Below are 144,179 nucleotides of genomic sequence, written 5' to 3'. Positions count from 1 at the left end.
GTGGAAACAGGCAGGGTATAACCCCACGAACTTTAAAGGATGGTTTCATCCCCAGTACGATAATCGAAGGTATCCAGAGAGCTATTAGTCAGCACAGGGGGAAAACTAAACAATGCAGAGGGGGAAGTCTGCTTGGTAAACTATGACGAGACAGGGTTAGTGGTTGGATGGAGTAAGTGCAAGTATAATTACACTTTAACCAAAACCAGTACTAAATCACCAGGTGCCCTAGAATGGCCCTACGTGGGAACGTTTAATTTATCCGAAGTGCTAAACCGGACTAGCAATCTACCCTGGAGGGGAATACCTGGGATCATGTACCAACTTTGGAACAAATTTGAGGCCTATAATAATACCTATTTCATTTGCGGATATAAGGCGTATCCATGGCTTCCACGAACCTGGACTGGGTCATGCTATATAGGATACGTAGTACCATACATCCATTATTTATCCTCCCTAACCCACCACTACGGGTACCAGTCATTATGGCAACCAGCCAAGCGTGTTAAGAGAGCTATTACGGAAACCGAAAGATTCTGGGCTATAGCATTCCCCTGGTACGGAACAGGAAAAATAGCAAGGGAATCCATAAACACGGCAGCAGTGCTCGAACAAATAGCCAACGATATGGCTGAGTCCCTGAGAGGAATGAGTGCCGAAATGGTGGCGATCCGGACCACCGCCTTACAGAATAGGATAGCCCTAGATTATCTGTTGGCGGCGCAAGGAGGCACCTGTGCCCTGATCGGGACAGACTGCTGTACATATGTCCCAGATAGCTCCGAGAATATCACGAGCCTAGCAAATCATATCCAAGAAGAAATAAAAAAGCTCCATCAACTCACAAGCACAGGGTGGCTTGATTGGTTGCTAGGGAAAACCGGGTGGGGAGCGTGGATGATGCAAGGGATAATAATAATAGTTGTAATTTGTATGTTGATGTGTTGTGCGCTGAGCCTTATAAAGTTGTGTTGCCAAACTGCTATGAAAACCGTGATGCCGATCGCCTCTATCGAGGAGGAACACACCAACCTGCTACCAAGGGACGAAGAACACCAATACGACACTGTCGAAGGAACAACCGAACCCCCGGACATAAGCCAGTGGCTGTAAGCACCGACGAAAGGGGGACTGAGGATGGTCATCTGGGAGCAAATGAATCGTGCTCCAGGACCAAGAGGAGGGATTGTTAGAATAAAATTTTGCTGGACAAGATTGCTGGACAAGATTTTGCTGGAAAAGACACAAACAACAAATTCGCTGACTGGGACTAATTGAATCACTGCACAGTGAGACATGCCACGCTTACGCATGGCTGGAACAAAGTTCGTCTCGTGTCCTGACTGGGACTAATTGGATCACTGAGGACTAACAAGGTTCACTGGTATCCTATCATCGAACTAATCACTTGTATCCTATTATCGAACTAATCACATTCCGCCGGGGAACAAGACGGAATGAAGACCTGAAGAGACAGAATTGGCAACACAAGTGTGTAAACTCCTGACTGGAGGAAAATAACGATATGCGCTAATAAACGAATTGATTGGATGAATGTAAATGATCTAAAACCAACTTCTTGGAATTGTATATAAGCTCGGCACGTACTACAATCGGGGAGAAGGTGCTCTCACAGACCATGTGGTTGCAGACGCTTCTCCCAGAGCTCTGTCATTTAATAAAGTTGTCTCTCTTACTCAAAGTCTAGTTTCCGAGGAATCATTTTTCCTACAACAGGGTCCATTCATGGGGAAGATGTTCCTCATAATCATTGATGCACATTCCAAATAGATGGATGTTTATCCTGTTAATTCTGCTTCCTCCACTACTACTATAGACTGCCTGCGTCAGAGCATCAGTAGTCAAGGGCTACTGGAGATCGTGGTAAGTGACAATGCCACTTGTTTTGTGAGTACAGAGACAAAAGAGTTCATGAGAAACAATGGCATAGTGCAGGTGACCTCGGCTCCATGTCATCCGTCCTCAAATGGACTTGCGGAGAGAGCCATACAAACATTTAAAGAGATGATGAAAAAAAGTGCAGAAGGGAGTTTAGCAGCCAAAGTGTCACGGGTTCTGTTCAGCTACAGAATAACACCTCAATCCACCACAGGACTCTCTCCTGCTGAGATGTTATTAGGTCATAGACTACGCTCCACTCTTGACCTTGTCCACCCAGACCTAAAAAGGAAAATGGAAAACAGACAAAACAAACAAAAAGAGAACCATGACAAAAGAACAAAGAGCCGAAGTTTTGGAGAAGGAAGTGCGGTCCTTACCAGGAATTTCAGTTATGGACCAAAGTGGATTCCTGGCTTCATAGACTCAATGACAGGTCCAGTATCATACAAGGTCATGGTGGGAGATGGTAGGGTAGTACGCAGACATGTAGATCAGATACTTAACAGACAAGGGGAAATTGAAATCAAGGTTCCAGATGCAATGGCTGAGGACAGGTTTGCCCCAAGTTATCCAAGTGCATCTGTGGTGCCACCACCATGGACAGAGACAATTCCACAGGAACCCCTTCGTCAAGAGGAAACCATCGTTGCAGAGTCAGATACTCTGAGCACTGCTCAGGAGCAGCTGGTGGCTTCACCACAAACAAGCAGGGACTTTACTGTTAGACGTTCACAAAGGTCTCACAAGCCACCTGAGATTGGTACTGCCTGTTAGATTTGTCAAGTATTGAACATAGTGAATGGAGACTTCTTATGTGACCTTTAGGAATGGTTGTTTGTTAAGAAATTCATACTGAAATCTTAAGGGGGGAGGAATATAGTAATCTGGGATGTTATGATTAAGGTTATCCACCAGGTGGTGCTGTAGCTAGTGCTGCTACAGGGTTAAGGAGCAAAGGTCAGCAAAGGTGGAATCGAAGTATGCAGGCCTGTATGTTTTGTTACGCCGTTGTTTAATAAAGTACACGGACTAATTTCTAATATCTCGCCTCTTCGAGTTCCTTGTTTCACTACATGGATTTATCACACTATGATTGCAGAGTAATAAAACAAACCTTTGCACTGAAATGCATTTATTTAACCAGGACTAAAACTTATTTAAAAAAATGTTTTTAATTTATTGATTGTGCTCTTGATCCATCTGTAAATATCTTCTCACATTCCAGCAGTCTTGAGGCAACAGAACTCCCTACCCAACAGCACTGTTGGAGTACTTTCACCACATGGACTGCAGCAATTTGAGAAGAAGGCTCACCACCACCTTCTAAAGGGGCACAAATGCCAGCCTTTCTCATGACATTCATATCCCGAGAACGAATTTAAAATATGATACAAGAAACATCCAGTAGAATCCTGTCTGTATGGTAGTCAACAGAAGATCGTAATTAGTTACATCTTGTTTTACTGCCAATGTTGTTAAGCTGAGCTGTCTAATGTCACTTATACAAATTGAAGAGCTTAATAACTGAACATTAACCATTTAATGTCTCCTAATTAGTCAGACATCATCATTTCCCCAGTGGTAAAACAAGATGGTATGTAAAAAGTTAGTCATAAGCTGTTTGAGGGAGCGCAAGCTTCATATGTTAGTGAAATGATTTACTAAAAGGAAAGAGGCAATTCTTGACGCTAAACCCTCAAGTTGCCATAATGCCTAGGAAGAACAGAAATTGCCAAGAAATGAACATTTAAATTTCTAAAATCATGCAGAGGACTGCATGAAAAAGCTGAGGACATTGAAATTAGAAACACAAGAGCAGGTGGCCCCCGGAGAAAGTCTGTGAAAAGCAGGTAAAGGTTTATAGTCAAAAAAATAATAATTTTTTTAAAAGGGAAAAAAAGTGAACATATAACCAAAGGGATGGCTAGAGGTTATTACAAAGGCAACAGTAATTTGGGGGGTCATGTTTCCTAGCTGCAACATGGCTGAATGGGACAGACTCTATGGACCATTTGGTCTTTTTCGGTCCTGTCATTTCCTGGCTGTCATGGGCACACCTCATGGGGAAGCAGGATCATACAATAGCACAATCTGTGATTAAAAAACACCCATTTCCACTTTGACCTAAATTATCAGTTATACTCTGCCGATGTCAATACTGTGGATGTCGGGATTTGGCAAGCCTTCTGCGGCAGTGAACAGGCCAGGCATCTGAAATGCATTTTCAACATTTCAAATTAAACTGCAAGTGGATCACACTGCCAGACTATATGGGGGTGATTTTCATTCAGAAGTCAGGAAGGAGGCAGGACTACAACTTTCGGGGTTGTAGTCCCGCCTACATCGAGGTGCGGCCAATCCACGCGGTTTTCACTTGATTGACCTTGTTGAGCCCACCCAGCGGGCTCAGCAGGCCAATTAAGGGCCACCCGGCAACAGGTGATGTCACAGACTGAAATTTCATCTGTCCAGACGTTTTGACAGATGAAATATCAGTGTTTCACAGCTGTTTGAAGCTGTCAAACACTGACAGTCTTACTTTTAACCTGAGTCCTTCTACACAGACTCAGTTAGAAATCTCACTGGCACAGAAAGCTGCAGGCTGTCACTTTTGACAGATCGCAGCCATTCTGCTTTCTGTGCCGGTTAGATGATGGACTCCTGAAACCTAGAGGAAGGAAGGGTGAAAAGGTAAGTACAGGTAATTTAAACCTCTTTACACACTTTAGACACACCAAACACACTTACCTTTGCACTCATGCACCCATCACTCATCTGAACACCGACATCTCAACCCCTCCAAGTCCTTCAACCCAATGGCCCGACTCCTCTAACTTGGCGTGGCTTGGAGCCATCGGGAATCCCACACTTCAAGCTTTAAAATAGTGATTAGGCTAAAAACTGCCTGTTAACTACCTGTTAACAGGCAGTTCATTGGCACTAATCCCTTCCCGCCTCGGGCAGGCGGATCCCAGTGCGGGTCGGTTACCTGCCTCCTTTGCAACTTACATGGAGGCGGGTTGGGGCCGGGATGGTGTCGAGACCCCTGAATTTGGGATTTTAACCCCCTGCACGCCTTCAATTCCGACTCCACGGGTCAATGAAAATCAACCCCTATATCTTTGCCACATGATTATTGGAATATATTATGTGGAGGTGGGGCACCAACCAATATCTAAAGCCATAATTAGTAGCCACTAATCAACTACACAGACTATCTTCTGTCTTCAAAGAAAACTTGAATGCAGTTGGACAAACAGAAAGCAGGAGAAAACACAAAATCCAAAGAAATTAGTAAATGTATGATTGATGATGGCTGCCTATTGAGGATTTTTTAAATCATTTGTATGCACTCAAGATTTTGTAGCATGACATATGTGCAATCCGTGTCCTAGGACCTTAGGAAAGCAGCCATTATATAAAAGTTATGCTCTACTTGCACTCACTAGTCAGTGGAACTTAGTAAACAGCCACCTTGATGAATACAGGAGTAACCTGACTAATTCGTCTTTACATTACCAACTGGAAAAATCTGAGAATTGGAATGTGCCAGTTGTATGGAAGCTGAGTGCTACACTTGCTTACACTGCCATTACAGGTATTTATAACTTAAACGTTTTTCCTCTAAATCGGCCAATCTGGCTTGACACAGATCTGCGAATGTCTATCGGTGAACACTAACAAATTTAAATGGGATATTAGTGACCTTCCTTCCATTCTTCCTCCTCCAACTCCTCCAGTTTTATTACTCATGCATGTCCCCTACATGTCCATACACGCTTAGTAAATAGTTTGCCCATGTCTTAGACATTGGGGCAGTAATTCCTCCCCAAACTCGTGAGTACGGAAGGGGTACTCACGCGTCTGGCCGGAGGAAATGCCGGTTTTCAGCATGCACAGCGCATGCGCTGAAAACTGGCATTTCCTCTCTAACCCAAGAGGTGAAGAGGCTAGTGCGTGCGCTGTAGGGGCAGCGCGTGCGTCTTGGATTTCCTCTGTTTTGGGGGATTTGCGCATGTGTAAAGGCCTCCGGTCTTTACGCTTGTAAAAAGCACACGTAAGTATTTATTTTTACAGGTAAGTGGTGTTTTAGTGCAATTTAGAATTTTTTTTTCCACAGGTTTATTATTTTAAAGAATCTACAATAAGGTAAGTTTAGTTTTAGACCCTTTTTATTAAAAATTTATTTTTTCAAAAATAAAAATTATTGTTTAAATTATTTTTTTAAACTTATTTATACTTAATTTAATGATTGGGATGTTTTTTAAATTTTTATTTAAAGTTTAAATAGTGTTTTGGGCCCCCGTAGTTTTCATGAGTTTGACAGCTCTTACTGTCAAACTCATGAATGAGTTTCCCCTCCCCCGATTGGCTGCACAGTGCTCACCTGATCCCAGCCGGCACATCGCACTAACTACGCCGCTGGATCAGGTTAGCACAGCGCGCCGACAGCTGAACCGGGCCTGTGAAAGGAAATGCAAGCAGGCCCGGGCTGCAGATGTCGGCGCGCAGGGTGAGTGCAGATCGGGGGCTTGCACGCGCGGCAAGCCCCCGATCTAATTTCAGGGCCATTAGACTTAGTGGGCCCATAACTATCCCAGTAATTTTACTTTGAGCTGTTTCTGGGTAATCTTCCACCTACGTACAGTCCATTCTAATGAAATTCTGGAAAATAAAATCTCGGGACTATTTACAGATTATGTATGGACAGATGCTGGCACAGAAAACTGGGTGCATTCTCGGAATACATACAATTATCAAAACTCTTTTTTTAAATCTGCACAAGTAGATCTGGGAGCAGTGAAACTTTATATGCATGAATTTATAGAAAAGAACAGTTATAAACCTATGAGTAGGTTTTCCCAGTGGGTAAGTGTAAAGACCATGGCCTAGAAATTCAGTTCGGACGCTATTGCGGCGCTAAAGTCGGGCGCTCGTCAAATTTAGCGGCCGCCGGAAAGTGCAGGCGAGCTCGCCGAAATTCAGTAGATTTGGCCAACTTTTTGGCCGAGCGCTGCAAAAGGCGTTGGAACCCTGTGTTCAGGCGCTAATCCGGCGATGCAGCCTGATAACGCCGATTCCGGGCGCAGCGCAGGTGCGATCATGTGGTGAGTGTCAGCAGACACCCTGACGCCGGCCAGCTCTTAAAGGGGGAAGGGTCAACTTTGACTGCAGCCACGCCCTGCATGCTGTAGCCCTGCAACTAGGCCTCAGGACTGGTTGTGTGCCATATCAACGCCTGGAGGTCATGGAGAGGGCCCTTGAAAGAGCCCAGCGGTTCTCTGAGCATGCGCTGGGTGTGCTCCTTCATGGGGTGCGCAAAAGAAGACGGGTCGTGTGCCCGGCTAGTGGCAGGAAGGCTCCCAGGAGCCAGTTCAGGGAGGCGTGGACCAAAATTGCCCGGAGGGTCTCCTCCAACTCCGATGTTCCCAGGAGTGCGGACCAGTGCCGCAAGAAATACAATGACCTATGTCGGCTGGTCAAGGTGAGTACCCTTTCCAATGTCCCCCTCATCCTTGCATGTGCACCTCCCATTAGGGCCAAAGGGACATCCAAGGTCTAATGCCCAGCCCTGCTGCCGCTGCAATGGCACTTGCATGTTAATCAATAGCTCTTTCTGCACTTACCACACTGTGCAAGCTATTCCACCATGGGAGGTCTCACACACAGCTACAGGGCACCACACTGTGCAAGCTATTCCACCATGGGAGGCCTCACACACAGCAACAGGGCACCACACTGTGCAAGCTATTCCACCATGGGAGGCCTCACACACAGCTACAGGGCACCACACTGTGCAAGCTATTCCACCATGGGAGGCCTCACACACAGCAATGGGGCACCACACTGTACTTAGACGCCCTCCTTTCTCTTGCAGGCCAAGCTGGCGAGGAACGCCAGGAGCCTGCGTGTCACTGGTGGAGGCCCTCGCGATTACCAGGAGCTAACGGCTCTGGAAGAGAGGGTGGCCCGACTGCTGCGTCACCCGGTGATTGGGCCTGTGGCGCTCGGCGACGCCGACCCTATACTGGAACCCACTGGTAAGGACAGGACCGGGTGCACCTCTCTCCTTGCCCTCGCGCATCAGATCTACATCCTTCCCCACTGGCCGAAAAATGCGCATAATGCACCAGTGCGGCCTCCCTCGCTGTCGGCCTGTCCTCACTCTAAAGCTACACTTGTGCCTTCCTGCTTTCAGCTGGTGAGGAGGAGGTGCTCCCTGAAGCCCACACAGCCAGGCCCTCGGAGGAGGAGGACGTTGAGGAGCAGCAGGAAGGCGCCACCTCGGGGGAACCCTCCTCCGCTCCAGGAGATGGCAATGAAGGGGAGACGTCTGGCGTGCCGGAGAGCCAGGGGGAGGCGGGGGAGGGGAGCCCCGAACCTGGTCCCAGTGGCATGGACGCACGCGGCAAGGCTCCGGCGGCACACCAGCCTTCTGCCCAGAGGGGGGAGGCGGTGGAGGGGAGGGCAGAACCTGGTCCCAGTGGCGTGGCCGCACGCGGCAACGCTCCGGCGGCACGCCAGCCTTCTGGCCAGAGGGTGGAGGCGCCCTCCAGTCCGGACTCGGACGTCGCCCAGGAGGTGCGCCTCCTGGACGAGATGTCGGCGGCGTCGGAGCGCCGGCACGTCGAAATCATGGAGGTGGTGGCACAGATGCCTCACGCCATCGAAAGCCTCGCTCAAAGTGTGGTGGCTTTCGGCCAATCCCAGGCCAGGGGCCTAGAGCTATTCGCAGCAGCGCACGCCAGGGGGGTGGAGCTCCTTGTGGCAGCGCATGAGAGAGGGGTCGAACAACTCGAGGCAGCGCAGCACGCCAGTCGCCAGCTGAGAGGTGCTGTGCAGACAATGGCACTGCAGATGCGGGGACATGCCGGCGCAGTTGGGGCACTGACTTCTGCCACCCTCGCACTGGCACGGAGGCGTCGCCAGGCCAGCCGCCGCCCTGCTGCCGCACACCGGTCTGGCGACCAACAGTTTGGCGCGCTTGCTCCCCGGCCAGGCCGGCCGAGTGCACGTGTGTCTGGCGACCAGCGCGCGCCTGGCATCACCCACCTTGTCCCCATTGGTGCAGGCGAGCCTGCGACCCCCCCAGCCAGGGTGCAAGGAACTACTGCAGCCAGTGAAGAGGGCCACCCACAGCTGCAGCAGCCACCAGCCGGCCCCTCCCGGGCCCGCCCTCGTGTAGGCCGACCCCCAAGGGCATCTGGCGAGACGCCTTTTCACCCTGAGGATCCTTCCCCCAGCCTCGCCACAGCCTCACAGCCCAGCTTGAGGCGCAGCAGCAGGACAGGCCGGGGCAAAAGACGGCTGTCGACAGACTCGCCCTCTCGCCACACCGAATAGAGTGTGTTGAGCGAGGGTTTGGGTGATGCGGGGGCTTCTGTTCTGGGGGGCATTATGTGGTTTGGTTTTATGGGGGTCTTTGTGTTGTGGGGGGGGCTTGTTTTTGTTAGGCCAGTGACGAAGGCCATTTGGATGGTGATGTTATGTTAGTCCTCCCCAGGTTTTGGGAGTGACAGAAGTTTGTTACTGTTTTTTGGGGGTCTTCTCTGTTTTGCTCTTCCATGTGGGAAGGGCCCTGAGTTTTTGAAATAAAGATGTTTATTTATTCACCATGTGCAGGTGTCATGTTTCAAGTGGTTGTTGGGTTAACCGGCTGAGGGCTTGCGAAGCGGCTGCGTTCAGTGGGCCAGGCCATTCCCTGACAGGGGGCCTAGAAGTGTCGAGCAATAAGCCCCCGGCAGACGGCCCTTGGACCTTGTCGCTCCCTCCTGGCCTGGTGCTCCTCCTCCTCAGGGTCCTCCTGCTCGTCCTCCTGAGGTGGTGGGGCAATGTCAGGTGGCAGTGCCTGAGTCCTGCGGATAGCCAGGTTGTGGAGCATGCAGCACACCACGACGAACTGGGAGACTCTATCCGTCGAATACTGAAGAGACCCGCCCGAACGATCCAGGCAACGGAACCGTTGCTTGAGGACGCCTATCGTTTGCTCTATTAGGTTCCTTGTGGCTTGATGGCTTTCGTTGTATGCCAGCTCCGCTGGGGTCCTGGGCGCGCGGAGCGGGGTCATTAGCCATCTGCACAAAGGGTAGCCCTTGTCCCCGATAAGCCATCCCCTTGGTGGAGGCTGTGCCTGGAACATGTCAGCCACAGTAGTCTGGCGCAGGATAAAGGCATCGTGGCTGCTTCCTGGGAAGCGGGCATCGACAGCTAGGATGCGCTGCCTGTGGTCACACACCAGCTGCACATTTAGGGAATGGTAGCCCTTCCGGTTGCGGTATTGCTCGGCATTGTGGATAGGTGCCCGCATAGCCACATGCGTGCAGTCAATGGCGCCCTGCACCATGGGGAAGGCCGCGATCCTGGCAAATCCGAATGCACGCTGCTCCTGCTTGTGTTGGGTCATGGGGAAGGAGATGAATTGGTGCCTTCTCGCGAAAAGTGCTTCGGTGACCTGTCGGATGCAGCGATGCGCGGCGAACTGGGAGATGTTCGCGATGTCCCCAGCAGCGGCTTGGAAGGAGCCGCTTGCATAAAAGCTGAGAGCCACCGTGACCTTCACTTCCACCGAGAGAGACGCCCTGGACATGAGCTGTGGCTGCAAATCTGCATGAAGCAGCTGGCAGATCTCTTCAACCACCTCCCTTCTGAAGCGCAGCCTCTTAACACAATGCGCCGCAGTCATGGTGAGATATGAGACCTGCTCCCGGTATTGCCTGACTGGGTAAGGCCTACGTTGGCGACGCCTAATGGCCCCTCTGCGTCTAGGCATGCCTGGCCCTCTCTCAAAGCGTCTGCGAGCCCTTCGCACAAAATGTAGGAACTGAGGGTTGGCCCCCCATGCAGCCCCCATTACAAAGTTCCAAACAGCAAAATCACAAGGATGCAAATGTCAAAGCACTGGCTAGAAGCCAAAAATACCTCTCCTATGGTGTCCGAAATCAGTAATCTCTGTGCCTTGCTCTCTGTGCAGAAATCCAAACCAGTCAAGTCATTGCAGCGAAATGGCTGGCTTTTATGGGTGAGTGGATGTGCCCTTTAATTAGCGCTCCCCGAATCCCACAGGGCCTCTGTTGAGTTCCATTTCACAGTTCTTAGCAGCGCCACGGCCACATCGGCCGGGCGCCACTGAATTTCCGGTTTGGGGCGCACAAACGGCGTTGCACGACGGAATGACGTCATAAGATGCGCGCGCAGCTGAGCGGGCGCTAACACTTTGCGCCGGCGCTAAAGCCCAGCTGAATTTCGGCGTAGGCGCAGATCCGGCGGTGCCCGGGCGCTAAGTGGATAGCGCCGGAAATCTGGCGCTAACGGCTGGCGCAAACAGCTGAATTTCTAGGCCTATACCAATAATAAAGTAGAGGTGATGCTACGCATGTGCCAGCCAGAACCAAGATGTGACTTACTGGTTTGTGAATGGTTGAACTAACCACCACTGGTAAATTCAACCATCTAAACAGAAGATGAAATATTACCAATTAACCAGCTTAACAATTCGAAATAAGCAACTTGTCCTTTCTTAACAAGTTAAACAATATTTCTAACTGCAGTTAACACAGGGAAAATGGTGGAGGAAACACTCTTGAGAAAGAAAATGCTTTAGGGGATTTGAATTTGACGTTTTAGTCAGGAATTTCTTAAATAAAAATAGGCTATGTACGTGTTTCAAAGGTATGTGCCCACGGCAACTAGTGGAACAGCCACTGCCTAGGGAAAAAATGTTAATTAACTGCATCCCAATAAATTGAGAGAGATACTATTTTGCAGTATAACACTAAATAAATCAATTCAAGTTTTGCTAATTGGTCCATTGTTAATTCTTTTATATTTAAACAAATGGTCTATGTCCAAGACTTCTCTGGAGGACTTCAACAAAACCACCTTCTTGTGACAGAAGAGAAGATAAAAAGAAAAATAAAGTGACACATTTGATAACCATGTGACATCCAAGAGGCTCAGCACAACTAAGAGAAAAATAATATTTGCATTAGGCATCTGACTTTCAAGGGTCTCCAGTCTGACTAAAGTAAAGAACCATCATGAGCTACAGCACTCAGGAGCACATCTGTCAACCACACTGCCCCCTCACGCACACATTGGCAAGAAATTCGGGTCTCCACGGGTGAGTACACACGGGGTACTCACCCGTAGGCCCAATGTAACTGCTGATTTCCTGCATGCACTGCGCATGCGCGGGAAACCGGCACTTCCATTCCCCTGAACGAAGGGGTTCAGAGGTCGAACGCGTGCGCGGGAGAGGCTGCGCGTGCGCATCAAACTTAGTTTTTTTTTTTTTTTACAGGTTTTCCTGGGAGGGTAAGTCTGCAGAAGTTAGACATGTAAAAAGCAGGCGTAAGGCCTGATTTTTACAAGGTAAGTGGTGAATTAATTAAAATTAAAACATTTTTTCCACAGGTTTATTATTTTTAAATACTTTAAAGCAAGGTAAGTTTATTTTTAGCCCCGTTAGAAAATAAAATTATTTTTTAAAATAGTTATTTCATGTAATTTATAGTTTATTTAAAAAATGTGATTAAAAAAAAATTTATTTGAAGATTTAGTGATGTTTTGTAAGAAGAAGGGGCCTGTAGTATTTCTAAGTTTGACAGCACTTCCTGTCAGACTTATGAATAGAGCATTCCCTGCTCCGATTGATTGGCTCTCCATGGCCCACGTGATCCCAGGGAACGCATCGAACTAACTGCGCCCCTGGGATACGCAAGCACTGTGCGCTGGTAGCTGGACCAGGCCCCGTATCAGGATTCCATGGAGGCCCACAGCTTAATGGCCGGCGCGCTAGGTAAGTGCAGGTTGGAGGCTTGCACCCGCAGGAAGCCCCCGACCCAAATTTCTGGGCCAATAAGCAGGAGAAAGAGTTCCCTAATACTACAGAGCAAAGGCTGCTGCATCACAGGAACAGGAGTTCATCATTCAGCCCCTTGAGCCTGTAGGGGGGCATCCTTTACCTGGTTTATGGTAATTTACCTGGTCAGGCAGCCTTTTGCCACTGCACTGTGACCAATTCCAATCAGCAGTTTCAAATCGCTAAACCCTCCTTCCAGTTCTGACTGGAGGAACTTATAATTAATGATATATTAAAAACGGACAAATGGTCTGGATGCAAGAAAGTCAAATTCTATTAAAACTAAAGAAACTACACCACACGATCAAAGTAATCACGGTAAAATTGCTTAACAGGGGAAGGCAGACGGCAAAACAAGGGATAAATGGCTACAATGTTAATTTTACAATCTTAGCAACATTTCCCTTAAATGACCACCCCTTTACTTCTCACTAGATTGTCTTGCTAGTGGGTCAGAAGCCTTGCTCACCTGCAGTCCAAAGAGTAAAAGAGAAGAGAGAGATGCTTCTGGGAAGCTATCTTTTATAACCCTTTTATGAGGGCCCGCCCAGATCTGATGTTTCTGGGCTAAAACAAAAGAGATCCAAACTGTCCACTTGTCTGGGATGGGTTTGGATAAAGTTGCAGTTTAAATGTGTCCATTGTCTGTGATGGCTTTCGAATAAAGCTGCAGTGGTTTGAATGTGTTCTCCCATTCATTTAAACGGTTCCTCCTCAGTTTGGATGTGTCCACTTGATATACAAACAAATGCTAATAGCATTCAATGGCTTTGTAAACAAAGCATTGTCCTGTGGTCATCTGGAACCGCAATTGATTAACAGTCTTGAGTGCTTAGCAAACAAAGTCCCTTTGTTCATGCTGGCAGTTTCAAGCACTTGATCTTAGAGTCAATTTCAGTGAATGGATGTGTGTAAACAACCCAATGTGCTTGCTGCCCGATGATTGGCTGATTCAAACGGGCTATTCCCCAGTGTAAACAAACAGCTTGTAGGTTACCGGACCTGCCCAATACCACAGGGTGACTGACAGCTCAGGCTCCATTCAAACCCACTACAGGGCAGCGCTGAGCTTTTTCATATGCTAACAGCCTGTCTGTTTCATATGCTAACAGCCTGTCTGTCCTTTTAAATTCTGTTTCCACGAGGTCTGTTCAGCCATTTTTAACAGTCCAAAACTCAAGAGTACATCTTTTAATAAAATGTACAATCTTAAAGTGTGCGATTTTCACAAAGTTCTTTGATTCCAGTGTCCAAGTGCTGCCCAGCTTACGAGCTTTATAACGCAGCCTTTTGCGGTTCTGGCTATGTTTTAAAACATTGTCCAACCCAGAGACAATTTAAATCACGCAGGTCTTCGTCCACGATGTGGATTAATATTTCCCGATCTTCGGGGGCTGAGGGGATTTTGCGACCCCTACAAGCCAGTTCTGCCATTCAATAAGATCATGGTTGACCTGTATCTTAACTCCTGCCTTGACTTCATATCATTTTATACCCTTGGCTAGCAAACATCTATTGGTCTCAGATTTAAAATAATTAATTGAGCTAGCATCTACTACTTTTTATGGGAGAGAGTTCCACTTCTACCACCCTTTGTGTGAAGAAGTGTTTCCTAACTTCTCTCCTGAATGGCCTGGATCTGAATTTAAGGTTATGTCCCTTTGTCCTAGACTCCCCCACCAGCATAAAAAGTTTCTCTCTATCTACACTATTAATTCCTTTCAAAATCCTAAAACCCTCAATCAAATCACCCCTTAACCTCTATTACAAGAATGGTTCCAGGGATGAAGGACTTCAGTTACATGGATAGACTGGAGAAGCTGGGGTTGTTCTCCTTCGAGCAGAGAAGATTGAGAGGAGATTTGATAGAGGTGTTCAAAATCATGAGGGGTCTAGACAGAGTAGATAGAGAGAAACTGTTCCCATTGGCAGAAGGGTCGAGAACCAGAGGACACAGATTCAAGGTGATTGGTAGAAGAACCAAAGGCAAGATGAGGAAAAACTATTTTATGCAGCGAGTGGTTGTGATCTGGAATGCACTGCCTGAAAGGGTGGTGGAGGCAGAGTCAATCACAGCTTTCAAAAGGGAATTGGATAAGTATCTGAAGGAAAAAGGCATGCTGGCACTCAGTTCAATTACTATACAAGCCTCTCACTTGCCACCCTTCCAAGATTGTCATGCTAAAAAGCACTCAAACACTATTCCATTCCACTCTGAAACATTTATATTAACAAAAACATCTTTCCCTAAAGAGAAATATGTTCCTTTCTTAATAAAGGGAATTTAAAAAATCAAGTCCTTGAGCTGTAGATCATTGTTTAAATGTAAACAAGTTAGAACATAAAACCATAAAGAAGTATGGGACGCATTTAATTCAAACCAGAGTATGAAAATGTTTCAGGAAAAGAAACTCTACATTAATTACAGTTATGATACCAAAACCAATAAATATGATCTATACTACTTCTCAGTTGTGGTAACATTTACGAGTAAGCTATCGCACAGTTTTTTGTGGTCAATGACTACAGTGAAGGTATTGTAGAAGGACATTCCATTAACAAACCATTTGGTCTCATATTCTAGTGCTAACAATATCCATCAGCTGTGTGTATACCATGATATATATTCATGACCTCAGGACATCCCAAAAGCTCTTTACAGCCAATGAAGTACTTTTGAAATGTAGTCGCTATTGCAATGTAGGAAACGCAGCAGCCAATTTACGCATGGCAAGGTCCCACAAACAGCAATGAGATAAACAATCAGATAGTCTGTGTTGGTAATGTTAGTTGAAGGATAAATATTGGCCAGGACACCAGGAGAACTCCCCTGCTCTTCTTCGAATAGCGCTATGGGATCTTTTACATCCAGGGAAGATGGGTTCTCGGTTTAATGATTCATCCAAAAAACAGCAGTGCAGCACTCCCTCAATGCTGCAATAAGATACATATGCTATTGTTACATTTAAATTTTCCAGTATTATTTATATGACTATAATTAATGGGCAGGAATTTGCGGTCTGGATGACGGTGAACTGGTAGCGTTCGACGTCATTCTGCCTTTGAAACCGACTGCAACATTGGAATTTGGTGCATGTGGAAATCCTAAAGTTGCGGTCAGTCATTCACTGCTCCGACACAGGCTGCGCTGTGCCCCCACCTCTCCCTCCCCCCAAAGACCTGGCAATCAGTGAAATCACTCAAATCAGGGAAACGGACAAAATATTTGGCTCTTCCGCAGTAATTACGCTGTTAAATTCCCCACTAAAAGTTAGACCCAAAGGGATCAGGTGTAACTGGGGTTTTAACAGCATATTGACTGCTAAACAAAGGTTATGGCTCTGAAAAACTAATTTTAAATTTGTGCAGTGTCAAATTTATCCATTTTGATAAAATTTTAATTTTTAAAGAAAATTTGAAAAAAATCTCTTTTTTTTAAAGTTTGTTCATCTTTGCCTTTTTCCCATGTGAGAGCACAATCTTTGTTTTGCTCTCTCCGACATTTTTAAAAAGTTAGAATTTTAAGAGCTAACTCACTTCCTTGTTCACTGCCTGTGAGAATGCTGCTTTTGATTGGCTGCTTAGACAGCTTTGTTGACATCACAGCAGCTCGCACTAGGGGATCACCACGATACTCTGTTGATTTGAATTACATGTCGGAAAACCCGAACTTCTTGACACAGAGATCGCGAGATCTTTGCGCGAAGTTTACTTCGGGGCCAACGGTAAATGCCTTTGCTTCGCCGTAGACCGCAAATCCAGGCTATTAGCTTTTAGTAAGCAAGAGTGACAAATATTTACTAGTTTATTTATATATTGTACCTCATGAGTGTTCCAGACAATGGCTATGAACTGATAACAATCCTTAAATACATATCACATTCAGTTTCCACTTTTGATTCCACTGATAGATTAATTGTCCAAATGAAGTTGATTTCTACTTAAATATGCCTCAATTCTTTGAAGTGAATGACATTCTCCCTTACTGAAGATAGATGTCCTCGCTCAGTCATAAGATGCCCTCGCTCAGTCATGTCAGTGACGATATTACTGACATGCAACTCGAGAGTTTTTTTTTCTACCCATTTATGATTTTGAACACCTCTATTAAATCTCCCCTTAACCTTCTCTGCTCTAAAGGAGAACAACACCAGCTTTGCCAGTCCCTGCACACAACTGAAGTCCCGCATCCCTGTGCCATTCTAGTAAATCTCTTCTGCACCCTCTCCAAGGTCTTGACATCCTTCCTAAAGTGTGGTGCCCAGAATTGAGCACAATACTCCAGCTGAAGCCTGACCAGTGTTTTATAAAGGTTTCGCATAACTTCTTTGCTTTTGTACTCTGTTAATAAAGCCAAGGAACCCAGATGCTTTTTTAACAGCCTTCTCAACTTGTCCTGCAACCTTCAAAGATTTGTGTACGTACAACCCCAGCTCTCTCTGTTCCTGCACCTCCTTTAAAATTGTATCATTTCATTGATATTGCCTCTCCTCATTCTTCCTACCAAAACGTATCACTTCACACTTCTCTGCATTAAATTTCATCTGCCATGTGTCTGCCCATTTCACCATGAGGAAATTGTCCGAAGTCAATTTCCTCATGATTATATGAAATATTGGATATGTACCATTGCATTTTACAACCCATTACTTTTTTTCTTAAGTGCAAGGAATTTTAGAAATGATAATTTTCCTGTACAGTTTTCTTTGAATCAGTTTTTCATGTCAGCTGATGAAACACCAAATAATATGCAACATTTCCATTGTTGACCAAGAAAAGCAAAACCATAGCAACATATGTACTGTGAATTCTAAATGTAAGGAATGCATAATATATTGGCCCAGAAATTTGGGTCTCCACGGGTGAGTACGCACGGGGTACTCACCCGTAAGCCCAATGGAAGTGCCGGTTTCCTGCATGCACTGCGCATGCGCGGGAAACCGGCACTTCCGTTCCCCTGAAAGGGGTTCAGAAGTTGAACGCGTGAGCAGGAGAGGCTGCACGTGTGCATCGAACTTATGTTTTTTTTGCAGGTTTTCCCAGGAGGGTAAGTCTGTAGAAGTTAGACATGTAAAAAGCAGTCGCAAGGCCTGCTTTTTACAAGGTAAGTGGTGAATTAATTAAAATTAAAACATTTTTTCCACAGGTTTATTATTTTTAAATACTTTAAAGAAAGCTAAGTTTATTTTTAGCTCCGTTAGAAAATAAAATTATTTTTTTCAAAAATTTAAATTATTGTTTAAAATAGTTATTTCATGTCATTTATAGTTTATTTAAAAAATGTGATTTTTTAAAAATTTATTTGATGATTTAGTGATGTTTTGGGGCTTATAGTATTTATAAGTTTGACAGCCCTTCCTGTCAAACTTATGAATGAAGCATTCCCTGCTACCATTGGCTCTCCATGGCCCACGTGATCCCAGGGGACGCATCGAACTAACTGCGCCCCTGGGATACGCAAGCACTGCGCGCTAGCAGTTGGAGGAGGCCCAGGATCACAATTCCACGGAGGCCCACAGCTCAACGGCCGGCGTGCAAGGTAAGTGCAGGTCAGAGGCTTGCACCCGCGGGAAGCCCCCGACCTGATTTCTGGACCATTAAAACTAGCATTCCAATGAACATGCCACTATTGGAAAGAAGTTGGGCAAGATATTTACTGCTTTATTTATCCCTCAACCACAAAAACAGATTATCTGGTCATTATCACATTGCTGTTTGTGGGAGCTTGCTGTGCACAAATTGGCTGCCATGTTCCCTACATTACAACAGTGACTACATTGCAAAAGTACTTAATTGGTTGTAAAGCACTTTGGTACATCCTGAAATCGTGAAAGGCACTATATAAATGCAAGTCTTTCTGCTTTCTCTATAAATATAGAAGTATGAGGCTGCACATTCAAAAATTGTTCTGAAAGGATACAATAAATATAAACTGTACTATAATTTTAATAGGCCACTGAATCATTTATGGTAATTATGAGCAATGCAGAGTGCAGCTTAAGGAACGTAAGATGTTTCTGGTTTGAATGATGCACAGAACTGTCAAATTAAGGCAGCAATTTTTTAAATAAGACAATTTCCCCACTTGGCTCGATTTCAAGGCAGGAACAAACATGGGCTTAAACATCAGATAATGCCTTTACCAGCTTCGAAATTGTGCATGGTTAGGTTCACATTTAAATGCAGAGGCAAGAGCAAGAAAAAATAAGGGGGTAAAAATTCGGTTGCTTTGCGCCTCCCGTTAGCGCCCTAATAATGGGGCAAAAGCAACTAGTGCCCGGGCGCAGTGCCGCCAACGCCTCCCGCGAAATTCAGCGGGAGGTTAGCAGCGGCGGTAACCATTAGCGCCCTGTGGCGCTGTGCCACCGGTGATGACGTCATCGCTGTGCACCGCGCCCGGCTTGGGCCCTGGCTGCGATCTTCGGTAGCGCCCCCTGACTTACCGCCGGACGCTATGTCCGACGGGGTCAGGAGGCGTACCTGTGGCCGGGGCAGCGCTATTTAAAGGCAAGGTGCCGGGCGGCCATTTTTGTTGCTGGCCGCCTGCCAGCACCTGCCTCCACTGCCATCCCCGGCCTCCTGACCCACCCCGCCTCGGAGTGCCAGCTGCGCTCCATGAGCCCGGCACTTCTCTTGTGTGCCGAGCTCTTTTGCCGCCACTCCGATCCCCGGTGGCCCAGCTGGTGTGAGGGAAGAAGCCAAATACAAATATGAACAGATTTCTAATATTATGAATACATGATATACTGGGTTTAAAAATCTAAAGCCTCAGAGACACAAGCTGTAAAACCTCAGAGACATAGGCTGTAAACAGAGAACAGGCTTCTGAGATAAAGATCATTTGATAACAAAGTCGTAAACAAGCTTTGAAATGGGAATTAGTTAAAAATACTAAAACAATGAAAGATTGAAGCAAACCATTGATGCTTTCAAAAGGTCTAGCATTTGGAGGTAGCACAATGAGAAGACCCAGTTTAAAGTGTTAAGAAATAACGCATTGAACAGAAACGCAAACATTAAAAGAACCATGTGCCTTTGAAACATGACATCAAGTAAAAGAAACATCTGCTGGTCAAATAGATTTTATGTCAAAATTGGATGACAGGAAACACGATTAAATATGCAACCAGTTGAGATAGCTATAAATGCATGAACCACTCTGGTCAAAGTGTCTTTAATATATACATAGTAAAAACCATGCCAAAAAGACTTTGAAGATATGACTTCAATAAATGACACCAAGCAATTACATTGTGTTTGTATTGAACTTGGAGCAGTAAGGAGGCACAATGTCTGTTAAAAACCAGTAAAGCCAATATTAAGAATTGAATGAAAGCATTTTGTAGGAATGACATCAAACAAAAACCATAGCTGTCATTGTTTTTATGATGGTTTTTGGAACACCTAAAGGTAGAGATATAATTATGCAAGCAATAGTTGAATTGACAGTAAGATAGAAAGCATTCAAAAGAGGTATCAATAAAGACAATTAGCTGACATCAGCAGAGAACATCAAAGAAGAAACCAATGCAAAAAGAGTATAAAACATAGACCATTTCAACAGAAAGACAGAACTCACTGAGCTGGCAAAGCATTTCTCAACTCTTCAGAGGCATCTCTGTAAGTCTTTAACTATGAGTCTCGGAAAGTCAAAGTAATTGATTTTGGTGGATATTCTGGATTTAGAAATGTGGTAAACCACTGTTTGCATTCCACTGTGTACATGCCTGGACATGCCTCGGCTGACTCCTCCCACAAGTCCTAGTATAAAGGTGACTGCTCCCCAGCCCTTTGTATTTCTGGACCGGTCGACCACTCGAGGCAGACCTTCATTCTTTTGTTAATAAAAGCCTTTAGTTACTCTCTTAACTCTCAGTCTTTTATGAGTAATTGATAGCGCATCAATTTTATTAACAAAATTTTTATAATGGAGAAGATCCTCACACCAGCATGCCTGGACTTAGATCATCGGGAGGCGGACTCATCCACCAAGTTTACTCACTGGCTTAAGTGTTTCGAAAAATTCCTGACCGCCTCCGCAGCAATCAAATCGGACGAGGACAAACTGGATGTCCTGACCTCCAAAGTGAACCACCGAGTGTACTCGGTCATCCAAGACGCGACCTCGTACGCGGACGCTATCAAGCTCCTCAAGGACCAGTACACGCGCCCAGTGAACGAAGTGTACGCCAGGCACCTTCTGGGGAGTCGTAAACAACAACCTGGGGAATCGACCGTGGAATACCTTCAGGCACTGTCTGTGCTTGGCCGGGCCTGTGGTTGTAAGGATGTAAAGGCCGCCGTGTACACAGAGGAACTTATCCGGGACGCTTTTGTAGCGGGCCACAGATCCAATTACACCCGACAGCGACTGTTGGAGCAGAGTGACCTCGACCTCAACAAGGCCTCTGAACTCGCACTATCATTGGATGCAGCCTACCGGGGCATGGATGCCTACTCCTCTGCACCGTGGACGCCGCGGGGAATGACAGCCTGGGACATGGTAGGACCGCCTCATAGCGCCGTGCCACCCCAGCCACACCCCAGCAACGGCCCAACTACCGCAGCAGTGTCCCAAGGCCAGACAGCAGTGTCCCAAGGCCAGAAATGCTACTTCTGTGGCCAGGCAAAACACCCCAGAGTGCGCTGCCCGGCGAAAAACGCGATCTGCTCAGGCTGCGGGAAGAAGGGACACTACGCTAATGTCTGCAGGGCCAAAGCCACCCCGAACCCCAGCAGCGCCGCGTGTGGGCCATGCGGGCCGCCATCTTGGGCCTCCCCGGCCATGTGCGAACCACCGGTACAGCAGCTATTTTGGACGCCTCCAGCCACATGGGGATCATGGACGCCGCCATCTTGGATGACAGCCGGAACGCAGCAGGCCCCCAACACCACCTCATCTGATACCCGCAGTGACACACCGACCCCTACGCTGGCATCCGTTACACTGGACCAAGCGAGACCGCACCAGCTGGCCAGTTCCACAATGGACATTAAGGTAAATGGCCACGATACAATCTGCCTTTTTGACTCTGGGAGCACGGAGAGCTTCATCCACCCCGACACGGTGCGGCATTGCTCTCTCCCAGTCCTGCCTGCGCACCAGCGGATTTCTATGGCCTCCGAGTCCCAGTCGGCGGACATCGGCGGCTACTGCGTAGTGACACTCGTAGTAGACGGGACCGTGTACGATCATTTTAAACTTCTGGTCCTGCCCGACCTCTGCGCTGCCGTCCTGCTGGGGTTAGATTTTCAGTGCCACCTTAAAAGTGTTACGATGGCGTACGGTGGACCCCTACCCCCACTCACAGTCCGCAGCCAGCAGCTCCCAAATTGCCCGCCGCGCACCAGGTGCAACCTCTCCACACTCAGAGTCACCCCCCCCACTGTTTGCTAACCTCACCCCCGACTGTAAGCCCATCGCCACAAAGAGCAGGCGATACAGTGCCGGGGACAGGGTTTTCATTAAAACCGAAGTGGAGCGGCTCCTGAAGGAAGGGATTATTGAGGGCAGCACCAGCCCCTGGCGAGCCCAGGTTGTGGTCGTTAAGACCGGCGAGAAGCAGCGCCTGGTCATCGACTACAGCCAGACAATAAATCGCTACACCCTGCTGGACGCCTACCCACTCCCCCGCATAGCTGATATGGTCAACCAGATTGCGCAGTACCGCGTCTTCTCGACCATTGACCTGAAATCAGCGTACCACCAGCTCCCTATCCGCCCTGAGGACCGCCAGTATACTGCCTTTGAGGCAAACGGCCGCCTCTACCACTTCCTTAGGGTTCCCTTTGGCGTCACCAACGGGGTCTCCATCTTCCAAAGGGAGATGGACCGGATGGTAGATCAAAATGCGTTGCAGGCCACTTTCCCATATCTGGACAATGTGACCATCTGCGGCCGTGACTTGCAGGACCATGACGCAAACCTCGAAAAATTCCTCCGCACCGCCCAACTCCTGAACCTGACATATAACAAGGAGAAGTGCATATTCTGCACAAACCGCCTCGCCATCCTTGGCTGTGTTGTGGAACACGGAGTCATCGGCCCTGACCCCGACCGGATGCATCCCCTTATGGAACTCCCACTGCCCCACTGCCTCAAGGCCCTGAAGAGGTGCCTAGGGTTTTTCTCCTATTATGCCCAGTGGGTCCCCTACTATGCGGACAAGGCCCATCCGCTGATCAAGTCCACCTCTTTTCCCTTGACGGCAGAGGCCCGCTTAGCCTTCCACCGTATCAAGGAAGACATTGCCAAAGCCACCATGCACGCAGTGGACGAATCCATCCCCTTCCAGGTGGAAAGCGACGCGTCCGACTTTGCCCTGGCCGCTACCCTCAATCAGGCGGGGAGACCCGTGGCCTTCTTTTCACGAACCCTCCAAGGCCCGGAGACCAGACACTCCGCTGTTGAGAAGGAGGCCCAGGCGATTGTGGAGGCTGTGTGTCATTGGAGGCACTACCTGACCGGAAAACGATTTACCCTGCTCACTGACCAACGTTCAGTTGCTTTCATGTTTAACAACAAGCAGAGGGGCAAAATCAAAAATGACAAGATCTTGAGGTGGAGAATCGAACTTTCCACCTACAATTACGAGATCTTGTACCGGCCCGGGAAGCTCAATGAACCCCCGGATGCGCTATCGCGTGGCACCTGCGCCAGCGCGCAGATCGATAGACTGCGGGCCCTCCACAATGACCTCTGCCACCTGGGGGTCACCAGGTTCTTCCACTTCATCAAGGCCCGCAACCTGCCTTACTCTATTGAGGAGGTCAGGACCATGACCAGGAACTGCCAAGTCTGCGCTGAGTGCAAACCGCACTTTTATAGACCAGACAGGGCCCACCTGATAAAAGCCACTCGCCCCTTCGAGCGCCTGAGCGTTGATTTTAAAGGGCCTCTCCCCTCCTCCGACCGCAATGTGTACTTCCTCAATATTATTGATGAGTACTCCCGTTTCCCGTTCGCCATCCCCTGCCCGGACATGACCAGTGCCATGGTCATTAAATGTTTGAACGACCTCTTCACCCTGTTCGGTTTCCCCAGCTATATCCATAGCGACCGGGGCTCATCGTTTATGAGCGACGAACTCCGTCAGTACCTGCTAACTAGGGGTATTGCCACAAGCAGGACCACCAGTTACAACCCCCGGGGGAACGGACAGGTGGAAAGAGAAAATGCGACAGTTTGGAAGGCCGCCCTGCTAGCCTTAAAGTCTAGGGGCCTTCCAACCTCCCGCTGGCAGGATGTGCTCCCCGATGCGCTCCACTCTATTCGGTCACTGCTCTGCACTGCCACTAACGCCACCCCTCATGAGAAAATGTTTGTCTTCCCAAGGAAGTCCACATCGGGGACATCGCTACCGCCATGGCTGACGTCCCCAGGGCCAGTCCTACTGAGAAGGCACGTGAGGACCCATAAAACGGACCCCCTGGTCGAGAGGGTCAACCTCCTCCACGCCAACCCCCAGTATGCTTACATTGCATACCCGGACGGGCGGGAGGACACAGTCTCCATAAGAGACCTTGCACCCTCGGGGGCCGCAGTAATCCACTACTCACTACCACCCCCCCCACGATCCGATATCCAGCCCCAGCAGACGGCAGGCCTGGGCCCCGCGACCCGCTCGACATCTACGAGGACGACACGCCTGTGCCACAGCCCACGCAGGACTTGACGCCGGAAGCTCCACTACCCCTGCCGTCGCCACGCCGATCACAGCGCCAGACAAGACCTCCGGAGAGACTCCAATACACTAACTTTTAATACACTTCACCCCGCCGGACTCAATTTTAAACAAGGGGTGAATGTGGTAAACCACTGTTTGCATTCCACTGTGTACATGCCTGGACATGCCTCGGCTGACTCCTCCCACAAGTCCTAGTATAAAGGTGACTGCTCCCCAGCCCTTTGTATTTCTGGACCAGTCGACCACTCGAGGCAGACCTTCATTCTTTTGTTAATAAAAGCCTTTAGTTACTCTCTTAACTCTCAGTCTTTTATGAGTAATTGATAGCGCATCAAGAAATAAGTAAGAAACAAGAAATGTAACGAAGTAAAGATTTGAGAATAAGGATCTCTGAGAAATAAGAAATGTAAGCTAATTGTATTTTGAATTGTTAATGTTGCGGCTGATTCAACAGCTGCTAACTGAATGTCAGCTCTTGAATAAAACTGTATGGGGGAGAAATTCGGTTGGTAGCGCCAGCGATTAGCGCCTAAAGATGCTGAGAATTGGGGCGTTACCCAATTTTCGGGCGGGCGCAGTGAACCCAGCGCCTCGTGCCATATTGAGTGGGTTAAATCTTAGCGCCCGCTTGCGGGCACAGGCAGATCATGACGTCATTTCAGTGTGCAACGCCTTTTTGGCGCCCCGGACCGGAAATTCAGTGGCGCCCCCCTCCGTTCCGACCGGCGCTAATAAGGACAGCTTCCTGGAACGTTCCCCAGTCACTCTCGGGCTTAGGGGGGCGCTCTTTAAAGGGGACTGCACTGGTATAAAAGCGGCAGCCATTTTGGGAGCACAACTTCTTTGAGATTTACACAGAGCAGCAAAGTTGAACTCTGAGCCATATCACTAGTGACACAGTGCTGCCAGAGGACCTTCAGCCTTCATACCATCACCCTGCTGCTGGTGAGCGTTTACACCCTATTTAATTTCTGGTGACCTATTATTATGGGGGCTGTTTTGGAGGGGAACGTCCTGCTGCTCGACCATCTGGAAAGGGCACAGGGACGGAGGGAGAGAGGGCCAGGAATGGCCAGGCGGAGGAGAGCCAACAGATGTCGCCACACCAGACATTATGCTGCCAGGGTATTCAGGCAGCAGTTCTCTTACCTCAACATGTCGGAGGAGCAGTGTGTTAGGAGGCTGCAATTCAGAAAGGAGGTGGTGACTGAGCTGTGCCACCTGCTTCAGGCAGATCTGCAGCCACAGATAAGGTGCAGGACCTCTCTGTCGGTGGCTGTGAAGATAACAGTGGCATTGAATTTCTATGTGACCGGCTCCTTTCAGTCAGCAACTGGGGACATTGCCAACATCTCCCAGTTTGCAGTGCACAGCTGCATCCAGCAGGTTACAGATGCCCTGTTTAAAAGGCGGCGGCAGTACATCTCCTTCAATGTGACACCGGAGAAGCAGCAGGAGCATGCAGAGGGCTTCGCGGCAATAGCGGACTTCCCCATGGTGCAGGGTGCCATTGACTGCACGCACGTGGCTTTGCGGGCGCCTGTTTTGAATCCTAAGCAGTTCCGCAACCGCAAGGGGTTCCACTCCTTGAATGTGCAGCTGGTCTGTGACCACCGACAGCTGATCCTGGCGGTCAATGCACAGTTCCCAGGCAGCAGCCATGGCGCATTCATCCTGTGCCAGACTTCAGTCGCTGACCTTTTCGAGGCCCCGGCTCACCCAGAAGGCTGGCTTCTCGGCGACAAGGGCTATCCACTGTGCCCATGGCTGATGACCCCACTCCGTACGCCCAGCACCCCTGCAGAAGAGCACTACAACGTCAGCCATCAGGCGACGAGGAACATTGTGGAGCACACAATCGGCGTGCTGAAGCAGCGGTTCCACTGTTTGGACCATTCGGGAGGCGCCTTGCAGTACTCACCAGAGCGAGTCTCCCACTTCGTCATTGTCTGCTGCATGCTCCATAACCTCACCACCCTGCGCATCCAGCCAATGCCAGCAGACATTGAAGGACCAGCAGAGGAGGAGGAGGAGGAGCAGGAGGAGGAGGAGGAGGAGGACCAAGGCGGGAGGGTCCGAGAAACTGGAAGGGCCGTCCATCAGAGGCTGATAAGGAGTCGGTTCTAGGCCCCTCTCACGGACTGCTTGGTGCCATTCGAAGACCAGGAATGGAACCATTCGGATAACCCAAAGCCTATGAAGGCCAGAATGATTGTAAATAGCAGACATGGCCAATGACATTAAATTTTTTTGTTTATTTCGAAAACTGTGCTTCCTTCCAACATGACAAAGCAATGGCAACAGAAAGCTTAACTAACAAACTAACACATACGTGACTCGCACACCCGGGAGACTATCCAAAACATGACTAACATTCAGACCAGCATCCACGGCCTTGATTTCTAGAAATAGGACATCTCAGCAGCACCTTCTACTCTTTCCCCTTTGATGGTGATCTACTTCTCTTGCGAGAACGGGCCCTTCCCTCCCTGCAGCTCCTCCATAATGGGACCCCAGTGGTTGCATGAAGGCTGGGGGACGCCTGCTGACTGTCCGAAAGCGCAGATGCCCCTGAGGGACGGCCTGGACAGACTCTGTGCTTGGAGGGGCCGGATGCTGACTGCTCCAAATGGGCATGGGTGGAAGCAGTCTGTCCTGCAGGTGATGGCAGCTGCAGTGGAGACGTGCCAGCGTTGGCATTAGGAATGCTGACATCCTGAGAGCGGACAGCTGCTCCGTGGTCGGCCGACACACTGGCACTCTGATGGGGCAGCACCGCAGCATGCGGACCAATCGGCTGGTCCACAGATTGCTGGCCTGCTGTGGTGCTGCAAGGGCCCCGGGTAATCCTGCCTGATCCATCGAGGGTGGCAGCAGTCAGTGCTTGTGTGGCCTCAATCAGCCTCTGCATGAGGCCAGCGAGGGACTGCGTGGCAGCACTCAGCACTTGCGTGGCAGGTGCCAGTGCTTCGGTGAAGCCCTGGACAGTCCTTTCCAGTGATGTAGCGATGCCCTGGACAGTCCTTTCCAGTGATGTACCGACGCTCTGGGCAGTCTTTTCCAGGGCTGCCCCGAAGCCCTGGGCACTCCTTTCCTGTGCTGCCCCGAAGTCTTGCACACTGCAGGACTGGCAGCTCAATATTCCGGGGTATAGAATCTTCAGGCGAGACAGAGGGGGGTGTAAAAGGGGAGGGGGTGTTGCAATATTAATTAAGGAGTCAATTACTGCTGTAAGGAGGGATGATATATTAGCGGGTTCCTCTAATGAGGCCATATGGGTAGAACTTAAAAACAAAAAGGGGGCAAGCACTTTGCTGGGAGTGTACTATAGGCCCCCAAACAGTCAGGGGGAGATAGAGGAACAGATATGTAGGCAAATCTCAGAAAAGTGCGAAAATAATAGGGTAATAATAGTGGGGGATTTCAACTTCCCCAATATAAATTGGGATAGTCAGAGTGTGAAAGGCTTAGAGGGTGCAGAATTCTTAAAGTGCATCCAGGAGAGCTTTTTGAGCCAACATGTAGAAAGTCCTACAAGAGAGGGGGCGGTACTGGACCTAATTCTGGGGAATGTAGCCGGGCAAGTGGTGGAAGTGTCAGTAGGAGAGCATTTTGGCGACAGTGACCACAATTCGGTGAGATTTAAGGTGGTCATGGAAAAAGACAAAGACGGCCCGGAAATAAGGGTTCTAAATTGGGGGAAGGCCGATTTTAATATGATAAGGCAGGATCTGGCCAAATTGGACTGGGAGCAGCTACTTATAGGAAAATCCGCATCAAAACAGTGGGAGACTTTCAGAAGGGAAATAGAGAGAGTACAACGCCAACATGTTCCTGTAAAGGTCAAGGGTGGGACCAACAAGCAAAGGGAACCTTGGATGACAAGGGATATACAAAAATGCATTAGAAATAAAAGGGGGGCTTTTGGCAGTTACAAAAGACTAAAGACGGAAGAAGCCCTAGAGGAGTATAAAAAATGCAGGGGCATACTTAAAAAAGAAATTAGGAGGGCGAGGAGGGGCCATGAAATAACACTGGCGAGCAAAATAAAGGAAAATCCTAAGATGTTTTATAAGTATATTAAGGGCAAGAGGATAACCAGGGAAAGGGTAGGGCCCATTAGGGACCAAAGTGGCAATCTGTGTGTAGAGCCAGATGATGTAGGCGGGGTTTTAAATGATTTTTTTGCATCTGTGTTCACTATGGAGAAAGACGATGCAGACATAGAAATCGGGCAAGGGGGCTGTGACATACTTGAACATATTAGCATCGAGAGGGAGGAGGTGCTAGCGGTTTTAACAGGCCAAAAAGTGGATAAATCCCCAGGCCCAGACGAGATGTATCCCAGGCTGCTGTGGGAGGCAAAGGAGGAGATTGCAGGGGCTCTGACACAAATTTTCAGAACCTCTCTGGCCACAGGGGATGTACCAGAGGACTGGAGAACAGCTAACGTAGTACCATTATTCAAGAAGGGTAGCAGGGATAAACCAGGGAATTACAGGCCAGTGAGCCTAACATCTGTGGTAGGGAAATTATTGGAAAAAATTCTGAGGGACAAAATTAGTCTCCACTTGGAGAGGCAAGGATTAATCGGGGATAGTCAGCATGGCTTTGTCAAGGGTAAATCATGTCTGACAAATCTGATTGAATTTTTCGAGGGGGTGACTAGGGGGGTGGATGAGGGAAATGCTGTGGATGTGGTTTACATGGACTTCAGTAAAGCTTTTGACAAGGTCCCGCATAGGAGACTGGTCAAGAAGGTAAGAGCCCATGGGATCCAGGGTGCCTTGGCGCTTTGGATCATAAACTGGCTGAGTGGCAGGAGGCAGAGGGTGATGGTCAAAGGTTGCTTTTGTGACTGGAAGCCTGTGTCCAGTGGGGTACCTCAGGGATCGGTGCTGGGTCCCTTGTTGTTTGTGATCTACATAAATGATTTGGATGAGAATGTAAAAGGTATGATCAGTAAGTTCGCAGATGACACGAAAATTGGTGGGGTGGTAAATTGTGAGGAGGAAAGCCTCAGGCTACAGGACGATATAGATGGGTTGGTCAGATGGGCGGAAAAGTGGCAAATGGAATTTAACCCTGAAAAGTGCGAGGTGATGCATTTTGGATGGACAAATAAGGCAAGGGAATACACAATGAGTGGTAGGACCCTAGGAAGTACAGAGGGTCAGAGGGACCTTGGTGTACATGTACATAGATCCCTGAAGGCAGCGGAACAGGTAGATAAGGTGGTTAAAAAGGCAAGGCATAGAATATAAGAGCAGGGAGGTTATGATGGAGCTGTACAAAACGCTGGTGAGGCCACAGCTGGAGTACTGTGTGCAGTTCTGGTCGCCTCACTATAGGAAGGATGTGATTGCTTTGGAGAGGGTGCAGAGAAGATTCACCAGGATGTTACCTGGGATGGAGCGCCTCAGCTATGAAGAGAGGCTGGACAGGCTGGGGTTGTTTTCCTTGGAGCAAAGAAGGCTGAGGGGGGACCTGATTGAGGTGTACAAAATGATGAGGGGCATAGATAGGGTAGACAAAGAGGAACTTTTCCCCTTAGTAGGGGGGTCAATAACAAGGGGGCATAGATTCAGGGTAAGGGGCAGGAGATTTAGAGGGGATTTGAGGAGGAACTTTTTCACCCAGAGGGTGGTTGGAATGTGGAACTCAATGCCTGAAAGGGTGGTAGAGGCAGGAACCCTCACAACATTCAAGAAGCATTTGGATGAGCACTTGAAATGCCATTGCATACAAGGCTATGGACCAAATGCTGGAAAATGGGATTAGACTGGACAGGGATGGATGGGCGGCGCAGACACGATGGGCCGAAGGGCCTCTTTCTGTGCTGTAAAACTCTATGACTCTATGACTCCTTGCCAGTATCTCGATGGATTCAGGCATCCTTGCAACTGCAGCCATCAGCTCAGTGTGCCTGAGTCGAGCCTGGGTGCTCATTTCTGTGAGGGAACGCACCTCTTCTGCGCTCTGTGCAGCAGTCATCGTGGCCTGACGCGCCCTCCGGGGAGACGCCCGAACTTCCCTACCCCCCTTGCATTGCTGGAGGCCGCTGGTTCCTGCAACTGGTTCCTCCTCAGAGCCATCCCCCCTCCGCTCCCTTCCAGGGAAGCACTATCCCCAGTCTGCAGATGGGCTGGCTCACCTGAGGGTGGCACGGATGGTCCAGCTTCCTCCTGGTCGTCGCCTCCGGAGTCACTGTCCCTGGCAGCTTGATGGCCTGGCTCCTGAGCTGGTGATGCAGCATCTGAAAGCAGGGAGGTTGAAGAGTGGCTTTAGCGAAAGGACAGGGTGGCAGCAAGGGATGCAAGAGTGCTGCAATGCTCTGACATGGGTTCAGACTGAAAAAGCATGCTGGTGGGGGGAACAAGTGGAAGGAGAGAGTTCAAAAAGGTGATGACCTTACCATTACTGTGCACAATGGGGTCGGCAGCTCCAGTGGTGACAGGACCACTCATCCGGCCTCCAACAATCTGGTGGACTCGTTCCTCCAGGTCCGTGAGTTCCTGCAGCTGAGGAGGGCCCCCTCCAGTACAAATCTGTTCCCTCCGGTTCCTGGCCAGCTTGGCCTGCAGGAGAAAGGACGGGAAGTTATGAACCATGCTGCCCTGAGTTGTCATCTCATGCCCCCCATGGTGGATCAGCCCTTACATTATGCCCTGAGTTGAATGTGCATGTGCATTCCCAGAAAGGGCCATGGGTGCTGGCTGACAGATGGCCATTGGGGCATCGCGCACCCTCTGGCCTTAAAGTCAGGTGCAGATGGAGGGATGAAGAAGATTGCCAACAAGCCACTCACCCTAACGACCCGAGTGAGATCATTGAACTTCTTCCTGCATTGCACAGGAGTCCTGGGCGCCACGCTGCTGGAGTTGACTCTTTGAAAAACTTCCCTCCAAGCTCTGTGGTACTCATTCTGATGAGGCCTCCTGCCATTGTCAGGGTACAGCACTGCTCGCTGGCGCTCCACTGCACCAACCAAAGCATCCAATGCCCTTTCGGAAAAGCGCTCCGCTCTCTGCCTCACCCTCTCCATCTGATCAAAGTTTGTAACGCCTCAGAATGCACATGATATACTGGGTTTAAAAATCTAAAGCCTCAGAGACACAAGCTGTAAAACCTCAGAGACAATAGACTGTAAACAGAGAACAGGTTTCTGAGATAAAGATCAGTGATAACAAAGTTGTAAACAAGCTTTGAAATGGGAATTAGTTAAATATACTAAAACAATGAAAGATTGAAGCAAACCATTGGTGCTTCCGAAAGGTCTAGAGTTTGGAGGTAACACAATGAGAAGATCCAGTTTAAAGTGTTAAGAAATAACACATTGAATAGAAACACAAATATTAAAAGAACCATGTGCCTTTGAAACATGACAGCAAGTAAAAGAAACATCTGCTGGTCAAATAGTTTTTATGTTAAACTTGGATGACAGGAAACACGATTAAATATGCAACCAATTGAGATCGCTAGAAATGCATGAACCACTCTGGTCAAACTGTCTTTAATATATACATAGTAAAAACCATACCAACAAGACTTTGAAGATATGACTTCAATAAATGACACCAAGCAATTACATTGTGTTTGTATTGAACTTGGAGCAGTAGGAGTCACAATGTCTGCTAAAAACCAGTAAAGCCAATATTAAGAATTGAATGAAAGCATTTTGTAGGAATGACATCAAACAGAAATCATAGCTGTCATTGTTTTTATGATGGCTTTTGGAACTCCTAAAGGTAGAGATATAATTATGCATGCAATAGTTGAATTGACAGTAAGATAAAAAGCATTCGAAAGAGGCTTTCGAAGTAAGATACAGACAATTAGCTGACATCAGCAGAGAACATCAAAGAAGAAACCAAAGCAAAAAGAGTATAAAACATAGACGTTTTTAACAGAAAGGCAGAACTCGCTGAACTGGCAAAGTGTTTCTCAACTCTTCAGAGGCATCTCTGTAAGTCTTTAACTATGAGTCTCGGGAAGTCAAAGTAATTGATTTTGGTGGATATTCTGGATTTAGAAATAAGTAAGAAATAAGAAATGTAACGAAGGAAAGATTTGAGAATAAGGATCTCTGAGAAATAAGAAATGTAAGCTAACTGTATTTTGAATTGTTAATGTTGTGACTGATTCAACAGCTGTTAGCTGAATGTCAGCTCTTAAATAAAACTATATATTTTTAGAATTGTCTCAAAGAGTAATTCTGTATAAACTCACGAATCCAAATTCTGTACACTCTTTTGTAAGGAGTTGCAGAATTCTGGGGGGTATTCTGGACCCTCATAATGTCCGGAAGGTTACAGTCTAGTTCAACTTATTAAAAGTACTACCTGGAGGATGGTAAGATCTTCAATTGTTCCTTTCCTTTAGGGAAAGATAGCCTGAACCTTTAGACCCCTATAAGCATCTTATGGAATTCGGCTATCTCTAACTTAAGTTGAGGGTGAACGTCTGGGGAATATGCCTGATCTAGGATGGCCCAAAAGGGCTAGGACTTGTAATTATCCCTTCACTGGGCCCCGGGTCATGCTGAACAAGGCCCCTCCCCTTTAAGAAGGGGAGGAAGGCCTGCAATACCGTGGCACGTAGCGCCACGATATTCCCTCGCAGCGCCCCAAGAGGGAGGCGGGGCACTTCAAGTAGCACCCTGCTTCCTTCTTGGGGTGCTACCATTCAATTTCAGCCACAGGGGCACTAATTTTTCCAAGGCACTAAAAGTAGCGCCCCGGCGAAGTTAGCGCCCCAAAGGGGGCACAACTCAATTTTTCCCCCAAGCTTTCTCCAAAATGAATGAATAGGTCAATTCAAATTGAAATAAAAGCAAGAAAACAAAGTATACAGAGCTTACAGGTGGGGTGGGGGGAAAAGGAAGGAAAGAATTATGGGAGGAATACAAGGATTTGCTAAAATAGTTTAAAGTGATATTAGGAAAGTGGATAAAAATGATTATAACTAAAGATATTTATCATAACATTAAAAAGCTCTTTCAGTATCACAACAGTAAAAGTGGAACTAGAGGCAACGAGAAAGAGACACTGAATGAAAGATAAAGCAGCTGCAACATTAAATGAATATTTTCTACAAATATTTAGTAAAGAGACAACATTAACTTGCTAACCAATTTCTGCAGGATATTCATGTCAGCATGCCAGAGGTACTTCATAAATTAGGATTTACGGATAACAAATCCCGAGTCAGGTTGGGGAAGGAGATCACGGAGGAAACCTGTGGGACTTTGCTTTCATCAGAAGGGAATTGTTAAAACACTGAGGAGGTTCTGTGGACTGTAAGAATCTAAACACACTGAGAGTAGTAAATCTGACTCAAGAATGAAAGCCATTCGCCTAACATCAAGATCAGGTAGAATAATGGAATCCTTAATAAGGGATTGTACTATTGCACTACATGTACATAAAACTGATAGCATGGATTTAGAAGAGGAAGATACTACCTGAAAAAGCTCAGCACCTTGTTTGAGAAGGTTATAGATGAAATGAGTAACAGCACTCCCGAGGATATAGTGTATTTAGAATCTGAGAGCTTTGACAAAGTTCCTAATGAAACACTTGCACAGAATTCCCAGTAAAACATAGAACTGGATAAGAAAGTGGTTAAAAATAGCAACCAGAGACTACCCCTGACAGTTATAAGCAGGTCACTTTTCCTGGGTTTAGCACGCAGATAGCACCTGTAAAAAAATGGACACCATGCACAGGAAAAATAGGTGCAAATCCTTTGCCCCCAATTTGTGGTCAAATAGTACTAAATTTCTTGTATCAGTTTTCAGGTGGCTGTACCAAAGTAAATTGTGTGCAAAGGAGTGTCAGAGTCCTGTGCATCAGGTTTCTTGTTCTAGCACCGGATGCAGTTCAGTGGTAAACTGCTGCATAAGAACATAAGAAATAGGAGCAGGAGTAGGCCATTCGGCCCTTCGAGCCTGCTCTGCCATTCAATAAGATCATGGCTGATCTTCTACCTCAACTCCACCTTCCCACACGATCCCCATATCCCTTGATTACCTTAATATTCAAAAATCTATCAATCTCAGTCTTCAATACACACAACGACTGAGCCTCCACAGTCCTCTGGGGTAGACAATTCCAAAGATTCACCACCTTCAGTGAAGAAATGTCTCCTGATCTCAGCCCCTTATTCTGAGACTGTGACCCCTGGTTCTAGACTCCCCAGCCAGGGGAAACATCCTACCTGCATCTACCCTGTCAAGCCCCTTAAGAACTTTATACGTTTCAATGAGATCACCCCTCATTCTTCTAAAGTCTAGGAAATATAGGCCAAACACCACATCCCATAAATCAGCCAGGTGAACCTGCGTTGCACTCCCTCTAAGGCAAATATATCCTTCCTTAGTTAAGGAGAACAAAACTATACACAGTATCTCACCAAGGTCCTATATAATTGCAATAAGACTTCTTTAGTCTTATATTCTAATCCTTTTGCAATAAAGGCTAACATACCATTTGCTTTCCTAATTGCTTGCTGTACCTGCAGGTTAACTTTCAGTGATTCATGTACAGGGACACCCAGGTCCCTCCAACACCAAGCACTAAATACTGCAGAAAGCCTAGAGGAGTATAGAAAGTGCAGGGGTGAAATTAAAATGGAAATTAGGAAAGGGAGGGCATGAAAAAATATTGGTAAATAACATAAAGGAAAACTCAAAGACACTTTATAGATACATAAAGAGCAAGAGGATAACTAAAGAAAGAGTAGAGCCTGTTAGAGAACAAAAAGGTAACTTCTGTGTGGAGGCGGAAGATGTGGGTATGGTTCTTAATGAATACTTTGTGTCTGTCTTCACAAAAGAGAGGGACAATGCAAACATTGTAGTTGAGGAGGAGCGTGAATATTAGATGAGATAAACATAGTGAGAGAGGAAGCATTAGGGGGTTTAGCATCTTTGAAAGTAGATAAATTGCCAGGCCCAGATGAAATGTATCCCAGGCTGTTAGGAGAAGCAAGGGAGGAAATAGCAGAGGCTCTGACCATCATTTTCCAATCCTCTCTGGCTACAGGTGTGGTGCCAGAGGACTGCTAATGTTGTAGCATCGTTTAAAAAGGGAGAAAGGGATAGACCGAGTAATTACAGGCCAGTCAGCCTAACCTCGGCGCGGGGCAAATTATTGAAAAAATTCTGAGGGACCGTATTAATCGTCATTTAGAAAGGCACAAATTAATCAGGGACAGTCAGCATAGATTTTTAAGGGAAGGTCGTGTCTGACTAACGATTGAATTTTTTGAGGCAGTAACAAGGAGGGTCGATGAAGGTAGCGCATTTGATGTAGTCTACATGGATTTTAGCAAGGCTTTTGACAAGATCCCAGCTGCCAGACTGGTCAGAAAAGTAAAAGCCCAAGGAAAGTGACAAGTTGGATCCAAAATTGGCTCAGTGGCAGGAAGCAAAGGGTAATGGTTGAGGGGAGTTTTTGTGACTGGAAGGCTGTTTCCAGTGGGGTTCCGCAGGGGTCAGTAATATGTTCCTTGCTTTTGTGGTATATATCAATGATTTAGACTTCAATGTAGGGGGCGTGATTAAGAAGTTTGCAGATGAAACAAAAATTGGCCGTGTGGTTGATAGTGAGGAAGATAGCTGTAGACTGCAAGAAGATATCAATGGACTGGTCAGGAGGGCAGAAAAGTGGCAAATGGAATTCAGTCCAGAGAAGTGTGAAGTAATGCATTTGGGGAGGGCTAACAAGGCAAGGGAATATACAATAAATGGTAGGATACTTAGAAGTGTAGAGGAACAGAGGGACCTTGGAATGCATGTCCATAGATCCCTGAAAATAGCAGGATAGGTAGATAAGATGGTAAGAAGGCTTACAGGACACTTTCCTTTATTAGCCGAGGCATGGAATATAAGAACAGGGAGGTTATGCTTGAACTGTATAAAACACTATTTAGGTCACAGCTAGAGTACTGCGTATAGTTCTGGTCACCACATTACAGGAAAGATGTGATGCACTAGAGAGGGTACAGAGGAGATTTATGAGGTTGTTGCCAAGACTGGAGAATTTTAGCTATGAGCAAAGATTGGATAGGCTGGGGATGTTTTCTTTGCAGCCTCTTTGGATCCTCCTCACAACTTACTTTCCCACCTAGCTTTGTATCATCAGCAAACTTGGATACATTACACTCGGTCCACTCATCTAAGTCATGGATATAGATTGTAAATAGCTGAGGCCCAAGCACTGATCCTTGCGGTACCCCACGAGTTATAGCCTGCCAACCTGAAAATGACCCGTTTATTCCTACTCTCTGTTTTCTGTCCGATAACCAATCCTCTATCCATTCTAATATATTACCCCCATACAATGAGCCCTAATTTTGTGTAATAACCTTCTGTGTGACACCTTATTGAATGCTTTCTGAAAATACAAATATACTACATCAACTGGTTCCCCTTTATCTACCCTGCTAGTTACAACCTCAAAAAACTCTATTAGATTTGTCAAACACTATTTCCCTTTCATAAATCCATGTTGACTCTGCCCAATCATATTATGATTTTCTAAGTGCTCTGTTACCACTTCCTTAATAATAGATTCAAGCATTTTCCCTTCCACTGAAGTCAGGCTAACTGGTCTGTAGTTCCCTGTTTTCTCTTTTCCTCCTTGCTTGAATAGGGGGGTTACATTTGCTACCTTCCAATCTACAGGGACCATCCTAGAATCTAGGGAATTTTGGAAGATCACAACCAATGCATCCACTATCTCTGTAGCCACCTCTTTTAGAACCTTGGGATGTAGGCCATCAGGTCCAGGGGATTTGTCAGCTTTTCGTCCCATTAATTTCTCCAGTACTATTTCTTTACTAATGCTAATTTCTTTAAGTTCCTCATTTTCACTAGACCATTGGTTGCCCACTATTTCCGGAATTTTTTTTGGCTCTTCTTCCATGAAGACAGATACAAAGTAATTGTTTATTGTCTCCTCCACTTCCTTATTCCCCATTATAATGCAACAACAACAAAAAGACTGGTGCTATAGCTTCCAGACTTGCATTTAGGTACCATTTGTCCAGGAAAGGTCTTTGGCCGCGATTTTACTAACCTCATCAGGTCCGTGGCGGGCGGCGTCAGTGGCACGCCCGACCATGCTGCTGTCTCCATCCTGGCCCCTGAAATGAATTTCCCTCAATAGGGCTTGTTAAGCCCACCCAGCGTGTTTCCCGGCCAATTAGAGAAAGCGGTGATGTCATTTGATGACACATCATCAGCCGGTTTCCTTAAAGGGGACATGGCCAACTTTATTTTGACAATTGTGCTGTCAGTGTTCTACAGCATTGAGGTGCTGCAAACACTGACAAACACTGCACAAAGGTACAGGGCTGCACCCAGGCTCTCCCATGACTCCCTTCATAAGCTTATGGAGGGCACACAGTACACAGGGAGGTTCTCTTCCCTTCCCATGGTGGAAGAGACCTCCACAGGAGATCAACACAGCCTGGTTGCACATTGCACAGGAGGGCATAAGCAGGGATGTGTAATGGAGGACCTGGGTGCAGTGGTGCAAACCTTTCAATGATATCAGTAGATCACAAAACGTTAGTACAAAGACACATTCAACCTCATCCTGCTGTGCTTCTCATCACATCCTCATCACTCTGCCTTCCCTACCCTAGTCCTGCACATCCTTACTCACACCAACTTACCTTACACCTCCACCCATCCCTCTCCATCTATATTATCACTTCCCCACCTCACTAGCCACCCCTCACACTCACCTTCATCCTAGTGCAATCATACCAACTAACAACACACTAGGGTAGGCACTTGGGTGTTTTATGCAATGTTCACGTAAAGTTTCTGTTAATGTGGTGTCAAAACATTGAAACCATTATTTTCAACACTTTGCATTCTTGGACAGATTTGTGTGCACTTTTGGAAGTGGCTTAGTGAGTTGCAGTGAATGGTGAGACATAATGGTACCCCCTGCAATGCTGATGTGTGAAAAGGAATGGCTTGGGCATTGTAGGGCTGCTTTATGGTGTTGGTGTGGGGTGGTGCCAACCTGGCACATCATGTGGCAGCCAGGGTGTAGAGCATCAAGTGAAGTAAATCTGGCCATGGTGAGGCCATCCCTGGCCTCTTGGGCAGCAATGTGGTCGGGTGCTGATGCCCTCTGTCCTGTGCAGCATCAGTCAATTGCGGAGAAGGTTGGTGTTATTGTTGGTGCTGCTGGTGTGCCTGGTGCTGCTGGTGTTGGGGCTGATTGTGGTGGGATTCTGAGGATCAAGCTGAGAGAATTTCAAGGGCACCCATGCTGACGGAATAGATGGCAGGTGAAGTAGAGGTGACAGAAACGATCTGTCAATGGTGGGAGAGGTAATGAGGTCAGACTGGATGGAGACTTGTGTAAAGGCTTGCAGCATCCTGAATCTGTAGTGGAAATGCAGTTTAGAGAAGCTACTGGTTAAGGGAACATGTCTCAATCAGTTGGGAGCTTTGACTTGACATCTGAAGCTGATTCAATGGCCACTGACCTCCCACCTCAGCTTCACAGACGCGGTCTAAGCACAGCAGGAAACCAGTGGATGACCTGTCAAATCCAAAAAGCTGGGAAAAAAACATTGATAAGTGGCTGTAAACAAGCCACTAATGATTTTAATTGCCTCCCCCGCCACTGTGTGTCGGGTCTGCTCAGCGCTGGCAGACCTGACATTTGGTAAACACATGTGGCAGCGGGTTCACAGTGGGATTCTGACCCGCTGGAGAAAAAAAGCACTTTCCCACCCGACCCGCCATCAATCGCGCCCGCTGACCCCCCGCAAAATCCAGCCCTTTATTTTTGGTTTGTTGACGAAAAAAAGTGTTTTCAGCTTCATGAGTTCTTTCAGAAAACTGTAACTCTTTTACACTAACTGATGGAAGCCATAATGCACCCCCTTTTGTGAGATGGTTTATTTAAAGGCAGAAGAGGATCAACAACCACAACTTCCTGTAACTGCTTCCATAACAATCCATCTTTCTATAGAATATTTCCATCCCACAATCAGTAAAAAATGAATTTTCCTCATCAAACCTGCATTCTTCCCCCATCCCCAAATCTTCAATGTTCACACCCACACTTGTTTTCCTGTTCATCACCAGCAAAAAGGCATGTAGAATGGTGATCTAGTTCCAACAGTGATTTTTTTTTTAATGGTACACATGTTACTGTCTACTCTTTTATCACCACAGTACTTCCCTCTTACTCCCTTTTTTCGGTGATGCGCTGAGGGTGCACAGCTACCCAGCCTAGTACTTCTTCTAAGTGAATTCCCTCCAAAAAGAGACTGGGAGAGTGGGTTAAGCGATGTTTCCAGAACATGGTGCCGGAACAATGCAGCCCTGAATCTCCTCCTGCATTGACCCAAGATGGTCACACTATAGGCTATAACTTCATTGCAGATGCACAGACAGCCTGGCCCAGCCTGCCTAGTCATGGGTGATAGGCAGAGGAGTAGTGCGGAAGTTCTGCTATGCAGTGAGAGAGCAGCGTAGGCCGGAATTTGCCCATCAAAAAATGGGGGAGCTTGGTACATGGGGGCAGTTAAATTGTTAAAAATGTGAATCCCAACCTGATCCCTCCTCCAGCCTGCCCACTTCCGGTTTTCCCGGAGGCAGGACGGGGGCCGGGCAACCAACCCGCTCCCAGGAGGGTGGTAGGCGTTACCTCAATTGAAATATTATAATGAGGCTGGAAGCCTCTTTTTCCCCCCCGCCGTCCATTTTGAATTTAACTGTCTGTGGATGGGTTTCACACAATTCGTGAAACCCAGCAGTTAAACAGAGGCAGGGACTGCTGCATCCAAGAGGTAAGTACCTTTATACCTACCTCCTGGATCCAGGGTCCCTAATTAACCCATCTCCGATGATCAGAGACCCCCCCACGAGGCCTCTGATCACCTTCCCAGGCCTCCCCCCCACCCCACCAGGCCTTCCCCCCCCCAACCATGATGATAAGGCTGACCACGATCCTCCGGTGGCCGGCCCCGATTCTTCGACCCTCCCACCATTCCTCCACACAGCCCCCCCCCACAATCCCTGGCCGGTCCCACCCGTTTAACAGTAATAGTGCATCAGCGAATAAGGTGAAAACAGTGGGCAATAAGGTGGCAGATGGAGTATAATGTGGTAAAATGTGAGGTTATTCACTTTGGTAGGAAGAATAGAAAAACAGAATATTTTTTAAATGGTGAGAAACTATTAAATGCTGGTGTTCAGAGAGATTTAGCTATCATCATACAAGAAACACAGAGGGCTGGATTTTCATTCAGCAGTCGGGAAGGAGGCGGGACTACAACTTTTGGGTTTTAGTCCCGCCTCCATCGACGTCCGGCCAATCCACGCGATTTTCCCTTGATTGACCTTGTTGAGCCCGCCCAGCGGGCTCAGCAGGCCAATTAAGGGCCACCCGGCAACAGGTGACGTCACAGACTGAAATTTCATCTGTCAAGACGTGTTGACAGATGAAATATCAGTGTTTCACAGCTGTTTGAAGCTGTCAAACACTGACAGTCTGACTTCTAACCTGAGTCCTCCTACGCAGACTCAGTTAGAAGTCTCACCGGCAGTGAAAGCTGCAAACTGTCACTTTTGACAGATCGCAGCCATTCAGCTTTCAGTGCCGGCTGAGTGATGGACTCCCGACGCCTGGAGGAGGAAATGCTGTTAAGGTAAGTACAGGTAATTTAAACTTTGTTACACACTTTAGACACACCAAACACACTTACCTTTGCACTCATTCACCCATCACTCACCTGAACACCGACATCGCGACCCCTCCAAGTCCTTCAACCCAACGGCCCACCTGCTCTAACCTGGCGTGGTTTGGAGCCGTCGGGAATCCCACACAACACCCCTCAAAATAGGGATTAGGCTAAAAACTGCCTGTTAACTACCTGTTAACTACCGGCAGTTAATTGGCACTAATCCCTTCCCACCTCGGGTCGGCGGTTCCCAGTGCGGGGCGGGTATCCACCTCCTCTGAAACTTACGTGGAGGCGGGTTTTGGGCGGGATGGTGTCGGGACCCCCGAATTCGGAATTTTTGCCCCCCCGCATGCCTAAAAGCCCGCCTCACGGCACACTGAAAATCTGGGCCAGAGGTTTGGATTTTGTCAATGGGGCCACGTTGGGGGCGGGGTTGCTGGTTGATGGGCCTTCAATAACCACAAAACTGGAAGTTATAGACTTAAACAAGTTGGCTTTTAATCACTAAGATCAGAGCTCACATCTCAACATGCCGACTGGTTCACAGGAATGAGTCATACAGATCCTGGGATCTTTATGTAAGAGAAGTCAGGGGCAGAGCCAAGAGCCAAGACCTGGAACCTTCCAGGTTAGTCAGGAAAGAGGAAGTGAAACTATACACAGTGTGGGGGAGGGTAATATACATGAGTGCAAAACGAATACAGGAAATACAGGATCAAGACAAACAGATTTCATTACATTCACCCCTTCTTTAGATTTAGTCCATCGGGGTGATGTTTCTTAAAAGTTGGTATAAGTGAGTCTGTCAGGAGGTTTTGCAGTTCTCAGTGATCGGCGCAAAGCCGGTTGGGGTGCCTCTAGGGGAGTGGATTCTGGTTCCTCCGCTGTCCGGGCCTCCGCAGTGTCTTCCAGGTTATCTGCAGTGTCCTCCAGGTTAAAGTTGGGTATTGATACCTCTGGGCGTCCTGTCTCTTTGTAGTGTAGGTCTTCCTCGGGTAGTCTCTCATCGTTCTCTCCGCTCCCCGAGGGAACGAGGTCTTTTATGGAAACAGTGTCCTCTCGCCCGTCAGAGTATTCGATATAGGCGTACTGAGGGTTTGCACAGAGGAGCTGTACCTTTTCCACAAGGGGGTCCGTTTTATGGCCTCTCACGTGCTTCCGCAATAGTACTGTTCCCGGAGACATCAATCACGCGGGTAGAGATATGCCCGAGGTGGATTTCTGGGGGAAAACGAACATCTTTTCGTGAGGGGTAGCGTTAGTGGCAGTACATAACAGAGACCTTATGGAGTGGAGCACGTCTGGGAGGACTTCCTGCCAGCGGGAGGTCGGAAGGCCTTTTGACTTTAAGGCTAACGTGACAGCCTTCCAAACAGTAACATTCTCCCTTTCCACTTGCCCATTACCCCGGGGGTTGTAGCTAGTGGTTCTGCTAGTGGCTATCCCCTTCGAGAGCAAGAACTGGCGCAGCTCGTCACTCATGAATCGCTGTGTATGTAGTTCGGCATGCCAAACATGCAGAATAGATTACAGAGACACTTGATGACCGTGGCACTGGTCATGTCTGGGCAGGGAATGGCGAAGGGGAAGCGGGAATATTCATCAATGATATTGAGGAAGTATACGTTACGGTTGGCAGAGGGAAGGGGTCCCTTGAAGTCCAGACTTAGGCGCGCGAATGGCCGTGTGGCTTTGATAAGGTGTGCACGGTCAGGCCTGTAGAAACGAGGCTTGCATTCCGCACAGATGCGGCAGGCTCTGGTCATTGCCCTGACCTCCTCGATGGAGTGGGGCAGATTGCGGGACTTTATAAAATGGTATAGTCGGGTGACCCCTGGGTGACAGAGGTCGTTGTGGAGACCCTGTAATTTGTCCGTATAAATGCTGGCACACATTCCCCGCGATAGGGCGTCTGGGGGTTCATTAAGGGCTCCCGGCCTGTACATAATATCATAGTCGAACGTGGATAGTTCGATCCTCCACCTGAGTATTTTGTCATTCTTGATTTTCCCCCTTTGTTTGTTATTAAACATGAAAGCCACCGACTGCTGGTCGGTGAGCAGGGTGAAACGTTTGCCGGCTAGGTAGTGTCTCCAGTGCCGCACTGCCTCCACTATAGCCTGTGCCCCCTTCTCGACAGAAGAGTGCCTGATTTCAGGTCCCTGAAGGGTTCGGGAGAAGAAGGCCACAGGTCTCCCAGCCTGATTGAGGGTCGCAGCTAAGGCAAAGTCTGACGCATCGCTTTCAACTTGAAAGGGAATGCTTTCGTCCACTGCGCACAGTGCAGCCCTTTCAATGTCCTGTTTGATACTGGTGAAAGCCTCCCGAGCTTCAGCTGATAGTGGGAAGGACGTCGATTTAATGAGGGGTCGGGCCTTATCAGAGTAATTGGGCACCCATTGGGCATAATACGAAAAAAATCCCAGGCACCTTTTTAAAGCTTTGGGATTGTGTGGCAGGGGCAGTTCCTTTAGGGGGCGTAATCGGTCAGGGTCCGGTCCAATTACCCCATCTTCCACCACACAGCCGAGGATACAGAGACGGGTTGTGTTGAAGACACATTTGTCTTCGTTGTAGGTTAGATTCAGCTTTAGGGCAGTTTTTAAAAATCTCGCAAGATTTAGATCGTGGACTTGCTGGTTGTGCCCGCAGATAGTGACATTGTCCAGATCGGGGTAGGTAGCTTGTAGTTTATTCTCGTCAACCATGCGGTCCATCTCACGTTGGAAGACCGAGACCCCACTTGTTACCCCGAAGGGCACTCTGAGAAAATGGTAGAGGCGTCCGTTCGCCTCAAAGGCGGTGTATGGGCGGTCCTCCATTCTAATGGGGAGCTGGTGATACGCGGATTTGAGGTCGATAGTCGAGAAGACTCGGTATTGCGCAATCTGGTTGACCATTTCTGTTATGCGGGGTAAAGGGTAGGCGTCCAGCTGGGTATAAATATTAACAGTCTGGCTGTAGTCAATTACCATCCGTTTCTTTTCGCTATTTTTAACTATGACTACTTGGGCACGCCATGGACTGGTACTGCATTCAATAATGCCTTCCCGCAGGAGTCTGTCCACTTCCGCCTTGATAAAGTGTCTGTCTTCCAGACTGTACCGTCTACTTTTGGTCGCTATGGGCCTACAGTTCGGAGCGAGATTAGCGAATAAAAAGGGCGGGCTGATTTTTAAGGTTGATAGGCCACAGACTGTGAGTGGCGGCTGGGACCCGCCATATGCTAGCGTGACAGTTTCGTGGTGGCACTGGAAGTCCAGGCCTAAGATTACATTAACACAGAGTTCTGGCATCACGAGAAGTTTAAAATCCTTGTAGCCCGTGACTTTTACAGTCAGTGTTACCACACAGTAGCCCAAAATGTCCGAAGTGTGGGGCTTAGCAGCCATAACAATTCTGCTCCGTGTAGGGGTTACCGTTAGTGAGTGCCGCCGTACCAGGCTAGGGTGGATAAAACTCTCGGTACTCCCACAGTCAATTAAACATTTCGTTAAATTCCCGTTTATCTGTATGTCCATCATGGATTTTGTCAACGGGTGTGGCCTGGATTGATCCAACGTGATCGAAGCGACTGTTGGGCCCTGGGCGGCCGTTGAGTCGGGAAAAGATGGCGGATCCCAAGATGGCAGCCCGCACGGCACGTACGAGGCGGTGACGGAGTTGGAAATCGGATTCCCCCTGCAGATTTTGCTAAAATGCCCCTTTTTCTTACATTTGAAGCATATAGCGTCCTTCGCTGGGCATCGTTGTCTGGGGTGCTTGGCCTGGCCGCAGAAGTAGCATTTCGGGCCTCGAGACATTGCCGCTGTAGTAGGACTCCTGGGTGAACTTCTGTGTGGGGACTCCGGCGGTGTAGAGCTGGTCTGAGACCTGGATGGGGAAGATGGCTGATTCCAAGATGGCGGCCCGCTCGGCGCGCATGAGGCGGTGAGGGCCGCATGGCCGGAAGAATAAGAGTCAGAGTTTTTCTGGGCCACGTCCAGCGATCGCGCAGTGGCCACTGCCTTTTTTAAGTCCAGGACCTCCTTCTCCAGCAGTCTCTGCCGGATATAATTCGATTTGAGGCCCGTGATGAAGGAATCGCGGACCAATTCGTCAGAGTACACGTTGGCCGTCACGGCCTTGCAGTTACAGTCCTGGACCAAGTCCTTTAGGCCCTGTAAGAAATCGTCCATTGATTCCTCAGGTTGCTGCCTGCGTGTAGCCAGCAGATGTCTGGTGTACACTTCGTTTACCGGCCTCTGGTATTGGGCCTTCAGGATAGTGATGGCCTCCGTGTAAGAGGTGGCGTCCCGGATGAACGAATAAATCCGATGACTTACGCGAGTAGTCAGTAGACTCAGTTTATCTACCTCGCTAGCCGATGAGGCCCCCGCGAAGAGTTCGAAGCATTTGAGCCAGTGTCCAAATTGATTTGATGCTTCAGCAGAATGTGGATCCAAGTCCAGACGCTCTGGTTTTAGGAGTCGATCCATCCTAGTATTCTTTAGTGATTAAAATTGATGGGCCTTCAATAACCACAAAACTAGAAGTTATAGACTTAAACAAGTTGGCTTTTAATCACTAAGATCAGAGCTCACATCTCAACACGCCGACTGGTTCACAGGAATGAGTCATACAGATCCTGGGATCTTTTTGTAAGAGAAGTCAGAGGCGGAGCCAAGAGCCAAGACCTGGAACCTTCCAGGTTAGTCAGGAAAGAGGAAGTGAAACTACACACAGTGTGGGGGAGGGTAATATACATGAGTGCAAAATGAATACAGGAAATACAGGATCAAGACAAACAGATTTCATTACACTGGTTGTTGGGTTTCAGTCCCGCCCCCAACGACGTCCGGCCAACCCACTCTATTTTCCCTTGATTGACCTTGTTAAGCCCGCCCTGCGGGCTTAGACGGCCAGTTAAAGGAAAGCCGGTGACAGAGGACATCAGCGTATGACGTTTCATCTGTCAAAAATTTTTGACAGATGAATTGTCAGCGTTTGACAGCTTTGAGAAGCTGTCCAACACTGACAATCTCTGTTCTAAGGTGAGCCCTTGTACTGAAGGCTCACCAAACCTCTTTCCTCAGCAGAAATCAGATGGCTGCTGCATCTGAGAATGCAGCAGCCATTCTGTCATCTCTGCCGTGGAGATGAGGTGCCTTCGGATCCCCAAAGGTTGAAGCCTGCAGGAAGAAACAAAAGTAAGTAAACTTTTTCTAATACTATGCACTCACCTCTCATATTTACCTCTCCACACTTGCACCCATCACTTACCTCCACAGCGCATTTTTTGATCCCTCTCATCCCCGCAGACCCACTGCTCGCCTCGCTGACACTGGCGAGGTTCACAGCCGTCGGGAAGTCTGCACTTGCAGGGGTAAAATGGGGATAAGCCTCTTAACTGCCTGTTAACTAGCTGTTAACAGGCAGTTAATTGGCTGTAATCCCCTTCCCACCTCAAGGAGACGGGTCCCTGCGTGACTCGTGGACCCACCGCCCAGGAAGATGGCACGGAGGCGGGTTGGGAGCGGGTTCGATACCCGTTCCCAATTTCTGCCATTTTCCCAGCAGTCCCGCCTCGATACCCGCCTCCCCATGGCTGGCAAAATTCCCCCCAGAGAGTTAGCATGCAGGTACGGTGAGCAATTAGGAAGGCAAATGGCATGTTGGCCTTTATTGCAAGAGGGTTGGAGTACAAGAGTAAGGAAGTCTTGCTACAATTGTACAGAGCCTTGGTGAGACCACATCTGGAGTACTGTGCACAGTTTTGGTCTCCTTACCTGAGGAAGGATATGCTTACCTTGGAGGCGGTGCAACGAAGGTTCACTAGATTGATTCCTGGGATGAGAGGGTTGTCCTTTGAAAAGAGATTGAGTAGATTGGGCCTATACTCTCTGGAGTTTAGAAGAATGAGAGGTGATCTCATTGAAACATCTAAGATTCTGAGGGGTTTGACAGGGTTGTTTTCCCCTGGCTGGAGCGTCTAGAACTAGGGGGCATAATCTCAGGAAAAGGGGTCAACTATTTAAGACTGAGATGAGGAGGAATTTCTTCACTCAGAGGATTGTGAATCTTTGGCATTCTCTACCCTAAAGGATGCTGAATCATTGACTATACAAGGTTGAGATAGATAGATAGATTTTTGGACTCTAGGGGGGGTGTGGACGCGAAAGTGGAGTTGAGGTCGAAGATCAGCCATGATCTTTTTGAATGGCGGAGCAGGGAAAGAAAGCAAAGAAAGAAAGAGAGATAGACAGAGAGGCAGAGATAGACAGATAGATAGAGAGAGACAGAGGGAGAGCGCGAGAGAGACAGAGGGAGAGCGCGAGAGAGAGAGAGAGGAGGGGAAAAGACACACAGACAGATTGAGTGAGAGTGAGAGTGACAGAGAGAGAGACAGAGAGAGAGACAAAGACAGAATAGTAGAGTGAGAGACAAAGTGGGAAGGGGAGTAACAGACGCAAGGGAACCAACAGTCGGTCTTCCTGGACAAACATCAAAGTCTTAGTGATGACCAAGTTTCCCCAGCCTCAAAATGTTCACTGTGCAGAAAGTATAATACACTACACAAGCAAAACCAATTCAACCTTAACCTTGCAGTATTATTTTTAAAGTATCCCTTTTGTGTTTGTTGCAATCATTCTAGTTAAGGTCTCTCTCCCACTTAGCCACCATTAGATTCCTCTTAATTTCTGTAAACTTTACCTTCTTAAAAGGCAACACCAGCATACTATTATCCCTAAACCTGCAGCTGCATATTTTAAGTCTCATAATAGCGTGTTCCATATAAGCAAGGTGCACCCTTGTCCTCTAGGTCACCTATCAGCTATGGCTCATTACTGAGCATTAAATCAGATATAATCCCCTCTGATGGTAGTCCTCACATACTGAACTAAGAAGCAATCATTGATTGTATCAATAAATGCTTCTTAAGGGCTTCCCATCTCATTTTGCCATTTCATAAGTGATCAATTGAAACCACCCATCAATGCTACCTTGCCTTCATTGGCAAATTTAATGATTTGATTACACCTTGCAGATTTCCTCACCCTCTCTTAGGTTGGTGGTCTATAACATGGTCCAAGGAGCACTCTGGTATTTCTGATGAACTCCAGTTGGAGCTCGAACATTTCTGCACTTGCAATATCATCTTAGTCCTCTATGTTTAACAAAGATTTCCATTCTACCCACCTTACCCTTTCTGAGCAAGAAAGAACTTCCAGTATTGTAGCATCTTTTGACATCCTCTGGACGTTCCAAAGCATTTTACAGCCAATGAAGTACTTTGAAGTGTAAGCAATGTTGTTATGTAAGCAAATGCAGCAACCACATTGTGCACAGCAAGATTCCACAAACAGCAATGAAATAAATGACAGAATAATCTTTTTTGGTAATGTTGGTTGAGGTATAAATGTTGACCTGGACACAGAGAGAATTCCCCTGCTCTTCTTTGAATAGTGCCTTGGGGCCTCAGTTTAATGTTTCATTCAAAGGAAAGCATCTCTGTCAGGATTACACTCAATGAATATTAAATTCAGCTCCATCCTCAAACCCAGCTCATTACTGAGAGCAATTAGTTCTGGGGTTTCAGTAACGGCACACAGCTGTAGTTCTGTCAATTTATTCTCAATACTTCTAGCATTTGCATCGAAGTACTTGATAAAAGCACCAGATAACTTGGTGCAGATTAATCTCCTGATTTCACTGGCCCGTAATTTGCGGTCAGCAGTGAAGCAAAGCCATTCGCCACTGGCCCCAAAGAAAACTTCCCACAAAGATCTCACGACCTCTGTGGCGAGAAGTTCAGCACTTCTGACGTTCAATTGAGATCAGTGCAGTTTAGTGGGAAATCCATAGCGCGAGCTGCTGTGTCGTCAACGAGCTGTCTAAGCAGCCAATCACAATGCAGAATTCTCACAGCCAGGGAACCAGAAAGTGAAGGAGCTCCTTTTATTCTCTTTTTTTTTATGTTTTAGAGAGCAACCAAAGATTGGGGCTCTCACATGGGAAAAAGGAAAACCTGAAATAAATATGAACAAACTTAAAAAAAAATGTTTTCATTATTTTTATAGTTTCTTAAAAAAAATTATTTTTATTAAAATGGATAAATTTGACAATCCACAAAATTAAAATTCGTTTTTCAGGGCTATAAACTTTGTTTAGCAGTCAATACGCTGTTAAACCCCCAATTACAACTTATCCAACAAGGTCTAACTTTTAATGGGGTGTTTAACAGCGATATTACCACAGAGAAGTCAAAGTTTTCATCAGTTTCACTGATTTCACTGATTACACTGATTGCCAGCTATGGGGTGGGGGTGCACAGCGCAGCCAGTGTCAGAGCAGTGAATCACTGACTGCAACTTCAGGATTTCCACGTTAGGATGCTCATGCGCTAAATCCTGAAGTTGTGGTCAGTTTCAAAGAGAACGCTGTTCGTTCACTGTTATTACCCACCGCAAATTCCGGTCCAATGTGTAGTGAGTCCAACGGAAAAGGTGAGTTAACATTTACACTGTCTGAGGTTGTACTCCCACCTATTTTGTAGGATGTGTATTTTGTTCCCTGGCTAACATGCTTCCTCCACATTAACAGCAAATTGTTTCATACCTATCTTGCTTGGTTGAATACCATTTTTATTGAAAAGCCCTGGTTGTCCAATGGACTGGCTTCAGTTATCAATGAATCACAGCTTCTTCTTCCTTGCCCAACTTAGTAATCAAATGTTAAAATCCAGGATTCTGCTATTCAGATCAGAGGTATCTTTCATGGTCAAGACCTGAAGCCACAACTTGAACACCATCTTGTTTAAAGTTACGGAACATGTTTTAATCATGATTTCATATAGAATCGTAGAATCATGGAAATTCATGTGGCCCATTGTGTCTCCGCTGGAAATATCTGCTTGCAATTATATAATTTAGCCTCACATGAACAGCAATATAGACCCCTTTAACATTTCCTCAACCCTGCTATCTATATCAGTATTCTTTGACCCAAGAAAACATAGCACGGTAGTCCTTCTTTCTGCAAAATTCCTGGACAGTAAGTTTAACAATGGAATCCTCAAAAAATAAGGTGGTTCCACTTAACTTACCCTTCTTGGCCTGTTTGTTCTATCTTACCTGATCCATGTCTGACTCACATGTGTTTGTGCTGGAGTTTTGTTTGTTCATTCCTTTGTGCCTCTTCCTCTTCAGTGGTGCAGACATGTTATCCTCAGCAGCTGTCCCCTGGGTGCAGCTCTCATCATCTGCGCCTGGAGAAGCCTCTATCCAGCTCAGCTGCAAATACCACAGCCTCAAGATAGAGGGTAGGCCATTCAGGACTGAGATGAGAAGAATTTTTTTCACACAGAAGGTGTGAAATTTTTGGAATTCTCTACCCCAGAGGGCTGTGGAGGCTCAGTCATTGGGTATATTCAAAACAGAAGTCGATAGATTTCTGACTAGTAAGGGCATCAAGGGATATGGCGATAGGGCCGGTGAATGGAGTTGAGGCAGAAGATCAGCCATGATCTCATTGAATGGCGGAGCAGGCTCGAAGGGCCGAATGGCCTACTCCTGCTCCTATTTCTTATGTTCTTATGTCATGTGGACATTCAGTACCCTGTGGAGGAACAAGTGCAGCAGAGGCTGCCTTATGCAGAAAAGCATCATACCCTGTAAAGAACTTAAGGTCACTCACCTCCTTCACCGGCCTCACAACCGTCTCCTCCTATTTTGGCAGCCACTCACACTTGTCACAGGTAAACCGCTTGCAATGTTTCTTTACAGCCCCTGTCTTTCCAAAGTTACCTGAAATGCATAAAACAACAAGACACACAGAATAACCTCAATATTTGATCTTTGTAAGTGCTAGTAGCCATAATCTTCCTCCGTTGTCCTAACTCTTATACGTGAAATGACAAAAAAAAGTGGGGGGAAAAGCACAAGACAAAAATTGTTTTTGTGGCTGACCACAATAAGTTGCCCTGACTCCCCATAGTCTTCACTCCCTCAGATTCAACTCCCTTACGATTGCAGAAGATATTCTCACTCTGCCCAAGCCTCGCTCCACTTAAAATTATTTAGAGGAAACGATAATTAGATGCCTTGTGGTAAAGGTGTGTCTATTCAATACATGTGCATATTTCAAAATGACAATACTTCCAGATTTTGTGGTCAGTGGCAAAGTAACGGCGAATTCAATCACTTGTAATTCTGAATGCAAATTAGTTCCATATTTCTTCCCAAAGATGTAAAAAAGAAACAAGCTTTGCTTCCCCAGAGCAAACCCTGTATAAGTTGCACAATCGTTTCAACGTGAGCTGTGAACAGAAAATGCATCTGGTGCACAGATTGTTGTGTGGAATTTGCTTTTCCACCTGAAATAAAACTCAATCCATTTTCTCTTGGCCAAGTACAATCCCACCCAGGTTTCTGTCCATAATTACAGTTGCTGGCTTCGATTACGTCACGGTTTAGTAGTTTTCCATTTATCAAGTACAGGAAAAATGGAAAAGCGCTCGCCAACTCATGAGGAAATGGTGTAAGTGTGAGATTAACGAGCCCAGTCCCTGTAGAATCTTCACCTCACCACTTCTTACTGCCTCTGGAAAATATCTTGAACTTTTTTTTATCACCTTAAAGGAATTGTTCATTAAGCAGCATAACATTTTTTTTTCAAGTGGTTGAATGCATTTACACATGTGGTTGGCTTTTCAAGTTATATTAACATAAAACTGAATACAGATCTAACTAATCGACATCATGGGGGAGAAATTCAGCATCGCCCAGTTTGGGACGCTAAAACTTAAAGGGGGAGAAATTCGGTTGGCAGCACCTCCAATTAGCGCCTAAAGAGGCCGAGAAGTGGGGCGGTAGCCAATTTTCGGCCGGGCGCAGTGAACCCAGCGCCTCCTCCCATATTGAGTGGGCATTTTGCGCCGGCATTAAACCTTAGCGCCCGCTCGCAGGCGCAGGCAGATCATGACGTCATTTCAGTGTGCAACGCCTTTTCGGCGCCCCGGGCCGGAAATTCAGTGTTGCGCCCCTCCGTTCCGCCTGGCGCTAATAAGGACTGCTTACCTGGAACATTCCCCAGTCGCTCTCGGGCTAGGGGGGCGCTCTTTAAAGGGGACTGCACTGGTATAAAAGCGGCAGCCATTTTGGGAGCACAACTTCCTCGAGACTTTCACAGAGTTGCTGAGCTGCACTCTGAGAGCCATTGCACCAGTGAGCCAGCGCTGGCCAGAGGAACTTCAGCCTACTGACCATCACCTTGCAGCTGGTGAGCATTCACAACGTTTACAATTTCTTGTGCGCTATTACTATGGGGGCTGCATTGGAGGGGAACGTCCTGCTGCTGAACCATCTGGAAAGGGCACAGGGACGCAGGGAGAGAGGGCCAGGAATGGCCAGACGGAGGAGGGCCAAAAGACGTCGCCACACCAGACCTTACGCTGCCAGGGTTTTCCGACAGCAGTTCTGTTACTTGAACATGTCAGAGGAGCAGTGTCTTAGAAGGCTGCGCTTCAGAAAGGAGGTGGTGACTGAGCTGTGCCACCTGCTTCAGCCAGATCTGCAGACTCAGATAAGGTGCAGGACCTCTCTTTCGGTGGCTGTCAAGATGACTGTTGCCCTGAATTTCTATGCGAGCGGCTCCTTCCAGGCCGCAACTGGGGACATCGCTAACATATCGCAGTTTGCGGTGCATTGCTGCATCCGTCAAGTAACAGATGCCCTATTTCAAAGGAGGCGGCAGTACATCTCCTTCCCTATGACACTGGAGAAGCAGCGGGAGCGCGCAGAGGGCTTCACAGCAATAGCAGACTTCCCCATGGTGCAGGGCGCCATTGACTGCATGCACGTGGCTTTGCGGGCGCCTGTTTTGAATTCGGAGGAGTTCCGCAACCGCAAGGGGTTCCATTCCTTGAATGTTCAGCTGGTCTGTGACCACCGACAGCTGATCCTCGCAGTCAATGCGCAGATCCCTGGCAGCAGCCACGCCGCCTTCATCCTGCACCAGACTTCAGTTGCAGACCTATTCGAGGCCCCGGCTCACCCAGGAGGCTGGCTTCTCGGTGACAAGGGCTATCCTCTGTGCCCATGGCTGATGACGCCGCTCCGTTTGCCCAGCACTCCTGCTGAAGAGCGCTTCAATGCGAGCCATCAGGCGACGAGGAACATTGTGGAGCACACACTCGGTGTGCTGAAGCAGCGGTTCCGCTGTCTTGACCATTCCGGAGGCGCCTTGCAGTACTCACCAGAGCGAGTCTCCCACTTTGTCGTAGTCTGTTGCATGCTGCATAACCTCGCCATCCTACGCACCCAGCCAATGCCACCAGCCATTGAAGCACCAGCGGAGGAGGAAGAGGAGGAGGACCAAGATGGGAGGGAGGTACAAACTGGAAGGGCCGTCCATCAGAGGCTGATAACAAGCCGCTTATAGGCCCCTCTGATGGAATGCTTGGTGCCATTCGATGAGGAGGAAGGGAACCATCCGGATAACCCCAAGCCTATGAAGGGCAGTGAATGTAAATATCAGACATGGCCAATGTAATTTTAAAAAGTTGTTTATTTTGCGAAATGTGCTTCCTTCCAACATGACAAAGCAATGGCTGCAGAAAGCAAAACTAACACACTAACACTTAAGTGACTCACACACCCGGGAGACTATCCAAAACATTACTAACATTCAGACCAGCATCCACGGCCTTGATTTCTACAAAAAAGACGTCTCAGCTGCACCTTCTACTTTTTCCCCCTTGATGGTGATCTACTTCTCTTGCGAGATCGGCCCCTTCCCTCCCTGCAGCTCCTCCGTAATGGGACCCCAGTGGCTGCATCAAGGCTGGGGGAGGCCTGCTGGCTGTTGGAAAGCGCAGATGCCCCTGAGGGACGTCCTGGACGACCTCTGGCCGTGGAGGGCCCGGATGCTGACTGCTCCAACTGTGAATGGGTGGAAGCAATCTGTCCTGTAGGTGGTGGCAGCTGCAGTGGAGACGTGCCAGCAGTGGCATCAGGAATGCTGACATCCTGAGAGTGGACAGCAGCTCCCTGGTCGAATGACACAATGGCACACTGACGAGGCAGCACCGCAGCATGCGCACCAATCAGCTGGTCCACAGATTGAGGCCCTGCTGTGGTGCTGCAAGGGCCCCGGGTAATCCCGCCTGATCCGGCGAGGGTGGCAGCAGTCATTGGTCGCGTGGCCTCAATATGCGTCTGCATGAGACCAGCGAGTGACTGCGTGGCAGCACTCAGCACTTGCGTCGCAGGTGCCAGTGCTTCGGTGAAGCACTGGACAGTCCTTTCCAGTGCTTCGGTCAAGCCCTGGACAGTCCTTTCCAGTGCTGCCCCGAAGCCGTGGACAGTCCTTTCCAGTGATGCCCTGAAGTCCTGGACAGTCCTTTCCAGTACTGCCCCAAAGTCCTGCGCACTCTTTGCCTGTGCTGCCCCGAGGTCCTGCGCACTCCTTGCCTGTGCTGCCCCGAAGTCTTGCACACTCCTTGCCAGTGTCTCGATGGATTCAGGCATCCTTGCCACTGCAGCCATGAGCTCAGTGTGCCTGAGCCGAGCCTGGGCACTCATTTCTGCGAGGGAACGCACCTCTTCTGCGCTCTGTGCAGCAGTACTCGCGGCCTGACTCGCCCTCTGGGGAGACGGCCCCCAAGCTTCCCTACCCCCCTTGCGTTGCTGCAGCCCGCTTGTTCCTGGAACTGCTTCCTCCTCAGAGCATTCCCCCCCGCTCCCCTCCAGGGAAGTAGTCTCCCCAGTCTGCAGAGGGGCTGGCTCGCCTGAGGGTGGCGGGGATGGTCCAGCTTCCTCCTGCTCGTCGCCTCCGGAGTCAGTGGCAGTGGCAGCTTGAGGGCCCGGCTCCTGAGCTGGTGATGCAGCATCTGAAAGCAGGGAGGTTGAAGAGTGGCTTTAGCGAAAGGACAGGGTGGCAGCAAGGGATGCATGAGTGCTGCAATGCTCTGACATGGGTCCAGAGTGAAAAAGCATGCTGGTGGGGGGAAGAAGTGGAAGGAGAGAGTTCAAAAAGGTGATAACCTTACCATCGCTGTGCACAATGGCGTCGGCAGCTCCAGTGGTGACAGGACCAGTCATCCAACCTCCAACAATCTAGTGGACTCTTTCCTCCAGGTCCGTCAGTGTCTGCAGCTGAGGAGGGCCTCCTCCGGTGCGAAGCTGCTCCCTCCGGTTCCTGGCCAGCTTGGCCTGCAGGAGAAAGGACGGGAAGTGATGAAACATGCTGGCCTGAGCTGACATTACATGCCCCCCATGGTAGATTAGCCCTTCCATTATGCATTGAGCTGACATCACATGCCCCCCATGGTAGATTAGCCCTTCCATTATGCATTGAGCTGACATCACATGCCCCCCATGGTAGATTAGCCCTTCCATTATGCATTGAGCTGAATGTGCGTGTGTGTTTCCAAAAAGGGCCATGGGTGCTGGCTGACAGATGACCATTGGGGCTTCGCGCACCCTCTGGCCATAATGTCAGGTGCAGATGGAGGGATGAAGAAGATTGCGAAAAAGGCACTCACCCTAATGACCCGAGCGAGGTCGTTGAACTTCTTCCTGCATTGCACAGGAGTCCTGGCCACTACGCTGGTTGAGGTGACTCTTTGACAAACTTCCCTCCAAGCCCTGCGGTACTCGTTCTGATGAGGCCTCCTGCCATTGTCGGGGTACAGCACAGCTCACCGGCGCTCCACTTCACCAACCAAAGCATCCAATGCCCCATCGGTAAAGCGCTCCGCTCTCTGCCTCACCCTCTCCATATGTTCAAAGTTTGGAACGCCACAGAAAGCACAGCGCCGATTTTGAGGCCTACAAGGCGCAGAGTGTGGCTGCTGCTCCTAATTGAGCCGCCCCTTTAAGAGCTGGCCGGCGCCAGCATGTCTCGGGTAATCGATTATTGACAGCACCTGCGCTGCGCCCGGCCGCCGACATATTGAGTAGCGCCGCCGGGTTAGCGCCTTAAGACTCCTGTGCAGCGCCTGAATCAACGCCGCAATCACCTTTAGGGGGCGCAGCAACCCACTATCGCTCGAGGTGGCGATAAGTTGTGCCTGGCGAAAACATTTGCGCAGCACCAATTCTAACGCCCCAAATGGGGCTATACCCAATTTCTCCCCCAAAATGTTGAAAAATTAGCGCCAGGTGCTAATTATTCTCTCCTCCCGCGAAATTCAGTTTTAGTGCTCCAAGAGGGAAGTGGAGCACTAAATCAAGCGCTAACCACTTCTCTTAGAGCGCTAAAGTGTGTGAGCGGGGCGGTAGTGGCAGAGCGCTGAAGAATGTGCAGTGCAGTGCTACCGGCAACAGAGGCTCCTTCCCTCGCTTAAAGGGAAGGGCCAATGATGGTTTGCAACATTCTTCTTAGTTCTGTGGGGCCGGGGGACCTGCACGACTTCCATTACAGCCCCAATCACTCTCAGAGAGTGGAGAGCTTAGGCATCTCGCAGCAATGAGGCTTCAAAAACTTTCCGCAGGCACCAGACTGGTGCGAAGAATAAAGTTTGGCCTATCTGACCACCACTGTCTTTAATTATCGCTCCCCAAGCAGCCAACCAAGGTGACAACGCCTCCTGTTGCTGCCGTTGTTGATGCCCGGCGATGCAGCAGGGGGCGGGTGTGAATTTCACATCTGGGCCCGTAATGGGGCGCTGTGCACTTGATGACGTCACGATCTACGGGGCGCTGGAGACCGAGGCAGTAAGTGTTAGCGCCAACGCAAAACTGCCAGGGAAGTTCGCGGGCATCAATGAATTTGCCGCGCCCAGTCGGTAACGCTATAGCGTCCCGTTACCGCCCACCACAGGCACTAACGGGAGGCGCAAAGCAGCTGAATTTCTAGTCCAATTGCCAAGCCATACAATGGCCCAGAAATTCCGTTTGCAGGCCTCCCGCGGGCAGAGGGCTGCGATCTGGAGAAATCTGTGCCTAGACCGGAGGGCTCCCAGGAGGCGCAGAGTTCCGTTGCTGGGCCTCTTCAAACTGCCAGTGCGCAGGGCCCATGTATCCCAGAGGCGCAGGCGGTTCGCAGCGTCCCTGGGATGACGTGGGCCATGGGGAGCCAATCAGAGAAGGGAATCTCCCTTCATACATTTGACAGGAAGACCTGTCAAATATATGAATGGAAATCACCCCCAAAACATAGTAAAACTTTAAATATTTTTTTTTTAAATCACATTTTTAAAATGACTTTAAATTACATAAATTAAGCATTTTAAACAAAAATTTTATTTTTTTGAAAAGAATAATTAAAGTTTTTAATGGGGCTATAAATAAACTTACCTTTCTTTAAAGTATTTTTAAATGATAAATCAGTGGAAAATTATTTTTTTCTACTTTTTTCAACTCTTATCCTGGTAAAAGCAGGCCTGACACCTGCTTTTCCAGGTGCAAGAATTGTAAGTGTTTTCTGCAGGCGGAAGGTCTCCAAAAACCGGAACTCTCCCCCCACAGAGGCCCTGCTCCAGGGCAGCTGGAGGATCTGTCAAGAGCTTTCTTGACAGATCAAAAATGCCAGTTTCCAGCGCATGCGCAGTGCATGCCTAAAACTGGCATTCCCGTTGGCCCTACGGGTGAGTACACAGCGTGTACACACCCGTAGGGAACGGAATTTCTGCCTCAATATGTTTAAAATCAAAGGGATCTATTTAATGTGATAAGCAGTGGTCTGGAACTTCATCATATAATTCATCAGTTCAGAACAGTTCCATTTTAACACACCGCACAAAATTTATTCCAGTCACAAAAACACGCAGTAAAGATGGTGATTGCAAGGCTCATTTTAGCTTCAGCCAACATCTGTTTTAGTAATTTATTTCCATTGAACATTTTCAGTCTAACAATAAAAATCTTCCTTGAAGGAAGTGTCAATTATTATGTATGTTATAAAGATATCAGATGAAACCACTGCAGTGAAGTGTGTTGGAACACCAGCACATTTCATCATTAAGTTGCGCTGTCATTGAATGGTGGGACACTGTTCCAACTAGAGTAATGACTGGTGGTGATGCTGCTGTGGAGAGGGTTGAGTGGATGCTGATACCCTAAAACAGAGAGGAGGGAAACCTGGGGGTCAGCTTTTATCAGGTTATTCTTATACACTTTCTAGTGGGCACAGTGACAGTAGGTCACCCACATACCCTTTTAGCCTCATACAGTGTATGGCTGGGGAGACCACAGAGCGGAAAAATAATCACCCCCAACACCCCACCTCCATCCCACAGCGCCTTCCCGTGCAAGCACAGGAGAAGAAACACCTGCCCTTTATCTCCTCCCGTCCCACCATCCAGGGCCCCAAACACTCATTCCAGGTGAAACAGCGATTTACTTGTACTTCTTTCAATTTAGTATACTGTATTCGCTGCTCACAATGTGGTCTCCTCTACATTGAAGATACCAAATGCAGATTGGGTGATCGCTATGCAGAACATCTCCGTTCAGTCTGTAAGCGTGACCCCGAGCTTCCGATCGCTTGTCTTTTTAATTCTCTACCCCATTCCCACTCCGACCTCGGCCTCCTACACTGTTCTAATGAAGCTCAATGGAAACTTGAGGAACAGCACCTCATCTTTCGATTAGGCACTTTACAGCCTTCTGGGCTCAACATTGAGTTCAACAACTTTAGATCATAACCACTGCTCCCATTTTTTCAAACAGCAGTTGTTGGTACTGATTCTGCTTTTTGTCATTTTCAGCTCCTGTAGACCCATCTTTTGTTTCTTTACTTGTCCCATTACCACCCCCTTTTTCCTTGCACCATCATCCCTTTTGTCATTTAATCACTCCTGCCTTCCATCCTATCACAGACCTTCCCTTTTGTTCTTTCCTCCCCTCTGATGTGCCTCAATGAATCCGAGACTCAACGTTAACGGAGCAAAGCAAGGCTTTTATTAACTCAGAAAGTATTACACAGTGGAGAAGTGTCTCTCATCCAGAGATCTGCTGTACTGCCTGTGAGACACGCTGGGGCCTGCTTAAGTAGGGGCCAGGTATGGGCGGAGCCCTACACACAATATAATACAGGTAAGGAAATGAAACTGAAACTAAACTCCCCTGCTTGTCACAGTCACAGGCACAATCAAACACAGAGAATACAGCGTGCCTGATGAATGGCATATTTCATCACATTCACCCCTTCTACAGATTTAGTCTGTTCGGGGGTTTGGTAGTCCTCTGTGACCAACGTAGCTGTTGTGGTGCCGCGGGTGTTGGCTGGGTGTCCCCGGTGACCTCCTGGGTCTCTGCCGGGGGCGCCGCCAGGGTTGTTGAAGGGGTAGTTGGTGGGGGCACCGTTGGTCTATGTTCTTCCGGGGGTGATGAAAGAATAGTGGGTGGGTAAGAGTTGCTGTGATCGTTGTTGCTGTTGTTGTCATGGTTGTTGTCATTACCGGCTGGGGCGACGTCTTTTATGGACACAGTGTCCTCCCTTCCGTCGGCGTGCCGGACATACGCGTATTGGGGGTTGGCGTGGAGTAGGTGCACTGACTCCACGAGAGGGTCCGTCTTGTGGCCCCTCACATGCCTTCGTATAAATACCAGACCTGGGGTGGAGAGCCATGATGGCATGGATACGCCTGAGGTGGATTTCCGGGGAAAGACAAACATTCGTTCATGAGGCGTGGCATTAGTGGCAGTACACAATAGCGACCGTATCGAGTGGAGCACATCTGGGAGGACTTCCTGCCAGCGGGAGGTAGGGAGGCCCTTGGTCCTTAGAGCTAGAGTGACTGCTTTCCATACTGTCCCGTTCTCTCGCTCCACCTGACCGTTACCCTGCGGGTTGTAGCTGGTGGTACGGCTCGTGGCGATCCCCTTGGACAGCATGTACTGGCGTAGCTCTTCACTCATGAAGGACGCCCCCCTATCCATATGGATGTAGCTCGGCATACCGAACAGGCAGAACAGGCTGTTGAGGCATTTAATGACCGTGGCGCTGGTCATGTCTGGGCAGGGGAAGGCGAATGGGAAACGGGAGTATTCGTCCACAATGTTCAGGAAGTAAACATTGCGGTCGGCTGACGGGAGAGGGCCCTTGAAATCTAAGCTGAGCCGCTCAAAGGGCCGTGTAGCTTTGATTAAGTGGGCTCTATCTGGGCAGTAGAACCGAGGCTTGCACTCAGCGCAAGTGCGGCAGTTCCTGGTCAGAGTAGGGTAAGTTGCGGGACTTTATGAAGTGGAACAGCCGTGTGACCCCTGGGTGGCAGAAGTCGTTGTGGAGGGTCTGTAGCCGATCCCCGGTGGCGCTGGCACACATCCCTCGTGAGAGGGCGTCGGGGGATTCGTTAAGGGCCCCTGGCCGGTAAATGATGTCATACTCGAAGGTGGAGAGCTCGATCCGCCACCTGAGAATCTTATCATTTTTAATCTCCCCCTTCTGTTTATTATTAAACATAAACGCTACCGACCGCTGGTCGGTAAGTAGGGTGAAGCGTTTGCCGGCTAGGTAGTGGCGCCAGTGGCGCACTGCCTCCACGATGGCTTGGGCCTCCTTTTCCACGGAGGAGTGTCTGATCTCGGGCCCTTGGAGGGTCCTCGAGAAGAAAGCTACGGGCCGCCCCGCCTGGTTGAGGGTGGCCGCCAAGGCAAAGTCAGACGCATCACTTTCCACTTGAAAGGGAGTGTTCTCGTCCACTGCCTGTAGCGTGGCCCGCTCAATATCCCGCTTAATGCTTTTGAAGGCGGCGTGGGCCTCAGCAGAGAGCGAAAAAGAGGATGCTTTCAAGAGGGGGCGGGCTTTGTCGGAGTAGTTGGGGACCCATTGGGCATAATAAGAAAATAACCCCAGGCACCTTTTCAGGGCTTTGGGAGTGTTGGGCAGGGGCAGCTCCCGTAGGGGGCGCAATCGGTCGGGGTCTGGTCCGATTTCCCCATTCTCCACCACGCTGCCTAGTATGCAGAGGCGCGTGGTGTTGAAAACGCACTTGTCCTCGTTGTAAGTGAGGTTGAGTTTTTGTGCAGTTTTCAGGAATCTCTCGAGGTTCGAGTCGTGATCCTGCTGGTTGTGACCGCAGATGGTGACGTTGTCGAGGTAGGGGAAGGTTGCCTGCAAGTGGTGGTCATCGACCATGCGGTCCATCTCCCTCTGAAAGACCGAGACCCCATTCGTCACCCCAAAGGGGACTCTGAGGAATTGGTAGAGGCGTCCGTTCGCCTCGAAGGCGGTGTACGGGTGGTCCTCTGGTCTGATAGGGAGCTGGTGGTACGCTGACTTGAGGTCGATGGTGGAGAACACCCGGTATTGGGCAATTTGGTTCACCATTTCTGATATGCGGGGTAGCGGGTAGGCGTCTAGTTGGGTGTACATGTGGATCGTTTGGCTATAGTCGATCACCATCCGTTTCTTCTCGTTACCCCTCACCACCACCACTTGGGCGCGCCACGGGCTGTTGCTGCGTTCAATAACGCACTCCCTCAGCAGCCTGTCCACCTCGGTCGCGATAAACCGCCTGTCCTCCCAGCTGTACCTCCTGCTTTTGGTCGCTATTGGCCGGCAGTTGGGAGTAAGGTTCGCGAATAGCGAAGGCGGCTTTACCTTCAGGGTAGCCAGACCGCACACTGTGAGGGGCGGCTGGGACCCACCGTAATTGAGCGTGATGCTTTGGTGGTGGCACTGGAAGTCCAGGCCCAAGATCACGCCCGCACATAGACTCTTCATGATTAGTAATTTAAAATTATCATATACAGTTCCGTTAACGGACAATTGTACCGCGCAGTAACCCATAATGGTCGATGTCTGGGTTTTATCAGCCATAGAGATGGTGCCCCGAGCAGGGACCACCGTTAGAGAGAGTTGTTGTACTAGTCCAGGGTGAATAAAACTCTCCATGCTTCCACTGTCAATTAAACATTTAACCCCGCACCCGTTTACCTCGATGTCCACCATTGATTTGGATAGCGGGTGCGGTCTGGCCTGGTCCACTGTGACCGATGCCACTGTAGGGCCCTGATCGAGACAAGATGGCGTCCATGCTGTCTGCTCACAAGATGGCGGACCCCATGAGGTCGGGCAAGATGGCGTCCAAGATGGCCGCTCCCACGGCGCACACGCGGCGGTGGCGGGTTTTCCAGCGGGGTTCCCTCTGCACACCTCCCTGAAGTGCCCCTTCTTACCGCACTTAAGGCAGGTGGTGCCTTTCACCGGGCACAGGTTTCTGGTGTGCTTCGGCTGCCCGCAGAAGTAGCAGTTGGGGCCCCAACGCGTCGCGGCTGTCGTAGGGCTTCTGGGGGGAGAGCGGGGCCCCGACGGTGTCGGGCTGCCGGGCGGGGAAGATGCCTTCCAAGATGGCGGCACCCTTGGTGCACACGTGGCGGCGTGGGCGGCGCGGGCTGAAGAGTAGGCATCCGAGTTTCTCTGGGCCACATCCAGGGATCGCGCTGTGTCCACAGCCTGTTTCAGGTCCAATCCCGTTTTTTCCAGTAGTCTCTGCCGGATGTAAGTGGAGCTGATGCCTGTGATAAAGGCATCACGAACAAGCTCGTCAGTGTACACTGCGGCTTTTACATCTTGGCACTTGCAGTCTTTGCCAAGCGTTTTCAGGGTGACTAGGAACTCATCCAGCGATTCCCCAGGTCGCTGTGTGTGAGTAGCGAGCAGATGCCTAGTGTACACCTCGTTCGTAGGCTGCTGGTAATGCGCCTTTAGGATGTCGCAGGCGGCCGGGTACGTGTCGGCGTCTTGGATGAGGGGGTAAACCCGGTGGCTTACCCAATTCCGCAGGATTCCGAGTTTCATACTTTCAGCGTCCGTAGCGTCTGTGATGGCTGCGGAATTGTCCAGGAAGAATTCCATACACTTAAACCAGTGTCCAAATCGTGCCGATGCGTCCGAAGCATGCTGGTCCAAATCCAAACGTTCGGGTTTCAAGAGTTGATCCATTGCATTGAAAATTGAGTTAATAAAATTGATGTGCCTCAATGAATCCGAGACTCAACGTTAACGGAGCAAAGCAAGGCTTTTATTAACTCAGAAAGTTATGGTATGAGGAGTGAAATTCCATATATCTACCTCAACAACCTGAGACTCAGAACACCACCTCTTCTCCTGCATCACGTTGACAGTTCCATGTTTCACACTTTGGCCGGAACGTTTAATTAAAGCGGGTTGTAAATATAGTGCTGGTGGATCAGCCGCCTGTTAAGCAAGGAAAATTGGGCAGGGAGCATAACGGTGATCCGCTACCACCCATATTTCTCCCCCTCTGATGTTGAGAGCTCCACCCATTATGACTGAGTGTGACTGCCATCTTAGTGCTGAATTATGAGCAGGGTCGTACTCTGGAGAGATGTCCACTGGAATTGGATTGAGACTACCCTCATTAAGTAGGTCAGAACTCCTTCAGTCGTCATCAAGACAAGACTTTCAATCTATTGGCCTGGGTTGGCTTCAAATCTATGTTCCTGAAATGAAAAGAGAGGGTAGAAACCAAACACCTAGTCTCTATGGGGTAGAGTTTCCACTTTGGGCACAATCGGGAGATTGCACGCAAAATGCGCTTGAAATTGTGCTGGTTAGGTTATAGTTCAACTTTCTGCTAAAATTTATTTGCATAATCACAAGCGTAAAATCTTTCCCAAACCAGTGCAATCAGGCACCTATTAGAACATCACAATGTCTTTTTTTTCTTTCCATTAAAAAGTATTTGTAAGCGAGAAAAATCTGGATGGTAAAACAGAACTAACAGACTCAGGTGTTACCCAGACCAATAGTTTTATTACGAGTGCACACGGGAGAACTATCTCAGCTACCCTTACCTGGAGACGTCGTTCGCAAAGGAAAATGTGAAAATACAGCTTAGTTATACATTTTATTAGACAACGCCCACTTATTACTAATGAGGGTATGTACATGAGAATATTGACACTTCATTGGTTTACATGGTTAATCAATCAACTATTAGGCCTGCCCGTTGAACTCCAGTAACCTCTGGATATGTCAGTAAGAGCTTATGGACTGCCGAGACTTCATTCTAACTTCTGCTAACTTCTGCATTCTTGGGCTATCTCTTACTCTTGTTTAACAATATAGGGAGGTATCTTCAGCAGAGATATGGTTGGGTGGATACAAAGCCCAATTGAATTATGTAGCCAGGTAACCAGTCTTCAAGGCCTTATCTGCAGAGACTTCATCAATGTGCCTTTGTACTTTTATCTCTTCCAGGAGCAGGCCTCCTCTCAGCATTTACTCAGTGTAATTATAAGTAGAGTGTAATTATAAGTAGATCTTCAGAATGTCCTTGGTCAGCTAAACTCATTTATGTTAGTCTAAAAGGGTTAACACAGCCAAGTATCCCATGGTGCTTTGCATTTTTTTTCCAGCCTGACAAGACTGAATGGTACCTTTCAGACATATTATACCGGTTAAATATTGAGGCCTACCCCTTTATATCCCATAAACCAAATTTTATCCTAACAATCCCCCCTTTTGGCCCTTGGCTAAGCCCAAGGTAGCCAACCCTTAACCGTCACCCATGGTTGCCCATTGGTATGCCCCGCTTAGTGTTGCCCTCTTGCAAGCACCCAGGCATCCCCTGGATACTTACATATGCAAGATGCTGTACCTCATCTAAACAGGTTCCCTTCGTGGTGGCCACCAGTCCGGGTGGAAGAGAGGCAGAACATCTGATAGTCCTATCAAACTATGATTGTCTCCCCTTTTATATGCACCTTACCCCAGTAGTTACTCCTCCCGTTACCACTCAGACGTGTTCTTTGTTGGGATCAAAGAGACACTGGGGACATTCTCACCCAGGCTCTGTTTTACTGCCTTTGCCAATCTTTTCATCCTCTGCCCACGATATTTATTACAGGCCATGAAAATCAAGAAGCACATTACAACAAATTGCACTACTACTAATACATGTGAGATTAATCTAATCCAAGGATGGATCTGTATATTTAGTCCCCAACTCCAGAGGTCATCCCACCAAGTGGTGACTTTAATTTGGTCAATGTCACGCTTAATGTTCTTATTGTTTTGTTGTGGGTTATAATAAACCTTCTGGGAGAGGCGTATCTCCATTCGCAATACTTTCAAGTGTTCAGGCAACGGGGGTATCGGATACCCAAATGTGTTCTGATAGTCTTTTAAGTCTTTCTTGATATATTCAGAAACTTGTAAGGTGGTGAGGTTATACTGGTGTATCTCCACCAATTCCTCGTGTCCAATCCGTACCGGGATTTCAGGAATGAAGCAGAACTCTGGACTTGGAATATCACAAGTTAGATTGGCATATTTAAACATTTTTAAATTAGTTGTAACACAATATTCACCCTTTCCGGCATATGCCACTTGAGTGGGTTTTAAATCCACCTCTAGGGCCTCCATGGTACAGTTAATATCCTGATTGGTACCAGTATTGTTAAACCCACACTGTGCTTCTGGACTGTGCCCAATACTATGTGGACATACGGTGATAGCATGTCTAGTAACACATCCCTCCAATTTCATTCCAGCCAAATTTCCTTTAATCTTTACAGCATATGGGAACATATTGTGATGGGATATGTGCATTCCGTCCTTCATTGCCCCAGTATTCTGGATCCGGTACACCTTTCGTCCTTGGGCTTTGGGTGCCATTACCAATACCAACCCTAGGAGCCCTCCCCCGTCAGGTTTACACTTGACTTATGTGGGGTACACCCGAACCATTGCTCTTAACTGGCAATCCGTCAAGCTCCTGCCTGCCAACATCTGTTTAGAGGTACCATCCCCCTTGTGCCCACTGGTCAGATTCGCCCTTAATTGTTGATTCGTTATCCATAAGGGTACTTCCCCTGCCTGTATCTGGGCCAGGTTTTCTCTGGTTTGTTCCACAATCCAGTTACCATATGTGCTACATATGTCATTAGCAGCCGCCTGCTGAGATGCATTGTATTCTTCCTTCATTAATGTATTAATGGTTTGGGCGTGTGTTTCTAGCACCGTAGCTATCTTTTGCAAATGTATGGTCAACGTTTGATCCTCAGATAATTCCTTATCCATATTTCTCATTTGTTTTTTGTAATACAGCTTTAATGCGAGACCCTAGGTCTCTAACATTCTGATCTAGTGTCGCCAAATCAATAGTATTAACAACTGAGGTACCCATATTAAAGGCAGTTGCTGTGTCATTTATCACAGACCTTTTACGTCTCCATATTTGTTTATTTCTTTTACTATGCCCACCGCCATTCCATGTCGTGCCTTGTTTTAACACTTGAGTTAGGATGTGTTGATATAATTGTTGAGTTTTCTTAGAACACCACGTAGGTAAGGCCGTATCTGTTAAATCTAGCACTACCAGTACAAGCTCATGTTGCACATTATCATACAATACATTTTCAGTGAGGGTTATAACCAATCCACTGGTAGAGCCCGGTGTTTGCGTTGGGCAGGCCAGGGGTCGAAAGGCAGCCGGTGAGGTAATTATAGGCTTGATTGGCATAGGGGTTGTTGGGGGCGGTCGTATTGTGTACGTCTGGGTACACGTTGACTTCCCTTCCCCCACGCAGGTGAGGCTTCCCCCCACGGTTGTACTAACACATATTGCGCATCGCATCCCCGAGCAACATACAATTATATTCTGGCCTTGCCTTTCTTGGGTGATTATGGTACTCTGGTCGGAGCACTGGCCTCCTGATTGTATCCAGAACCCGCACAGTAATCCATATACCCCTTCCGGAGGTGAGGGTTGTGGGTACACCAGGGGACATCATTTTAAAGGTCAGATAGTCATTCAGCAATGACACCCCTGATAGTTAGCCCAGCGGCTCCCCACGTCTTGATACGTCAATTGTTTGCATACTTTGCTGTTTTCCCATATCGGCGAGTTGGTGGTACTTACTGCTCCTCTGACAATACCCTGCTTTTTTAATTCTGATACTATTGTTTTAACAGCTTCTACTGCTTGTTGTTTTATCAGGTATTGTCGAATAGGGTGGTGTTCTGGTCCAGGCACAACCTCAGGGGCTACTTGGACTAACCCACATTCTTGTTTGTGCCTGGCCCACAACGTATATTGCTTGCATATAACTCCCCATCCACCCTGCTTATCCCAATTTATATTCATGTGTGTGAGGGCTCCCACGTACACTCCCATTGCTCCGGGTCTTAGTATACCCCGGCTAGGATGATACCTGTGGGTCCATAAAATGACTTCTTTCTTTGTATCTACCAATGCTCCCAACTGTTGTATCAAATCAAGCCCCAATATAGTTCCCGTAATTCCTGCATTTCCCCGTGTAGTCACCCAAATTTGAATCGGGACCATAATCGTCACCGGCCTCAGTGAGGGTTTCCTTGCCTCGCTTATTTTTAGGCATCATGTTTTATTGGTTCCTTATCTTATACTTTATTCTGTACACACTCACTCATCACGTGATCACGATCCTGTGGTGTTTGTAGTTCCCCACGCCTACTTGATCCTGGCCGTCATTTGGGACTATGTCCTCTTAATTCAGGCTCAGGCTAGGTGTTTGAAATAGACAACCACCCTTGTCCATGTCACTCCGTGACTCTCAAGGGTTCAATCATATATTTTATCGGAATAATGACACAAACTTATACTCTAAACAGACACACACACATACTCTAAACAGACAAACACTTTCTCTAAACACCTTTTAACTTGAACCCCTCCGGATCGTCACCCGGTATTTCCCCTATTTTTAGGTTTCTAAACCCATTCCCTTGAGGGTCTCCAAATCCTCTAGCACTTTCCCCCTGGGTTTCTAAACCCTTTAGCACTTTTTTCCCTGGGTTTCTAAACCCTCTAGCGCTTTTTCCCTGGGTTTCTAAACCCTCTAGCGCTTTTTCCCTGGGTTTCTAAACCCTCTAGTGCTTTCCCACCTTTAGCGCTTTCCCACCTGGGTTTCTAAAACCTTTTAGCGCTTTCCCACCTTTAGCGCTTTTTCCCTCCCGAGAGTTTCTAAACTCCTCGGGTCTGTTTGTTCCCGCTTAGTACGTCAAGCGCAGCTTTATACCCTAAAACGCGTCCTATTGGTCCACCCCTGAAGCCTGTTGTTCCTTCACTCGCTGTTCTTTATACCACCGCCACCCCGATCTGCCTCGCGGATCTCCACATTAAGGGTGAATATTGCTACTCACCCTTCCGTGTACGTCGTTGTGGAGGATCGATCAGCAGTCCGGTGGTACCCCACTTCTGACACCAAATTGTAAGTGAGAAAAATCTGGATGGTAAAACAGAACTAACAGACTCAAGTGTTACCCAGACCAATAGTTTTATTATGAGTGCACACGGGAGAACTATCTCAGCTACCCTTAGCTGGAGACATCGTTCTCAAAGGAAAATGTGAAAATACAGCATAGTTATACATTTTATTAGACAACGCCCACTTATCACTAATGAGGATGTGTACATGAGAATATTGATACTTCATTGGTTTACATGGTTAATCAATCAACTATTAGGCCTGCCCTTTGAACTCCAGTAACCTCTAGATACGTCAGTAAGAGCTTATGGACTGCCGAGACTTCATTCTAACTTCTGCTAACTTCTGCATTCTTGGGCTATCTCTTACTCTTGTTTATCAATATAGGGAGGTATCTTCAGCAGAGATATGGTTGGGTGGATACAAAGCCCAATTGAATTATGAAGCCAGGTGACCAGTCTTCAAGGCCTTATCTGCAGAGACTTCGTCAATGTGCCTTTGTACTTTTATCTCTTCCAGGAGCAGGCCTCCTCTCAGCATTTACTCAGTGTAATTATAAGTAGAGTGTAATTATAAGTAGATCTTCAGAATGTCCTTGGTCAGCTAAACTCATTTATGTTAGTCTAAAAGGGTTAACACAGCCAAGTATCCCACGGTGCTTTGCGTTTGTTTTCCAGCCTGACAAGACTGAATGGTACCTTTCAGACATATTATACTGGTTAAATATTAAGGCCTACCCCTTTATATCCTTTAAACCAAATTTAAGAGTGGTAACCTTTTATTAATACAGCTGAAAATGGGTTTATCACCAAAAATAAGCATTTTTAATAAGGGTGTCCAGTCCTCCACCAGATTTAAAATCACTGAAAGTGACTTGAAAAAAAACCATACCAAACCATTTGATGGTTTCATTGATGTATGGTAGTCAGTTTCTTAATGAATTAAATAATTTTTGATATAAAAGCCTTTTAAAACATGCCTGTGCGCCTAAGAAAATGAGCGCAATCGGCAGAATTTCGCAATTTTGACCTGGGGGCATGGCCAGTTTTGTGGGCGGGATCTGATCCAGCCAAATTGAATCTGAAAGCAGCATGAAAGATCACGGAAAACACAAACGTAATTGGTTTTAGGCATAACTCACTTATGTTTAAAACTCCCCGATCTTTTGCACTGGTTCGGGCAATTCTACCCAAATTGTGATGTTATTACTAGTATAAGCAAGTGGAAACTCTACCCCTACCCCATATATTTAATATAAATCCCATTAGTCAATAATAGATTTTGTTTTATTTGCTGCAAAGTCATCTAATATATCACTGTTCAGATAGCAACACAATTAATAAATTCCTTTCAACATGTCGATTGAACAATCCAATCTCCCCGAGCGATGCTTAAGTATGTAGGAGGAACATTCCCAGGCTGCACTTATCTAAACCCTGTAATTATTTAACCCAGTGACAATTTCACTGTTTGGCTTGAGCAATAACTATGCTCTTTCCATATATTTGTAAGGGGAAACCTTACTTTATCCTTTTATTGTTCAAACAAAGCTGAGCTACTGATGTGTTAATACATCAAACCGTTGCCCTGACAGCATATGGCTATGCAGCTTTGTTCGTTTCAGCAAACAAGGAAATGTATAATATCAAATACTGATTGATGAACCGTTCTTCAAGTATATCTCGACTTCATTGCAGGATTCTGAACAGGCTACAGCTTGTGGAAAGTTTATTAAGTAACATCTGGATCCCAATGTCATCCGCCTGCATTCCTAGTGAACAACAAATACATCAGCTGAAGGTGCCATTTCCTGCTCTCGCCCTGGACTAGACAATTTCATTCACTTTGCCTCCAATTTCCACCCTTCCCTCACATTCACATGGTCCATCTCCGACTCTTCCCTTCCCTTCCTCGACTTCTCCGTCTCCATCTCTGGGGATAGGTTATTGACCAACATTCACTACAAGCCCACTGACTCCCACAGCTACCTGGACTACACTTCCTCCCACCCCGCCTCCTGTAAGGACTCTATTCCATTCTCCCAGTTTCTCCATCTCCGCCGCATCTGCTCCGACGATGCCACCTTCCACACCAGTGCTTCCGACATGTCTTCCTTTTTCCGCAACCGAGGATTCCCCTCTACTGTGGTTGACACAGCCTTCGACCGTGTCTGTTCTATCTCCCGCACTTCTGCCCTCACCCCTGCCCCTCCCTCCCGGAACCACGATAGGGTTCCCCTTGTCCTCATCTTTCACCCCACCAGCCTCCACATTCAACGGATCATCCTCCGCCATTTCCGCCACCTCCAAAGTGATCCCACCACCAAATGCATCTGCCCCTCCCCTCCCCTTTCAGCATTCCGTAGAGACCGCTCCCTCCAAGACAACCTAGTCCACTCCTCTACCACGCCCAGCACCCCTTCCCCTTCACCCGGCACCTTCCCGTGCAAGCGCAGGAGATGCAACACCTGCCTTTATACCTCCCCCCTTCCCACTGTCAAGGGCCCCAAACACCCCTTCCAGGTGAAACAGCGATTTACTTGTACTTCTTGCAATCTAGTATACTGTATTCGCTGCTCACGATGTGGTCTCCTCTACATTGGGGAGACCAAATGCAGATTAGGTGACCGCTTTGCGGAACACCTCCGTTCAGTCCGTAAGGGGAACCCCGAGCTTCCAGTCGCCTGTCACTTTAATTCACCGCCCCATTCCCACTCAGACCTCACTGTTCTCGGGCTCTTGCATTGTTCCACGGAAGCTCAACGTAAGCTCGAGGAACAGCACCTCATCTTCCGATTAGGCACTTTACAGCCTTCCGAACTCAACATCGAGTTCAACAATTTCAGATCATAACCTCGGCCCCTATTACATTTTTGCTTATATTTTATCCACATCTTTGTTTTGGCCCTTTCCCCTCCCCCTTTTTTTTTCTCTCCCACATGGCAGCTGTGTCTCATTCTGCCAGAACATTTCACACCTAATCTAGAGCCGTCTTTTGTCTCCACTAGTCCTATCACCATCTCATCTCGTTTTGAATACCTCTTAATGTCTCTTCACTTCTTTTGTTCTCTCCCAGCCCTGCCTTTCGATCTATTTCATTTCCTTTCCAGTTTTGGAAAAGGGTTAGACCCGAAACGTTGACTCTATTTTCTCTCCACGGATGTTGCCTGGTCTGCTGAGTTTTTCCAGCATTTCTGTTGTTATAGCTGAAGGAATAATACTGCTTTATTTGGACCTCCCATTTAAGGGACATAATACTAAATTTCACTTTACAATCCAAACACAATCAGTACACATCTTTGTAGCACTCTGTGATATTTCATGACCACATTTACTATATGTGCTGCTTTTGATTCCATCACTAAAGAAAGTACCTTCTTTATAACATACTTCAAGCAATACCACCAATAACTAATTATCTAGTCACTTATCTCATTTGCAGTTTTTTGGATCTTGTGCAGAAATTGCCTGTCACATTTGTCTACAAAATAACAGCACTTCAAAAGTAATTAATTGCCTGTAAAGCACTAAGAGAACTCCTGTGGACATGAAAGGAATTATATCAGCACAATTTATTTCTTCTTTCTACTTACAACTCAATTTCTGTAATGATACACACGGCAGTGTAGTAGCGTTTACATATAGTAGCTAAAGGTGCATTATTCCTTTTATCAAACCTATTTTATAATCTAGTAAAACTACATGAAATAATTGTTTTTATTTTCCTCAGAAGTATTTTTATTTTCAGTGTCCTTCAATGGGAGGATTGGACAATTGGTCAGCCCTTAGAGGCTGAGACAGGAGAAATTATTTGGGGGAATAAGGAAATGGCAGAAATGTTAAACAAATATTTTGTACATGTCTTCACAGTAGAAGGCAGAAAAAGCATACCAAAAATGGTGGCGAACCAAGGGTCTACTGAGGGTGAGGAAATTAACGTAATTAATATAAGAAGTCACACAACACCAGGTTATAGTCCAACAGCTTTATTTGAAATCACAAGCTTTCGGAGCGCTGCTCCTTCATCAGGGGAAGTGGAGAAATGCATAAAGACACAGCTTATATAGTCAGAGAATAATGTCAGATGTTTACAGGTAATCTTTCTAACTGCCATTTATCACACCTCGGCAGAGAGATAACCACAGCAATCAAAGGTGTGAATGGTGTCCAAACAGGTCAGTCAGGAAAAGATTACATCAAAGAACAATGAGGTGGGGTCACAAGGGGTCAAATATTGCAGATGCTGGGGTCTGTATGAAAAACAAATAAACAGACAAAAAACTTTTTTTTTTTTGCTGGAAATCACAGCAGGTCCGGCCGCATCTGTGTAGAGAGAACAAGCCAATGTCGACTTGAGTCTGGATGACCCTGCGTCAGGTGGGGTTACATGTAGCGTGACATGAACCCAAGATCTCGGTTGAGGCCGTCCTCATGGGTGCGGAACTTGGCTATCAGTTTCTGCTCGACGATTTTGCGTTGTCATGTGTCTCGAAGGCCGCCTTGGAGAATGCTTACCCGAAGATCGGAGGCTGAATGTCCTTGACTGCTGAAGTGTTCCCCGACTGGGAGGGAACACTCCTGCCTGGTGATTGTTGCGCGGTGTCCGTTCATCTGTTGTCGCAGTGTCTGCATGGTCTCGCCGATGTACCATGCTCCGGGGCATCCTTTCCTGCAACGTATGAGGTAGACAACGTTGGCCGAGTCACATGAGTATGTACCATGTACCTGGTGGGTGGTGTCCTCACGTGTGATGATGGTATCTGTGTTGATGATCTGGCATGTCTTGCAGAGGTTGCAGTGGCAGGGTTGTGTGGTGTCGTGGTCGCTGTTCTCCTGAAAGCTGGGTAATTTGCTGCGAACGATGGTTTGAGGTTAGGCGGCTGTTTGAAAGCGAGTAGTGGAGGCGTGGGGATGGCCTTAGCGAGGTGTTCGTCGTCATTGATGACATGTTGAAGGCTGCGAAGAACATGGCGTAGTTTCTCCGCTCCGGGGAAGTACTGGACGATGAAGGGCACTCTGTTGGTTGTGTCCCGTGTTTGTCTTCTGAGGAGGTCAATGCGATTTTTCGCTGTGGCCCGTCGGAACTGTCGATTGACGAGTCGAGCATCATATCCCGTTCTTACAAGGGCGTCTTTCAGTGTCTGTAGGTGTCCATCGCGTTCCTCCTCGTCTGAGCAGATCCTGTGTATTCGCAGGGCTTGTCCATAGGGGATGGCTTCTTTAACGTGGTTAGGGTGGAAGCTGGAGAAGTGAAGCATCGTGAGGTTGTCCGTGGGCTTGCGGTAGAGTGAAGTGCTGAGGTGTCCGTCTTTGATGGAGATTCATGTGTCCAAGAATGAAACCGATTCTGAGGAGTAGTCCATGGTGCATAGTCCATAGTAGACACTGCGACAACGGATGAACGGACACCGCGCAACAATCACTAGGCAGGAGTGTTCCCTCCCAGTTGGGGAACACTTCAGCAGTCAAGGACATTCAGCCTCCGATCTTCGGGTAAGCATTCTCCAAGGCAGCCTTCGAGACACACGACAACGCAAAATCGTCGAGCAGAAACTGATAGCCAAGTTCCGCACCCATGAGGACGGCCTCAACCGAGATCTTGGGTTCATGTCACGCTACATGTAACCCCACCTGACGCAGGGTCATCCAGACTCGAGTCGACATTGGCTTGTTCTCTCTACACAGATGCGGCCGGACCTGCTGTGATTTCCAGCAAAAAAAAAAAAAAATGTTTTTTGTCTGTTTTTTTGTTTTTCATACAGACCCCAGCATCTGCAATATTTGATCCCTTGTGACCCCACCTCATTGTTCTTTGATGTAATGTTTTCCTGACTGACCTGTTTGGACACCATTCACACCTTTGATTGCTGTGATTATCTCTCTGCCGAGGTGTGATAAATGGCAGTTGGCAAGATTACCTGTAAACATCTGACATGATTCTCTGACTATATAAGCTGTGTCTTTATGCATTTCTCCACTTCACCTGATGAAGGAGCAGCGCTCCGAAAGCTTGTGATTTCAAATAAAGCTGTTGGACTATAACCTGGTGTTGTGTGACTTCTTACATTTGTCCACCCCAGTCCAACTCCGGCATCTCCACACCGTAATTAATATAAGTAGCGAAAAAGTACTAGAGAAACTATTGGGACGAAAAGCCAACAAATCACCAGACCTGACAGCCTACATCCTAGGGTTCTAAAAGAGGTGGCTGAAGAGATAGTGGATGCATTGGTTTTGATCTTCCAAAATTCCCTAGATTCTAGAACGGTCCCAGTGGATTGGAAGGTCATAAAGGTAACACTGCTATTCAAGAAAGGAGGGAGAGAGAAAACAGGGAACTACAGGCCAGTTAACCTGACATCAGTCATTAGGAAACTGCTGGAATCCATTGTTAAGGGAGTGGTATCAGGGCACTTAGAAAATTATAACATGATTAGGCAGAGTCAACACGGTTTTATGAAAGGGAAATCATGTTTGACAAATTTATTAGAGCTTTTTGAGGATGTAACTAGTAGGGTAGATAAAAGGGTATATTTGGATTTCTAAAAGGCATTTGATAAGGTGCCATATAAAAGGTTAGGGCTCATGGGGTTGGGGGTAATATAGTAACATGGATAGAGGATTGGTTAATGGACAGAAAACAGAGAGTAGTGATAAACGGATCTTTTTCAGGTTGGCAGGCTGTAACTAGTGGGGTGCCGCAAGGATCAGTGTTGGGGCCTCAGCTATTTACAATCTATATTAATGGCTTAGATGAAGGGACTGAGTATAATGTATCCAAGTTTGCTGATGATACAAAACTAGGTGGGACAGTAAGCTGTGAGGAGAACACCAAAGGCTGGATTTTGTCAGCCCCGAGGAGGCGGGTATGGAGGCGGGACTGCCGGTAAAGTTGCAGAATGTGGGGGCGGCTGGCAAACCTCCCCCCAACCCGCCTCCATGCCCTCTTGTCAGGAGGCAGGAAGCCGTCCTGCCCTGGGTCCCGTCTCCTTGAGGCGGGAAAGGGATTAAAGCCTATTAACTGCCTGTTAACAGGTTGCTAACAGGCAGAAAATAGGATTATCCCCTTTTTTAGCTCCGAAGTGCAGGCTTCCCGACCTCGGGGAACCCCGCCAGGGTGTCGGAGACGAGAAGCAGGTCTGCGGGGGTCGGAGGGCTCTGAAAGTGCGATGTAGAGGTGAGTGATGGGTGCAAGTGTGGAGTGGTAAGTATGTGAGGTGAGTGTAAAGTGTAAAGTGTTATAAAATGTTCACTTACCTTTGTTTCTGCATAAAGCCTTCAGCCGCTGTGGAGCCGGAGACCCAACATTGCCATTGTAGATATCACAGACTGGTTATTGGATCATCCAAACCAACAGCCAGGTGATTTCTGCAAAGCTGAAAGGTTTGATGAGTCCTGAACACAAGGGCTCATCAAACTACACAGAATGTCAGTGTTTGACAGCATCACAGAGCTGTCAAACAATGACATTTCTTCTTTCAAAAGTTCTTGACAGAGGGCACGTCAGACGTTGACGTGCTCTGTCAGTGACTTCCCCCTAATTGGCCTGCTGAGCCCGCAAGGCGGGCTTAACAAGGTCAATCAGCGGAAAATTCCATTGGTTGGCCAAAAGCTCATGGAGGCGGGATTGAAACCGGCAAGCAGCAGTTCCGCATCCAAAAGCTTCTCATTGAGAAAATCCAGCCCCAAGAGTCTGCAAAGGGATATAGACAGACTAAGTGAGTGGGCAGTAAGGTGGCAGATGGAGTATAATATAGGGAAATGTGAGGTTATTCACTTTGGTAGGAAGAATAGAAAAGCAAAATATTTTTTAAATGGTGAGAAACTTTCAAATGTTGGTGTTCAGAGAGATTTGGGTGTCCTCATGCAAGAAACACAGAAAGCTAGCATGCAGGTACAGCAAGCAATAAGGAAGGCAAATGACATGTTGCCCTTTATTGCAAGGGGTTTGGAGTGTAAGAGTAAGGAAGTCAAGCTGCAATTGTACAGGGCCTTGGTGAGACCACACCTGGAGTACTGTGCACAGTTTGTGTCTCCTTATCTAAGGAAGGATATACTTGCCTTGGAGGCGGTGCAACGAAGGTTCACTAGATTGATTCCTGGGATGAGAGGGCTGTCCTATGATGAGAGATTGTGTAAAATGGGCCTATACTCTCTGGAGTTTAGAAGAATGAGAGGTGATCTCATTGAAACATACAAAATTCTGAAGGGGATTTTCATGGTTGAGAGGTTGTTTCCCCTGGCTGGAGTGTCTAGAACTAGGGGGCATAGTCTCAGGATAAGAGGTAGGCCATTTAAGACTGAGATGAGGGGGAATTTCTTCACTCAGAAGGTTGTGAATCTTTGGAATTCTCTGCCCCAGAGGGCTGTGAATGCTGAGTCTTTGGGGGTGATTTTTCCCAGCCTTAGGGAGGCAGGTATGGAGGCGGGACTGCCGGGAAAATGGCAGAATCTGGGAGTGGGTACCCATCTCGCCCCCAACCCACCTGTGTGCCATCTTCCCAGGAGGCGGGTACCTGACCTGCGCTGGGAGCCGCCTCCTCAAGGTGGGAAGGGAATTAGTGCCAATTAACTGCCTGTTCACTGCCTTTTTCAGAGGCCAGTGTTGGGAGCAGCAGGAGAGCAGCGTTACAGTGAGTATTTATACTCAGTTTCGCGGGCTTTTTTCAGAGGCCAGTGTCGGGAGGAGCAGGAGAGCGGCGTTACAGTGAGTATTTAAACTCACTTTCACGGGCTTTCTTCAGAGACTTACCAATCCCGCAGACTGGCGGTGGCATTCCAGAGCCACCTCACAATTCAAAAAGTGACGCGGGCAAGAGGAAGCAGCTGATTGGGTGAGTTCGGCCAGGTGAGTATATATACTACTCTATAGTCTGACAGTTAAGGTTCATAGGCCTAGAAATTGGGTTTTGGCTTAGCCAGGGCTTTAGCGCCGGAAGTTAGTGCCGGCGCTAAGTCCCCTGCGCGCGCCAAAAATTCAGTGGCGCCGCGCCCAAACGGCTGCCGGCGCTACTGAAGGGTCTTTGCGGCGGTACATCGGCGCTAACTGCCATTTCGCGCCGCAATTCCGGCGCTGCGGCACCCGATGCGGTGCGGCAGGCTGGGGACGTGCAGGCCTCCTCCTCCCGTTAAGGAGGAGCTGCCTGCACCCGGCCGCGGCCCGCGCAAATCAGCTTAAAAATGAGCCCGGCACCTCGGACAAGTGCCGGGCTTGCATCTGTTCCGGGGGGGGGGCGGAGAAGTCCGGGGAGGGAGCTGCGGGCAGGCGGCCGGCGGGAAAGTGGCCGGCCGCCGCGGGGCCTTTAATGCGCCGGCGCAAACTGGAGTAAGGCACCTCTGCCAGAACGTTGCTTGCGGCTGCCACGGGCGAGGCGGCCGCAACTCAATTTCGGAGTTCGGGCGGGTTACCACGGCAACCGGGACGCTGCGCACACCGATGACGTCATCGGTGCCGGCGCAGCGCTACCGGTGCAACGCCGATTTAGGGCCCCAGGGAATTTTTAAACTGGCCATAACTCTGGCGCTAGTCCCTCTAGCGCCTCAAAAGCGGCGCTAAGGCTAGTGAATTTCTAGGCCATAGTTTATAAAGTTTAGAAAATCTTAATTTTTGTGGTTTATAGTTTCTAAGATCTCTGTTGTGTAACGGGGAGTGCTAATAAACAAGGGCCCTTGAGTATATAATTTAATTGTGGTGTAATTAGTGGTATTGATTTGATTTAATTTAATTTGAATTAATTAAAAGGTAAGTCATGGCAGCACAGCTCAGCCCGATGGCATGCTACTCCTACACTATGTGGGAAATCAGGGACACTTTCTGTGTCCCTGACGACCATGTGTGCGGGAAGTGTATCCAGCTGCAGCTACTGGCAGACCACATTGCGGCGCTGGAGCAGCAAATGGATAGATACTGGAGCATTCGTGATGCTGAGGACATCGTGGATAGCACGTTTATGGAGTTGGTCACACCGCAGGTAAAGGCTGCACAGGCAGGAAGGGAATGGGTGACCGCCAGGCAGAGAAGTAGGCGCAGGCAGGTAGTGCAGGGGTCCCCTGTGGCCACCCCCCTCTCAAACAGATATACTGCTTTGGATATTGTTGGGGGAGATGGCTTATTGGGGGAAGGCAGCAGCAGCCAACTTCCTGGCACCATGGGTGGTTCTGCTGCACAGGACGGGAGGAAAAAGAATGGGAGAGCTATAGTGATAGGGGATTTTATTGTAAGGGGAATAGATAGGTGTTTCTGCGGCCGCAAACGAGACTCCAGGATGGTATGTTGCCTCCCTGGTGCAAGGGTCAAGGATGTCTCGTGGCGGCTGCAGGGCATTCTGGAGGAGGAGGGTGAACAGCCAGTTGTCATGGTGCATATAGGTACAAACGATACAGGTAAAAAACGGGATGAGGTCCTAAGAGCTGAATATAGGGAGTTAGGAGGTAAATTAAAAAATAGGACCTCAAAGGTGGTAATCTCAGGATTGCTACCAGTGCCACGTGCTAATCAGAGTAGAAATAGAAGGATATTTCAGATGCATACATGGCTAAAGGAATGGTGCAAGGGGGATGGATTCAAATTCCTGGAGATTGGAAACAGCTCTGGGGGAGGTGGAACCAGTACAAACTGGATAGTTTGCACCTGGGCAGGAGCAGGACCAATGTCCTAGGGGGAGTGTTTGCTAGTGCTGTTGGGGAGGGTTTAAACTAAAATGGCAGGGGGTTGGGAACCTGTGCAGGGAGACAGAGGATAGGGAAGCAAGGATAGAAGCAAAAGACAGGAAGGAGAAAAGCAAAAGTGGAAGGCAGAGAAATCAAGGGTGTAAATCAATCATGGCCAAAGTAAATAATAATTCTAAAAGGGCTAAGAGTGTTAAAAAAAACAAGCCTGAAGGCTTTGTGTCTTAATGCGAGGAGCATTCGTAATAAGGTGGATGAATTAGCTGCGCAAATAGATGTAAACGGATATGATATAATTGGGATTAAGGAGACATGGCTCCCGGGTGACCATGGCTGGGAATTCAACATCCAGGGGTATTCAATATTCAGGAAGGACAGGCAAAAAGGAAAAGGAGGTGGGGTAGCATTGCTGGTTAAAGAGGAGATTAACACAATAGTAAGGAAGGATATTAACTCTGATGATGTGGAATCTGTACGGGTAGAGCTAAGAAATACCTAGGGCAGAAAATGTTAGTGGGAGTTGTAAACAGACCCCCAAACAGTAATGCTGAGGTTGGGGATGGCATTAAACAGGAAATTAGAGACACGTGCAATAAGGGCACAGCAGTTATTATGGGTGATTTTAACCTACTTATAGATTGGGCTAACCAAATTAAAACAATACCATGGAGGAGGAATTCTTAGAGTGTATGCGGGATGGTTTCCTGGACCAATATGTCGAGGAACCAACTGGAGATCAGGCCATCTTAGACTGGGTATTATGTAATGAGAAAGGATTAATTAGCAATCTTGTTGTGCGAGGCCCCTTGGGGAGGAGCGATCATAATATGATAGAATTCTTCAATAAGATGGAGAGTGAAGTAGTTGACTCCGAGACTAGGGTCCTGAATTTAAATAAAGGAAACTACGATGGTATGAGGCACGAGTTGGCTAGGATGGATTGGGGAACATTACTTAAAGCGTTGACAGTGGATAGGCAATGGCAAACATTTAAAGATCGCATGGATGAACTACAGAATTTGTTCATCCCTGTTTGACATAAAAATAAAACAAAAAAGGTGACTCAACCGTGGCTAACAAGGGAAATTAGGGATAGCATAAGATCCAAGGAGAGGACATATAAATTGGCCAGAATAAGCAGCAAACCTGAGGATTGGGAGCAGTTTAGGATTCAGCAAAGGAGAAAAAAGGGATTAATTAAGAGAGGGAAAATAGAGTATGAGAGTAAGCTTTCAGGGAACATAAAAACTGACTGTAAAAGCTTCTATAGATATGTAAAGAGAAAAACACTGGTGAAATCAAGCATAGGTCCCTTGCAGTCAAAATCAGGGGAATTTATAATGGGGAACAAACAAATAGCAGACCAATTAAATACATACTTTGGTTCTGTCTCACAAAGGAGGACACAAATAAACTCCCAGAGATGTCGAGGCACATATGGTCTAATGAGAGGAGGAACTGAATGAAATCAGTATTTGTAGGGAAATGGTGTTAGGGAAACTTAAGGAAATGGCCCTAGAAATAGTAGATGCATTGCTGGTCATCTTCCAAAATTCTATAGACTTTGGAATGAGTTCCTATGTAACCCCACTATTTAAAAAAGGTGGTAGAGAAAAAACAGGGAATTATAGACCGCTATGCCTGACATCGGTAGTGGGGAAAATGCTAGAGTCCATTATAAAAGATGTAATAGCAGAGCACTTGGAAAGCAGTGACAGGGTCGGACAAAGTCAACATGGATTTACAAAAGGTAAATCATGCTTGACTAATCTACTGGAATTTTTTGAAGATGTGACTGGTAGAATAGATAAGGGAGAACCAGTGGATGTGGTGTATTTGGACTTTCAGAAGGCTTTTGATAAGGTCCCGCAGAAGAGATTAGCATGCAAAGTTAAAGCACATGGGATTGGGGGTAAGGTACTGACCTGGATAGAGAACTGGTTGGCAGACAGGAAGCCAAGAGTTGGAATAAACGGGTCTTTTTCCGAGTGGCAGGCAGTGACTAGTGGGGTACCGCAGGGATTGGTGCTAGGACCCCAGCTATTTACAATATATATTAATGATCTAGATGAGGGAACTAGATGTAATATCTCCAAGTTTGCAGACGACACAAAGCTGGGTGGGCGTGTGTGCTGTGAGGAGGATGCAGAGAAACTCCAGTATGATTAGGACAGGTTGGGTGATTGGGCAGATGCAGTATAATGTGGATAAATGCGAGATTATCCACCTTGGTGGCAAAAACAGGAAGGCAGAATATTACCTGAACGGCAATAGATTGGGAAAAGGGGAAGTGCAATGAGACCTGGGTATCTTTGTGCACCAGTCGCTGAAGGTAAGCATGCAGGTGCAGCAGGCGGTTAAGAAGGCAAATGGTATGTTGGCCTTCATAGCGAGAGGATTTGAGTACAGGAGCAAGGATGTCTTGCTGCAGTTGTACAGGGCCTTGGTGAGACCACACCTTGAGTGTTGTGTGCAGTTTTGGTCGCCTTATCTGAGGAAGGATGTTCTTGCCATGGAGGGAGTGCAGTGAAGATTCACCAGACTGATACCTGGGATGGCAGGAATGACGTATGAAGAGAGATTGGGTGGATTAGGCTTATATTCGCTAGAGTTTAGAAGAATGAGAGGGGATCTCATTGAAGCTTATAAAACTCTAACAGGACTAGACAGACTAGATGCAGGAAGGATGTTCCCGATGGCGGGAGAGTCCAGAACCAGGGGTCACAGGCCAAGGATAAGTGGTAAGCCATTTAGGACTGAGATGAGGACGAATTTCTTCACCCAGAGAGTGGTGAACCTGTGGAATTCTCTACCACAGAAGGCAGTTGAGGCCAATTCATTAAATATATTCAAGAAGGAGTTAGATATATTCCTTAAGGCTAAAGGGATCAAGGGATATGGGGAGAAAGCAGGGATTGTAATGTATGTACCTTTAAGGGGGGAACTATTTCTACAGCTCATGTATACTGTAGTACCGGCAGTGACCACACCTATATATAACGCTGAGTAGTAATCTGTTGTTTCAGTTGCAGTTTGAACCACGTTGAGTAAACATCTGTTGTACCGTTCTCTGCAGTCCTTTTTCTTATTATTACACGGACGTAACAGTGGCGACGAGCAAGTTCGAACCTACCTGCAACTCTGCATCACCTCCCAGGGATTCGATCCTGGAGAACACTGGAAGAAGGTCGAGTCCAGAAGCACGGGCGTCGACCACGGGCAACCGCCCAGTCATCCAGCAGAGATTTGAGCATCGCAGGGGAGGCTGTCGAGAGCCAGGCTTGGCTTTCCACTCACGGTGGTCCAGCGAAACGGGCTGGCAACAGGTACTGCGCAGACCCTTCCCAGACAGCGGCGGCTAGAGCCCGACCGAGCAGCACAGAAAAAGGCCGAGCAGCGTCGACAGGGGAGAGAGAGAGGGCAGAGCGCACAGGGCGCAGCCGGTGTTCAGGACCGAGCGGCGTCAACGGGGAGAGAGATGAGAGAGAGCAGAGCGCAGCCGGTGTTCAAGGGCCGAGCAGAGTCAACGGGGGAGAGAGGCGCACAGGAAAACGCAAGGCGCTGCCATTGCCACGAGGACCGCAGAGAGCGGCATTGGCAGCAGTGCAGGAGCAGCGCACGAAACCCACAGGGAATCGCCATTTGCCATGAGGACCGCCGAGAGCGGCGTTGGCAGCAGCGAGGGAGACGCCATTTTAAGCCACAGCGGGGAAGAAAGGAAAGCACGGGAGATGCCATTTAAAGCCGCAGCGGGGAAGAAAGGAAAGCGCGGGAGACGCCATTTTAAGCCCGTCTAACCACACCCAAAAATGCCGAAGAGTGGCAGTATCACAGCGTTCGACAATGAAGTCGAAGATTGGACGACATATGTCGAACGCATAGAAGTATACTGCAAGGCGAATGAAGTGCCAGATGACAAGAAAGCGCTGGTATTGTTGAATTCAATGGGTGCAAAAACGTATGGCTTACTACGAAACCTAGTAACCCCAGAGAAGCCAGTAGAAAAGGATTTTGAAAACATAGTGTCAATCCTACAGGACCACTTAAACCCCACACCGCTGCTGATAGCAGAAAGATTTAAGTTTCACAAAAGGAACCAACATAAAGATGAAAGTAATGCTGAGTATTTAACGGAACTTCGCAAGCTATCGAAACACTGCCAGTTTGGAACGGGACTAGCAGATACTTTAAGGGACAAGTTTGTGTGTGGGCTTCAAAGTGAAGGAACCTAGAAACGGCTTCTATCAAAAAAGGATCTTACGCTGGACAAGGCTTTCAGCATTGCAGTATCACACGAAGCAGCAGCACGGAGTGCTGCAGAGATACAACGGAGACCGCAAGAATATGGCACAAATGAAATGTCATATGGAACAGTGAAGTGCTATCGCTGCGGCAGAACAACACACGACCATAATGATTGCTGGTTCAAGGACAAAGTGTGCAGACAGTGTGGAAAAGTAGGACACATAGCAAGAGTCTGCAGGTCGGGAAAGACAACCAGCAGCAAGAAATCTCCACAGGAGAAGTACAAGAAGGTACATAAGGTGACGGAGAGTAGTTCAGACGAACAGAAGAGTGATACAGACTCCGGAAGCAAGGAGCTGGGTTGTCTGAAACTACATAATGTGATCAAAACGGAGGATCACCAAACTATCTGGGTCACGCTCAAGATAGCAGGAGTCCAAGTGAAAATGGAATTGGACACAGGATCAGCCCTAACAGTCATAAACCGAAGGGACTACAAGCGGCTATTCTCACATATACCCTTGAGAGATACAAAGATTGTCTTGAAGACGTACACGGGGCAAAAAGTCCACCCCAAAGGAAAAATAAGGGTGAACGTTATATGTAACGGTGAGGAAACACCAAAAATGGACCTATATGTATTGCCAGATGGAGGACCACCACTACTAGGACGTGAATGGATCCGGAAGATACAGCTAGATTGGCATTCCATACAAGCACTGACTGTAGATGCCAAAAAGGATGAAGACATCACACCTGGACGACTGTCAAAAATGCTAACTGACGCACAAGAAGTGTTCCAGCAGGGACTCGGAACACTGAAAGGCATAACAGTGACGATCAAAATAGAGGAAAATGCAAGCCCAAAGTTTTTTAAGGCCAGACCGGTACCTTATGCGATCCGCCCAGCCGTCGAAGCAGAGCTGGAAGGTTTGGAACGTTCAGGAGTACTGTCCAAAGTGGACTGGAGCGAGTGGGCTACACCCATCATTCCTGTAATGAAGAGGTCGTTGAGTAATATGCCTGGGGAACCAAAGAAGGTTCGCATCTGTGGGGACTTTAAGGTGACAGTGAACCCAGTCCTTCACACTGTACAATATCCGCTTCCGCGGATTGAAGATATTTTCGCCTCGCTATCTGGAGGGAAACGCTTCACTAAGATTGATCTGGCCCAGGCGTACCTGCAAATGGAGGTAGAAGAAGCCTCGAAACAGTACCTCACGATCAACACTCATAAAGGTCTCTGCCAATACAATCAGCTGGTGTTCGGGGTAGCATCAGCTCCGGCTATTTGGCAAAGGGCAATGGAACAAGTCATGCAAGGGATTCCAGGGACCCAGTGTTATTTGGACGACATCCTGGTCACGGGCGAAAATGACAGTGATCACCTCGCCAACCTGCAGCAGGTGCTCACTAGATTGAAGGAATATGGGCTCCGAGCTAATCACCACAAATGCGAGTTTTCCAGAAGCAGATCTCGTTTTATGGCCATGTTATTGATAAAGAGGGGTTACATAAGTCCCCTGAAAAGATTGAGGCAGTAGTCAAGGCTCCAGCACCGGAAAACGTGTCACAACTGAGGTCGTTCCTCGGGCTGGTGAACTACTACCATAAGTTCTTGCTGAATTTGTCTACCATACTACACCCACTGAACACTCTACTGCAAATGGGGGTACCACGGAAGTGGAGTGACGAATGTAAGCGAGCTTTCCAGAAGAGCAAAGCATTGATCACATCAAAAGAGGTGTTGGCTCATTTCAACCCAGCACTACCAATTCGGTTGGCGTGTGATGCATCACCCTATGGCATTGTAGTGGTGCTGTCGCACAAATTCCCGGACGGCTCGGAGAGGCCATTAGCCTTTGCGTCTCGGTCACGAACCTCAGCCGAGCGTAACTATGCCCAGGTTGACAGGGAGGCCCTCAGCCTAGTGTGGGGAGTGAAAAAGTTCAATCACTATCTGCACGGGCAGAAGTTCACCTTGCTGACTGACCACCAACCACTTGTCTCCATCTTTAATCCAAAGAAGGGCGTTCCAGTGATGACTGTGCAACGGCTACAAAGATGGTCCCTTTTTCTAGGGGCGCACCAATATGAAATCGAGTATAAGGGCACAAAACAGCATGGAAACGCTGATGGGCTATCACGCCTGCCACTGCCTACTGCGGAGGAAGCACCAGCAGTGGATCCTGTCGAAATATTTCATTCGACTATAATTGAATGCTTGCCAGTAACTAACGCAGATATAGAGAAGGAGACCCGAAATGACCCGACACTGTCTCGGGTATATGATTTGACGGTGAAGGGATGGCTAGCACATGGCGACTCACTGTTGCCAGCATTCTCATCCAGAAGAGAACAGCTGTCAGTATGCCAGGGGACCTTGATGTGTGGATCCCGAGTGGTAATTCCACCCAAGTTAAGGGTGAGAGTGCTCAATGAGCTTCACGAAGGTCATCTGGGAGGGGTGAAAATGAAAAGCCTTGCTAAGGCTTATGTGTGGTGGCCGGGGATCGATCAGCAAATCGAGGACCTGAGAAAGAGCTGCTCAGGATGCCAGAAGGTCCAAAATGCACCACCACATGCCCCTCTACACCCATGGGAGTGGCCCTCATCTCCATGGCAACGGGTGCATATTGATTTTGCTGGTCCATTCATGGGCTCAATGTTTTTAATAGCCGTGGATGCGCACTCGAAATGGCCTGAGGTGATCAAAATGTCGTCCACCACCACGGAGAAAACTATTGCAGTCCTACGGACCATTTTTGCCAGGAATGGCTTGCCAGAGCAGATTTGCTCTGATAACGGACCACAGTTTGTGTCCAAAGAGTTTCGAAGATTTATGAAAAGGAATGGGGTAAGGCATTACACATCCGCCCCATATCATCCCGCCACAAATGGATTGGCTGAGAGGTTCGTACAAACCTTTAAAAAAGCAGTAAAGGCCATGTGCGATGATGACATTCCACTGCAGCATAAGGTGGACAATTTCCTGTTAGCCTACAGAAATGCGACACATGCAATCACCAACCAGGCCCCGGCCATGATGTTCTTTAACCGAAGGTTGAGATCTCGTCTGGATTTGCTCAGACCAAATGTACGAAGAGATCTTGAGAGTAAGCAATTCCAGCACATCAATGAGAAGCCGACAAGGAGCTTCAATGTAGGGCAACCAGTCTTGGCCCACGACTACCGAACAGAGAAATGGCAACCAGGAATGATATGCACACGGCGGGGCCACTAATGTACACAGTGGACGTTGGGGAGAGCATCGTGAGACGCCATGCTGACCAGATCCTAGAGTCACAGAAACGAGTCAACCCCATGTCTCGCCCATACGTACCTGGTGATGAACCCAACGTACAGGTAGCATCTACCCCAGAAACAGTAGCATCGGAAGCTGATGAACCAACCGACGACAGGGGGCCAGAATCGCCTCCGCACCAAGAGCAAGACACTCGGGAAAGGCGCTATCCAGAAAGGATCAGGAAGCCTCCCCAAAGACTGAATTTATAAATAGACTATTTTCAGCTAATGTTGCATGTTAAAAGTGTTAATTGTAATTAGTTTGATATTTAATTGTTAAATGAGTGTTATGGTACTGTTAATCTAAAAGGTGAGGAATTATAATGTATGTACCTTTAAGGGGGGAACTACTTTCCACAGCTCATGTATACTGTAGTACCGGCAGTGACCACACCTGTATATAACGCTGAGTAGTAATCTGTTGTTTCAGTTGCAGTTTGAACCACGTTGAGTAAACACCTGTTGTACCGTTCTCTGCAGCCCTTTTTCTTATTATCACATGGACGTAACAGGGACAGGGTACTGAATTTGGATGATCAGCCATAATCTCATTAAATGGCGGAGCAGGCTCAAGGGGCCGAATGGCCTACTCCTGCTCCTATCTTCTATGTTTCTATGTTTAATTGCCCTGCTAAGCCCGCTGGGTGGGCTTAACAAGGTCAATCAAGGGAAAATAGCGTGGGTTGGCTGGACGTCGATGAAGGCGGGTCTAAAACCCGACAAGCAGCAGTCCCAGCTCCATCACGTCCCCATTGGCAAAATCACCCCCTTTAAGTATGTTCAAGGCTGAAATAGATAGATTTTTGGACTCTAGGGGAATCAAGGGATATGGAGATCGGGCGGGAAACTGGATTTGAGATCGATGATCAGCCATGATCTTATCAGGCTCGAGGGGCCATATGGCCTACTCCTGCTCCTATTTCTTATGTTCTTATGTCACAAGAACTCTATTAGACTATGACCGCCATTAGCGATGGTACATGACCAATCAGCAATGTCATTTTTTTTCCACCTTGGTAAGGTTCTTCAGCATAGCATGATACTCCATCTCGCAATCCCAGTAGGAGCTGATAAATGAATAAATAAATAAATGATAAATAAATCTGCCTGGAAATCGCATTCTGTTGGATTCATCCAAGCAACTTAGGAACAGGAGTAAGCCATTCAGACCCTCAAGTCTGCTCTGCCATTCAATTAGATCATGGTTGATCAATATCTCAACTCAATTTGCCCACCTTGGTTTCATATCCCTTAATACCCTTACCTAACAAAAATCTATCAATCTCAGATTTAAAATTTTCAATTGATCTAGCCTCAATAGCTTTTTCGGAGAGAGTTCCAGATTTCCACTAGCCTTTGTGTGAAGAAGTGCTTCCTGACATCATCCCTGAACAGTCTAGCTCTAATTTAAGGTCATGCACTCTTATTCTGGACTTCCCCACCAAAGGAAATAGTTTCTCTTTGTCTACCTTATCAACTCCTTCAGTCATCTTAAACACTTCAATAGATCACCCCTTCATCTTCTATACTCAAGGAAATACAAACCTAGTCTATGTAACCTGTCCTCATAATTTAACCCTTTTAGCCCCGGTATAATTCTGGTGAATCTGCGTTGCACCCCCTCCAAAGCCAATGGCCGTAATTTTCTCATGGGAGACGGGTTAGGGGTGGGGGGCCTTCGAAGCAGGCAGGTAACCCTGGAGGCTGGATTTCTGCAGGACCTGCTGACTTTAACGACAGGGCCTGATTTGAATGCGAGGTATTGAATTCCCACCCACAGCCAGCCAGCTTGAGAGGCTGGCTGGCTGCGAACGGGAAGGCCTCAGAAGCGAGGGGCCGGTCCGGGGGAGGGATTGCAGGAGCGGGGTCAGCAATCGGCCGGGGATCGGGGCGGTGGGGAGAGGATCGGCCGAAGTCAGGAACTTGGGGGCGTGGGGGGGGGGAGGATCGGCAAGGGGTGGGAGTCGGGGATTGGGGGAGGGGTCGGCCAAGGATCGCGGGGGGTGGGTGTCGGCCAGGGATCGGGGTGGAGGGGAAAGGATCGGGGCCGGCCTCATCATCATCGTTGGGGGGTGGTGGGGGAGGCCTGGGGGTTGGAGGCCTGGGGAGGGGGGGAGGGGAAGGCCTGGGAAGGCAATCGGAGGCCTCACGAATTGTGTGAAACCCGTTGACAGGCAGTTAAACACAAAATGGACAGGGAAAAAGAGGCTTCTAGCCTCATTACAAAATTTAAATTGAGGTAACGCTCCCCCGGGAGCAGGTTGCTCGCCCCCACCCACCCCTCACCCGTGCCATCCCATCCCATCTCCGTCAATACCGGAAGTGGGTGGGTTGGAGGCGGGATCAGGTCGAGAATCCCATTTTTAACACTTTAACTGCCCCCACGCTCCAAACCCACCCATTTTGATAGGGGAAAATTCCGACCAATATATCCTTCCTAAGGTGTGTTGCCCAGAACTGAACGCAGTACTACAGATGTGGTCTAACCAGAACTCTGTATTCTAGTCCCCTTGAGATAAAGGTGAACATTCCATTAACCTTTTAAATTATTGTTTGTACCTGTCCACTAGCTTTTAGTGATTACTGTACAAGGGCCCTTACATCTCCCTGGCCTCCAAAGTCTCTAGTTTCTCATCATTTAAAAAATACTTTGATCTATCTTTCTTATGTGCAAAGTGGATGGCCTCACACTTTCCCCACATTGAACTCCATCTGGCACAGTTTTGCCCACTCAGTTAATCTATCGATGTCCCTTTGCAACTTCCTGCTCCCATCTACACTAATTATTGTGCCGCCTAACTTAAATGTCATCAACAAACTTGGATCTACAGCTCACTATTCCTTCATGTAAGTCATTGATAAATATAGTGAAAAGTTGACGCCCCAGTACAGATCCCTGGGGAACACCACTGGTCACATCCTGCCAATTGGAATATATACGCTTTATTCCTACTCCTTAGCTCCTTACTTATCCATGTCAATAGTTTGCTGCCAAGAAGTAGATGATCAAACAACATCATTGCCTATATATTATGAAGCTAGGTGCAAACTCTTACATTTCAGTCTTTTCATGCATTGACAACTAGACTACAATTTCCATAATCAGACTCAGTTCCTTATCAACTGCTTCTTTATTTTCCACTCTCTGTGAGCACAGCATCATGGGATATATGTTGAGAATGAAATATTAGACTGCAGAGGTTCCTAAAAACAAGTTATGCTTTTTTGTACATGTCCTAAATGTTGGTCAATTATTTTTCTGATAAAAACAGAAAAAGCTGAAAACACTCAGCAGGTCAGACAGTATCTGTGGGGAAAGGAAGGTAGAGATTCAGGTCAATGGCCTTTTGACAGAACTGGAAGTTGTTACAGATGAAAAGCTAATAAGGAGGAACAGAGCCAGGAAAGAGGGAGCAGGGAGAAAGAAAAAGAGATGTCTATGATGAGGTGGAGGACAGAAGATGATTAAATGACAGAAGATGATAGTGCAAGATAAAAGGAGGCAATAATTAGAGAGCAGGGGGGAGGGAAGTATGGAAAATCTGGCAAAGCGGAGAAGGCTCTAGTCGCCCAGGAGTGTGATGGAAGGTTTCGATGAAAGGTTATCAACTAGAAACCCTAGTCGCTCAGCAGAAATCTGGCGGGTGGGCAGTTAAAATCGCCCTGGCTCTTACCTGTCCGAAAGCCGTCATGATCGCAACATCTGCAATTTTAACCTGCTCTCCTGAGCAGGCAGCAAGGACACGTGCCTGGAGCCAACAGGGTCCTTCTTTTTATATGCATGTATCAGCCCGATGATATCATTGAGACCTGACTGTAATTTTAACTCAAGCCTGAGTGAGGAATCCACCAGGAGTTAAAATTGGGGCCAATTACCTCTATCTTCCTTTCTCTTCAGATGCTGCTTGACCAGCTGAGTGTTTGTAGCATGCTCTACTTTTATTTCAGATTGCCAACATATGCAGTATTCTGCTCTTTGCATTTTTGATATAATATGCAAATGAACCAAAAGCCAATACTACTGCTTTAAATTAAATGTCAGTCATGGCTCAGTGGTAGCACTCTGGCCTCTGAGTCAGAAAGTCGTGGATTCAGAGTCCCACTCCAGAGATTTGAGTGCAAAATCTAGGCTAACACTCCAGCACAGTACTGAGGGAGTGCTGCACTGTCGGAGATCAGGGGCTGGATTTTACCAGCCCTGAGGAAGCGGATTTGGAGGCGGGGCTGCTAGGAAAGTCAAAAAGAATGGGAGCGGGTCCCGAACCCACTTCCAATTCACCTCCAACCAATCTTCCCGGGAGTCGGGTTCCAGATTTGCGCAGGGACCAGACTCCTAGCGGCAGGAAGAGGATTATAGCCACTTAACAGGCAATTAAGAGGCTTTTTCCAATTTTTTGACTTCTGCTGTGGGCTTCCCGATGTCGGGGAACCCCGCCAGGGTAAGTGAGGCATGCTGTGGGCCTGTTGCTATGTTGGTGTATAGATGACAGCTGTAGAATTGGCGTGAAGGATGCAATGGGACACTGGTGAGTATCAGAGGTAAGGAAATGTTGAGAAAGTCATTTTTAACGTGTTTAGGTTTTTCTGTAGGTGACAAGCTTTGAAGTGTTTGTGTGGCCTCACCTCAATGGGAGAAGTGACAGATCGCTTCTGTACCCTCACCTGCATGTGCCATCTGTTTCATCCTAAGGAGAGAGTCACTGGAGAGTCTGGGTGCAAGGGCTCACCTGTGTACAGTGATTGTCAGTGTTTGACAGCACCTCAATGCTGTCAAACACTGTCAAATCAGCTGTCAAAAATTTATGGTTCATGTGCCTTTTAGAAAATCGGCAGATGAAGCGTCACCAACTGACATCATCTGACACTAGCTTTCCCTTAATTGGCCGGCAAGTCCGCAGGGCGGGCTTAACAAGGTCAATCAGGGGAAAATAGCGTCTGTGCGTCGGACGTCACTGGGGGTGGGATTAGAACCCAGAGGGCAGCAGTCCCACCCCAATGCGTCTCAATGAGTAAAATCCAGCCCGTCATCTTTCAGAGGAGACGTTAAACCGAGGCCCCATCTGCCCTGTCAGGTGGACACAGAAGAGCCGGTGCACTATTTTGAAAAAGAACAGGGGAGTTCTTATCAGTATCCTCAACACCCATCACTAAAACAGATTATCTGGTCATTATTTCAATGCTGTCTGTGGGACCTTGCTATGCGCAAATTGGTTGCTGTGTTTTCTACATTACAACAGTGACTACGCGATTTCCCCTACCTGGGTAGGTCCATGGCAAGTGAGGTCGGTGGCGGGTCACGGCCTCACTGCTGGCTCCTACCCAGCCTCCAACATGACTTTCCCCTGATTGGGCTTGTTAAGCCCGCCCAACATGTTTCCCAGCCAATTGAAGAAAGCTGGTCTGATGATATCATTTGATGACGTGTCATCAGCCGGTTTCCTTAAAGGGACCATGCGCAAATTTACTTTGACATTTGTGCTGTCAGTGCTCTACAGCATTGAGGTGCTGCAAACACTGACAAGCACTGCACAGAGGTGCACGGCTGCACCCAGACTCTCCCATGACTCCCTCCATATGCTTATGGAGGGAGTCACAGCACACAGGGAGGTTCACTTCCCTTCCCATGGGTGGAAGAGACCTCCACAGGAGACCAACGCAGCCTGGTTGCACATTGCACAGGAGGGCACAATTAGGGATGTCATCAGGAGGACCAGGATGCAGTGGCGCAAACCTTTCAATGATCTCAGTAGATCACAAAACATCACTGCAAAGCCACACTCAACCTCATCCTGTTGTGCCACTCATCACATCCCCATCACTCTGCCTTCCCTAACCTACTCCTGCTACTCCTGCACATCCTTACTCACACCAACTTACCTTGCACCTCCACCCATCCCTCTCCATCTACATTATCACTTCCCCATCTCACTAGCCACCCCTTACACTCACCCTCATCCTAGTCCAATCATACCAACTAACAACACACAAGGGTAGGAACTTGTGTGTTTTAGCCTATGTTCATTTGAAGTTTCTGTTAATGTGCTGTCAAACATTGAAATCTTTATTTTCAACACTTTGCATTCTTGGACAGATTTGGGAAGTGGCTTAGTGAGTTTCAGTGAATAGTGAGACATAACGGTACCCCCCGCACTGCTGATGAGTATGAAAGGAATGGCTTGGGCATTGTAGGGATGCTTTATGTTGTTGGCGTGGGATGTTATGTTATGATGTTGCGGGTGTGGGGTGGTGCCAACTTGGCGCATCGTGTGGCAGCCAGAGTATGCAGCATCAAGTAAAGTAAATCTGGCCATGGTGAGGCCATCCCTGGCCTCCCAGGCAGCAATGTGGTTGGGTGTTGATGCCCACTGTCCTGTGCAGCATCAGGTGTTTGCGGAGAAGGTTTGTGCGGTTGTTGGTGCTGTTGGTGTGCCTAGTGATGCTGGTGTTGTGGCTGATCGTGGTCAGACTCTGAGGACCAAGGTGAGAGAGTATAACCCGTACCCATGCTGATGGGATAGATGGCAGGTGAACTTGAGATGACAGAAGCAATTTGTCAATGGTGAGAGAGGTTGTTCCAATGAGGTGACACTGGAACTGACGCTTGCTCCAAAAACTTGCAACCTGCATAAAGCTCAATCTGTTTTCCAAATGCAGTAAGCAACAGCTTCTGAGCTTGGAAAGTGAACAGCTGTGAGATGGGAGCTTTTATAGCATATTTGAAGCTATCAAGTAATGAGATGATTCCATGGCCATTCAACTCCTTAACAGACGTGATCCCCAAGCAGCCTGGACCCCGTTGGCGAGCTGGTAAATTCTAAAGGTAAGCTCAAAATTGTTGTTAATCCTCTGTTAACAAGGTCATATGACCTGAATTGCCTCCCCCGCCGCTGCCTGTTGGGTCTTCTCAGTGCGGACAGACCCAACATTTTGTAAAGGCATGTGGCGGCAGATTCACAGCGAGGTCTCGACCCATTGTAAAAAAAAACACTTTCCCACCTGACCCACCACTGATCCCGCGCGCTGACCCCCTGGAATATTCCCCCCAACATTTTAAAAGTATTCCATTGACTGTAAAGTGCATTGAGACATCCTGAGATCATGAAAGGCACTTTATAAATGCAAGTTGTCTCTTTGTAATCCACCAGTAAGTAACCAGCAATGTATCGCAGTCTCTGTGTGTTGCTGTGACTGACTTTGCTATGGTTTTCTTTGCAACAAGTAGAGTGATGGAACACCAATAAGCCAAAACATATGAGTATGTGGCATTGTCTAAAGTCCAGATAGTAAATGCAAGGATCAGCAAAAAAATAAATAGACCACAAACTCAGGAACTGTTTTCATGCACATTCTTTGCCATCAAGAATCCCCACCAACAGCCAGGATAAATGTGTTGCAATTGATTTCTTTTAACAAGAGGGTAGGTAATATTTATACAGCTTAGTTGGCTTCTTCTGAAATATTTATAGAAGTATCTCAACTTTAAGAGTATAAATGTGTCTCGACTTGTTATTTATACAGAAGCTTTTGGAAAAGATGTTGATGCCATTCCTAAACCCTTTAGCTCTAATGCTGGTAAGCAACAGGAGGAGGGCCTAAAAAATATTTGCTTTCACTTGTGTTTATTTATTCTTCCTTGACTGTTTTATTATAAACAATAATGCCACACCTTAAAGCCAACCACATACTGAAGTGTAAAATATTGAACTGACAGGATAAAGTCTTGACAATAATTTATTTAAACTTCTAGAGCAAAGAATTGAAAAACAACCTTGGGCAAAGTGTTGGATCTGTTTCAAAGTAAATAATTTAAGGCAGAACATTTTATTATTCTTAGCTCTTGTTTGAAATAAAACTAAAAGTACCCAAACTGCCACTGAAATTCAATGCTTCTTTAAATATTGCCATCAAAATCAATAGAGAGGGCATTATTATATTAGCTTAAGACCAATTACATGTAGTATTAAAATAAGTAGACTTACCAGATCTTAAAGCTGCAGTATGCCTATACTGGTTGAAAAGAATGAAAATGATATTGTCAAATAAAATGTTACATTAAATTGTCAATTACCATTTTAATCTGCACTCGTTTGCTTGCTTTGCATTTGCTTGATTTGTTGCATTTGAAATATAAATGGATGACGCTAGATTAGTTTGAACTGAATTGCAATGTGTTTACTGGCCCGTACTGTACAGCTCAGCTCCCATAAGGGCACTAAAATTTCAAGAGTCTGGTTTCTATTTTCCTATAATGGATTCCTATAATATGAGTGTCTGCCACCAATGGAAAACGGTTTGGCTGGGCAAACTTAGCTTTGGGTGGAGTTACTGCCTGTTTCCTTTTTTGGAGTCTTGGGGGGAGAAATTCGGTATAGCCCTGTTTGGAGCGCCATTAGCGGCTGTGCGCAAAGTTTAGCGCCTGGCGCTAATTATCGCCTCCGATGGCAAACTTGGCTTTTATCGCCCCTGAAGGTGATTGGAGCACTAAATCAGGCGCTTCACACCTGTCTTAAGGTGCAAAGGCCAAGGAACGAGGCGCTACCTCACAGCACTGGTGAAGCTCATGTGATGTCAGTCAGCAATGGAACACAGACACACTGGCACCGTCCAATTCTTAAAGAGGAGTTCTGACAAATGGTCATTGACCTGAAACGTTAACTCTGTTTCTCTCTTCACAGATGCTGCTCGACCTGCTGAGTTTCTCCTGCATTTTCTGTTTTTATCTTAAAGGGGAGGGTTGATCTTGCTCTCCATCCACATCCTGCTCATTGCAGCCTTGAATCTCGGCCTGAATCTCAGCCTGTACATCAAATCTGCTGGAAAGAACAATGGAGAGAACCAGGGAAAGAGCTCAGAGTGCAGGCCCCATAGTCTCTTCTAAATCGATACAAGGAAGGGCAAATCAAAATGAACCTGCAAAGTGCTGCTCAGTACCCAAAACTCCTTCACACAGTGTTGAATCTCTCCAGAAGTCTCTCTCTCTCTCTCTCTCTCAGAATGCATGGTGCAAAAATGTCACCGAAAAAAAAGGCAGGAAGTGGTCGCCTTTAAATAGCGCTCCCCCAGTCCCTTTCTGACAGCATAACGCTCCCCTCAACCTGTCGTTGCTAGCGGTAGGCGGTAAGGCAGGGGGCGCCACTCAATTTCTGGTCTGGGGCGTTGTGCACTCGACTGACGTCACAATCTGCCGGCGCAGGAGATCGTGGCGGTAGTGTTTAGCGCCGCCGCAAAATGTCTAGTTAATTTCGCGAGCGGCGCAAACATCACTGCGCCCGGGCGCTAGTTGCTTTGCGCCCCATTAGCGCCCTCTTAAGGCGCTAACGGGAGGTGCAAACAACTGAATTTTTCCCCCTTGCTAACACCAAGCAGTAATGGGCAACAAAGTCATTAAGACTCCATCAGCTTCACCTCTGGGATTTGGGTCTGCATTTAGACAGACTAAAGCAATGAATGTGTCCATTCTGCCAGCTGTAGAGGTCCAACATGGAATGAATTTAAGAAGTTTCAATCCAGTTCCTAATAGGCTTACAACACAAAACTGACTACAATTTGGCAAAAACAATTAACACCAAATTACATAGGATTACATAGGATATACAGCACAGAAACAGGCCATTCGGCCCAACCAGTCCATGCCTGTGTTTATGCTCCACTCGAGCCTCCTCCCGTCTTTCCTCATCTAACTCTATCAGCATAACCCTCTATTCCCTTCTCCCTCATATGCTTGTCTAGTCTCCTCTTAAATCCATCTATACTATTCGCTTCAACCACTCCCTGTGGTAGCGAGTTCTACATTCTCACCACTCTCTGGGTAAAAAAGTTTCTTCTGAATTCCCTATTGGATTTCTTGGTGACTATCTTATATTGATGGTGTCTAGTTATGCTCTTCCCCACAAGTGGAAGTATTCTCTCTGTATCTACGCTATCAAAATCTTTTAGAATTTTAAAGAAATCTATTAGGTCACCCCCTCAGCCTTCTCTTTTCAAGAGAAAAGAGACCCAGCCTGTTCATCCTTTCCTGATATGTATACCCTCGCATTTCTGGTATCATCCTGGTAAATCTTCTCGGCACCCTCTCCAGTGCCTCAATATCCTTTTTATAATATGGCGACCAGAACTGTACACAGTACTCCAAGTGTGGTCTGACCAAGGTTCGATACAGGTTTAGCATAATTTCACTACTTTTCAATTCTATCCCTTTAGAAATAAACCCTAGTGCTTGGTTTGTTTTTTTTATGGCCTTGTTAAGCTGTGTCACTACTTTTAGTGATTTGTGAATTTGTACTCCGAGATCCCTTTGCTCTTCTACCCCAACTAGGCTCGCCCCTTCCAGGTAATAAGTGACCTCCCTATTCTTCCTACCAAAATGTAATAACTCACATTTATCTGTGTTGAATTTCATTTGCCAATTATATGCCCATTCTGCAAGTTTATTAATGTCTTCTTGTAATTTTTTGCAGTCCTCCTCAGTATTAACTATCCCCTGCAATTTGGTGTTCTCCGCAAATTTAGAAATTGTGTTTTTGATTCCAAATTCTAAATCATGAATATTAATTGTGAACAACAGCGGTCCCAGCATTGATCCTTGTTCATCCACTCATAAAAGTTTACAGAAGTGGCAGTAAACCACTCGGACACATTTCACATGTTACGTTCCATCCTGTATTTCAGAACTCCCAAGGTTTAACTCCTCCCTTTAGCAACCAAAAGTAATTCCACAACACTGTGGCCTGTCTGTTGTAGACACGGAGTCTAAGGGGGTTTGTTTATCTCTATTGTCTATGACTATCCCCTGCAGTCACACCCATTTGTTCTGTCAGTATCGGCTATCTGACACAGCTCGTGAAATATCTCCATCACAAAGCAGCTTGCAAATTCAATAGTTTCTTTTAAAAGCACATTTGCTCAACAAATGTTTGCTGCCTTTTAGTAAAGCACATCAAAGCACATTCCATGTCCACTTATCAATGAAAGACCGTCTATTACATTCACCAACTTTATTGCCTGGCAAAGCATTTTAATATATACCAAAATTAAGAATTAAGGGCCTGTATATACTTACACTATCCACATGGATTCTATTCCTATAGCAAAATACTGTGGATGTTGGAAATCCGAAATAACAACAGAAAATGCTGGAAAAAATCAGCAGGTCAGGCAACATCCGTGGACAGAAATTTGAGTTGACGTTTTGGGTCAAACCCTTCTTCAAAACTGGAAAGAAAAGATAGATCGGAGGCAGGGCTGCAATCGGACAAAAGAATAAAAGAAACAAAAGAAGTAAAAAAGAGACAATAAAAGGTATTAGAAGCTAGATGAGATGGTAATAGGCTGAGATTGGGTGTAAAGTGTACTGGCAGGGCAAGAGATAGCTGCCAGGTGTGAGAGAGAAACAAAAGGAAAGGGGGGGGGGAAAGGAGTGGAAAAATTACAAGAAAAAATGAAATAGGGGCCGAGGTTATGATCTGAAATTGTTGAACTCGATATTGAGTCCGGAAGGCTGCAGAGTGCCTAATCCGATCTATCTTTTCTTTCCAGTTTTGAAGAAGGGTTCGACCCGAAACGTCAACTCAAATTTCTGTCCACGGATGTTGCCTGACCTGCTGAGTTTTTCCAGCATTTTCTGTTGTTATTTTGGATTCTATTCCTGTCTTGCTGTTAGCTGCGTCACGTTTTTTCTACTGCCATTGTTATCCCCAATAAGTACAGTTACTCCACCTCCCCTTTTTTCCTCTATCTTTTCTAAATATGTTATACCCTGCAATGTTTAATTCCTCGTTCTGATTTTTTTGTAGCCTTACAGTCTTTGGCAGTCTTACTTAAAATGGCGGCAACGATGGTCAATGTGGGAATTGGGTAACAATTGCACTAGTGTAGTAGAAGTTGATCTTCTGAAGTTCGGGTCAAGGCACATTGTTGTGGTTGAGGAGTTTGAGCTTTATGCTGCAGCTGGACATGGTGTATCACACACTAAAGTGCAATATGTTACCCAAAGAATATTCTGTTTCCAGCGCCGATATTTCTCAGTTTTTTTAAAAGCAGTCTCAACTTCAACAATAAATAAAGAACCAATCATAAAAATTGCAAGACATCTTGAAAAACATCCAATTAAGATTTTCCATCCACTATTTTGAGCATTGACCACGCCATTTTAAATAACACCATGCCACTGTAAAAGTTCTTACAGGTGGTAGAATGTGTTGGAGTGCAACTCCTACTGCTTTACAGTGTGGACACATGTGTTAGAATTCCCACTTCTCTGAGTTTGCAGTCTTCACAGCAATGATGCAAGGACAAGCCAGGCACATCTCCACAATGGGAGAGGGAAGACTCACTTCTCCTGTGCCTCCTTGTGGCTGGCCAAGTATTACACTGGCAGTGGCCTGAGAGCAGGGCACCTACTCTGCCTTCTTGATTGCAGGAGGTACATGGCCTGGGGGGAATAACCAGGGGGAAAAAAGGCAAACATTAAAGAGTGAGATTCTTCTAAAATAAACATGCAGACAAACAAATGCCTCATACATGAGAAGTGACATATCTAGGCGATAGTTCTATGAAAATAATAGGCAACGTGCTTTATAGGAACTGTACGCAGCTCATATTTGAACTGGTCTCTGATGTGGAAGAGTCATTTTTTGTGGATATGAAAGAAAAAATTCTGAACACCTGAATGAACCCTGCGCATCACCAGTGGTGGAAATATAAGATTTCTGAGTGATTTTAGTCAAAACATTACAATTTTCAAGCATCAGTAATTATAATTTCATACTGCCAACAGTATTACTATACCGCGAAACTGAAAATTAATGGCCTAGAAATTCAACTGTGTAGCACCCGTTTTTCGGCCTCCTGATATGGCAGGCAGGAAGCACACACTCATTACGAGCCAGGGGTGCGCCGCACACCATATTGGAATAGGCAAAAAAATAGGCGCCCAGGGCCTACGCCTGAAACAGATGTTAGGCCCTTTGCATATGCAGATAAGTTGCCTAATGCCTGTTTGAGGTCCCAGTGCAATATTGGATTGCCATGAACGCAGCTGGCCGGGCCAGCTGCAATCAGGAATACCAAGTCCGCATGCGGCTTAACAGATGACCCTTAATGGGACCGCTGCAGGCTGTAATCAACAAGGGAAGTGCTTAAGATATACTTACCAGAATGTGGAGCCGGGAGAAGTGTGGCAACTGGTGACCACCGCTCCCCCCACACCCCCAGTTCCAATCGGCACGGCCAGCTCCCCAATCACCGACTACAGCCTACCCTTCCCGATCCCAATCATTACTGCCCTTCTGGTCACACCCTCTCCCAGTCGCCACCCAACCCCCCCATCCACCCTTTCCAGTCGCCCCCCCCGTCCTTTCCAGTCACCCCTTCCACCCGTTGCTCCCTCTCCTGATCCCCTCTGATGCCCCCTTCCCAGCCCCTTCCCAGTCCCCTTTAATGACTATCCCGATTCGGCTGGTGTCCCCAGGGCCTGAACTTCAAGTCCTCTTCCTATGAGGCGTCCACAGCTCGTTGGCTCAATGATAATGAGGCCCAAGGCCCAATATTACGTGCACCTTGGGCCTATCCATTTAGGCAGAAGGATCGTTCCCTGCACTCCCTGCACACCCGCTTTGGGGCGTGCTCAATTTCTAGGCCAATATTTTGATGCTTCCCACCAAACTATTTAATTATCCATGCCACTTGTCCAGTGTGAACAAGGTTTGATCATATCCAAGGTTTAATGCAATCGCCACAGCTTTGATGGGTGCAATTGATCTTTCTTTGTTTTCTGATGTAAAGTAAGAAGATTGAAAAGTAAATAACAAGCACAATGCTAAAATGCTTTTTTGGACAAAACATACCATTGGACTGCGGTGACATAACAAGCTTTTCGTTACAAAACAATAATTGTATTCTGTACACTTGCAAATTCTGTTTCATTCTATTCAGCAATATGCAATTACAGAAAGTTTTTCTGTTGGTATAAGGAAGCACTTGTAGGTATGTTTTGAAAACTTAACATGGAGTATAGAAAGGGTAAACACGAAAGCAGTGTACTACTATATGTGCAGATAAGCCACAAAAGTGAAAGAATCAGCAAGAATGATTTATGAGATTGAGAACTGTGATTAAAAGCAGTGAATTTTGAAATGAAGGTTCAACAGGTTTAAACATGCATCATTCCAATTAAATTAAATCATGCTAGTTTTGATTGGCATCCCAGCAGAAAAATTAATCGTTTTAGGTAAAAACTTGTTATGAATCAGTATAAAAATGATAAAAAGAGTGATTGTAAAAAGAAAGATAACCCAACTGCGTGATAGAATGTGGTGAGTGCCACAGGTACCAGTATCTTCTATGTGTGAGCAGGGAAAGCGACACCTGTTGGCATGTTCTGAAGCTAAAAATAGCAGATGCAATGGCAAATTATTTTAATGAGGTGCAAATGTGATGTCATGATATCATGGCGAGTTCTGGCAAAATCGTGCCTGATGATACTATTAAGTGTCAGCTTGGCTCAGTTGGTAGTAAGCTTGTCTCTGAGTAAGAAGGTTGTGAGTTTAAGCCCCTTTCTAAGATTTGAGCACATAATCTAGGCTGACACTTCAGTGTTGTACTGATGTCTGCTGCATTGTCCTTCAGATGAGAAAAACCAAGGCCCAACTGCCTATCCAGGTATATGTTAAAGGGTGAATTTATACCTGGCTGGAACCAACTCTGCAACTATCAGTCTCAGACCAGTTAAAGGGTGTCATAAATGTACCCAGTCACTAGTAACTACAGTATTGGTCCCAGCCATAGAGCACTTCAGTTATGCGACATGGCTCATGGCCAGGAAAGAGCTCTAATGACATGTGAGCGTATATACATACACAGAGCTCTAACCCCCCTCCCCACCTGCACCACCCCCCCCCCCCCCACACTTCCCTCTGATAAATTTCAATGGTCAAATTTACTCAGCTGTTGTGGTAAACTCAGGCCTGAAACTGTTGCGGGACTGGATATGCCAGGTTACAGCCTTAAACGGGAGTTTCCACCGGTCTTGTTTGGGGATGGAGTCTCGGCGTGCCCCAAACAAGGGTATTGACATGGAAGGGACAGGGCAAGGGGGGAGTCCATGCTGGGAGAACTCCACCCATAACACTTTTCGAAGAAGAGCAGGGGATTCTCCCCGTGTCCGGGCCTCTTGGTCTTGGGCAGTATTGCTGAATAGGCGATAGAGAATCGGAACTCAATGGAAAAGAAAATCGGGCAGGGTGTAAAACGAGCTGCCGATTTGCTATCCCCGGTTTTGGCCTACTGCCCAAACCAATTTCACCCCCAGAATCTAGGCTGATACTGAGGGAGTATTGCATTGTCAGAGGTGTTGTCTTTCTGAGGAGGCCCTATCTACCTGTTTAGGTAGATGTAAAAGATCCCGTTTGAAGAAGAGCAGCAAAGTTCACCTGGAGTCTTAGCTAACATTTATCACCCAATGAAGACCAGAAACAGATTAACTGGAGATTATCTCATTATTGTTTGTGGGACCCTGCTATATACAAAGTGACTGTTTATCCCTCACAATAGTGACAATATTTCAAAAGTCATTTATTGGCTGTAAAGCACTTTGGGGCATCCTGAGGACATGAAAGGCACTATATAAATGCAAGTCATTATTGTTTTCTTAATTTATTGTATTTGAAATGCTTTGAGAGGTTATGAGATGTAAGATAGCTTTTTCCTCTATGTGGCATTTATTACTATTTATGGGTAATTACAGATTCTCTGAAAATTCTTTGTGACTCCATTATAGTGAATGATAATGGTTTCCACTTGTTTTATAAATCTCAATGGTATCATGTGTAGCAGAATGTGAAATTTACACTGGTTTCTATGCTGATCTTGTCTGGAGCAATTTACGCTAAAATTTCCTGAGAATTTCATTAGCATAAGCCAAAACATAAAAACTGGTGTAAAGCAAGTGGAAATCAGCGGAAACAATCGGGGCTCAAGGAAAGTGCCACGCATACATTCTCTTCTTTCTTTAAGTCCCTCTGTATCTTAATGATGTTATAAAAATTAAAAATGAAAGTCTTGCATTTATACAGCGCCATTCTTGACCTCACGACGTCCCAAAGCGCTTTACAGCCAATGAAGTACTTTTGAAGTGTAGTCACTGTTGTAATGTACGAAACGCCACAGCCAATTGCACACAGTAAGTGCCCATGAACAGCAATGTGATAATGTCCAGATCATCTGTTTTTGTTATGTTGATTGAGGGATAAATATTGGGCAGGATACTGGGGAGAACTCCCCTGCTCTTCTTCGAAATAGTGCCATGGGATCTTTTACATCCACCGGAGAGAGCAGACAGGGCCTCGGTTTAATGTCTCATCCAAAAGACAGCACCTCCGACAGTGCAGCACTCCCTCAGCACTGCACTGGAGTGTTAGCCTAGATTTTTTGTGCTCAAGTCTCTGGTGTAGGGCTTGAACCCACAACCTTCTGACTCAGAGGCGAGAGTGCTACTCACATTTTTTAAATATATATTCTTTATTGAACATTAAAAACATTTACAACATCGTGATCATTCCATTGTATCATACAAATCCATTCCGCCACTCTGCACAGCCATTCCTCCACCGCATATTAACAACAAATAATGTTTAATTTGTCTCCTGTAACATATATGAATCGATCGTACTGTAAAAATTGATCAAAAAATGCTATCTTTAGATTCCATTCTGAATAAAACATCCACAGAGCCTTATAATGATCTTTTAGCTTATATTTAAAATACTCATTTAGATTTATTCTCCTCCTCTTAAAACACAGAGCTTTCCTTTTTTGCACAATCACAAACCTAGCCAAACTGAACATTAAATTAATTGCCACTCCGCTAGACTCGGCCAGACTCTTCTGCAATCCCCATCTCAAACTTGAGTCCCACGAGATTCACATTCTCGCTCTTCGGTCCCCACCCAGCAAAAAAAAACTTACACAACTGTCGAACATAGTACTTAAAATCCTTTAACTGCGGACATAACACCAGTAAATGGGGCAGAGTCTCATCCCATGTCCCACACACTGGGCAAGTTGCCACCTCCACTCGCCCAATCTTACATAAGACCATCATGGTAAAAATCCGATTATGAGCCAATTTGAAATCCAGTTCAATCCACTCTGGACATTTAAAATTCGCCTACACTCCCTTCCAAATCCTGTTGAAGTCCAGCTGTGGGTATATACACTGCCAAAACTCCTGACCAGCAGATGTCTTGAATCTCCATTCTCTAAACGCCCCATAGAAATCTTGAGTATTACAGTTGTCAAATTGGACCAACTCTTCCCCTTTCTCCAGCAGAAAGTTTGGAAATACGGGGCGCATTTTACTTCCTTTGGAGATTTGTGCATTTATTTCTTCCATCCAATCCTGTGGCATTTCCCTCACAATCTTCTCATACATGATCATAATTGCTTTTTCCTCTACCTCCTGATCCTCCTCCCAAACCATGTCCCTCACTACCGCTTCTGGCAATCAACCTGGAGTTACCTCATATAATACATATTTCACATATATAAAACCAGCTTCTATAAAAGCTTGATTAAATAATACCTCTCCTTCAATGTTGACACACCTGTTCAAAAATAAGGGCTGTTCTAAAAATCCCTCAGCACCCTTCGGCATAAACTGCACACTTTTTAAAAATTGGGCCCAAGTCTCTACAACCCCTTTATAAAACTTAGGGAGAGGTTTAATCGATTTCAAAAGCATGATTATATTCCATATACAATATACCCTGCCCTCCTATCCCACTTCATTTTTAAAAATGCTCAAAACAACTCTTCCAAAAACTTGTATTTGACTTCTGAAGAAATCTCTTCACCCATTTGATTCTAAAGGATTTTTTCTTCAAATCAATATCTGGGAAATTGAGTCCTCCCTGATTTCTCCATCCAGTGATGGTATTGTAAACAACCAAGGCTGGTTTCCCTTCCCATAAAAACCTCACACAAGATTCTCGGATGGACTTTCTCGGACCGCCCACTCAGGAATATCCTCCACCGTCAATAAGTACCATAGTTTAGGTAGGAGAGCAGACACCACTGTCACTCTTCCTTGCACTTTCAACCACCATCTTTCCCATCTTCCCAAAATCTTCTTAATTTTCATAACATTCGGTTCCCAATTTAATCGATCCACTTCATCCCTGTCCTTCTTGCACCCCATATGCACCCCCAGAACTTCCAAAACCTCCACCACCTTAAAGGGGCTTTCCTCCAACCATTCCCCTACCCCTTCCTGCAACCAGGCATTGGGACTTACTATAATTAACTCTGGCTCCTGAAGCTCTACAATACTCCTCCACTACTGCCATAGCCTTCCTCACTGACTCCCCATCTCTCAACATTAAGGTTATGTCATCTGCGTATTGGTGTATCACTGACACCCGCCCGGAACTGGGAACCACAATCCCGACTACACCTTGTTCCTTTCGCATCATGTAACCTAATGGTTTTGCTACCAATGTGTACAAAAATGGGGACAGGGAACAACCCTTTCTCACTGATCTCTGCATTGGAAAATACTTGGATGAAAAACCATTACATTTAGCACAGTTAAATATGTTTGAATAAAAAATCTTATCCACTCAATGAAATTTTTCACAAAACCAAATGTTTCCAAAACCATCAATAAAAGTTCGTGAGAGACCCTATCAAAGGCTTTCTCTTGATCTATCTTTAACACATAAGCCTCCCTCCCACTCTCTTCCATGAACTCTATCGCATCTCAGATTGAGACCACAGAGTCTGCGATATCCCGGACTATCACTCCATAGGACTGAGAGGGCAAAACTATCTGCGGCATCACCTCCTTCATAAGATTTGCCATATCCCTCGCCAAGATCTTGTAATCCACATTTAATAATGTGATGGGCCTCCAATTCTTTAGATCCATTCTATCCCCTTTGTTTTTATAAGCTAAGCTTATAATACCTCTCCTCATAGATGGGGCAAGGCTTCCCTCAATTTTAATCTCCTTAAAAACCTCTAAGAGCAATGGACTTAAAATCTCTAAAAATTCTTTGTAAAATTCTGCACTTAGTCCATCGGATGCTGGGCTTCCGCCCCCCCCCCCCCCCACTTCATTCCAATTATTGCTACTTTTATTTCCGTTAATCCTACTTCTTTGTCACACATGCTTCTCTCATCCTTCTTTAAACCCTCTTCAATAAAAGCACTAACCTTCCCCATCACCAATTTGGAAATGTTTTCTTTTGTATATAACTTTGATAAAAGCTACTAGCCACCTCCAAAATTTCCCCACTTTCATTAATGATCTTTCCCCCAACCTTCAGCTCTGCAATTAATGATAATCTCTGTCACAGCTTCTCTTGCTCTAGAAAATATGTAGTACATCTTTCTCCCTCCAATGCATCTTTAGCCTTTGCACAGAGAATAGCCCCCTTGTATTTTTCTGCTTGCAATAATTCCCATTCTTCCTTTAAAACCACCCACTTAGACTCTGCTCCCTTATCCCCTCCGTCAACTGCTTTACAGATATCTGTAAACCTTCTGTTTATATTGTCTTCTCGACATCGGTTAGCTGCCGCTCTCTCTTTCCCATAACGTGCCGAAAAAACTTTTACCTCATATTTGAAATTATCCCATCAAACTCTTCTTTCTTTCAAGAATAAAGGTTCCTTCCGAACTTTATAAGCAATTTCTTTCAGGTATTGATTGTTTAAAATCCACACCCCTTAACTCTGCTGTTCCTAATTCTAAGAACCAAAGCCGAGTGGTCACTAAAAAATACTTTTTTGTAATAAATTTCCATCACCTCAGAAATTAACCCTTCCCGCATTAACGCAAAATCTATTTGGCTCTGTTTTAAAACATCACCCACCCAACCACTTCTGGAGAACTCCCTTTTTATGGGGTTCCAATCCCTCCATAATCTCTCAAATTTAAATTTGCCATCATTTTTACAATCATCCCTCTGGTGTTATCATCCTTAAAGGTCATCTGGGCTGAAATGTCCATCCGAGACAAAAATAGATTAAAATCCCCCACTATACAAGGGTTTTCCACCTCTGCCACTTCAGTGAATAACCACCAAAAAAATCTCACGACGCTTGATGGGCGTTCGGCGCATAGATATTAAAGAGATCGCAATTAAATTCCTCCATTTTTACCTTTATCCGTAAAAATCTCCCCTCAGTGTCCTTGTCCACCAAGGCAATGTTCTCTTTTATGGATGGACTCACCAAAACAGCCAACTCGCTACAGTTATTGTTTGCACAACTTGCAAACACATCTCCCTTCCAAACCTTCCAAACTCTTTCTACGATATCCTCATCCCAAAAGGTTTCTTGCAGACACAACAAGTCCGTGCCTTAAAACACTGCAACAACTGCTACAATTTCTTCTCATCCCTCAGTCCATTCACATTAATCGAGACCAATGTAATCATGGCTCCAAATAAGGGAAGTGTGCCTGATAATCCCCTCATTATTTAATCTCCGGCCCTTCCCTCCTCTCATGCTCCTTCCCAACTTTTCAGGCAGCTGTTGCTTTCCCCTGCAGCCTCCGGCTCTTTTTCACCTCCTGTTTGAACCTTCCCTGCAGTTTCAGTCTCTTCCTTACACTAGGTTTGGGCTGAGGAGTTACCCCTTCTCCTTCCTTCTACCCCTCACTAACCTTCCCTTTCCACACGATGCCACCCCACCCCCCACTTCCATATCTCTGCCCCCCTCTGATTCCTCACTCTCGAGCTCTTCTGTAACCTCCTGTCCCTGCTCCCTGTCAGATATATAATCTCCCTTTGATTAATCTCCAACAATGCCATTCCATTCAACCTAATCTCCACCACTGACCCTTGCTCCCCGTTTCTTCTCTCTCTGGGACAATGGCGCATCTGCGCCTATCTTGCTCCCTTCTGGCATCTTCGTCTCCCCGCTCCCATCCTGCTGCCCTTTTAAGGCTCCTGGCTCTTGCACCCTCTCCTTGTCTTGCCCACTCCTGCTCCCCGAGATGTCCGACTCCCAGTCTTTCTTTGGAGTGTAAGAATTTGCAATAATTTACAGTTCTGAAGATTCATTTTTTTTGATTAAAGAATCCCTGGACGATGTGCTTTTAAATTTCCAGGGATAAAAATGGCTGTCACCACATGGCCGAAGACAAAGGACAATGCTTTGTTTACAAAGCAATTGAATGCTATTAGCATTTGTTTGTATATCGAGTGGATACATCTAAACTGCAGAAGAGACTTTTGTACCTTGAATGGGAAACGTTTAACATTTGAATGGGTTTTAAATCACCCAGCACTGGACAATAGAGCAGTTGTATCTCCCTTTTGTTTCAGCCCAGGGAGCTCCGGAAGACACATTAACCCAGTCTAACCAGTTTGAGTTAGCCAATCACAGCTTTCTCTTGTGTATTGGACCCTTTTGGGTGGGGAATTTTGCACACAGCCCTTGCAAGGCAGAATGGCAGGGGCCTCACCAGGTATAAAGATAGCGGCTGAGAATCTATCTCTCTCTCTCTCTTACTTCGCTGGACCACAGGTGAGCAGGGTGTTCTGACTCCTCAGCAAAGCAACCTAGTTAAGGAGTTTGGGGGATGGTGATTTAAGGGAATTGCTAAGATTGTTGAAATAACATTGTAGCCATTGTATCCCTCGTTTTCGCCATCTGCAACTCCCCTGTTATATAGTTTTACAATTTTACTGTGTTCGTGTGGGATAGTTTGATATTTTGATTATAGTTTCTTTTAGTTAATAAAACTTGATTTTTTTTCTCTCATCCAAACTACGTGTCTGTTTTAATATCAAATAATTATAAGCCCTGCAGTCAGAACTGGAAGGTAGGGTAGTGATTCGAAACCGCTGTTTTAAAATTGGTTTTATTGGAATTGGTATGAGGGTGCAGGCACAGGCTGCAAGACCAGGAAAATTACTTTAAACCAGTTTAAAGAAGCCCCAAACCCTTACAATGGCGACCGCAGGCAGGACTGCAGGCCGTTTTTGATATGATAAGTGGTCTGGATCTAGAGAAAGCATCAGTTATTGTCTTTCTTGCTTTCAGTCTGTGGGCAGCCCTGCGGAAGGTAGTGGCAGTGTGTAAGCTGACCTATCGGGGTATAGGTGGCTGGGCTAGGAAGGGTGAGATGGGAGAGCAGGAGGAGTTTAAAGAGGCCAAGAATCGGGAGTCCCACTTGAAAAATGCCAGGCGGAGGTAGAACGCCTCAGAGAGGTGTATGAGGCCAGAGCTAGTGGTATGAGGGTGCAGGAAGAGAATGCACGCCTCACACTAGAGGTCACGAAATGCCAGGCATTTATAGAGTGCCTTGTGCAGGAAGTCACAGAGGCGAGGGACAGAGAAATGAGGCTACAAGAGGAGAATGCACACCTCACCCAAGAAGCTAACGAGGGAGAGAGCCATGCGAGAAATGAGATAGAATTCCTAAAGTACCAAATCACTGAGGCCAGGGAAAATGAGATGAGACTGCGGGAAGAGAATGCCAGGTTTGGTGAAGCAGATCATGGCCCCTGTAGGGCAGAGGTAGGAAGCCTTAACGTGGCTTTAAAGGTAGCAAGGGGAATGATTTGCGTGATCAGCCCGAAGGCAGGTCAGCTGGATTTTACTGGCAGCCCAAATCAAACCGCCCCAGAGGCAACACCCAGGGAAAGGCTGGCTAGGGAATTAGAGATCCGAAGACAGCAGCCCACAGCTTCGGGTTTTGGGGAGCTCGGGCAGCAAGGAGGGGTGGACAATGGGGTGGTAGAACGCCAGCAGGTCCCGCTAGGCAGGCGGGGACCAGGACCAGTGTACCCCCTCAGACAACGGAGGTACGGTCAGCCCGTGAATGATAACCCAGGGGCTGTTCAGAATACCTTTCTCATACCTTATGATACCCCACAGCTCAGAGGCATGGTGAACCATATTCCCATGCTCTCTGAAAAGGGAGACCCCTCAATGCACTTCCAACAAGTAGACCAGGCAGCCGGTGTTAACGGCTGTGATGATGCAGAGATAGCCAGAATTTTGCTTTTCTCTGTGGATAGCAGGCTCTATCAGACCCTTTCCAATGATGCCAAGAGAGGGCAGAAGGGTTTTGAGAACATGAAGGAGGAAATACTGGAAGCCATGGGTGCGAACGACGGCAATCCGTTTGATCGCATAGGTAAAACGAAGCAGCAGGAAGGGGAGACCCCACAGGCATTTGCAGACAGGCTGTGGCCAGTCTACAACCGTGCCTGTGCAGGGGGACAAGATAGGGCACAGCTGAACCAGCAGCAGCAGACCCAATGGCTTCGTTGCCTGGTGTACAATTGCCTGCCCCAGATAAGAGCAAAGGCCGATGCTTGGTTTGACCCCCGAGACCCCCTAGCAACCGAAGCGACTGTAATCCGGCAGCTCACAGTAGCATTTAGGAATGGGAGGAATAGTGAGAGCCCCCAGCAAAATGGTAAAGTCCACAAGGTTAAACCTGGGGCTCCGTATAAGAAAGAGTGGCACCAGGAGGGGAACAGTCCCTCCCAGGCTAGGTTAAATTGCTATGGGTGTGGGAAAGACAGTCACTGGAGAAAAGACTGTAAGAATCCCTGGAAGGATAGCAAGGGAAAAAATCCCACAGCCCCAGTCCAGAGGGTAGAGACAGGAATTTCCCCCGCCTCAGTCGAGCCGCTACTGGAAGCAATGCGGTCTCTCCTGACCAACCAGGGAAAGGTAGCAGCCATCAGTGGTGCTGCCGCCCCCTCGCCCACCTCTGCCTCCCCACTATGACTAGAGCCCGTGCAGCCTGTCCGTCTGTGTAATCTCCGGTATGATGAATGGAAGAGACCGCTTGTACAGATGGAGGTAGAGGAGGTTACAGGGATTTATCTATTGGATACGGGGGCATCATTCACCATGATCCATACGGATAATCCCACCACCTCACCTCTGTCTAACGGGGTTCCATACATACTATCGGGATTCACTGGTCAGGAGCAGGCGGGAGTATACTCCAAGCCACTCTCAATCCGCCTGGGCACGATCCGGACCGAATGGACGTGTATCCTGGCAAGGTGGGAGGCGGAGGGAGGAAAGGGGATCCTAGGAGCCGACTTCCTGGTGGGCCACGGGATCCTCGTGGATCTCCGCAGTCATTGTCTGTGGGGAGCCAATACGGGTGGAGAGGGAGGTGTAGTAATCATCCCCCGCAAGGAAGGGAAGGGGACCCTGTGTACTGTGAAGCCTAAAGAAGGTTACAACCTCGAGCTCATGGTCGAGGGTGTCCCGGGGGAATTCCAGACAGTTGTGCAGGCTAATCTAGCTGTGTTTGCCACACACAAACACGACTGCGGGAGGGTCACAGGGTTTGAGGTTAGAGTGAATGAGGACCCCATGGCCCGGCCCCAAAAGCAGTATAATTTCCCCAAGGAGGCGGAACCCGACATGGAGGCAGCCATGGCCTCTTTGGTGCAGCAGGGAGTGTTGAGGCCCATAGCCACCCATGTTAACTCTCCGCTTTGGCCGGTCAGAAAACCGGACAATACGTGGAGAGCCACGGTGGACTATCGGGTGCTTAACAGCAATATCCCAGCCTGTGCACCCACGGTGGCAGCAGTTGCCGACCTGATAGGAAGTATTCCAGCATCCGCTACCATTTTCACGGTGCTGGATATTTCTAACGGGTTTTGGTCCATCCTTTTAAGGAGGGAGGATCAATACAAGTTTGCTTTTACCTTTAAGGGGCAACAGTACACGTGGAACTGCTTGCCACAAGGTTTTCATAACAGCCCCAACATCTTCCACCAGTGTATGGCAGATAGTTTAAAAGATTTCAGCCAGCCCGCACAGTTGGTTCAATACGTGGATGACCTGCTCCTGTTCACTGATTCAGGAGAGGAGCACGGTCCACTATTAGCCGAACTGCTGGAGCTACTTAGGAAAAAGGGTTTCAAGGTAAACCCAAAGAAAGCACAGATCGGCCAGCAGGAGGTCAAATTCCTGGGTCTGACCATCCGTGCTGGAGAAAGGGCCATAGATAAGGCAAGGAGGGAAGCGGTCCAGGAGTTACCGATTCCCAATTCAGTAAGAGGGGTGAGGTCGTTCCTGGGATTGATGGGGTACTGCAGGGATTTTATAGAGGACTATGCAGCCACAGCGGCCCCTCTGCTCCGTCTCCTACACAAGGGGGTGGAGTGGTCCTGGGATGAGGGATGCCAAGCGGCATTTGTTAAGTTAAAAGGAGACTTGCAGACCGCACCAGCCCTAGGAGCAATAGATGGGAAAAGGGAGTCCTTCTTGGAGGTAGCGGCCAGCGGGGATAGTCTCAGTGCTGTGCTGCTCCAGGAGCGGCACGGCAAGCTAAGGCCCGTGGTCTACTCCTCCAGAGTCCTCACAGATGTGGAGAGGAGCTACTCCAACTGTGAACGGCACCTTTTGGCCACACATTGGGCTGTGAAAAGATCTTTGGTTTTCACAGGCACCTCTCCCATCATCCTCCTCACACACCACACACCCACCCAGATGCTTCTGGATGGGAGGATTAAAGATGGGACAGTGAGCAGTGCCCGCATTGCGCGCTGGACCCTCCTCCTCTCGCAGATGGATCTGAGGGTAAGGGGCCTTTGCGAGCCAAAGCTCGCGGCCAATATGGTATATCCTGGAACAGCCCATCGGTGTTCCATAGAAGGGGTATGGGAGGTGGATATAGGTTTACGGGCCGGGATACACCCCTCAGGCCGTGAGATCTATGTAGCCCGAAACCTCCTAGAACACCTCAAATGGATTTCTGGGCAGGCAGCAGACAGCATGGGGAAGCAGCATCGGAATAACCGGCTGCTGCTCGAGCCTAGCAAGAGCCACCAGTGGGAGATAGGAGACCTAGTGATGGTAAGAAACTATGCCCGGGTGGGAAGTTTAGAGCCACTCTACATGGGACCCTATAGTATAGTGGATAGGGCCAGCCCCATGGTCTATGCTGTAAAACTACCCCGGTGCACAAAGTGGTTCCACGTCAACCAATGCAAATTGTACAAGGCAAGTTCAAGTTCACCGCCTGTAAAGACAGGCACTGTGGCCTGTTTAAAGGGGCCAGCTTCCCAGCCCGCTTCTAGAGTGGTCCCCCCCATGATGTGGGACCCTGCGGGGGCAGGGGTAGCAATCCCTCTTGCAGGAGACATAGGGAGGGAGCTGACACCAGGTTTTAAACATGGGGAGGAAAATTTCCAGCCACCAGCAGCGGGTGGTGAGAGTATACCTGCCCCCAGCACAGGAGTGGGCAGGGAAGAGCAGACAAGCCCAGAGAGAGATTTGCACCGGCAGGCTGCCAGGTACATTATACAGTGCGGGCTATTTGGACATGGGGGAGAAGGTTCCCAGCCAGCTGGGGCTGTGACCCAAGCTCAGGGTCCGCCAGCCAAAGTTTCCCCCATAGAGACACCCCTCAGAAGGTCTCAGCGGGTGCCCCAGCCTAAGAAAGCATGGTCACCCACTTTACAGTGGAGTAGGGCGGTCTCCCGAGCCAGGGAGAAGCCAGAGAACAGGGGTCCCCACTCAACAGCCATAAGCTGCGAGGGACCAGAGACAGGAGGCAGTCCAGCTTCGCTGCAGCCAGCAGCAATCTGCGACACTGCCAGAGATTAGACTGGCCGTCCGGAGACGGGCGGCATTTGTATTAAAGCTATGTGTATGAATATAGCGTGTACCAAAGGTGTATTTTAAGTTTTGTTGATTTAACTAGTTTCAAGTTAAAGTGCAAAGAGTTTAAGTTTACATGTGTGCCGAATGTTTGTATTTTGGTCCGAGGTCAAGGGACCCGACCATGTCTCCACCTAAGGCAGCAGGTCAGTGAGACCTGGCTGCATGTCCTTTTAAGTTTTTGCAGGAGATTGGAAAATGAAGCAGCCATGTTCGCCCAGCCCGAGCTGGACATCGAATGAAGATACGGAATGTTGGGGATCACCTCGCCACTGGACGAATCCAGGAGACCCCGCAGCGGTCTTCGGGAAAAACCAGACAGAGTCCGGAGGAACTTGCCTACTCCTCCTACAGGGAGGAGATGGCCCCAGCTGGGTGGGGCACGGCCCCCAACCCAGCACTATCCTGACCGAAGTTCACTTGCGGGAGACCTCGCTGTCGAGGAGTCACGATGGGGAAGCGCGGGCGCCTTGTGATAGGGACGCGTTCCCCGGGGGTGGGTGGTGATGGCCCGGGAAGATTGTATAGAGGAGGGGGAGACCCAAGAGTCACGTGGGTGCGGTCGGGGGAGGGAGGTACTCACCCGGGGGCCCACGGGCAAAGGGGATAAGTGTGGCTGGGAAGGATGAGTGTGTGGCCGGATCAGTGTGGGGCCAGGGAGAGCCGCCACACAGGCACCCATCATTTTCTGCAGCCAGTCGAGGAAAGACGGGAGGGGGAGGGACTGGGAGTCATGAGATCCCATACTCCCCGGTCTCGGTCGGTGCCAAGGTAATTTAAACGTGAGGGGTACCCCACCTCCACAAAGGGACAAGGGAACGGTTCGGGGCTGGTGGAGCAGGCTGGTCGGTAAATCCATTCTGCCTGTTTTAAAGTTTAAGACGATCAAAGGGGGGTGGAAGGTACTTTTACTGCCCGAGTGGGAGGAGCAATGCCCACTCGAATTTTGCAACCCATCATCGGCACGTGATGATCGGGGTTCATTTAAGCATGTTGTTTAATGATTTTTTGTATTTTGTGTTACAGCCCCAAGTTGAGCAGAGGCGTAGGACCCTCTCCGTGCTTGGGATCGTTTTGATTACATTGTTTAACTAAGATTGCAACATTTTGTAATAACTTATGAAGTAAAAAAGTGATTGTAAATTTGGTTTACACTGTATAATTTTACAAGAGTGTAGGGGTATGAGACCCCTTATTGAAAACTGAAGTATCTGTAAGATGCCAACCATACCATGGTTTTTTTTTCTTGAATTAAAGGGGAATAGACGGGACGGGGATCCATGGCAGATAGCTATTAGGTAAATACAGGGGATGGTTGTTTGTGGGGGGTCAGAAATTATTGCTCATTTCTTCAAGAGGATACTACAAGCAAGCTGGAAGTATCCAAAGGCAGACTGTAAGAATTCGCAATAATTTACAGTTCTGAAGATTCATTTTTTTTGATTAAAGAATCCCTGGGCGATGTGCTTTTAAATTTCCAGGGATAAAAATGGCTGTCACCACATGGCCGAAGACAAAGGACAATGCTTTGTTTACAAAGCAATTGAATGCTATTAGCATTTGCTTGTATATCGAGTGGATACATCTAAACTGCAGAAGAGACTTTTGTACCTTGAATGGGAAACGTTTAACATTTGAATGGGTTTTAAATCACCCAGCACTGGACAATAGAGCAGTTGTATCTCCCTTTTGTTTCAGCCCAGGAAGCTCCAGAAGACACATTAACCCAGTCTAACCACTTTGAGTTAGCCAATCACAGCTTTCTCTTGTGTATTGGACCCTTTTGGGTGGGGAATTTTGCACACAGCCCTTGCAAGGCAGAATGGCAGGGGCCTCACCAGGTATAAAGATAGCGGCTGAGAAGCTATCGCTCTCTCTTACTTCGCTGGACCAAAGGGGAGCAGGGTGTTCTGACTCCTCAGCAAAGCAACCTAGCAGGAGTTTGGGGGATGGTGATTTAAGGGAATTGCTAAGATTGTTTAAATAACATTGTAGCCATTGTATCCCTCGTTTTCGCCATCTGCAACCCCCCTGTTATATAGTTTTACAATTTTACTGTGTTCGTGTGGGATAGTTTGATATTTTGATTATAGTTTCTTTTAGTTAATAAAACTTGATTTTTTTTCTCTCATCCAAACTACGTGTCTGTTTTAATATCAATAATTATAAGCCCTGCAGTCAGAACTGGAAGGTGAGGTAGCGATTTGAAACCGCTGTTTTAAAATTGGTTTTATTGGAATTGGTATGAGGGTGCAGGCAAAGGCTGCAAGACCAGGAAAATTACTTTAAACCAGTTTAAAGAAGCCCCCAAACCCTTACAGGAGTACTTACACTTACCCTGCACCTAACTCCCGCCTCCTCTCCTCCCATGGACACCAGATTCTTTAGGGTGAGCCGAGCCCTATTATGGCTCGACTCTGCCCTCGACCCGTGCTGCCCTCTACTGTCTTTGTCCTTTTCCACCGTACTTGGTATGTTTTCCACCATCTCCATCCTGTTCTCTGCTCCATAATTTTCAGCCTCTTTCTGCACTCTTTTCCCCATCCATTTAGCAGCTGTGTCCTCCACTTGCTCCACTCCTCCAGCTGCTCCACTCACACCTGCTGCTCCTTCTCCTATTTCCTCGTCACTCAAAGGGCTTCCTTCTGGCTCACACTCACAGTGGGTGGGACCTTTGTGACACACCCCACAGCTCTCCACCTTGCAGCTCCGAGCGATGTGTCCAGACTTGCCGCATTTATAACAGTACAAGTCTGGACAGCTTCTTACAAGATGGTTGTGTCCAAGACAATAATAACAAACCTTCACCTGGTTATCATGCAGTACCCAGAAGTACTGCACTCTTTCCATTGTCTCAAATTTCACACTATACGGCAATGACGTCACCCCTTCTGGGAACCGCATCTTTACATAACGGGTTCCATCTGCTACCCGCATTCCTGTATATTTCCTGTATATTTCCTCTTTATTGCCGAGCAAATTTTCATGTCCCACGACTCCAACCTTTTGATTAGCACATCGTCCTCCATATAAACTGGTAGGTTTAAGAATGAGACCGCCACCTCTTCAGAATAAAGCAGAGATACATCCAAGAACTTATCTCCAACCTTCAAACTTAGTAAAAGTTTTTCCACCTCCTCTCGGCCACTGACCGTCTCCTCGAGCCCAACATTCGGCCTTGGCCGGCAGGCAAAGCAGCTTCCCTCGCCGCAGTCGTCATGTACCACCTGGATAATATCCCAAGCTCGTATCTCCTTATCCTCGCACTGAACCACCACCATGTTTTCTTTTCCAAACCTCCTGGGGTCCCGGCCCAAAACTTTGGGGCTTTTTTCTCCTTTCCCCCAACATTTTCTCCCCTGATTAAATTCATCCTGGGAGCACTGTCCTCTGAGGGGCTGGCACTCCGGACCCCTCAGCAGCTGCTGTTTAAGGACCAAAAAGGCATTAAACCTGAAAAAAATACCCCAAAAACCCACCACCAACTTTTTACAAACTCACTCCAACTCCCTGCAGTATTCAAGCAACCAGCAGCACCTGCTCACTCCTAGCCCCTCCCACCTCGAGAGTGCCACCCACTGCACCACAGCTGACACAAAGCACAGCATGTTTAATAAAATGGAATAAGTGGAACCTTTTCGCTTTTCAATGTAACACATTCCGAAGCTGTAAAAAAGTGTTCAAAGATATAGAAAATATAGGGCAAGTCTCAGTAAGGAGAAATAAAATAGCAAAAATAGTGATCCGGATCCTGCCGTAAATTCACGCCTGTTCAAAACTAGCATAAATGCAGGAAACTCCCAATCTCTGGTCTTTTGCTTGTTAAATGAGTTAAGTGGGAGTATGAAATCAGCGTAAATCACTTTTTTTTATTTGTTCATGGAGTGTGGGCATCGCTGGCAAGGCCAGCATTTATTGCCCATCCCTAATTGCCCTTGAGAAGGTGGTGGTGAGCCGCCTTCTTGAACCGCTGCAGTCCGTGTGGTGAAGGTACTCCCACAGTGCTGTTGGGGAGGGAGTTCCAGGATTTTGACCCAGCGACGATGAAGAAACGGCGATATATTTCCAAGTCTGGATGGTGTGTGATTTGGAAGGGAATTGGAGGTGATTCTGTTCCCATGCGCCTGCTGCCCTTGTCCTTCTAGGTGGTAGAGGTCGCGGGTTTGGGAGGTGCTGTCAAAGAAGCCTTGGCGAGTTGCTGCAGTACATCTTACAGATGGTACACACTGCAGCCACGGTGCACCGGTGGTGGAGGGAGTGAATGTTTAAGGTGGTGGTCAATCAAGTGGGCTGCTTTGCCCTAGATGGTGTCAAGCTTCTTGAGTGTTGTTGCACTCATCCAGGCAAGTGGAGAGTGTTCCATCACACTCCTGACTTTTGCCTTGTAGATGTTGGAAAGGCTTTGGGGAGTCAGGAGGTGAGACACTCGCCACACAATACCCAGCCTCTGACCTGTATTTATGTGGCTGGTCCAGTTAAGTTTCTGATCAATGGTGATCCCCAGGATGTTGATGGTGGGGGATTCAGCGATGATAATGCCATTGAATGTCATGGGGCAGTGATTAGATTCTCTTATGTTGGAGATAGTCATTGCCTGACACTTGTCTGGCGTGAATGTTACTTGCCACTTATCAACCCAAGCCTGAATGTCATTCAGGTCTTGCCGCATGCGGGCACAAACTGCTTCATTATCTGAGAAGTTGCAAATGGAACTGAACACTCCGCAATCATCAGTGAACTTCCCCACTTCTGACCTTATGACAGAGGGAAGGTCATTGATAAAGCAGCTGAAGATGGTTGAGCCTAGGATACTGCCCAGAGGAACTCCTGCAGCGATGTCCTAGGGCTGAGATGATTGGCCTCCAACAACCACAATCATCTTCCTTTGTGCTAGGTATGAAACCAGCCAGTGGAGAGTTTTTTTCCTGATTCCTATTGACTTCAATTTTACTAGGGCTCCTTGATGCCACACTCAGTCAATTGCTGCTTTGATGTCAAGGGCAATCACTCTCACCTCACCTCTGGAATTCAGCTCTTTTGTCCATGTTTGGACCAAGGCTATAATGAGGTCTGGAGCCAATTGGTCCTGGCGGAACCCAAACTGAGCATTGGTGAACAGGTTATTGGTTACACGTGAATTTCCTTGGGGAAAAATAGCTCAACTCCACTCTCACACAGCAGTTACGCCAAAATATTCCAAGAGATTTTGCATCTCTATGTTGGACATTTGTGACAAAGGCCTCAATATTAACACCCCACACATACACACAAGCAGGAGAGGGTGGGGGGCATAAAAAATATTAAAATGGGGAACACATTCCCAACCCACCAAGTACGTGCCCATTACCATTTTTACGGATTTTGTGTCGTGTGAGTGTCCTGCCCTCGAGAGGCGAGATACTTCATTAGCATATTTACATCAAGCTCCCACAGGGTAATTGGGAGCCCGGTTTATATTTAACAGTTGCTGGCCGGGTTTCCCAGGGCTCGGGAAACCCGGCTGTGAAAAGGAGGCAGGAGTTGCCAGCTCCAGATGCTTAGTGCCTTTTGCAGCACTTCTCGTGGGCCAGGAGGAGCAGGCCTGTCAACTTGGCCAGCTGCCGGGCGGGGACTTAAGAACATAAGAAATAGGAGCAGGAGTAGGCCATTGGGTCCTTCAAGCCTGCTCTGCCATTCAATAAGATCATGGCTGATCTTCTACCTCAACTCCACCTTCCCACAATATCCCCATATCTTTTGGTGTGGAGATGCCGGTGTTGGACTGGGGTGGACAAATGTAAGAAGTCACACAACATCAGGTTATAGTCCAACAGTTTTATTTGAAATCACAAGCTTTCGGAGCGCTGCTTCTTCATCAGGTGAAGTGGAGAGATGCATAAAGTCACAGCTTATATAGTCAGAAAATAATGCCAGATGATTACAGGTAATCTTTCTAACTGCCATTTATCACACCTCGGCAGAGCGATAATCACAGCAATCAAAGGTGTGAATGGTGTCCAAACAAGTTAGTCAGGAAAACATTACATCAAAGAACAATGAGGTGGGGTCACAAGGGGTCAAATGTTGCAGATGCTGGGGTCTGTATGAAAAACAAAAAACAGACAAAAAAACATTTTTTTTGCTGGAAATCACAGCAGGTCTGGCCACATCTGTGTAGAGAGAACAAGCCAACGACGGCTTGAGTCTGGATGATCCTACGTCAGGTGGGGTTACATGTAGCATGACATGAACCCAAGATCCCGGTTGAGGCCGTCCTCATGAGTATGGAACTTGGCTATCAGTTTCTGCTCGACGCACGCATGGACACACGAATCTCCATCAAAGACAGACACCTCAGCACTTCACTCTACCGCAAGCCCAAGGACAACCTCAGGATGCTCCACTTCTCCAGCTTCCACCCTAACCACATTAAAGAAGCCATCCCCTATGGACAAGCCCTGCGAATACACAGGATCTGCTCAGACGAGGAGGAACGTGATGGACACCTACAGATGCTGAAAGACGCCCTCGTAAGAATGGGATATGATGCTCGACTTGTCGATCGACAGTTCCGACGGGCCACAGCAAAAAATCGCATTGACCTCCTCAGAAGACAAACACGGGACACAACCAACAGACTACCCTTCGTCATCCATTACTTCCCCGGAGCGGAGAAACTACGCCATGTTCTTCGCAGCCTTCAACATGTCATCGATGATGACGAACACCTCGCTAAGGCCATCTCCACGCCTCCACTACTTGCCTTCAAACAGCCGCCTAACCTCAAACAGACCATCGTTCGCAGCAAATTACCCAGCTTTCAGGAGAACAGCGACCACGACACCACACAACCCTGCCACAGCAACCACTGCAAGACATGCCAGATCATCAACACAGATACCATCATCACACGTGAGGACACCACCCACCAGGTACATGGTACATACTCATGTGACTCGGCCAATGTTGTCTACCTCATACGTTGCAGGAAAGGATGCCCCGGAGCATGGTACATCGGCGAGACCATGCAGACACTGCGACAATGGATGAATGGACACCGCGCAACAATCGCCAGGCAGGAGTGTTCCCTCCCAGTCGGGGAACACTTCAGCAGTCAAGGACATTCAGCCTCCGATCTTCGGGTAAGCATTCTCCAAGGTGGCCTTCGAGACACACGACAACGCAAAATCATCGAGCAGAAACTGATAGCCAAGTTCCGCACTCATGAGGACGGCCTCAACCGGGATCTTGGGTTCATGTCACGCTACATGTAACCCCACCTGATATAGGGTCACCCAGACTCAAGTTGTCATTGGCTTGTTCTCTCTACACAGATGCAGCCGGACCTGCTGTGATTTCCAGCAAAAAAAATGTTTTTTGTCTGTTTTTTGTTTTTCATACAGACCCCAGCATCTGCAACATTTGACCCCTTGTGACCCCACCTCATTGTTCTTTGATGTAATGTTTTCCTGACTAACCTGTTTGGACACCATTCACACCTTTGATTGTAGTGATTACCTCTCTGCCGAGGTGTGATAAATGGCAGTTAGAAAGATTACCTGTAATCATCTGGCATTATTTTCTGACTATATAAGCTGTGTCTTTATGCATCTCTCCACTTCACCTGATGAAGGAGCAGCGCTCCGAAAGCTTGTGATTTCAAATAAAACTGTTGGACTATAACCTGGTGTTGTGTGACTTCTTACATTTGCCCATATCTTTTGATTCCCTTAATATCCAAAAATCTATTGATTCCTGTCTTGAATATACTCAACAATGAAAACGGAAGAAAAAAATTATAATGTGGTCCTGCTGTTAAATTCGGCAGGACCGCCACGTTCATTGCCTTGCTGGGTTTTCCCCATGCTACCACTCTCCACCACACCCTCCCCACCTCCCTGTAAACATCGGGGACAAAGTGTTTGTCTAAACAGCACAGACATATCAAACTCTGCTTGAAGGATGCCATGCCTTTCTTATTACATGCATTTACCATACAAAATTAACATGCACACCCTTAGTGTAACATGTCACCATATTTCCTCAAAAGTTAACAAAATACCTATGCTATTATTTACCTTAACTTTTGGCACCAGCGTCTGTGAAAAGACAAGGGGCTGGATTTTAATACTGGAGGTGTGTAGGAGGCGGGACTACAACTTTCAGGGTTGTAGTCCTGCCTCCATTGAGTTGTGGCCAACCCACGCGATTTTCACTTGATTGACCTTGTTGAGCCTGCCCAGCGGGCTCAGCAGGCCAATTAAGGGCCACCTGGCAACAGGTGACATCACAGTTTGACATTTCATCTGTCAAGAGCTTTTGACAGATGAAATATCGGCGTTTGACAGCTCTTTGAAGCTGACAATCTGTACTCCAAGTTAATTCCTTCCTCTCAGGCTGATTTAGAGATCTCTCCAGAACAGAAAGCTGAATGCTGCAACTTTTGACAGCTCGCGGCCATTCTGCGCCGGTGAGATGAGGGACTCCCGAGACCTGAAGGAAGGAAGGCTGTAAAGGTAAGAAAAGGTAACTAAAACTTCTTTAAACACTTTACACACACCATACACACTTACCTCTGCACTCATGCACCCATCACTCATCTGAACAATGGACATCTCAAACCCTCCAAGCCCTTCAACCCAACGGTCCGCCTCGCTAACTTGGCGTGGTTTGGAGCCATCGGGAATCCCGCACTTCAGGAATAAAAATAGGGATTAGGCTAAAAACTACCTGTTAACTACCTGTTAACAGGCAGTTAATTGGCACTAATCCCCTTCCCGCCTCGGGGAGGTGGGTCCCAGCACAGGTCGGGTATCCGCCTCCTTTGAAACTGGCATGGAGGCGGGTTGGGGGCGGGATGGATTTGTGCCCCCCCGATTTCAAGATTTTAACCCCCCACACGCCTCCAATCCCGCCTCCACGGCCCAATGAAAATCCTGCCCAAGGAACCAGTTTAATGCTTACTGTTGGGCTTACCACAATACAATTGTTGGGAATTATTGTCAGTACATGACAGCTACATTCACTATGGTCCACAATATGTTCTTTTGGAGATGACAGACTGATTGTGATTAGTTGGTAGGTTTCTTAATTTCATTTTGGAATAAAACAGACAGCTCAATCTGGAGCTGTATTTCCACCATTGTAAATAATTAAGCAGTTGTAGGAACGGAGGTTCCTAACTAAATAATTCAGCTCAACTCGATGGATTAAAAGACTGGAATTTAATAACAATGAAGTTTGCTGGATGTTACAAAGAGGAAATCAAAACACGTTCGTTCAAGATGCCAGGTAGTCGAAGACTGCTGGAAAGTTCTCTAAGCTGACGTCATGACGTCCCCACGTTCTTCGCGCCACTGGCGGTCACATGATTGGCGTCATGATGTCACCACACAGGATAAAGGCACACACACACTGTAAAGGTAACAATCAGTTTAAAGGTGCAGTCCCCGGCTGCACTATAATACAATTAAGGGGATTATACTAAAGTACACTGAGTCTCTTGTGGCTCCTCCACAGGCGCCCCCCCAGAATCCCCGTTAATGACCAGTGTCAAACGAACAGGGGGCTTGATGGTTCTCTCCGAGCGTCGACGACCCTCAGGCGGCAGAAGTGGAACGTCGGGAGAAAGCATGGAGCCTGGCTGTGGTTGTTGCGGCGTGTCAGGTGCGGCGAACGCAGTGTCTGACTGCGAAAACGCCGATGAGGCATCTGTAGGCGGTTCAACGGCTGGCTGTTGTAATGATGAATCAGCGTGCAATGGCAGTCGTCCTCGGCGAGGTGGCTGGGCAGGCACTATTGTTTCAGTGCGATCGAGGTAAGCGGCTTTCAGACGGTCGATGGAGATGGTGTCCGGTCTGCTGCCTACATCGACGGTGAAATATTTCTCACCGGCAGACATGACACAAAATGGGCCGGCGTATGGTGGTTTAAGTGGGTCTCTGTGCGCATTGTTTAGTCATCTGTAGTCACCGCAAGGCCGCCACCCTCCACCTGGTTTGGGGACGATATGCAGTGGAGAGGACCAAGGACTGTCGGAGCGTCGGACGATCCCGAGGCGCTCCATTGTTTGGAATTCGGCTTTAGCCGCCGCAAGTTTGCTGGGTTCTAACCTGCGCGCCCGGGCGTAAACCGGTGATCCATTCATGGTGATATGGTGTGCCACACCATGTTTCGTGACTGCTGCCGAGAAGGTAGGCCGGGTGAGCTCTGGAAACTCGCTGAGTAGGCGTGTAAACCCGTCTTGAACTGGTACCGCACAGGCGACCGACCAGGACACGGCGGTGCTGCGGTAGCAGGGCACCGCGTGGTAAGTGGACGCATGAATAAGGCGGCAGTTTTTGACGTCGACTAGAAAACCATTTGCACAAAAGAAGTCGGCTCCTAGTATGGCCTGTGACACTGTGGCAGTGATAAATTGCCAGAGGAACTGCTGACCGCCGAAAGTAATGGTAACTGTCCGTTTCCCAAAAGTGCAAATCGCCGCGCCATTGGCTGCCTCGAGTGCAGGGCCGTGGCCGCTGGATTGTAGATCCAGCCTGGAAGCTGGCAAAATGCTGCACTGGGACCCAGTGTCGCAGAGGAATCGCCTCCTCGTTGTGGAATCCGTAACATAAAGTAATTTCCCCGTTGAACCGACCGCCATGGTAAATTGAATGTGCTTTTCAGAGCTTGTCGTCCTTTCCGAAGGGCGATGGCTTGCTGAAGGATTTTTTTGTGGGGAGAAACTGCAGGGAGGCTTGCAGCATCGAGCTTTGGCACCAAAACGGGCGTGGTACATGCACCAGCCTGCTGGAGGAGGGCTGGGCTTCGCACGCGCAGGAGAAGGGCGCCACGGGGCTGCACAGCACTGCTGTGAGACTGCAAAAAAATGTTCTGCCTCTGCCGCGAGCTTAACACAGTCGGTGATCTCACAGCTGGCCAAGGCTGTCTGCACCGCGTCAGGTAGCTGGCAGAGGAAAAGTTCTCGGAATAAAAAACATTGGTCTTCCGAACCAAGTAGGGTGAGCATTTGGCTCATTAATTCCGAAGGCTTTGAGTCCCCAATGCCTGGCATGGCAATGAGCCTGCGTGCGCACTCTGATTTGCTAAGGCCAAATATTTGCAGTAACTGAGCTTTGACAGCCTCATACTTGCCCTCGTCTGGTGGACTGCTCAGTAGGCTGACGACCCTCGAGGCCATGGCGCTGTCGAGAGCGGAGACCACGTAAAAATAATGGGTCGAATCCACTACGATCTCCCGCAGGTGAAACTGTGCTTCCGTCTGTAGGAACCAAGCTTCTGCTTGCTGCTCCCAGAACTGAGGCAATTTGAGGGTGATGGCATTTGTGTTCATGTTGAATTCTCTTCGAAGTTTGTTCGACGAGATCGGGGTCACCAATGTAGGAACGGAGGTTCCTAACTAAATAATTCAGCTCAACTCGATGGATTAAAAGACTGGAATTTAATAACAACGAAGTTTGCTGGATGTTACAAGGAGGAAATTAAAACACGTTCGTTCAAGATGCCAAGTAGTCAAAGACTGCTGGAAAGTTCTCTAAGCTGACGTCATGACGTCCCCACGTTCTTCGCGCCACTGGCGGTCACATGATTGGCGTCATGACGTCACCACACAGGATAAAGGCACACACACACTGTAAAGGTAACAATCAGTTTAAAGGTGCAGTCCCCGGCTGCACTATAATATAATTAAGGGGATTATACTAAAGTACACTGAGTCTCTTGTGGCTCCTCCACACAGTAACCATTAAAGGTGAAGGGGAAACCAATACTACATTGTGGTCCATGCAGGTTTGTGACATATTAATCAAAAGTAAGAAATCTGTGCAAAAGTTGAGTCCACTTTAAAGCCTAATGGTTGTTGCATCTAGTGGTAACTGGGAAAGATTTAATGGTAAAGTAGTGGCACCATTTTGTGAATTAATTTTAAAAACTGCAGTCTTTACAATAAAAATAAAGATTTTTTTGAAAGGGTTTTGCATCTATATATATAAATCGGTACTTCTGTCATTCTGTCTATCTGTCTATCTGTCTATCTGTCTGTCTGTCATCGCGTGTGCGTTGCGGGTATGCACTCGAAAGTTACAGGGCGTACCTACGCGCGCGTTACCTCCAAAGAAAGCTTACGCTTCCGAGACGGTTTTAAGCGTATTTACGTTTCGGCCGGGCTAAAATTGTGCCCGCGGTATCCCAAAAACCTTCAACATTCCGCTCATTAGCATCTCATTATCCGCTCATTAACGACAGAGTGACCTCGAGCTCGACCAATCGTACGCCGGGTTGCTGGCGTGTGCCGCCGGGCCAATCGGTGCGCGTGTGGCCGGGCTTTATCGTTCTGAACCGAGGTAAGTCGCCGCCATCTTGATTCTAAACTTTTCCTTTCTTTTTCCCGCTTTCTGCGTCTTAAAAAAAAACGTTGCTTTTAAAACACATAGGCCTAGAAATTGAGTGCCCTTAGTGCCGATTTTGCGGCGCTAGAGGGCCTAGCGCTGCATTTGGCGCCGGCGCCGAAATTGCCTGGGGCCCTTACGCCGCGGTAGACCGGTAGCGCTGCGCCGGCACCGATGACGTCATCGGTGTGCGCAGCGTCCCGGTTGCCATGCCGACGGGCCCCAGCGCCAAAATTCAGTTGCGGCCGCCTCGCCCGTGACAGCCGCAACTAAGACTCTGGCAACAGAGTCTTACGAGTCTTTGCGCCGGCGCATTAAAGGCCCCGCGGCGGCCGGCCGCTTTCCCGCCGGCCGCCTGGCCGCAGCTCCCTCCCCGGACTTCCCCCCCCCCGCCCCCGGAACAGAAGCAAGCCCGGCACTTGTCCGAGGTGCCGGGCTCATTTTTTAAAAGATTTTCGCGGGCCGCGATCGGGTGCAGGCAGCTCCTCCTTAAGGGAAGGAGGAGGCCTGCACTTCCCGAGCCTGCCGCACCGCATCGGGTGCCGCAGCGCCGGAATTGCGGCGCGAAACGGCTGTTAGCGCCGATTTACCGCCGCAAAGACCCTTCAGTAGCGCCGGCAGCCGTTTGGGCGCGACCCTGCTGAATTTTTGGCGCGCGTAGGGGGACTTAGCGCCGGCACTAACTTCCGGCGCTAAAGCCCTGGCTAAGCCAAAACTCAATTTCTAGGCCATATTGTTTTAAAAAAAAATGATTTAGAAAGTAATTAACTTATCTAATCTCATTAATATTCCTACCTTTCCCCATTTTTCCAGGTAGGCCTAGAAGCCTCGGCGTCTCCTCCGCACCCACGCCCGAGCTAGGCACCTCCCGGCCCCACTCGAAGGCTGGAGGGCCGAGCCTCAGCCCAGCGCCGCTAGGGTGCGCGCGCAGCAGGAGCTGAGACGTCTCTCTCTGCCGGGGCTTGCTGAGCGTCCAGCGTTACCCTGGCAACCGGGCCCGCCGGACGTCTCGCACAGCCGCAATCGGCGGTCTTCACCTCGGGGGGAGGGGGGGCGGCCGCGACCCTCGGGGGGGGGGGGGGCGCGACCCTCGGGGGGGCGCGACCCTCGGGGGGGGCCGCGCGCGCAGCAGGAGCAGCTGAGACGCGGCTTGGTCAGCGTCACGGTTGCCCTGGCAACCGGGCCCGCCGGCCGAGAGAGACGCCGCGTCTCAGCTCCTGCTGCGCGCGCAATCGGCGGTCTTCACCGGGGGGGGGGGGGGGGGGCGCGACCCTCGGGGGGCCGCGACCCTCGGGGGCCGCGACCCTCGGGGGGGGGCGCCCCCCGCCCTCCATCCCCCCTCCCCTCCCCCCGCCCTTCCCCCCCGCCCTCCCTCCCCGCCCTCCCTTCCCCCCTCCCTCCCTCCTCCCCCCCGCCCTCCCTCCCCCCACCCTCCCTTCCCCGCCCTCCCTTCCCCGCCCTCCCTTCCCCTCCCCTCCGCCCTCCCTTCCCCTCCCTCCCTTCCTTCCCCCCTCCCCTCCCCCCGCCCTCCCTTCCCCGCCCTCCCCCTCCCCCCTCCCTCCCTTCCCCGCCCTCCCCCTCCCCTCCCTCCCGCCCTCCCCTCCCCTCCCTCTCTTCCCCCCAGTCGCTCTCTCTCTTCCCCCCAGTCGCTCTCTCTCTTCCCCCCAGTCGCTCTCTCTCTTCCCCCCAGTCGCTCTCTCTCTCTCTTCCAACAACAACATGCCCTCGAAAAAGCCTCGGCACCGCCGGGCACTTCAGCTAGTGTTGCATAAATCAGTACAATCAATGCTCATAGGAAGCCTGATGACATGCAATAATCTGAGCAAGAGAAATTATAATTTCTCTGTTACAGGCAATTGCCCTCAATTACTATTGAGAAGGCAGGATGATCTTGCTGATTGCCTACAATGAACGATGTATTTATATATTTATTATATATATATATAGAGAGAGAAATAATGATAGCTGGCAAAGATTACAGTTCAGAGTTTTGGGTTCATTAATGTTCTCTGGTCATTTATATTCCATACAGGCCAATTGCAGGTGTTCCACTTTATACCCAGGGATCAAACTTTTTATCAGTTTTACCCCAAATATATCTTTAAATTTGCAGAAAAGAAAATGTAGAACATCCCCCCAACCCCACCCCAACAATTCAACATTTATGATTTTAAATGCGTATCTAATGAAATTCTCCATTATAGTCAATAAAACCACTGCTGTGGGTAAGTGATGTCAACCGTGGCTGAGTTGGTAGCACTCGCACCCCTGCATCAGAAGGTTGTGGGTTCAAGTCCTACTCCAGATGTTTGAGCACAATAATCTAGGCTGACACTCCCAGGGCAGTGTTGAGGGAGTGCTGCTCTGTCAGAGGTGTGGTCTTTCAGATGAGACATTAAACCGAGGCTTTGTTTGCCCTCCCAGGTGGACATAGAGGAGTCCATGGCACTATTTCAAAGAACAGCAGAGGAGTTATCCCCGATGACCTGGCCAATATTTATCCCTCGATTAACATAACTTAAAAGAAAGAGATTATCCGGTCATTGTCACATTGCTGTTTGTGGGGCCTTGCTGCGCGCAAATTGGCTGCCGTGTTTCCTACACTGCAACAGTGACTACACTTCAAAAAGTATTTCATTACCTGTAAAGTGCTTTGGGACGGTCTGAGGTCATGAAAGGCGCTATATAAATGCAAGTGTTTCTTTCTGTTGGATTACTGACACACTTGACAAGTGGGTTCAACAACATTATAGCATGTATCATGAAACAGCCTGCGTAAAGGAATACAAGTTACAACCCACTTTGTACAATGGCCCAGAAATTCGGGTCGAGGGCTTCCCGCGAGTGTAAGCCCCCGACCTACACTTACCTTGCGCGCCGGCCTTGAGCTGTGGGCCCCTGTGGAATTGCGATCCTGGGCCTCCTCCAACTGCCGGCGCGCAGTGCTTGCGTTTCCCAGGGGCGCAGTTAGTTCAATGTGTCCCCTGGGATCACGTGGGCCATGGGAATGCTTCATTCATAAGTTTGACAGGAAGGGCTGTCAAACTTAAAATACTATAAGCCCCAAAACATCACTAAATCTTAAAATATTTTTTTTTAAAACATCACATTTTTAAAATAAACTGTAAATTACATGAAGTAACTATTTTAAACAATAATTTAAATTTTTGAATTTTTTTTTTAAATTTTCTAACTGTGCTAAAAATAAACTCACATTTCTTTAATGTATTTAAAAATAATAAATCTGTAGAAAAAATGTTTTAATTTTAATTAATTCACCACTTACCTTGTAAAAAGCAGGCCTTGCGACTGCTTTTTATATGTGTAACTTCGGGAGACTTACCCTCCCGGGAAAACGTAAGTTCAATGCGCACGCGCAGCCTCTCCTGCGCACGCATTCGACCTCTGAACCCCTTCTTTCAGGGGAACGGAAGTGCCGGTTTCCCGCGTAGTTACGTAATAAAACTCACTACGCACTTGGTTTGAGCATAAAGCAAGGCTTTAATCAACTTGTTTCAGAACATGGAAGTCTAGTTGTATTTCACTAGCTCCTTGTCTTACAAAATGTCCCTGGCAAGCTGGGGCCCATGCCTGAGTATATATACTCCTTGGATGGCGCCACCAGCTGGCCGTCCAGCGTTACTTCATAAGTAGTTTCTTGACGATGAGATTTAGAACATTCTTCCTGCCTAAAAGATTTGGAAGTCCGACGACTTCCTCTTAACGGATTAGGCGGACCACAAATAGCCGCAGTCTTTTAGATTTTTGTTTATGGCCAGAAGGCACGTCTTGGTCCCTGGGCCGCTTGATCCATACCAGCGGATCGACAGGGCCCGTGTTGCTCTGATCGACATGAGGGAGGCTGGGGAGATCATGACTCCAGGTGCGGGACCCCACAGGCGCAGAACTGGCTTCATCCCGTTGGTTAGCTGGGGATTGACCGGTGTCCTGGCTCGGGGTGGCCATCCCACGGGGAGCACTCAGCTCCCCAAGCGGATCCGGCGGGGCAGCCGGCAGATCCCGCGATGTCCCAGGTAGGGCGTCATCCTCGGGGGAACGCAAAGTGTCGGCATCATCCCCGCGGGTCCCTCCATCAGTTGGGTCCGCGGAACCGGCCGAACAGGGAGCCAGGTCCCGGAGCGAAACGGTGGACTCCTGGCCATCCGGGTACTGCATGTGGGCGTATGTGGGGTTGTCGTCCGTAAGTTCTACCTCATCAACTAGAGGATCGGTTTTCGATGATCGGACGAATCTTCGGAGCAGCACGGGGCCAGGAGCTGCCAACCATGATGGTAGAGACGTCCCATGGGTGGAGCGACGCTGGAAGCTGAAGAATCGCTCGTGAGGTGTGACATTGGTAGAAGTAGAAAGGAGAGACCTGATGGAATGCAACGCGTCAGGGAGCATAGTTTCCCACTGCTGGTCTGGTAGATTGCATGACCTCAGCACAAGACGAACAGCGCTCCACATGATAGCGTTGTATCTCTCAACCTGTCCGTTACCAATGGAATGGTACGGTGTCGTTTTAGTTGTGGCGATTCCCCATTGGGAAAGATAACTTTTGAGTTCGCTTGACATGAAGGAAGGACCCCGATCAGAGTGGATGAAATTAGCCGTACCGCAAAGGGAAAACACTTGATCAAGGCATTTGATCACTGTGGAAGTAAGCATATTGGGACAGGGGAAAGCAAAGGGAAAGCGTGAATATTCGTCCACCATAGTCAGTAAGTAGGTGTTCCACGTTGAGGAATGGCCCTTTAAAGTCAATGCTGAGTCGCTGCATAGGCTGCATAGCGTGTATGAGTGAGCCATCCGATGGACGGAAGAATTGCAGTTTTAACTCCGCACAAATTTTACAGGAGGAGCACGTTCTTTTCACATCTTCCGTAGAAAATGGGAGATTTTTAGATCGCACAAAGTGCAACATGCGGGTAACGCCAGGATGGCATAAGTCAGGATGAAGATCTGCCAGAGTCGAAGTTGACATAGAAGAGCAGAATGCCCGCATGAGGGTATCAGGGGCCACAATCTCTTTGCTGGGTCGATAATGTATGGTGTATCCAAAGGCAGCCAAGTCCATCCTCCAGAGTTGTATTTTGTTATTCTTGGTCTTAATGCGTCTCCGGTTATCCAGCATAAAGGCCATGGAGCGCTGATTGGTTATAAGTGTGAAATGGCGACGAGCGAGAAAATGACTCCATTTACATACCGCTTCGATGATGGCCGTAGTCTCCTTCTCGACAGGAGGATAATGGAGCTCGCTACCCTGCAAAGTTCTGGACAGAAATGCAACGGGTCGACCACCTTGATTCAAGGTAGCCGAGATCGCCACCTCCGATGCATCGCACTCGACCACGAAAGGAAGATTTTCATCAATGGAACGAAGCGTGGCTTTTTCCAGTTGTCGCTTGAGGAGGTTGAAAGCTGAAATAGCCATTGCCTCCAATGGAAATTACTTAGCGTGAAGCAGGGGCTGGATCTTGTCGGAGAAGTGGGGTATCCATTTCACATAATAGGCGAACATGCCGAGTGCCCGACGAAAAGAGCCGAGATTCGTAGGGGGAGGGAGCTACTGAAGCGGACTAAGTCGCTCCGGATCCGGTTTGATGACTCCGTTGCCCACCCAGTAGCCAAGGATGTTGACTGATGGTACTGATTTCACAGATTTGGACTCACTTAAGGTTAAGTTGCGATGACGGAGAACGTCAAAAATTTCTGGAGGTTGTCATCATGCTCCTTCTGGTCATGACCAGCAATGGTGATATTATCCAGATATGGAAAAGTGTCCGTTAAGTTCTCCTGTTTGACTAGGCTATCCATTGCCCATTGAAAGACGGCCACCCCATTGGTGACCCCAAATAGAAGGCGACAAAACTGGTAAAGCTGACCATTGGCCTCAAAGGCTGTATACTTTTTGTCAGAGTCCTTTAACGGTACTTGAATATATGCGATCTTTAAATCAAAAGTTGAAAATACCTTGTAGTTGGCAAGGTTATTGACCATGTCATCGATGCATGGTAGTGGGTAGGCATCCAGGTCGGTATACTGGTTAATAGTTTGCGAGTAATCGATGCAAAGACATTTCTTGTGTTGCATCAGAGGATTTTTAACAATGACAACTTGAGCCCGCCAGGAAGATGAACATGGCTCAATGATACCCTCAGCTAGAAGGCGAGAGATTTCTGCCTCGATAAAGGCTCGATCATCTTGGCTGAAACGTCGTGATTTAGTGACTATGGGCTTACATCGGGGGGAAAGATTGGCAAACAATGAGGGCTCGTCGAGCGAAGCTGCCGAAAGCGCACAAAACGGTACTTTAAAAATAGTAAGCTCTGGCTTTGACCCTCCAAACTCGAATGTGAGTCTTTTGTGTTGTTTCTGGAAATCCTGTCCCAGGAGCACGTCACTGCATAGGTTCTTGAGCACCCCGAGCCGGGTGGAGAAACAAGTGCGGCCATTGAGGATAAGGTCGACAAGACAAAAGCCGGAAGAATTGGTGGTCAGTGTCGTCAGAGCCATTGCAATTTCCCTGTCTGAGGGGTAAATACGCAGTTTTAACTTACTGACAGTCCGCTCACTAATGGAGCTGTCAGAGTTGCATGAGTCAATTAGTGTACTCAAAATGTGTCCATTTACCGAAACCTTCGTGGCTGCATGGGACAGACTTTGGGGAAAACAGCTGTGATGGGAGGAGGGGCAGTTTTACCCTTGACAGCTGTAACCTTAGTAATGGTTCTTGGGGGAGGAGCAGTTTTATAGATAGTAGCTGCAAAACTAACAGGAGCTCTCGACCGGTATACCTTAGAAAAGTGGCCTTTCTTACTAACAGTGGCTCTTGACTGGCATACCTTAGAGAAGTGACCTTTCTTGCTGCAATGATTGCAGGTTGCGTTACGAGCAGGACAAAATTTCCTATAATGGAACGCACCTCCACAGAAGAAACACTTCCTTCTGGATTGCCAAGATGCCGCTAGGGCGGGGTTGTCATCCAGTGTAGGTTTCTAGGGTAGGGTTGCCATCAGCCAGGTTGGAGTCATCATCCGTGAGGGCTTCCACCCAAGGCCTATCGAAGGAGTCACTAAAAGTGATAGCAGCAGCCCATGCACGTGGTGAAAGATAGGTATCTGCATTCCTCTTTGCTAAGTCCAGAGAACATGCCTGGTCATAGGAAGCCTGTAACTTGAGGGTTTTATTCTCCAACAGACGCTGACGTATGAAGGGAGACGCAATCCCATTAATAAAGGAATCATGAATTAACTCCTCCTGGTACTGCTCAGCTGTAACAGCTTTAAGATTACAATCCTTGCTGAGCCTGCGAAGTTTCTGAAGGAATTTGTCAAGTGATTCCCCGGGTTGTTGTCGAGTTGTGGCCAGTAGATGCCGAGCAAAAATTTTATTTGGGGACTTGACATATAGCTGCTGTAGTATTTGGATAGCGGCGTCATAGTCTACACAGTCTTCAATATAATCAAACACATGAGGGGATACATAATTCACAAGTATCTCTAATTTATCAGGAACATTTTCACCACACACCCTGAGGAAGTTGCTGGAAGTACGATACCAGTGTTTCCATGCCTTAGCAGCTGTAAGTGAATTCGGGCCCAGGTCGAGACGGGCAGGGCTGAGTAGTTTCTCCACGATGGATCGATTACTTGTCTGAGTTCCCTTCTACGGTTCGAGTCGTAGCTGGCTGTTCCCGAAATCACCCAAAGCGTGGAGTCGATATCAAGTTGATTAAATTGACGTAATAAAACTCACTACACACTTGGTTTGAGCATAAAGCAAGGCTTTAATCAACTTGTTTCAGAACATGGCGGTCTAGTTGTATTTCACTAGCTCCTTGTCTTACAAAATGTCCCTGGAAAGCTGGGGCCCACGCCCGAGTATTTATACTCCTTGGACGGCGCCACCAGCTGGCCGTCCAGCGTTATTTCATAAGTAGTTTCTTGATGATGAGATTTATAACACGCAGTGCATGCAGGAATCCGGCACTTCCATTGGGCTTACGGGTGAGTACCCCGTGCGTACTCACCCGTGGAAATCCAAATTTCTGGGCCAATATCTCCTTGTGACCCTCTACAGCAAGTCATATACTCCACTTCAATGACTCTCTATTAATGAAAGGATGCTGTAATGAAAGGGGAGAGCTTTCACAAAAGTTATCCATCAAATAGCCCAGTGGACTGGGTCAATTGTTTGAAAGTATAAATGTTAACCGCCAAACAAGCTGGTGGGTAGCCAAGGGTTAGTGCAAAGGACTGCAATGAACCTTGTGGAACCATTTTAATTTGTACAAATGGAGCAAATTAACAAAACAATTTTTATGCTTCATATATTTTGTTGATTGGTACATGAGCACTAGGCCTTTTTTCCTGTAAGATTTTACGCACGAATTTACCCAACAAAATAAAATCAGTACATTTCACTTAAAAGAATGGGGACTGGCCAATATTTTTTTCATAACAGCCTCCAGGAACTGTACCACAATAACAATTAACTGTCAGATATCTATGGGTCTGTTTACAGCTACTTGTACCCAGAACAATTAACTTACATAGAAACATAGAAACATAGAAGATAGGAGCAGGCGTAGGCCATTCGAGCCCGCTCCACCATTCAATGAGATCATGGCTGATCATCCAAATTCAGTACCCCGTCCCTGCTTTCTCCCCATATCCCTTGATCCCTTTAGCCTTAAGGAATATATCTAACTCCTTCTTGAATATATTTAATGAATTGGCCTCAACTGCCTTCTGTGGTAGAGAATTCCACAGGTTCACCACTCTCTGGGTGAAGAAATTCCTCTTCATCTCTGTCCTAAATGGCCTACCCCTTATCCTTAGACTGTGACCCCTGGTTCTGGACTCCCCCGCCATCGGGAACATCCTTCCTGCATCTAGTCTGTCTAGTCCTTTTAGAATTTTATAAGTTTCAATGAGATCCCCTCTCATTCTTCTAAACTCCAGTGAATATAAGCCCAATCGACCCAATCTCTCCTCATATGTCATTCCTGTCATCCCAGCTATCAGTCTAGTGAATCTTCGCTGCACTTCCTCCATGGCAAGAACATCCTTCCTCAGATAAGCCGACCAAAACTGCACACAATACTCAAGGTGTGGTCTCACCAAGGCCCTGTACAACTGCAGCAAGACATCCTTGTTCCTGTACTCGAATCCTCTCGCTATGAAGGCCAACATATCATTTGCCTTCTTAACCGCCTGCTGCACCTGTATGCTTACCTTCAGCGACTGGTGCACAAGGACACCCAGGTCTCGTTGCACTTCCCCTTCTCCCAATCTGTTGCTGTTCATTATATGAACAGACAAAACAGAATCTTTGTTTCCATCGACTTGTTAAATTTATGTCTGTTTTAAACAATGTCAAAGCCTCCCCAGCAATATTCAGCTCTAGTTATATGCAAGCACATTTAAAATGATGGGAGTGACAAGATTTTTGAATGGTCTCATTGCTGTCCACAGGAAATGGTAAAACTATGAATCATAAAGCAAATCTTATTGAAGAACACAAAATGTAATGAAACTATTCATGATGGAATCTTTCTCTATAGACATGTCTGAAGTTGTTCATCCAGATTAACTGATATTTCATTAGCATATTACCATAAATCTGAAAAGACATTCTAAATAATCTATGACTTTACAAAAGAAGTACATACATACAAAACAGAGGCCCTTTTGAAGCTTTTATTACTTAAAACATTCTAGGAACAAGTTTTTGATTGTCTCATTGATAAACTCTTGGATGCTGAAACTTACATATCAAATGCAATGAAGCAACACTTGGCAGCAAAGCATCATGGTCTTGACAGATATGTGCATGATTGTTTCATCGAGAAACACTTAAACATGAAGTATAAACAGTATGGTGTAGTGTGCTCCGATTATTCATTCCTTACGCCCAGCATGAACAAACTATTACTGTCCCAATTCACGGCTCAATTGAGTGAATTAAAGCATGCAAGTAAAAAGTATGCTGTTCTCTCACTACGTGTCCCAGTATCCATTATTAACATATGCAAGAATTTGATATAACGAGTACCAATTCTGTTTTTAGTCTGTGTTTGTACCAGTGGTGGATATCAGTGGTCACACCAATTACCCTTGATTTAAGATTACATTCACACAAGGGAACTAAAAACTATGGGCTGGAAATTCGTCCCTGGTAGAACGAGCGGTAACGGATTGGCCACCCTTTGTTCGCAGCGCCTGATAATATTCCATTAATGGAACTGAACATCAGGTGCTGCGTATAACGGGCGTCCGATCCGATACTGCCCGTTTTGTGCCACTACCCAAGATGAATTTCTAGGCCAAAGGCTCCATTGCTGCAAATTTCTTGAAAACATTCTTCGGCAGTATATTCACCGCTGCTTTAAATAATAACCAGATGTGTATAGGCTTTAAAATGTTGGTAACACATTAAAGTTCTTCTTACTCTAAATGAATTGAACATTTGGGCTATAAAATACCCTGTGTATAGTAAACGAGTTACAAAAGACCATTGTTAAGATTGTGCATTTATGCAATAAAACTGTACCACTATAGCCATTAACTTTCAGATATCTATGACTCTATTTACAGTTGCTTCTACTCAGAGCAATGAACTTGCTTATATGAACAGACAAAACAGAATCTTTGTTACCATCGCTCTTCAAATTTATGTCTGTTTTAAACAATGTCAAAGCAATATTGAGTTCTGGTTTATGCAAGCACTTTTTTAAATTGTTCCATTGGAATAAGTGGTTGCAAAGCAGATCTTTTTAGAAACCTCCACAATTCCAGAACTGAGAAAAGTTAACATGCTGTTCCGTCTGCTAAGTAAAGTGAATATAAAAGCAGCATTTCTGAAACTGCACAGCCATACATCTGACTCCCTCTCAGCATCTGTGTTCATTGCTAACAAGCAAACATTCCTCCAGTATCTCTGGCAATAGATCTAAAAGCTGAGGCCATGTGTGCAGTGTGGAAACTAAACAGAGTTTCAAGCAAAATATGTACTGTTATGGTTTATGTGGATTTTGTGTTAAAGAGGCACACTTGAAATAGAGGAGTGAACCAGAATGTAAATATGTGACATTTCCATTAAAGTAAAAGAAGGACTTACATTTATATTCCACCTTTCACTAAGTCAGGACGTCCCAAAGTACTTTACAACCAACAAAGTACTTTTTGAAGTGTAGTCACTGTTGTAATGTAAGAAACGCAGCAGCCAATTTGCGCACAGCAAGGTCCCACAAACAGAAATGTGATAATGACCAGATAATCTGTTTTAGTGATGTTGGTTGAGGGATAAATATTGGCCAGGACACCAGGGAGAACTCCCCTGCTGTTCTTTCAAATAGCACCATAGGGTCTTATACGTCATTGCAATTATATTGTACATAACTGACTTGATGATGTTTATGTGATGCACTACCATGTTTAACTCAAAGGGCTAGAAATTTATTATAGCCCAGGAATGGGTGGTATCATTAGAAAAGTTACACTCAAAGGGTGGACCAATATCGGGTGCAGTCTAATTGCAGCTCATCATTGCCACAGGCTTTTCCCAGTACTTAAAGGGGAGGTTCATTGATACTGCAGCACCTCATTCTCAGCATTGCTGGCTGTGCAGCTGCCTCAGCAAGCAGAAGCACAACTAGGAGAAGGAGCCGGAGGAGTGAAGCAGGTGTGCTCATGGCAGATCCACCTCAGTCGGGTGGTCAGGATAAGTGAATGCTTCAACAAATGCTACATACCACCATCTGTAGAACAAGCTTCACACACTGCCCAAAGCACCACACCCCCAGCGCTCACCCACCAACAACCTCTACCTACCAACACTCACACCCACATCTCACGCCTTGCACACAATGACAGCTATTCAACTATGGCAGGCACAAGGGCCATTAGTTATCAGAATGAATGTGATCTGTGTGATAAGTTTATGCATGAATTTATTAATGGAGTTTGCAATATTTTGTGGTCTCTCTCATTTCACCTTTGCACCCAGAAGGTCGCTGTGATATGGCATGGCACAGCATGTGGTGAGCAAAAGGGACCTGGGGTTTAAGTCATTCTGGTGTAAGGCTGGAGGTCTGTTTGGAGGAGATGGCAGAGTTCTGTGACCACCATCTCGCTTAATTGAAGGTAGGAGAAGTGCTGTCAGAATACCCTCGGAGGGTAAGGCCTCCTAGTGTGAGCCCTGGTGTCCCTCCTCATCCCTCTGTGCACATGTTCCCGTATTTCTCACTGCCTATGCTTCCTCCACCATAGATCCTGGAGGGCAAAGTGGCATGCCAGTACAGCCCCCATTAATGTTGCCAAGTGTAGCAGTTTGAATCTTTGAACAATAAATGTAGCTACTTTGTAGTTGCCAGAAGACTGCTGATACAAAGGAAGCTTGACATTACTCATAGGAACTGTTCTACTGGGTGAAACTGATGACAAACCATTGAAACGAATCTGCCCTGACAGCTGGTAGTAATTAATGCTGATGCCTTTAATTAATGTCACTGGAGCCGGCTTCCTGGAGCTGCACGCCAACTCTCCCTGTCGTTGTCTGGTCAAGGCGCTAAGGTAAGTGGCGACAATGAATTTTCCAGATCGGGCGGCCAGTGAATGTTGCACACTCACTGACGTCATGATCTGCCTGCCGTTGAAGTCCCCGGCGGGACCTCATAGCGGCAGCACAACGGAGGAGGGGAGGGGGCCGGATTTGCTGTGCATTGCTGGATTCGCCTTGCCACGGCACTACTGCATCAACATCCCATTATCGCCCTCTGCTGGCACTAACTGGTGCTAAGGTACCGAATTTCCCCCCCAAATTGTATCATCACTTGTAAGTACTCCTGTAAAAAATTAGTCTTAACCTAATGCTATTTCTTCTGCATATGTACACTTTCTGCAAACATTCTTTAACAAATACGATCATGAATGTGTTAGGCTGTGCATTGCAAATCTAATATACATTGAAATGGGAATTCAGTGAGACTGCACTTATTTGTGGGCAAAACTACAAATGGAATTTTAAACCCATCTCCCTGCCTCCCCGCACTGGGCGGGAATAGGGCAGGCGCACAATTAAAATTGTTGAGGAAAGATTTACCGCCCATTCCTGCTCAATCCCACCACCGCCATATTAACCGCACATTTTTTTTAGGCAACTGAGGTGCCTGCCGGAAGTAGTCGGAGCCTGGTGAATAAATGCAAATCAGGGTCCTATGATGTCATTAGGACTGGAATGGAAGTCCAGCCCGGCACTGAACCCTCTCAGTGAAAGCTAGTGGAATTGGTTTCAGAGGGCCATTGGAAGCAGCACTTAAAGGGATCTGTTTGCTATTGCGTTTTTTGGGAGATTTCCACATGAGAGTTCACCGTGGAGATTTTTGTTTTTCAGCATTTATTCCACAGACACACCCTCAATAAGCACACAGCTTATGATGGCTGCCCTACTTGCTACTTTGATCTGGTTTCATGAAGAGGAGGAGGAAATGGAGCAGCAGCCGCAGTACATGAAAAGGTTGTGCGCTACTCTTCAGAGATATCTTGGAATGTCACTCTGGGCTTATAGACCCTAAAGGCTCTACGGGATTTTAAATCATCTGGACCTCCCACTGCCACGCCCAGGCGGGTTACCTGGGAGTTAAAATTCCCCCTCGAGTTTTAAACTTTTTTCATCCTTTGGCATTTTTTAAAACTATTTTTGCAAACGATTCTGATGATGGCAACGTATAACTCATTTCTGATGTCTCTTGGATGAATATTTTAATGAAAGGGTGCCACAAATATACTCAGCAAGCACAGCCATAAGGCAAAATGTAGATCAGCACGGCCTTTTATTGCACGTCAGTCAGTTTTATTGTTTGAAGCAATACCAGCTGAGTTTACTGTGTCCACACCTAGCCAATACTAAGATTCAAATAGTGCTGCTGAAAAATTAATTAACAGCTCCCAGCAGCATCAAGGAATAAACACTGCTTGTCTCCATTCTGTTAGGCATAAATGCTCATTTGAAGTATCGAAGGCTGATTCAGCTAGGCATATTTGTGAACGGTTAGGATGTGTTTACATGCTAACTTTAGTGTCAGTGCAAAGTGTGTTCCATGGTAAAGTTATAGGGCAAGAAATTCATGTACTTACCGCCACCCCGTAGCGCCATAAAATGGTGAAAAAATGGTGGCCGCCGCTCTGTCACCAGCTGGTGGCGGGTCCCGCGACAGCTGCCATTTTCCCCCCTCCCTTTGCACTGCCGGTAATTGGCAGTGCCCTGGAAAAAAAATGGCGGCATGGTGATGTCAATCGGTGTGCAACGCCGACTTAACATCACCACTACGAACTTCGACCCTAGCGCTGAATTCGGCGCTGGTTCCTAAGGATGTCAGGTAAACCTGGCGTGCAAGCAGGCTGACAGTGGCAATGTCAGCACCTCTTAAAGGGACACACATATCTTTCAGGTAAGTTTGCATTTAAGCTTTTGGACTGGGTTTATTTGATTTATTGAAGTAGTGGCTTGCTGCAATAGATGTTAAAAGTTTTTTAAGTGTGCAGCAAGTGCTGTTGGACACTTGCAAGGCCTCAGATGGTAAAGGAATGCCTCTGAGAAGACTGAAAATGCTGGAAATACTCAACAGATCAGGCAACATCTGTGGAAAGAGAAAAACAGAGTTCATGGGATGGATTTTGTCAGCCCCGAGGAGGCGGATATGGAGGCGGGACTGTCGGTAAAGTTGCAGAAAGTGGGGGCAGATGGCAAAGCCACCCCCATCTCGCCTCCGTGCCCTTTTGCCAGGAGGCGGGAAGATGTCCTGCTTCGGGTCCCGTCTCCTTGAGGTGGGAAAGGGATTAAATCCTTTTAACTGCCTGTTAACAGGTAGTTAACAGGCAGAAAAAAGGATTAGTCCCATTTTACCTTTTCAGGTGAAGGCTTCCCAACCTCGGAGAACCCCGCCAGGTTGGAGGAGTCGAGTAGGAGGTCTGCGTGGGTTGGAGGGGTCTGAAAGTAAGATGTAGAGGTGAGTGTGGAGTGGTAAGTATGTAAGGTGAGTGTAAATTGTTAAAAACTGTTCACTTACCTTTGTTGCTGCCTACAGCCTTCATCCGCTCTGGATCGGGAGTCCCGACATCTTCCTTGTCGATTTCACAGACTAGCTGTTGGGTCCTCTGAACCAACAGTCATCTGAAATCTACAAAGTAGAAAGGTTTGATGAGTCCTGAACACAAGTGCTCATCAAACTATACAGAATATCAGTGTTTGACAGCTTCACAGAGCTGTCAAACTGTTAGATCCGTGTATTTTGATGTTGTGTGTCCTTCAATAACTAGACATGAGACTGCAGGGAACAATCAACAGGTATTTATTGGATGAGGGTTACTCTAAAACTAAACATACAGATCCCTACTCAGGGTTTATATACAGGTGTGGTCACTGCCGGTACTACAGTATACAGGAGCTGTAAAAAGTAGTTCTCCCCTTAAAAGGTACATACACTACAATTCCTCCCCTTTTAGATTGACAGTACCATAACATTCATTTAACAATTAACACTTTTAACATGCACATTAACTGAAAATAGTCCATTTATAAATTCAGTCTTTGGGGCGGCTTCCTGATCCTTTCTGGATAGAGCCTTTCCTGAGTGTCTTGTTCTTGGTGCGGAGGCCCCCTGTCGTCAGTTGGTTCATCAGCTTCCGATGCTACTGTTTCTGGGGTAGATGCTACCTGTATGTCGGGTTCATCACCAGGTGCGTGAGACATGGGGTTGACTCGTTCCTGTGACTCTAGGATCTGGTCGACATGGCGTCTCACAATGTTCTCCCCAACATCCACTGTGTACATTAGTGGCCCCTGCCGTGTGCATATCGTTCCTGGTTGCCATTTCTCTGTTCGGTAGTCGCGGGCCAAGACTGGTTGCCTTACATTGAAGCTCCTTGTCGGCTTCTCATTGATGTGCTGGAATTGCTTATTCTCAACATCTCTTCGTACATTTGGTCTGAGCAAATCCAGACGAGATCTCAACCTTCGGTGAAAGAACATCATGACCGGGGTCTGGTTGGTGACTGCATGTGTCGCATTTCTGTAGGCTAACAGGAAATTGTCCACCTTATGCTGCAGTGGAATGTCGTCATTGCACATGGCCCTTACTGCTTTCTTAAAGGTTTGTACGAACCTCTCAGCCAATCCATTTGTGGCTGGATGATACGGGGCGGATGTGTAATGCCTTACCCCATTCCTTTTCATGAATCTTCGAAACTCTTCAGACACAAACTGTGGTCCATTATCAGAGCAAATCTGCTCTGGCAAGCCGTTCCTGGCAAATACAGTCCGTAGGACTGCAATAGTTTTCTCCATGGTGGTGGACGACATTTTGATCACCTCAGGCCATTTCGAGTGCGCATCCATGGCTATTAGAAACATTGATTCCATGAATGGACCAGCAAAATCAATATGCACCTGTTGCCATGGAGATGAGGGCCACTCCCATGGGTGTAGAGGGGCATGTGGTGGTGCATTTTGGACCTTCTGACATCCTGAGCAGCTCTTTGTCAGGTCCTCGATTTGCTGATCGATCCCCGGCCACCACACATAAGCCCTAGCAAGGCTTTTCATTTTCAGATAGCGAGGCGAAAATATCTTCAATCCGCGGAAGCGGATATTGTACCGTGTGAAGGACTGGGTTCACTGTCACCTTAAGGTCCCCACAGATGCGAACTTTCTTTGGTTCCCCAGGTGTATTACTCAACGACCTCTTCATTACAGGAACGATGGGTGTGGCCCACTCACTCCAGTCCACTTTGGACAGTACTCCTGAACGTTCCAAACCTTCCAGCTCTGCTTCGACGGCTGGGCGGATCGCATAAGGCACCGGTCTGGCCTTAAAAAACTTTGGGCTTGCATTTTCCTCTATTTTGATCGTCGCTGTTATGCCTTTTAGTGTTCCAAGTCCCTCCTGGAACACTTCTTGTGCATCAGTTAGCATTTTTGACAGTCGGCCAGGTGTGGCGTCGTCACCCTTTTTGGCATCTACAGTCAGTGCTTGTATGGAATGCCAATCTAGCTGTATCTTCTGGATCCATTCACATCCTAGTCGTGGTGGTCCTCCATCTGGCAATACATATAGGTCCATTTTTGGTGTTTCCTTACCGTTACATACAACGTTCACCCTTATTTTTCCTTTGGGGTAGACTTTTTGCCCCGTGTACGTCTTCAAGACAATCTCTGTATCTCTCAAGGGTATATGTGAGAATAGCCGCTTGTAGTCCCTTCGGTTTATGACTGTTAGGGCTGATCCTGTGTCCAGTTCCATTTTCACTTGGACTCCAGCTATCTTGAGCGTGACCCAGATAGTTTGGTGATCCTCCATTTGGATCACCTTATGTAGTTTCAGACAACCCAGCTCCTTGCTTCCGGAGTCTGTATCACTTTTCTGTTCGTCTGAACTACTCTCCGTCACCTTATGTACCTTCTTGTACTTCTCCTGTGGAGATTTCTTGCTGCTGGTTTTCTTTCCCGACCTGCAGACTCTTGCTATGTGTCCTACTTTTCCACACTGTCTACACATTTTGTCCTTAAACCAGCAATCATTATGGCCGTGTGTTGTTCTGCCGCAGCGATAGCACTTCACTGTTCCTTATGACATTTCATTTGTGCCATAATCTTGCGGTCTCCGTTGTATCTCTGCAGCGCCCCGTGCGGCTGCTTCGTGTGATACTGCCATGCTGAAAGCCTTGTCCACCGTAAGATCCTTTTCTGATAGAAGCCGTTTCTGGGTTCCTTCATTTTGAAGCCCACACACAAACTTGTCCCTTAAAGTATCTGCTAGTCCCGTTCCAAACTGGCAGTGTTTCGATAGCTTGCGCAGTTCCATTAAATACTCAGCATTACTTTCGTCTTTATGCTGGTTCCTTTTGTGAAACTTAAATCTTTCTGCTATCAGCAGCGGTGTGGTGTTTAAGTGGTTCTGTAGGATTGACACTATGTTTCCAAAATCCTTTTCCACTGGCTTCTCTGGGGTTACTATGTTTTGCAGTAAGCCATACGTTTTTGCACACATGGAATTCAACAATACCAGCGCTTTCCTCTCATCTGGCACTTCATTCGCCTTGCAGTACACTTCTATGCGTTCGACATATGTTGTCCAATCTTCGACTTCATTGTCGAACGCTGTGATACTGCCACTCTTCGGCATCCCTGGGTGTGGTTAGACTGGCTCAAAATAGCGTTTTCCCACGCTTTCCCTTCTTCTTGCGGCTCAAAATGGCGTTTTCCTGCGCTCTCCCTACTTCTCCGCTGCGGCTCAAAATGGCGTTTTCCCGCGCTCTCCCTTCTTCTCTGCTGCGGCTCAAAATGGCGTTTCCCGCGCTCTCCCTTCTTCTCCATTGCGGCTGCTCGGCCCTTGAACACCGGCTGCACTCTGTGCGTTTCCCTTTCTTTCTCCCATCGATGCCGCTCGGTCCTGAACACCGGCTGCACCCTGTGCGCTCTACCCTCTCTCTTCTCCCTTCGACGCTGCTCAGCCTTTTCTGTGCCGTCGGTCGGCTCTAGCCGCCGCTGTCCGGGAAGGGTCTGCGCCGTACCTGTTGCCAGCCCATTTCGCTGGACCACCCAAGCCGT

The 144,179-nt window shown here is 47.4% G+C and overlaps 1 protein-coding gene across 1 annotated transcript; it reads right to left on the bottom strand.

Annotated features, from left to right (window-relative positions):
* Window positions 1-64,568: 64,568 nt before the first annotated feature.
* Window positions 64,569-65,685, bottom strand: LOC147120250 (uncharacterized). Its single transcript, XM_085983843.1, has one exon. It carries the CDS (start codon window positions 65,683-65,685, stop codon window positions 64,864-64,866), a length of 822 nt encoding a protein of 273 aa, XP_085839969.1. The 3' UTR covers window positions 64,569-64,863.
* Between the last annotated feature and the right edge of the window lie 78,494 nt (window positions 65,686-144,179).

This window comes from Somniosus microcephalus, chromosome 4, assembly GCF_052327205.1.
Source record: "Somniosus microcephalus isolate GS21.2 chromosome 4, FLI_Smic_1.0, whole genome shotgun sequence".
NCBI lineage: Eukaryota > Metazoa > Chordata > Chondrichthyes > Squaliformes > Somniosidae > Somniosus > Somniosus microcephalus.
Note: the sequence above shows the minus strand (reverse complement) of the source record. Positions and strands in the feature narration are given on the sequence as shown.

Excerpts from the sequence above, each read along its gene's own strand:
- LOC147120250 (XM_085983843.1), bottom strand. The coding sequence starts at position 65,685 with ATGCACATATCCCATCACAATATGTTCCCATATGCTGTAAAGATTAAA.